At 40.0% G+C, this 144179-nt stretch overlaps 3 protein-coding genes and 1 long non-coding RNA gene across 6 annotated transcripts in view; 3 read left to right on the top strand and 1 right to left on the bottom strand.

The window, feature by feature from the left end:
- The window catches only part of LOC112619538, a 124057-nt gene extending 96958 nt beyond the window's left edge, over positions 1–27099 (bottom strand). The window contains exons 1-2 of the long non-coding RNA XR_003118247.1: positions 27017–27099; positions 26059–26156 (exon numbers count right to left, since the gene is read on the bottom strand). This is a non-coding gene — a long non-coding RNA (uncharacterized LOC112619538). The remainder of the gene's footprint in view (positions 1–26058; positions 26157–27016) is intronic.
- BCL10 (B cell CLL/lymphoma 10) lies at positions 26734–38063 on the top strand. 2 transcript variants are annotated; one of them, XM_025377479.1, is made up of 3 exons: positions 26734–27520; positions 32955–33243; positions 35897–38063. In XM_025377479.1, exons 1-3 carry the CDS (start codon positions 26990–26992, stop codon positions 36217–36219), a joined length of 1143 nt encoding a protein of 380 aa, XP_025233264.1. In that variant the 5' UTR covers positions 26734–26989; the 3' UTR covers positions 36220–38063. The 2 variants fall into 2 exon arrangements, with proteins under 2 accessions (XP_025233264.1, XP_025233253.1); XM_025377468.1 differs by having other exon boundaries at positions 35864–38058.
- A 6043-nt stretch (positions 38064–44106) lies between these two features.
- Positions 44107–53513, top strand: C1H1orf52 (chromosome 1 C1orf52 homolog). Of its 2 annotated transcripts, none has more exons than XM_025377555.1 (3): positions 44107–44415; positions 45049–45247; positions 50787–53513. In XM_025377555.1, exons 1-3 carry the CDS (start codon positions 44140–44142, stop codon positions 50858–50860), a joined length of 549 nt encoding a protein of 182 aa, XP_025233340.1. In that variant the 5' UTR covers positions 44107–44139; the 3' UTR covers positions 50861–53513. The 2 variants fall into 2 exon arrangements, with proteins under 2 accessions (XP_025233340.1, XP_025233347.1); XM_025377562.1 differs by lacking the exon at positions 50787–53513 and adding an exon at positions 46255–46283 and having other exon boundaries at positions 44123–44415.
- A 48772-nt stretch (positions 53514–102285) lies between these two features.
- SYDE2 (synapse defective Rho GTPase homolog 2) lies at positions 102286–143750 on the top strand. The gene is made up of 7 exons (XM_025400838.1): positions 102286–103076; positions 112935–113627; positions 117820–118922; positions 122539–122665; positions 131895–132076; positions 136372–136603; positions 141926–143750. The coding sequence occupies exons 1-7, from the start codon at positions 102332–102334 to the stop codon at positions 142423–142425; spliced, it is 3582 nt and encodes a 1193-aa protein (XP_025256623.1). The 5' UTR covers positions 102286–102331; the 3' UTR covers positions 142426–143750.
- The last annotated feature ends 429 nt before the right edge of the window (positions 143751–144179 follow it).

Raw genomic sequence — 144179 nt, 5'->3', positions numbered from 1 at the left:
AAACATAAAATTCTGAGGCTCAGATGCAATTTCTGGGCTGAGGTGCAAGGGGAGGTTAGCCACTCCCATGAGAAAGGGCAGAGAGACCCTCCCCTCATCCCTCCCCAGATTGCTGGGATCAAGTTCAGGCCAATGCAGAGGATTGGCCTGTACTTGATCCGGCCGAAGATCCAGTGTGGCAACCATGGGACAGCTCATTCCTGGAAAAAACAAGACCCAGCTTTCTCACCACTGTATCCTGGCTTGCTCACCATCATGTGGCCTGGCACATAGAAGGAGCTCAATAAATATTGATTTGAATATTGACTGAATGAATAATAAGAATTGTACATTTTGAGCTCTTCAAAACAAGAACAGTTCTGGCAGCAAACACCAAGAGTTAGACACTCTAAAGGAAAGACAAGGGTTGGCTCTGCTTGGCCAGTTTCTTCATGGAACATCCCTCTGAAAACCAAGGGACCACAAAGGCTCTTTAAAAAACAGACCTCTCTCTCTGTCTCTCTCTCTCTGGGAATCCCTGGGCCACTTCCCAAACTGTAGCAAACAGGGAGTTTGAGTACTTCAAAAAGTCTGTGGCTTTGGAAAAACTGATTTAGAAAGACTGACTAAATGGAACTGCCTTCTTTCACCACTCATTCATTCACTCAACAAAACTTTATTGAGGATGTACTATATGCCAGCACCCAACCAAGCTCTGGTGTTAAAGAAAAGATTATAGTTTATAACTCTCTCCCCATCCTGAACGAGCTTATGTACTGTCCCAGGCTTTTCTCACAATCACAGCCTCTGCCTACCTCCTAGTCTCCACCTCAAAGAGTGGGTGGGCCATGGGGAGGGCAGCCAGGATGCAACAGCTAGGAGCTACTTGAAGATGGAAGCAGAGACACAGTAATACCACCATCCAGGGATAGAATGAAAATGGATTTCCCCCTGCCAGAATTGTCCTCAGCTACAAACCAACGTTGCCCCTTAGGCCTCCACTCCCCTCCTTCCCATCTGCTGAAGGATGAGTGGGGCTGCCCTTACTCTGAGGTGGCACAATTCAGAGTCCAGGCTGCTGCAAACCCCTGCACATGCTGCTGACTGGAAAGTGGATACAGAGATCAGATCAGAAGGCTTTCCTGGTAGGAGCCTGGACACAGGTGCTCATACTACCCACTGCCATTTGGAGTGTAGTGGTTGTCTCTCAAACCCTTCTTGATCTTGGGCAGATTGGAACTGGGCAGTGAGTGATCTGGGGATCCAGGAAGGGGAAAGACTGGAGGGCAGGGGGAACTAGCCCTGTGCCTGGGAGTTGGGAGAGGAGTGACAGAAGGGGTAGGAATGGGAAGTAAAATACCTAGGAAACCCTGCCTATTAGGAAATTGGGTCTGAAAACTTTTTATCAGAAAACCAGTGTATATGACGATGATGATGGTGACCACGAGCAGGATGTGGGGCCATGTGTGGTATCAGGAGAAAATGATCATGATCCATCCCTCAGGATAGGCAGCAATTAGGAAAGATGAACTAAAACCCTCACTGGTTGTTTAAAAAAATATGGATTTAGTTCTTGCTGGAGGAGCTGCTTATTTGTGGTTGACTTTATATTTGCAAAAACCAGGACACATATTAAAAGAACACATCAGGCTTTTGTAAAAAAAATTTCATTTTGAATTTGTCTGAGACTTGCAGAAGAGTTTCAAAAATAGTACAAAGAGTTCTCTATATCTCTCATCACGTTCCACTAGTGATAACATCTTACATGACCATAGGATAATGATCAAGAACGAGAAGCTAACATTGATATAGTATTATTGACTACACCACAGGCCTTATTTGAATTCCACCACTTTTTCTGCTAATGTCCTTTTTTTGTTCCAGAATCCTAACCAGGACCCCACATTACATTTAGTTGTCATGTCTTCTCATCCACTCCAGTCTGGAACAGTTCCTCAGTCTTTCATGAACTTGACACTCTCAAAGAGTACTGGTCAATTCTTTTGTAGAATGTCTCTTCATTTTGTAGAATGTTTTCTTATGATTGGAATCATGTTATGCATTTTTGGCAAGAATACCACAAAATTGATATTGTGTTCCTCTCATCACATCAAAGTGTTCATAATGTTGATGTGTCATTACTGGAAATGTTTACATTCATCACTTGGTTAGGCTGGTGTCTGCTGAGTTCTCCACTGTAAACCTAACTGTCTTTCCATCTGCAGTTGGTAAGTAGTTTGGGTGCAATATTTAGATTTTTAAAAATCCATTGTTTTCTATTGATCATCCCTTTTAACCTCTGCAGGTGTCTGATTCTCCAGGTAGTATTCTGGTTAGCTTGAGTAGGTCACAGCCCCTTGACCCCAGATTGTCTCGAGGTCAATGGTTTTATCAATGCCCAATAAATATTCAATGGGTATAGGTGGAAAGTTCCACATGAGACATAACCATCAAATGCAATGTGCAAGCCTTGTCTGGATCTTGGTTCAAACAAACCAATTATAAAAAGACATTTATAGCAAATTTTAATATAGATAGGATATTGAATGATACTAAGAAATTATTGTTATTTGCGTTAGTGTGATCATGGCATTATGATTATATTAAAAACATCTTTTTCTCATAGAAATATATAGTGAAGTATTGATAGTAAAAGTGATGTGATAACAGGGGTTTAAAATAATCCAGCAAAAAAACATGTGGAGAGACACATGACGTGAGAGTGGCAAATGCCAATCGTTATTGAGGCAAATAATTGGCACATGGGGCTGGGCGCGGTGGCTCAAGCCTGTAATCCCAGCACTTTGGGAGGCCGAGATGGGCAGATCACGAGGTCAGGAGATCAAGACCATCCTGGCTAACACAGTGAAACCCCGTCTCTGCTAAAAATACAAAAAAATTAGCCGGACGTAGTACCGGGCGCCTGTAGTCCCAGCTACTCGGGAGGCTGAGGCAGGAGAATGGCATGAACCAGGAGGCAGAGCTTGCAGTGAGCCGAGATCGCACCACTGCACTCCAGCCTGGGCGACAGAGCGAGACTCCACCTCAAAAAAATAAAAATAAAAAAGAATTGGCACATGGAATTCCATCATATTTTTCTAGTTTTATATATTGTTTTAATTCCCAAAGTAAAAAGTAAAGGTTTAGATACATTAAAAAGTGATTTGTCTCAGTTAATCTGCCTCAGAAAATACCACACTCATATATTAGTGTAATTTTATTCTGCATTCTGTGAAAACTGGACACTTCCCATACTACAACAAAAGCAAAAAATGATCCTATTCTCAGGATCTGGGTGGTTGCTTGCTTTGGGTTCCCAGCCCAGATGACACTGCCCTCTTGTTGGCTTTTTCTCAGGGGCACTCTTTCATCCTTGTCTTCAGTAAGTATTCACCTTTCTCGCTGCTAACTCCTTTCTTTTTTACTTTTTTCTATTTTTATAGAGAGGTAAGGTCTTGCTCTGTCACCCAGGCTGGAGTACAGTGGCGCGATTACAGCTCCCTGCAGTCTCAATCTCCTGGGCTCAAGTGATCTTCCCACCTCAGCCTTCTGTGTAGCTGAGACTAGAGGCATGTGCCACCACACCCAGTGACTTTTTTTTCTGTATAGACAGTATCCTCCTACGTTGCCCAGGCTGGTCTCGAACTCCTGGCCTCAAGGAATCCTCTCACCTCAGTCTCCCAAATTGCTGGGATTGCAGGCGTGAGCCACTGCGACCATCCACCAACTCCTTTAATTCATCTTAATGCTTGTCCTGTTCCTTCTAGAGATTTTAGAGGCCATTTAACCCCAGAGTTGGATTGTTAGCCTCTTTGAGGCTCAACTTCTTTATTTATAAAATGAAGCTAGCATAGACCTACCACACGGAGGATAACATGCGTGCTCCTATTCTGTGCAGGTGTGGTACATTGCGGGTGCTCAAGAAATAGAACTTTCCTTCCACTGCGGTTATGCCTGCCCCAGAAAACCCTAGGAGAGACCCAGTCCTGGCACAGCAAGACACTTAGAACCCAAAACCTGGGCATGAAACCTGGATAATGTGACTTTGCTGAGTGGCAGAATTGTTGCCTCACTCGGTAGCCTAAGTTGTTTTGGAATTTGATGTAGTTAGAGATATAAAACACAATAATCTGACAATTCTATGCTCTTTCTGACCTGGCAGATATCTCTGAGACCACCGTAGATGATTGTGCAGTACATATACTTGTGATACACAGTTACACATAGTCATCTCAGACATCTGCCCCCACAGATGTAACTCGCTTCCTGCCTTCCTCTCTCTATCCCCTTCTATTCCTTCCCATCCTTCTTCCTCTTTTCATTCTTTCATGTAAATGGAAATCATAGTAACACTCTGAGGTTGTGATGTAAGTCAAAGTAGATGTGTCTAAAAGTGCTTTAACTCTAAAATGCTACATAGAAAGTTATGTTTTATTGTTTTATTTTTCAGGACAAGAACTATTATATATGTGTTAGATACCATCAGTTAAAGTGCTGGGTTGGTTTATTTGGGGGGTTTTGGTTCTGGTTGCTGTGCGCATTCCAGTCCCTAAGGCAATCGGTGGTATTTTGAGAACCTAGCTGGCATCCCTACATGATTGGGATAGAGACATGACTCTCCCGAGCGGTGACCCTCCTCCTGGAGCATGCTACCTAGATCCACACAGGTGAGAAGTGGCTCAACTACAAATTAACACCTGGCACTCAGTGTGTCTGCCCTTGTAATTTCTGGCATGGGGATTGTATCAGAAACCATATGTGTTTCCTTTGTCCTGACATACAAGACTCATCTCTCCAGATTGGCAGGTACACAGGCCTCTGGCTGAACCTCAATTTCAACAACTCTGGAAGGCCCTTTAAGGTGCTCCCCAGGACCCTGTTGGGGTCTTAGTAATAGGGTTTCACTTCCCACCCTGATTTCTGAACCTATTGAGAAGTAAGATAAAAGACCAAGTGGTTAGAGGCCAAAATATCACATTCACCATTGATACAGTTTAGGTTGGAAGGCCTAGCTTGTATCTCTTGGCAAATGGAACCTCAGTTTTAGGTGCGACCCTTTCATGGGAGTGCTGGGCCAGGGAAAGCTTCCACCCTGGCCAGAGCCTGCCTGGAGGAGCTGAGCAGAGCCTATGCTCACAGCAGACGAGTGCTCCCAGGAAGAGGACATAAGGTTTCGAGCCACATTCCCAGTTTTTCCCTCCCAAATTCACCAGTTACAGAAGGAACTCTGACTGGGACCAGTGCTAGCCAAGAACCGTTTCTCTCCCACAAAGTCTTCTCAGGGCAAAATGTTTACAGAGTGACAAGTTCCCTCAAGAGGAACATCTGGTCACCCTTGAATCTATGCTATTCTGACAGAATAACTAAAACATGCTCTTCCATGCCCTGTCTGGTGTTTACCACAAACCAAAGCTATGTGCTGGCATTCACACCTCCCACCACCGCAGTCTCTTCTTCCATTTACCTAGCATCCAGCACCCACTCACCACCTGCTCTAGTCTGAGGCCCCACAGGGTATCGTGGCTTGAGCCTAGCATTTCCAACTGTTTAAGGGATGCAACCTGCTTCTCTTTTGTTCTGACACAGACACATTCTGTTGGCAGCTTCCACATCTTTGGACCTCAGTGTCATTAAGTATCACATGGCCCCACAACAACAATAAATGGAAAACCTAATCCTCGTGTGTGTGTTTTTAAAAGTCCGTTCCATTTAAATGAGTCATACCATTAAGTCAACACACAGTTTCGCTTTAAACCCTAAGTCACTTACATAAATCCCCAGGGGTTCACTGTGACCCTGTGTAAGGCTTCTTCCTTTTCTGTAAACTTTCGTTCTTGGATTACACATTTCCAGGGATGACTGCCAACTCCTCCTTTTGCCTTCTGTCCTCTGAGAGTGTGTGTGTGTATGTGTGCGCGCGTGTGCGCAAGCGCATGTGTATTTTATGTCCGCATCCTGGTCCTGCAAATAAAAGTCACCTTTCCTGTTTTCTCAGCAACTTGAATCAATTCCACTTTCCCATTTTCCCATTAGTGTTTGGTGTGTGTGCTTTGCTGGATTGGTCAAAGAAGCTCCCCACTCTGCAGAATTTTCGAAGGCTCCTAAGGTAGAGAGCATTACATTGGAAAGAAATGGAACTTTCTGATTCTTCAGAGACTCAGCCTTCTCCTATGAGGACCCAGTTGCTGGTCAGATGTTTAGGAGAACCCGGCAGGCAGTCTATGCTTCATGGTCTTCCTAATAACACTTTATGCTTCCTTCTACTAAGTACAACCATCTATATTTTAATGACTTCTCTTTCTCCTTCCCTGCTCTGTGAATTTCTCCAAGGCAAAAACTCTGTCCTAGCCAGTTATGATGGCTCGCGCCTATGATCTGAGCTACTCAAGAGGCCATTCACTTGAGGCCAGGAGTTCAAAACCAGCCTCGGCAACATAGTGGGGCCTTCATCTCAAAAAAAGAAGAGAAAAAAAGTCCTGTGTTCTATTCTTCTTTTGATCCATTTCAGTTAGCTCCTGACTCTTAGTGCCAGCTCAGTTAATATTGAGAAAAGGTAAAGGAAAAGAAAGAAGCAAGTGAGGCCAGAAGGGAAAGAGGTCCCAGCGCCCTTGAATATGCTGGCACTCCCTCTAGAAAGCTGCTCCTACAGGTTTCCCTGTGGCCGGCTCCTTCTCTCTCTGTCATTCCTATGTCCATTCAGCATCACCCCCTCAGAATGTCCTTTCCTGACATCCTTCTTAAAGGAGCCACCACACAGTCACTCTCTATGTTACTTTCCTGTTATATCTACTTCACAGCTGTTTGTGATCTGAAATTATTTAACTGTATGTTTATTTATTACCTGACTCGCTCCACTATGATGTAAGCTCCATGAGGTACAATAACTTTAGGATCTTAAACAGTGCCTAGCACATTAAGTGCCTAACAAGAGTCAATTAAGGCTGGGCACAGTGGCTTACTTCTGTAATCCCAGCAATTTGGGATACCGAGGCCAGTGGATCACCTGAGGACAGGAGTTCGAGACGAGCCTAACCAACATGGTGAAACCCCATCTCTACTAAAAATACAAAATTAGCCAAGTGTGGTGTCAGGTGCCTGTAATCCCAGCTACTTGGGAGGCTGAGGCGGGAGAATCGCTTGAATCCAGGAGGCGGAGGTTGCAGTGAGCCAAGGTCATGCCATTGCACTGCAGCCTGGGCAACAAGAGTGAAACTCAGTCTCAAAAAAAAAAAAAAAAAAAAAAAGACCAGGCACGGTGGCTTACGCCTGCAATCCCAGCACTTTGGGAGGCCGAGGCGGGTGGATCACCTGAGGTCGGGAGTTCAAAACCAGCCTCACCAACATGGAGAAACCCTGTCTCTACTAAAAATACAAAATTAGCTGGGCATGGTGGTGCATGCCTGTAATCCCAGCTTCTCGGGAGGCTGAGGCCAGAGAATAGCTTGAACCCAGGAGGTGGAGTTTGCAATGAGCTGAGATCATACCATTGCACTCCAGCTTGGGCAACAAGAGCGAAACTCCATCTCAAAAAAAAAAAAAAAAAAAGTCACTTGAATGAATAAACAGAGAAAGAGAGAAAGGCAGGCAGGCTCTCCTCTCCTTTTGCCCACTTGAATTGACACCTTAAAATATAGACCACCACAGACAAAAAGAAGCTGTTCTTCTGTCCTTTGCTGACATGTCCACCTGGCTCTTTAACATGGACCGCAGGGCCCAGAAGGCATCTTTATTGGGAGAACAGTTCAAGATGCAAAAGAACACCGTCAGGAATGTGGTGGTGCTCAGGTGCAGAGCCCTTCTGGAAATGGTTCCAGCCACACCACCTGTGTTCACCATACAGACTGAGCTTCTGAAACTGTTCCCTTGGGAGGGAACACAGGTTTCACAGACACCCACAGGTATTTAAGCAGAGGTGAGGGCTACTGTTGATATGTCATGGCACGTGGGAACATGTGGCACTACAAGACCTCAGGGGAGAGCCAGACTTGGCCAGCCAGGGGCCAGGGGCTGCCGCGCTGCTGCTCTGCCAGCTGCACTGTCCTCATCTCTCCTCTGTGCATCCATTTCCTGCTCTCTCACTGCAGACCTGTGCACAGGAGCCAAACACGCTGCTCAAGAACCTCGGAGACCCATTTCGCAATTCCACAGGGGAAAATCTGGTGAGTCCAGCTTGGGTCCAGTGTTTACATCTTGTCCACTCAACTATGAAGGGAAGAGGGTCACACTGTATGGGTGTGGCAGCTGGTACAGGGTTCACAAAAAGGGGTATGTAGTTGGGGATCACCCCAAAAACATCTTTACCTTAGTCAACAGATGGTGTGCACAGTCTCCAATATCTGAGAAGCAGTTTATTGTCATTGCCCTTTAAATGTCCAGATGTTTTCCATTTGTCTTTCCTGTCATTAGCCAACAATCACCTGGCAGTGGAAGCATAAAATATAAGAGGCTGCCCTCTGAAATATTTTCTGGGTCACTAAGGGCATTAAACACTTGTTTCCAGTGTTAGGGAAGCTAAAACAGAGGTCGTGGGTCAATGACAGAGAAATGTTTTAATGTCTACATTGGCCTGAGGAAGCCAAATGCTGCAGAAATCCTGTGGGCAGCTTTCCATCTTCCTCTTTCATCAATGTCAGGGCCTGAGAAAACAACTCTTGGAATGTATCCACTTGAGTCCAACCATTTCAACAAAACAAGATAGAGCATATTCTGAATGCAAAGCAAACACACCTCTCTGTGGGTAATTATGAAACCAGCTCACGCAGCCTTATGCCTCCTGCGATGACTATTTCTGACTCATTCCATTGGTTTTTCTGGCTTTACAGCCCAGTTGCATGTGTTATAAGATGACACTAGGTGAGATCATACCCTTTTTTTGTTTGTTTGTTTGTTTTTAATACTTGGTAATTTTCAACCGAATTTATGTTTAAGAAACCGTTCCCTTGGAAGGCCGAGGCAGGCAGATCATGAGGTCAGGAGATCGAGACCATCCTGGCTAACACGGTGAAACCCCATCTCTACTAAAAATACAAAAAATTAGCTGGGCGTGATGGAGGCCGCCTGTAGTCCCAGCTACTCCGGAGGCTGAGGCAGGAGAATGGCGTGAACCTGGGAGGCAGAGCTTGCTGTGAGCCAAGATTGAGCCACTGCACTCCAGCCTGGGCGACAGAGCAAGACTCCGTCTCAAAAAAAAAAAAAAAAAAAAAAAAAAAAACTGTTCCTCTGTTGAGGGAATCCTGTTGATAGACTGGAAGAGAGACGGGAGGAAGAGGGGCATAAAATAATGTGGCTTCAAAGACAGATGCAGCTCTGCACAGTACAGTAAGAAATTGGTTTAACTATGGACAGAGACACATTTCCAAAGATGATGTCTCCTTTGGAGGCATATTCCTACCCGAAGAATATAAGAATATGTAACCCAGTGTGTCCACCACTGCCTTGATTTATTGAGAGGTTTGGGGCCAGTTCTGTCTGGTCCCTTCTTGCCTGGGTACTATTCCATGAAGACCCTCTAGGAGACCAAGTCTTCAATCCTGGGGCTTCTAAGTGCCCTGGACCGTTGGGAGCAGGGACTTTTCACATGGTGTGCGAGGGGCAGAGGGCTGAACAAAGCCCTAGGGCACAGGGTTGTCTTTGGGCCTTGCTAGTAATCACTGTGACTGCAGGCCATGAGCAACGTTCACCACAAGCACATGGACATCTAATCTAGGTCCTGAGGACCAGTGGGGGTCTCCAGGATTGGGGAGCTGATGGGCTACAGTCCATGTTTCAGTAGAGGACAACTATCTCTCCTCTGCCCTTGGGGTCCTTACCATCTCCCTATCCCCAGCCTGTGGAATCCTTAGTCTGGAGAGCAAAGCTCTCTTTGCAGTTTTGCAGTTATGCAGCATGCTGTTTCTGTCTTCTATCTGCACTGGTGACTTTTGAACTGAAACGCTACAAATTTGGCTAATTCTCTGCTTCAAAAGCAACATCCTTCCCCTAAAGCAATGATAACTCATATCTCGTCTGGCCTGGGAGGAAGATCATCAGAGTGCAAGTGAAGAAAATCAGAGAACACAAAGCTGGAAGAGGTGTGCGGGGGGAAGGGTGGGTAAGAACACAGAGTGAATTATTTAAAACATTAACCCACTTCATACATAGGATCAAGCATTGCGCCTGTATATAAGCCTTGTTATTGTGGAGTTGTGTGTTCTCGTTCACACGGTTTCTTGCAGGGCTACAGGACAGACATGTGGACCTCACATGGAGGAGAAAGCAGAAAAAGTAGCTGGACTGGCTTAGTTCAGCAGAGTCTGGGCTGAACTGTGGATGTCCTCCTGTAGAGTTGAGTGGGGAACCTGGATCTTGGGACATGTACCAGGGTGAGACAATTCTGAGGCATGTTCTATACCAGCTCTGTCTGATAGGAATATACTGAGAGTCACATATGTAATTTCACATTTTCTAGTAGCCACAGTTTGAAAAAGCAAAATGAAACAGATGAAATTAATTTTAATATTAATATATTTATTGAACCTTGTCTACCTAAAATACTATATCAATGTGGTAATCAATATAAAATATAATACGTTTTACATTATAACAGTATATATATATATATATATATATATACACTGTTATAAATCCAATGTGTATTTTACATTTGGAGCGCAACTCAATTCTTACTAGCTACATTTCAAATGCTCAGGAGTCACAAGTGGCTAGTGGCTACCATATTATAGGTCAGGGAAGCTCTATACTCTTTCTCACAGGTTCCCAGTGGGATTGAGCCCCAGTTGCCCACAGTGGTAATCTTCTGATTGATGTCCCCTTTCTAGATTTCCTTTCCTTCCCCGAAGGCCTCCATTCCCCTGCCAATGCTTCCTGGGATCATCCATCCATCAAATGAACTACTTGCTGTCAACTCCTTCCCTCAAAGTCAGCTTCTGGGAAATCCAACCTAAGATATGATTGTTCTAAGCCCATAAGCACTAAGGATAGCCACATCTTCTGTTAATTAACTTCTTCTCATTGTTGAACTTTCTATTACTTTTACATGGAGTAAATACTTGCTAAAGGTTACAGCAGGGTGTATTCTGTGTTATGACAACCTAGCGGAAAGGTCTGCCCATTCTGGAGCCTGAATAGCAAAGAAGAGAACAATGTCCCCTTCCCTCAGGCTAAAGTGGTGGGAGCAGTAGCAGTGCCCAAGGAGACAGCTGTGCTCAGCAGGGGGGTGACCTCTCGAGTGTCACCAACAGCAATGTGCCTGGGCAACAAGGAGACTGGGGCAGCAGAACACAAAGGACTCATCTTGCTTTCACGTAAGATGGCCCTGGGGACCCTCGGATAGGCCAGAGGACAGTTTCCAATCACCAGACCAAGGGAAGGAAGTACTGGCTACCACAATTTTATATTTAAAAGGAAATTTAAAATTTTGTAGGTATAGATGGTAAGGTGAGGACACCCAGTCACAAGTGAATTAATTCTCTTTTTTGTTTTGTTTTGTTTTGTTTTGTTTTGTTTTGTTTTTTGAGATGGAGTCTCGCTCTGTTGCCCAGGCTGGAATGCAGTGGTGCACTCTCCACTCACTGCAATCTTTGCATCCTAGGTTCAAGTGAGTCTCGTGCCTCAGCTTCCTGAGTAGCTGGGACTACAGGTGCACACCACCACACCTGGCTAATTTTTTTGTATTTTTTTTTGTTGAGACAGAGTTTCATCATGTTGACCAGGCTGGTCTCGAACTCCTGGCCTCAAGCGATCCATGCACCCGCCTCGACCTCCCAAAGTGCTGGGATTACAGGCGTGAGCCGCCCCGCCCAGCCACAAGTGAATTAATTCTCAATCTGCTGTTTCAGTCAGGATGACTTCAAAGAATCCTCTGTCCATGCCTCTGAGAACAACAAAGAAAAACAATAACCAGTTGAGATGCAGATCAGCTCTGGCACTGTTCATAAATTCTCCTAGAAGAAGTGCTTTCCAAGGAGTGGGAACCTGACTTATAATGATGCCAAACAACACCTGACAAATAACACAGCCCTGAGGGGGTGTGGAGCAAAGATGAAAGAGCAGTTTCATGTCAGTAAGCACTAAAATATTACTAGAAGAAACCTGACCCCAAAATGCTACATCTACATATATTAACAAAATATTCTGTGATTTATTTATCCAATGAAACTGGAAATTTCCTTCCTGCTCATTTGCACTTTGTCTCCATTTCTCTTATGCAAAATGGAATACCTTTTGAGAATCTAGATGATTATTGCCAGGCACATTTTCACTGGAGCGATCATCTCACCAAATAAAGGCCAATATATTTCAACCTCCAACAGCCAACATAATAAATGAACAAAACATTATACAGAAGACGAGTCTAACCTTGTGGCCTTATTTTCTTACCTTCCAAAACCATATGCCTCATCATCTTTTCCAAAAAGTGAATTTAAAATAACAATAATAACATTTCATTTTGGCTTCCACAACACACTCTGCTGAAATTACTCTCTCTAAAGTCACCAGCAATTCCCTATCCTAATACCAGGGGTGTTCTCTCAGTTATCTTCCTACTTGAATTTTCTGCAGCATGCAACATATTGAACAATCTTTTCTTTGTTCACTCCATTGCAATAAATATTTATTAGTACCTACTATAAGCCAAGCACTGTTGTAAACATCTTCAGTATATTAGAAAATAAGACAAAGACCTCTTCCCTTCTGGAGCTTACATTGTAGCATAAGAAGACATCATAAACCATAGCGTACATTAGAAGATGGAGACCAAACTGCCCTTTGGTGTAGCAAGGAAGGTCTTGGGCTTTGAAGGCAGGAAAGCATGATTCAGAGACTGGAGATGACAGAAAGCTGTGGGGTGACATGAGATTTTCTGCAAAAATATCCTCAAACAGTCTGTGACTTCCTAAGCATCACAAAATGCCAATGTGACTAGATCTCTTATAGAAAACAGAGTTGGGGTGTTGCTTCCCGGCTGGCTCTGGCAAGTTCTATGGATTCCCTCAAATCCACCTCTCCGGGCTCTCTCACTCCTGCCACTGCATTGAGTTCGGGTCCTGAGTTCTGCCTGGATGACCGCCTTAGCCTTCAAGTTGCAGTCCTTTCTGGAGCCCCAGTCTTACTATCATCCACTTCACTCCCCATAGTGCTGCCTGGTGGATTGATTGTCCCCTAAAATACAAATCAAATCCTGGCACTAGCTTTTTCCTGAAGTGGACTTCCTAAATTGGACTTCCTAAATCGGCAATATGCTTTCCAAAGAGCCCCTGATAATATAGACACTGAGAGACACACGCTCATCTGCTGAAAGAAGCATACCTAGAAAAAGCACAATGGAATCCATTTTTCTCATGAAACTAGAGCAAAATGCTACTCCTATTAAAGAGGGTTGACATGCTTTTCATTGCTTTAGGAACTATCCGTAGTTGAAATCAACAGCAAAGATTCTAAGGAACTGCAGGTCATTGACAGAGGTAAACTAATTTTAACAGCAATCCAGATAATCATGAGTGGTTGGTTTGGGGGCTTTAGAGGTGTCACCAAGCAGTTTAAAGCACAGGAAGCAAGCTCACTGCCTGGAAGTTGAGGAGCTGCAGATTAATCCCTAAATTTAGCATCTTGATATGGGTGAAAGCAAACTAGGTACACGATTGCCCAATCAGAAACACAGAATCAACTTACTTAGCAATAGCGAGTTATGTTTCTGCTCTGAAGGTAGGTCAGCAGCGTACAGGCATTGCCCAGAGGAAACTCACCCAGGGAAGCAGTCTGGGGCTGAGTTTCCTCAAGGAAGCATGGTTGAAGGAAGAAACTGCAGTATAGCTGAAATAAATCAAGGTTATCATCAAGAAGATGGTGCTGACAAGTTTCAGATGTAAAGGATGAATTAATAATGATACTAAGTCTCGGCCGGGCGCGGTGGCTCAAGCCTGTAATCCCAGCACTTTGGGAGGCCGAGACGGGCGGATCACGAGGTCAGGAGATCGAGACCATCCTGGCTAACATGGTGAAACCCAGTCTCTACTAAAAAAAAAATACAAAAAAAAACTAGCCGGGCGAGGTGGCGGGTGCCTGTAGTCCCAGCTACTCGGGAGGCTGAGGCAGGAGAATGGCGTAAACCCGGGAGGCGGAGCTTGCAGTGAGCTGAGATCCGGCCACTGCACTCCAGCCTGGGTGACAGCGCGAGACTCCGTCTCAAAAAAAAAAAAAAAAAAAAAAAAATAATGATACTAAGTCTCAAGAATAGTGAAATCGTGATCATTACTCACATCTCCTGCCTGCATGGTATATGCAGAAACTCAGCACTCTCTAACCTTTACATGAATCAATGAGATAAGATGTTGCTATTTCTTTTTCTTTAAATGTCAGTGTTTCCCAATACTCCACCTTTACCCCTCTTCTCCTATTTAAGCTTTTTCCTAGGTGGATGAGGAACCTGGGGCATGCAGCATTCAGGTAACTTGCCTGAACCCGAACAGTGAGTAACAGGACTACAAGGAGTGACTCAACCCCAAGTAAAGTAAGTCTGAAAACCAGTGAATGAGGCGTGAGTCAGAAATGATAAAGACGGAGGTCAGGATGGAGAATGGGGCAAGGAATGGGTTGGTGCAGGCAGGTTAGAACCAAGGCCAGGAGGAACTACAGAACACTGAATTTTCCTTTGGCTGTTTCCTGGTGTATCCCAGAAGTAAGAATGGCTGTTGAGAGGAACCACGAAAGTAATGAAAAAAGTATGCTGACATAAAAGGGGTTAAGAATGACCTCCAATTGAGGCCAGGTGCGGTGGCTCACGCCTATAATCCCCGGACTTTGGGAGGCCAAGAGGGGCGGATCACCTGAAGTCAGGAGTTTGAGACCAGTCTGGCTGACGTGGCAAAACCCCGTCTCTACCAAAAATACAAAAAAATTAGCTGGGCATGATGATGGGTGCCTGTAATCCCAGCTATTTCGGAGGCTGAAGCAGGAGGATCGCTTGAACCCATGAGACAGATGTTGCAGTGAGCCAAGATCACACCATTGCACTCCAGCCTGGGTGAAAAGAGCAAAACTCCAGCTCAAAAAAAAAAAAAAAAAAAAGAATGACCTCTGATTCAGTCACTCATTCAACATGTGTTTACAGAACACCTAGCATATGTCAGGCTCTGTTCTAGGAGCAGCATTGAAAAAGTAAATAAAATACTGGCCTCACTGGAGTTACACCCTAGTTGAATAATAATAGATTAAATATGAAACACTAAAAATAATAGATTGCATGTGCCCTGTTGTCATAGCCAGCCCTTTCCAAGTCAAAACCCCAGTAAAACCAGATTAGCAAATTAGAGGAAGAATAAAGGAGAAAAATAACAACTTCTGACACTTCAGGTCAAGCTCTTCCTCATCTAGCAGAGATGCCCAAGACACAAGTGGCTCTGGCAGTGTGAATACAGCGGCTTAGAGTTGGGCACACTCAAAATCACTAGGCCAAGCCAAGCACCATGGCTCATGCCTATAATCCCAGCACTTTGGAAGGCCAAGGCAGAAGGACTGCTTGAGCCCAGGAGTTCAAGACCAGCCAAGGCAACAAAGTGAGACCCCCCATCTCTAAAAAAATTAAAAAATTACCTGGGCATGGTGGTGTGCACCTGTGGTCCCAGCTACATGGGAGGCTGAGGCAGGAGAATCGCTGGAGCCAGGAGGTCGAGGCTGCAGTGAGCCTTATTCACGCCACTGCACTCCAGCCTGGGTGACGGAGTGAGACCTTGTCTCAAAGAAAAATAAAAATCACTAGGCCAATCACATCACCTTCTGGTTTGGGGGGGGTTTTTTAAGAGACAGAGTCTTGCCCTGTAGCCCAGGTGGGAGTGCAGTGGCACAATCATAATCACGGTAGCCTTTAACTCCTAGGCTCAAGGAACCTTCCCGCTTCAGCCTCCCAAGTAGCTAGGACTACAGGTGCAGACAGGGTCTCATTATGTTGCCAAGGCTGGTCTCAAACTCCTGGCCTCAAGTGATTCTCCTGCCTTGGCCTCCCAAAGCACTGGGATTACAGGCATGAGCCACTATGCCCAGCCAACTTCTCATTTTTTAATTACCTTCTATGACTCCCTCACCAAAAAAAAAAAAAATACACACACACACACACACACACACACACATATACACACATACACACACACATACCCACACACATATATAGAGAGAGTTTGGGTTATGCTTGCTTGAATACCTTACAGGAAAGAAACATTACTTCCCAATGCAGCTCACTCTAGAGAAGTTTAGGTTTGGTTTGGTTTTGTTAACCTTATACTGACTCTGACATTAAATTTTTTTATAACTTAGGTGATAGGTCAATAGGTGCAGCAAACCACCATGGCACATGTTTACCTATGTAACAAACCTACACATTTGGCACATGTATCCTGGAACTTAAAATAAAATTAATTTTTAAAAAATCATTTTATATTTTCAGTTTGGGGTTATCCACAAATTAATAAAAATGCTTTCTGGGTAAGGGGCTTTCAAACAATGCTCTGTAAAGCCCTTGGTGCTTTGAGGAAGTTGCTCAGAAGTACTGGGGCAAGGTGGGTGGGCAAAAGAGAAAACTTCTACCGACCCAGTAGACAGGGCCTTGAGTTTAGTTTCCACAGAGAATTTTATTGGAAGAAAGGGCTGCATAGTTAGAAAAACATTTGAAAACCCCTGTTCCAGATATTCATCCCACAAGTCACTATTATAAATGTTGAATTATAAGAGTTGAGAGCAGAGCATTAAGATACATTTCCCTGCATGCGGATGGCAATCACTGTGTCTTGGGTATGGCAGGAAAGCCAGTTGCGAATCAATCTCATTGTTCCACATGGACCCCCAAGGCTTATGAAAGACCCTGTAAATGTCTCCCTGAAGCTGTCAGAGTGTGCCCTTTTAAGTTTCATCATTCATCGGGATCATTGCTTTTCAGCCCTGGCTCTGCATTAGAATCAACTGGGAAGTTTTAAAACTACCACTGCTCCCCAAGAAATTAAATATCATTACCACGCAACCCAGCCATTTCACTCCTAGATATATACCCAAGAAAAATGAAAACCCAAGTTTAAATGTCTGAAGGCCACATCCCTATATACCAACTGGTGAATACTGGGGGAGGGATTAGATGTCCCAATTAGCAAATGAATTTGTATAATATTATTCATAACAGCCATATAGCCATATGAATAGCATTATTCATAACGGCCAAAATATGTGGAAATAATCCAAATGTCTCTCAAATGATGATTGCATAAATAAAATGTGACATATTTATACAATGGAATATTATTCAGCCATAAAAAGAAATGAAGTACTGATTTGTGCTATAGCATGGATGAACCCTGAAAACATTGTTAAGTGAAAGAAGCCAGACACAAAAGGCCACATATTGTATCATTCCATTTATATTAAATGTTCAGTATGGCAAATCTATAGCAATAAAAAGTAGACTAATGGTTGTCTAGGGCTAAGAAAGATGAGAGGATTAGGGGTGGCTACAGATGCCACTATCCTTTTGGAGTGATTAAATATTCTGAAATTGATCATGGTGATGGTTGTAGAACTGTGAATATACTTAAAACCACTGAACTGTATACTTTAAATTGTATATGTATAAACATATACTTAAGTTGTATGGTATGTATATTATATCTCAATAAAACTGTTACCACAAAGATAATAACTACCACTGCTTTGGCTTCCACAGAATTTTTGTTAGGTAAAGTATTTTATTAAAGAACAATTTAAATATATATAAAACAAGTGTTATGGTTTGAATAGGTAGCCTTCAAAATTCAGGTGTTGCCAATATGACAGTATTAAGAGGTGGGGTTTTTAAAAGGTGATTAGGCCATGAGGGCTCCTAACTTAGCAATAGAACTGGTACTTTTATAGAATGGCCTCATGTAAGGAATTCATTCCTCTTGCTCTTCTACCTTCCACCATATGAAAACTTAGCATTTCTCCTCTCTGAAGAATGCTGGCAATAAGGCATCATCTTGGAAGCAGAGCGCAGCCCTCATCAGACACCAAATGCTGGTGCTTTGATCTTGGACTTTCAGCCTTCAGAACTGCTTCAAGAAATTTTCTCTGACCCCACACCCTTGGGGCTAGTCTGGAATATAGGCCTTTCCTTCATATTTCCAAGACACAGCTCTGTTTGCTTCTGTGATCTTTGAGAGTGAAGGCACCTTTTCTTATTCATATTCATATTCCATTCTTGGTCTTTCTATATACAGTGTCCCCTTGGCAGTAAATACCTCCTTTAAATAGAGGAAATTCTCTAGCACATACACTAAAACCATGGCTTCTCCCTAGTGAGAGGGATGGACTCTGGAAAGCAATAGAGACGATGGTGGAAGTAACAGCTCAGTACTCCTCCCATTCACTTTGGATTTTTCCAAAGAATTGTTTTAATTGCTCTAGGTGGGACTTGGATGTCCATTCCCAAGTGATTCTATTAAATAGCCTAGACTGAGGACCACTGACTCCAGTCATGGGAATGAGAAGGGAAATGACTGATTTTGAGGGATGTCACCCGCAAAGAATATTAAAGGAGTAAGTAGCTCCTGAAAGCCTAGACGCTCCCACTCTAGGCTTTCAAGAGCTGCTCCTTTAATATTCTTTTCTGAGGCTGGGCACGGTGGCTCATGCCTGTAATCCCAGCACTTTGAGGGACCAAGGCAGATGGATCACTTGAGCCCAAGAGTTCAAGACTAGCCTGGGCAATATGGGCAGGCAATATGGTGAAACCCCATCTCTACAAAAAATACAAAAATTAGCTGGGCATGGTGGTGCATGCCTGTAGTCCCAGCACCTTGGGAGGCTGAGGCAGGAGGATCACTTGAGCCCAGGAGGTTGAAGCTGCAGTGAGCTGATGTCATGGGGTGGGTGTCACTTCACCAGCCAGAAACCTGTGTGGCCAGTGGGGCTTTTGTCTGAGCTTTTACTCGGGCCTGCTGGGCTTGTCCCACCCAATCAGCCTGGCAGGCTGTGCACAGCTTGCACTACTGGCCTGAATCTCATGCCTGCCAAGGGGCAGCCAGGCAGGCACAGAGCAGCGAGGGGTGTGTGAGTGAGCAAGTATGGGGCCCAGCCACTGAGCACAGCCAGGCACACTGGCTGCGGTGGGGCAGGCAGCTCCAAGCACCAGCACAGGTGCCAGCTCCCTGTGAGGCTGTGATGGGACCAGGTGTACTGCAGGCAGCTTCCATGGCTGGCACTGAGGAATGCAGTGGCACCCGGAAGCCTGGAGATGCCAGGAACCACAGAGTCCCAGAGAGGGTGTCACAGCCCTGGCCTGGGGAGCTTCTAGGTCTGGGCTCCCAGAAGGGCTGCAGCTCTTCTCTCCTTCTTGTTGCCCACAACATGGTGAGCAAGGGGAGTATTTCAGACCCATTTATGTTACAGCTTTTTTAGCCCAGGCATTCAGCATGTCCCAAGTTCTTGTCCTGTGTCTAGGAATAATGAGGTACACAGACAGGTGGAGGGTGAGCAAGTCAAAGAGGAGCTTTACTGAGTGACAGAACAGCTTAGAGGAAACCACAGTGGGTAGCTCCTCTCCACAGGCAGGTTGTCCCAACAGTGTTCAGCTCTCAGCAGAGGAGACCCTAGAGTGGGCAGCTCCTCTCTGCAGCTGGTAGTCCCAACTTATGCCCAGCTCTCAGCAGAGAGGAAATCCTGGAGCACGTAGCTCCTCTCCAAAGGTAGGTCATCTGGTCATCGGAGTCTGGCTGAATCTAGGGATTTTTATGGGCTTCAGAGGGGAGGAAGTACATGCTGATTGGTTCATGGGTGGCCATGGGCGGGCCTGAAAATAGCACCCTAAGTTCCCATTCTGGCCCATCAGCCCCACCACCAGGCTTTAGGCCATCCCTGGCTTGAAGGTGAGGCTTCACCAGGGACCTGCCCCTTTCTGCCCAGGAGCCTGTTTGCCTCCTGCCACTGCCCAAGCTATTTGTGCTGAGGGGTGCCTGCAGGCCCACGCTGAGCCACCCTCAGTGCTCCCTCAGTCTCCCTCCTGTGCTCATCAGTGCCCAAAGCCTGGAGGGGAGGCAAGGCGGCAGGGGACTGGCATCTCAGTGCTGCTCTGAGCATGCGTACACCCAGCTGGGTTGCAACAGGGCCTGGGCTTGGCCTCAACTTTGCTCTAAAATCAGAGTGGGCACTGGGAGTTGGGGAGAAGCCAGGCAGCAGGAGCAGGCACTTCTGAGCCTGCAGGGGCAGGGTCAGAAGTCATCCCCCAAGAGATGCCCGGGTCCACAGCCGTGGCTGGATGGCTGCAGCTGTGCCTGGGAGGGCAGGGGACCTGCCTGATTCTGGCCCACAAGAGCACAGGGATGTCCAGGTTTGGAGCTGTGCCTGGGCAGCTGAAGCTGCACTGGGGGAGCAAAAGGCTCCCACCCTGCCAGCTCGGAAGTGGGCAGGGCTTCCACAGTTCCCGGCTCCTCCCGGCTCTGTCGAGCTCGCAGCCCTGGCCATGCCCCTCCCCACCCCAGCCACTGCAGCCAGTGTCATGACAGCAGTCACTCCAGACGGGCCACCCATGCCATCACTAAGATTGCAACACTGCACTCCAGCCTGGGCAACAGAGCAAGACCCTGTCTCAAAAAAAAAGTTATTTTCTGGAATTATGCTTGCCATCAAACCCCACCCGGAGTTTGCAAATATCATCTTCCTCTTTCTGAGACTTGCATTAGTTAACATTGCCGGTCTTCAGCTACTCTCATTGTTGCACATTGCCCTTCATGAATCCTAAGCTGGAGCAGATACACCCATTTGTGAGGCTCAGGATATAATGATTCAGAGAATGCTCAAGCATCCTAGCTTCTTCTGAATCATTATGTCCTGAAGCACTTAGCTCAGTCTACAGCTAATAATTAAGAACACTGGCCTTATTATCAAGGCTGAACTGGAATCCCAGTTCTGCTACTTGGTGGGAGAATGAACTTGGGCAAATCTGGTTTCTAAGCTTCAGATTTCTCATCTCTAAAGTGAGGATAATAAAGCCTACCTGTAAGGACTGTTATAGGCATTAAATTCCCACCACAGATGTAAAGCGCTTGGCTCAGAGTGAATGTGAAATAAACTGCTAGTGATTATTTCTTCCCAGGGAGTTGTAAGACTGGGAGATCTAGCCCCTCCTCCAATATCCCCCTTCTGGTATATTGGTATACAACCTCCAAACATTCAGGATTCATAGCAGGCGCCTGCCTGCACTCTTCAAACTAGGCTTCTAGGGGGAAGGCAAAGGGAATGATCACTTATCTCTGGTTCCCTCATCAGCCCCAGCAATGTCCTAGTGTTGGGGTGCACTAGCAAATATTGTCAGAGCATTTTCTCAGGTCCACGCCCACCACCCTGCACTTTCCTGGTCTTTCCTTCCTAAGCCGAGAGCCATTCCTAGAGACAGGACCCCCAGGAGTCTTCACAAAGTCCCTGTGCTGAACATCTGAATTTCACCACATAGTATCTTGCCATTAAAACCTAAGAGTGTCTGTCTCGGAATTGGCCACTTTTTTCTTCGAACCATTTACAGAAAATGGATAATCCATAATTTACAATTCCACAACCACCTGGAATAGAATTTGTTGCTCAATACAGCATCTGATATCTGACAGGAAGTATGGAATAAATAATCAACAAGCAGTTAAAGCTCCACGTGTTAAAATCCTCCCACCCAGCTTAAATACTGGGTGAACTCCTCTTTCATGTTGTTTTATCGGTCAGAACGGTTTCCTCTTCCCTACCTCTGAATTCTTATTATCACTATCTTTATTGCATACTTACTAATTGATCCAAGATCCTACAGCTAATAATCGGCAAATGTAGAATTCAGCTGTACTGACTTGAATAGCATCTCCCCAAAATTCACATCTACTGGAACCTGGAATGTGAACTTATTTCAAAATAGAGTCTTTGGCTGGCATGGTGGCTTATGCCTATAATCCCAGCAATTTGGGAGGCTGAGGCAGGAGGATCATTTGAGCCCAGGAATTGGAAACCAGCCTGGCCAACATAACAAGACACTTGTCTCTACAAAAGTAAAAATTAAAAAAAAATAGCTGAGCATGGTGGCACATGTCTGTATTCTCAGCTACTTGGGAGGCTGAGGAGGAGGACTGCTTGAGCCCAGAAATTTGAGGCTGCCCTGAGCCATGACTGTGCCATTGTACTCCAGTCTGGGTGACAGAGAAAGACCGTCTCAAAAGAATAAAAAAATGTGTCTTTACAGATGTAATCAAGTTAAGGTAAGGTCATACTGAATTAGGGTGGGCCCTAAATCCAGTGACTGGCGTTTTCAAAAGAAGGAAACGTGGACACAGAAACACAGGAGGAGACACAGAGAGGAAGGTCATGTGAAGATGGAGGCTGGGGTGGGAGTGATGCCACCACAAGCTGAGGAATGCCAAGGATTTCCAGAAGCCACCAGAAGTGAGGAAGAGGCAAGGAAAGAATCCTCCCTCGTGGCTTCAGAGAGAGCATGGCACTGCCAATTTTGGACTTCCAGCCTCCAGAACTGTGAGGGAATAAATATCTGTTAAGCCACCTTGTTTTTGGTAATTTGGTATGATGGCCCTAGGAAACTAATACACTGTCTGTCAGGTATCAGACATCCTCATTCTTAATGATATCTCATCTGTACCACGATGTTATGCAGCCTTATGCTTGTAGCACCTAAACCGTATCCCTCATAGCACATTTCTCAGGCGCCTTCTATTTCACAGTAGGAGGCAGATGGAGTACCTAGAAGTTGAGGTGGTATGGAGGCTGTGTTAAGGGATGAGGAAGAAGTAGGATTATTGCAAGGTAGTGGATGGGCAGAGCTGTTTTCTTGAAACTATGCCCAAACTTCATTGTTAGACAGACCCTGTGATTTAGCAGAAAGAGGAAAATTAGTTTACTAATGAAAGAATGGTGATGCATTAGAAAGCAAGAAGGACGGGGAGTTGCAAAGCCTGCCACAAACGAGCTCTGTGATTAAGCACGTGGTATTCAGATGTGGCTTTTTAAGCTAGGCAATCCATCTTGGGAACATTGACACATAGTCTGAAAAGCAAAATATTACTCTTTCAGCTATAAAAAACTCCTGTAATCCTCATTCAGTCCCACCCAATCCCTGATCCTCATTCTGTAACTCCCAATTCTTACACAGAGCAGACACTTAACTTTTTAGTTGACTAAATAAATAAGGGAATGAATACTGAGAATAGAAAAGGGTTGGAGGTGTCAGAAATGAAATGATGGTCAAGGAAAGAGAAAGACTCAGATGTATAGTAAGGGCATGGAAGAATGTTCAAGAATCAAAGATGTCTGCCACTAACATTTGATAATCAAAAGCCATAACAAGCAAATGTGGCAATATATCAATATCTGTTCAATCTTGGCAGTGAGTGTAGGGTGTTTGTAATATTCTTTATAGTTTGGTGGGCTTAAAATGTTTCCTTTAAAAAAGAACAACAGTGCAGTAGCAACCTCAAAATGAGTGCATTAAACTGGCAGCATTCAATTCACTTGCTTTGATGAGTGAATCCTCTCCTTCATCAGCAGAACTGATCTGACTGTGGTAAAAACAGTTCATTCCCACACACAGATAGACCAATACAACCCTTTTGGAGAGCACCTGCAAAAATATATACGAAAAGCCATAAAATATTCATTTCCTTGGGCTTTGTACTCCTGGTTCTGGGAATTTATGCAAAGGCAATGATAATTTGAAAGGAAAACTGATGAAAATATGTAAATTCTATGACACTTTTTTAGTAACAATGAACACTTGGGAACAATTTAAGGTGTCAGTGGGGAGTGCTCACCACTGCCCCAACCCCGGTCACGCCACCCTAAGCTGTGCCTGGATGGCTGTGTGTAAGGAACATGGCTGTGGTTTGGTCAAGGACAGGCCAAGGTAAACATCCACAGGGACTCAGCGAGTTTACAGCGCAGGCGTATAACTCCACTTGTTATCACAGCTATGCAGTCATTACATGGGAAGGCCATCCCTTGGCTCTAAGCCACTATTGTCTGTAAAAGGTATAATTGCCCATTGACACTGTGCAGACGTGCTGGCACCCAGAGAGAGAGAGAGAGCCAGAGCTGTCCATCTTGGAGACTGACGGTGGGGAGCCAGGACACAGTTCGGCTTGCTTGTGCCCAGAGGGAGAAAGAGTTAAGCTGCTGACCCTGAAGGCAAGGGAGAGTCAGCCACGCAGCTGTGTAGGGGAGCCGCCAGACTAAGCAGCTGAGACAAGGTGGACAGTGTAGAGAGCTAGTGTAAGAAAGCTGTTGACGAGAGCTGCTGCTGAGTAAAATCATCTTTCACCTGCCTATAGTCCCCTGAGTGTTCTTTCTGCTCATCCACCCACTCCCCTTAGACCTCAGCATGGGCTGGAACCTGACCCCAAGCATGATATTTGGTGCAGTCATGAACCTGACATTGTGGTAGCCTCCACCCAGTCTCTGGTTCTGCCCTTGCCCCTGCCATCTACTCTCCACTTAGCAGCCAGGGTGATCCTTTCAAAATGAAATCAAACTGCTTCCTTGCTTCATTTCAAAATGCTCCCACCACCCTCACTGCTCCACCCTGGTCTGAACCACAACCTCTGGGGCCTGGATAAAGCAATAACTCCCTAAATGGTTTTTCCTCTTCCATCTTCTTTCCCCTTAGCACAAAAGTAAAAGTGCTTCCTTTCAAATCACAAATCAGATCATGTCACTCTGCTCAGAACCTTCCAGTAGCTTCCCGTCTGACTCAGCACACTCATGACTCAGCACACAAAGAGTTCATCTCCTTCCAGTTACACTGAGCATTTTTGTTGGTTGCCGGCTGTACTCATAATGCTCTCTCCTTATATCCACACAGCTTACTCCCTCACTTCCTTTAAGCATAAATGAAATCCCTTATCTTGGCATTGACAAGCCGAGAGCAGACTCTCCCAAAGTGAGCAGTGAGGTCATGACCACTCTAGTTTAAATTTTAACCAATCCATACAGTCTCATCCTGCTTCCCTGTTTTATTTTTTCCTCTTAGCATTTATCATCTTCTAATAAATTAAATAACTTAGATATAGGCAAGCATGGGGGATCACGCCTGTAATCCCAGCACTTTGGGAGGCTGAGGTGGGCAGATCACCTGAGGTCAGGAGTTTAAAACAAACTTGGCCAACGTGATGAAACCTCATCTCTACTAAAAGTACAAAAATTAGCCAGATATGGTGGCATGGGCCTGTAGTCCCAGCTACTCAAGAGGCTGAAGCAGGAGAATTGCTTGAACCCGGGAGGCAGAGGTTGCAGTAAGCCGAGATGGTGCCATTGCACTCCAGCCTGGGCAACAGAGTGAGGCTCCGTCTCAAAAAAATAAATTAATTAATTTTTTAAAATAACTTAGATATAGCTGGGTGTGGTGGCACATGCCTATAATCCCAGCTACTCGGGAGGCTGAGGCAGGAGAATCACTTGAACCTGGGAGGCAGAGGTTGCAGTGAGCCGAGATCGTGCCACTGCACTCCAGCCTGCGTGACAGAGTGAGATTCTGTCTCCAAATAAATAAATAAATAAACAAATAAACTTAGATAAAATTTTTCAAGTGCCTACCTCTTCTGCCCCAAACACACATACGCTAGAATATAAATTCCATGAGGAAAGGGATTTTTATTGGTTTTGTTCACAGCTGTTTTCCTAGCACCTAGAACAGTGTCTGGCACATGGTGGACATTCAAAAAACATTTGTTAAATGAAAGGATGAATGGTTAAGCAAATCAGATGGAAGATGATGAACAATTAAGCAATCAGAAAAAATACTGTCCTTGTATAATGTGTCAACATGGAAACAGGACATAATGTAAACATCAGAATCCCTGTGCTGTGATTCTAGTTTTTGTGGCTCTGGTTACATTGTTTTTGTGTGTGTGTGTGTGTGTGTGTGTGTGTGTGTGTTTGCTTTCCCTTTCCTTAAACATTGGCTTTCCCAAGTTTGTCCTTGGTCCTCCTGTCATTTTTATCTACTCTTGTAGCTTCAAATACCATCGAGTTTATTTATAGTTTATTTAGCATGTTATCCAAGCGACCGTCTTGGGCCCAGGGCCCTACCTATAGCTTGTCATCCACACTTCTCAGGTTGCTTTTTACACAGCACCATAGTAGTTAGAATATGGTCTGGGGATAGTCGTGTCTTCATCAGTCTCCCCCTATAAAATGGAGGACTCATAGTATAAGTTGCCTAGAACATATTAGTGAGGACTCAATAAATGTTTGAGTAGGATGAGCCGGGTGGCTCATGCCTATAGTCCCTGCACTTTGGGAAGCCAAGGCGAGTGGATGGCTTAAGCCCAGGAGTTTGAGACCAGCCTGGGCAACATGGCGAAACTCCATCTCTATAAAAAATACAAAAAAATTACCTGGGCTGGTTGGTGGTGCACGCCTGGAGTCCCTGCTACTTGGTGGCTGAGGTGGAAGGATCGCTTGAGCCGTGGAAGTGGAGGCTGCAGTGAGCCGAGATTGCACCACTACACTCCAGGCTGGGCAACAGAGTGAGATCCTGTCTCCATAAATAAATAAATAATCAGTTGAGTGCATACTGTGTGCCAACTACCTTTAAGAACTTTATATATGATCCCAGCAGCCCTAAAATGTAAGCATATCTATCTCCATTACACAGATTAACTAATGAGGAAAAATTATGTTTACAATGAACAGTGACCAAAAAGTATGCAAACATTAAACTAGGTGTTAAAGTGGTGGGATTGTAGGTGCTTTCTTTTTTTCTTTCAAAAATTTCTTTAGTAGTTAGGCTGTTTGTGTGTATGCATGTGTATGTGTGTATGAGTGCGTTCGTGCGTGACTGAAACAGTAACCTGCAAACATAGCAACAGGAAATCGTACGGCAGGGTCTGGGAAAAGGGGAGGAACCCGAAGGTACTGATAAGCCCAGACCAGACTCCCCCGAAGTGAGCAGGGAGCAAAGGCTGAGAGTACCAGCTGCCTGGGCACTCACGGACCCCACCCACGGAAACGATGCCTTATGAGGAAGCTAACCTGGGCCACTTACCGACGACCTGCGCAGGCATGGCTTGAGGAACCGCCCATTGTGGGTGGAGCCACCCGAAAGGCTCCGATCGGGGGCGGGAACAGGATCGGCCCGCGGGCTGGCGCCAATAGGCTGCCGCAGAGACAGGGCGGGCTCTGCCAAGGGACGCGCCGCGGGGCGGTCCCTGCGCCTGAGCCTGAGCCTCTAAGAGAGGGAAGGAACACTCCTCCGAGCTCCGCGTCGCGACGCGTAGGTTTGCGGCGCCGTCGACCCCAGGGGCGGGGCCGGAAGCGCTACGTTTTGACCCCCCGAGTCCCTCTGTTCCCGAAGGGGCGGCCGTCTTTCTCCCGACCCGCTCTGCCTCCTCTTCTTCTCCCCCATTACCCGGAGACCGAAGCCCCCAGCCAGGGCGGGGCGGCGCAGCTCGAGCTCCCGGACCCGGAAGAAGCGCCATCTCCCGCCTCCACCATGGAGCCCACCGCGCCGTCCCTCACCGAGGAGGACCTCACTGAAGTGAAGAAGGACGTGAGTAACGCAACTGTGCCCAAGGCGGGCGGGTGCGGGCTGCAGCCCAGCGGGCGAGGGAAGCGGAAGCCTGGAGTCCGAGGACAAGGAGGATCCTCTAGGTCCGAGGAGCGGAAAGTCCTAGCACAGGAAGACTGTGGCGAGCCCTGCATCCGAGGGACCTTGATGGCAGTGGTCCTCCAGTGACCTGTCAATCCAGGTTTTACGTCGCTAAACGCAGAGCTTGGGCTTTGTTACCCAGTGGAGTTTTGATTCTTGCCCACTCCTCACCCATCCCCTCATGCTTTTCCCCACACTGTGTTCTTGGAGCTGCTTCGTCATGGACCGGTGGCTCAGATTCATCCTTGAGTCAGGCTGCCTAGGCTGCTCTCTCAGCCTGGAGCGAAGGCTGTACCAGGTGAAGGATCCCAAGCAGTGGACCAAAAATGTGAAGCTCTTTTGCATAGGGGGCTTGAGGAAGCTCAACAGCTGAAAGCACAACCTGGAATTCCCCTAGTAAGCAGACGCCCACATATTTAAATTGGGGTTGGGGGAGTGAATACACGTAGCTGAGAATTAATGTACAGGTAAACGTCGAAAATACTCAGTAGCTAAATTATGCTCTTCTCGGATGGTGCAGAACTACATAAACCTTCATATTTATTTGTAACGAATGGCTTTGTTGAGATAGGACATTCTTTTTCCTTTGCGTTTACTTGTTTTGCCAGATGAGACCTGTATGAGTATCACTAAAATACTTTATATGAATTCAAATTAAAAACAGAAACTCAACATGAAACGTGTTCTTACTGAACACTGCAGTACTTTCACAAAGTCATTTTGGTGAACTGGACAGGATGGCAACTTTTTAAATGTTCATCCACTTCAAATCCCTTCCTCTTCCCTGTAAGCTTTATTACACTGTGCTCACAATTGTTGTGACTCACCAGCAGAAGGAAACTGGATGTGACTGGGAGTTGTGCTTAGTTTCCTCATTCAACAGAGATTTATGGAGCACTTACTATATGGAAAGCACTGGCCTTGGGTCTGGAAGGATACAGAAAAATGAAGATCAGTTTCCTACTTTACATTCTAGTAGAGATAAGAATGGAACATAAATAACTACAGTAGAATAAATGTTGTCTTATTCATGGTGAGTGCCAGTAAAACCTTGACTTCCAAGAGCTAGTCCTCCTATGTTCCAGATGCTGTGTCACACAGTTTACAATGTTCCCACTTAACCTTCACAACAACCTCTAAAGAAGATAATTGCCATTCCCATTTTACAGCTAATAAAACAGGAACTGAGAAATTACAAGTGGAAGGAAATAAGATCTGTATACAAGTACAGATGTGAAGAGGGGCTTCCAGGTCTTTGTTTTTCTCTGTCAGTTCATTAATGTTATCTGTCTTCAGGATTTCATTTTACGCCTATATCAGAAATGCGTAACCTTGAGGAAACCATGGATGGGTTTCAAAAGGTCTATAAAAAAAACTATGTGCATGCTTTTTTCTTTGAGATTTTTTTCATGATATTTTCAAAATGTCTTCTGATCTTAGTTTTAAAATTATCCACATATTTGGACTTCTCTCTCTCTCCACTCTAGGTCCTTATTTCCAAATGTCTACTGGAAATCTACTTTTATATCCTACAGATTGCTCACCTTGTCAAAAAATTGAATTTTTTATTATCCTTTTCCCAAAGTTGCTTGCTATTGCTGCTGCATTGCCTTTCCTGATGAATGGTGTGCTACCACCCTTCGCCTTGGGACCTCCCACTTCTTTAGTGTCTCCCCCTTCTCCTATCTAGTTATTTGTCTCATTGTGTTGGTTGGATTTAGTTCAGTTTAATAAATATGGATTACATGCTACTGTGAAGCTGATACTGTGGTTGGTTCTAACAGTTCAAAAATTAAAAATGAAGACACAATCCTAACTTGAAAAGAGCTCAGTTTCTTGAGGGGAATCGTTTTAAATCACAAAATAAGTGCAGTGAGTTTTACATTCATCTGAAACATTAACCACTTGGTGCTCTGGTAAGTACGGAATATACAGTGTTGGCTAAAACATACCTCGTAGCTGTCTGCTTCAAACAGAGATATTAGAGTTTAAAACAAATAAATATATTTGTTTTTATTATGGCAATTACTATGAAGGAATCAAACAGTGCTAAGACAATAGTAGGGGAAATCGACTTGAGATGGGATGGTCAGGAGAGGTTACATTTAAACTGATTCCTGAAAGATTTGACAGAACTGAGGGAAGAGCATTCTAGGCAGAATAGAATTTGTCAAGGACCTAAGACATACAAGACCTTGGTGACTTGGGGAAATCGGAGGAAGGCAGAGGGTAATCTGAAGTGAAGTTAGGAAGGTGGGCTAGAGCCATTTTCATGAAGAGCCTTTTAGTAAATAAAGTATTTGGCGTTTCCCCACCGCCCCCCCCCCCCAAGTAATGTAGAGACATGTTGAAGAATTATATTGTTTAAAGATCCCTCTGCCTGTTTCATGGACTGAGGAGAACAAGAATAAGAACAGGGAAGCCAGTGAGCAGGCTTTTGGAATCTATAGAGATGGAAGATGATGGTGATTTGGATCAGGGTGAAGGTAGTGGAGATGGATGGAGCAGGAGAATTCCAGATGCAGTTTCTGAACTAGAAGGGATAGGACCTGGTGATGGATTGAACGTGGGAGTTGAGGAAGAGGATATAATTAGATTAGTACATGGAAATGTCCTATCAGCAATTACATCTGCAAAGTTAAAGATCAGAAGAGAGATCTGAGCTAGAAATGTAAGTGTGGGATGGAATGATTTTACCTAGAAAGCTGAGAGCTATAAGAGAAAAATGGTTTAAAAACCTTTAAAGAAAAGAGTTTTAAAAAGTGACTTGTTAGCTTGAAAGTAGGATAACAAAAAAGAAAAAGAGAAAGTGATTGAAAACTTGTGTCCACAGAGATGGGAAGAAAACCAGGAGAGTGTGGTATTCATGTAACAATTTTATTGTTTCAGGGAGGGAGTAGTCAACTGTGTTTATGCAGCTGAAAAATAAGATGGAAAAGATTTGTCAATAAGGGGGTCATTGGTGACTTCAAGAATAATACTGGGGCAGGATGGAAGTATCTGGAAATGAATTTTGAGATAAGGTGAAAGAGGTGGAGTCCTGGTGTATAGAAAGGTGAAATGTATACACAAGGTGCTACAAGGACAGAGGAGGGGGTGCCTAACTCATTCTGGGGAGTTAGGTAAACCTTTCCAAAGAAGGTGACCACTGACCTAAATCTTAAAGGACGAATAGGGGCTTTAGGGTCTGATAAAAGAAAAGAAGACAAAAAATACATAAGGAAATGTAGAGAGACAGTTTTAGGTAGAGCATAAATTTTCAGGACAAAGGTAGTGATAGATTAAGTTGGAGAAGTAGGCAGGAGCCATATTATCAATGAACCTTGTTTTCCCTAATTAGTTATTGTTACTTACTGTGTACAGAGACTATGCGTGACCTTCATATATAGTATTTGCATTTAGTCCTCCTTGATTTCCTGTGAGTTAAGTTTTTAATCCTTATTTTATCAATAACATACCTGAAGCTTGGAGTGGTGAAGTAACTTGGGCCAGCTCTCACAAGGGTGAGTACTAGATTCAGAATTTGAACTGAGGTTGGTCCAACTTTAGAGCCATGCTCTTAACTTCTCTACTATTCTGCCACGTAAAGGAACTTTATCCTTTAAGACAGGGCAGAACATTGTTTTTAAAATTGTTTTTAAATTAACAAAATTTCAATATTAGAATTTGCTGGGCACAGTGGCCCACCCCTGTAATCCCAACAACTCAGGAGGATAAGGTGGGAGGATCATTTAAGGCCAAGAGTTCAAGACCAGCCTAGGTAATGTAGCAAAGATCCCTCCTCTACAAAAAAATAAAAATAAAAATTAGCTGGGCATGGTAGCTCACACCTGTAGTCCTAGCTACTCAAGAGGCTGAGATGGGGATCACTTGAGTCTAGGGATTCCAGGCTGCAGTGAGCTATGATCAAGCCACTGCTTTCCAGCCTAGGCAACAGAGTGAGATCCTTAAAACAAATTTAGTAAAATTCATATAATACTCCAGATTTCCATTTTCTCTTGAAGGATAAATGTTGAGGAGGGGGAAGGAGGTAGTAAGTGCAGCTAGGTTTCTATTGTTAATAATCCATGCCAGATATGATAAGGACCAGGTCCTGGACATAGTTATTTGCTTACTCTGTGCTCTTCTAGTATTTGACCTGCAATCTTTTTTTTCTGGGCCCTATCACATTGTTTTATAATTATTGCCTGTGATATTTATCGTTTTCCCACCTAGACCATGAGCCCTTTGCATGTAGGATTCAAATCTTGTTCATCTTTGTATACTCAGTGCTCAGCACTCGGCATATTAGGAATTAAGATATGTAAAATGTTTGTCCTGTGAACAAACAAGTAAATGTGGAACTTCAGTAGACCAAGAACCACAGGAACCCTTCACCTAGCCTACTTTCCTGACATCATATACTAGGGTACTTGGCCTTCCATTACCTTTGTCATCGTTACTAACATATGTTGATCACTTACTATGTACCAAGCACTTTTCTAAGCACTTTGCCTATCTTTATTCCTCATATAACAGTCAGCTGAGGAAACAAGCACAGAGGAGTTAATTACCTGCCCAAGATCGTATGTCTAGTCAATAGAGGAACTAAAATACAGTCACCGATATCAAATTATTAATGCCATTTATTGAGATCAACATGGGTTTTCTGCTAATTAAGCTCTCAGGCACTTCTGAAGTCTAGGTTTGCTTTTTTGTGGTGTCCTTTTTCTTTATTTCTTTCATTTTTCCAACACTCACTATTCCCCACACATCTTTCCATCTCCCTTCCACCAAGACCAATTCATTGAGTTAGAGTGTAGTCTTTCCAGCGGACCCCAAAGACAGATACATATGGGCTCTTTCAGTTTAGGGTTTTGTTTTTTGTTTTTAATAGTTTTACTCTAAGGAAATGGAGTAATTAATAACAAACATGAGAAAGTTACAGACTGTGAGACCTCTCACTAAGTTATTGGTCCTGACTAATTCTGGACTCGTTGCTAACTGATAGCTAAAATGTACAGTAGTCTTTGCCCTCATCTTTATTCCCGAAGATGGCCCTCAACAGACCTCCCTGTTTCCAAGGACCCAGGCCCTCTAGATTCAGCCGGTCCCTCCTCACAACAGCCTGGTCTTGGTTTTTAGGTTTGAAGGTGAGATCAAAGCAGTGAGGAATATCTAGGACCTACTTGTGTCTACTTGGACCTTCGTCTTAATTAGCATGCATTTTAGAAGGCCTGAGCCGCCTGACTTTAGAACATTGTCTCACACCAGTTAAGATTGCCAACTAATAGTCACCTATGTGATATTCTTAGATGTTATAAAATAACATTGAACCATATTTTATGTCTTTTAGGCCTTAGAAAATTTACGTGTATACTTGTGTGAGAAAATCATAGCTGAGAGACATTTTGATCATCTACGTGCAAAAAAAATACTCAGTAGAGAAGACACTGAAGAAATTTCTTGTCGAACATCAAGTAGAAAAAGGGCTGGAAAATTGTTAGACTACTTACAGGAAAACCCAAAAGGTCTAGACACCCTTGTTGAATCAATTCGGCGAGAAAAAACACAGAACTTCCTGATACAGAAGATTACAGATGAAGTGCTGAAACTTAGAAATATAAAACTAGAACATCTGAAAGGTAAGATATCTTACTTATCTAAGAGTTAATTTAAATGTAATAATGTTTTAAAAATGCAGAGTAGGCCAGGTGCCCACATTTTAGGAGGCCAAGACGGGAGGATTGCTTGAGGTCAGGAGTTTGAGACCAGCCTGGGCAACATAGCGAGACCTTGTCTCTACAAAAAATAAAAAAAATTTGCCAGGCATGGTGCTGCATACCTATGTTTCCAGCTACTCAGGAGGCTGAGGTGGGAGGATCACCTGAGTCTGGGACATTGAGGCTATAGTGAGCCATGATTGTGCTACTGCACTCCAGTCTGGGCAACAGAGCAAGACCCTGTCTCAAAAAAGCAAAACAAAAAAAACCAGAAATGATCATTTTGCTTTCAAAAAGTTTAAACTTCAAAATTATATTCAATTTGCATTTATTTTACCTTATATGACCTTATTACATTGAAAAAGTGGAATATCTGTCAATATACTGCATTTGTATTCATTTAATACCATTTATGGAAAACGTAACTATTATGAAATCCCTGTATACATAAGGATTTGTTTCTAAAGTCAGCAGAATATAAAAGAAAATACTGTACATCGCACATAAAGAACAGTATTTAGGCAAAGTATTTTAAAAGTCCAACTCTGCTAGTTTTTCTTGTGATCACCAGTTGATCACAAGATGAAGTAATTGGCACTTGTTTATAGGAATCACGTTGCATAAAATATTCGTGACTTGAAACTAGTCTGGCAAGATGTGAAAGCATGGAAACATTAAGAGAATAGCAAATTCACCTGTCCCATTTGACTCTCACTCCAGAATATACACTCATTGATTGGAATATTGTGTGGAATTGCCTACACAATTTAAATCCCCAACCCCCTCCTTTCTCTGTTCCTCGCTGTCTCTCTCTCTCTCTCCAGAACACATAAATGTGCATGTGACGTTCTACAGCTGTTCTAGGCATTAGGGATACAGAAAAGAATAATTTAGGGTTCTGCCCTTAAGGAACTCATAGTCTGTAAGTGTCCCCTTGCTGGGACACATTACAAGTTTTCCCTTTTGGGCCATATCTGAGAAAGTAGTTTCTATAGCGTGGAATAGACATGCTGACTGTAAGGTTGAAAAACTAGTGGAAGAAGTGACATGTAAGTGTCCTTTATAGACTATGCAGGTTTTACCTAAAAATTGTCAACTCAGGGTTTCTGTGCCTGTAGGTTGAATATTTGCTAAGCCTAACAGAAGGGTAAATTGTATTTGTGTTTATTCTTTCAATCCTGTGGATAATGGTTAACTATACCCCTTGGATGTGATAAAATTCTTTGATGGTATCTAAGTTGTTTTCTGCTGTAGCAATACCTGAGACTGGGTAACTCATAAAGAAAAGAAATGTATTCATTTCTTACAGTTCTGGAGGCTGGTTAAGTCCAAGTCCATGGCGCCAGCATCTGGCAAGGGTCATCCATGGTGGAAGGGCAGAAGATGGAAGAGTGAGGGAGGGCAAGAGTGTGAAAGGGAAGAAAAAGGAGTCGAACTCCCAAAATAAGTAACCCATTCCCATGATAATGGCATTAGTCCAGGGCAGAGCCCTCATGACCCTGTTGCCTCCCAGAGGCCTCAGCTCCTAACACTGTTGCAGTGGCAACCAAGTTTCCAACATGTGAAATTTTGGCAGATACATTCATACCATTGCTGTTGGGAACAACCACTGTCATTTGAGTAAACTATGAGGTTGAGAAACAGGACATTATCTATTGAATTGTAGTTCTCAATTTCCCACAAAGTAGTCCTGGAATGTTGGGCATGACTTAACTGTCCTGTGCCTTTTTTTTTTTCTATTTTTTTTTTTTAAAGACCGTCTTGCTCTTGTTGCCCAGGCTGGAGTGCAATGGCACGATCTAGGCTCCCTGCAACCTCCACCTCCCAGGTTCAAGCGATTCTCCTGTTTCAGCCTCCAGAGTAGCTGGGATTACAGGCACCTGCCACCACGCCTGGCTAATTTTTGTATTTTTAGTAGAGACGGGGTTTCGCCGTGTTGGCCAGGCTGATCTCGAACTCCTGACCTCATGTTCCACCCACCTCGGCCTCCCAAAGTGCTGGGATTACAGCTGTGAGCCACCATGCTCCGCCCTTTTTTCTCATTTTTAATAATAAGAGACTATCCTAGGTGACCTCTGAAATTCCTTTTAGTTCTAATATCCTATTATTCAAGAACTAGCCATTGCCATTTATCAACAGATAGAATTTTAGCATCTGCCCTGTTTACATTTTGTTTTTATTGGCTAATATTTTTTGTACCAGAATACTAAAGAATATTTATTGTGAAAGCTATTTCTTATTTTATAAAAAATTTTAGATGGTTAAGTTTATATGTACACTGTACCTTAAATAAGAATTATAACATGTCGTTTAACTTCCATGAGACTGTTTTCTTATCTAGAAAATGCAAATAATAGTATACTTCATGGTTGTTGAGAAAAGCAAATTAGATTTGAAATAAATTATGACAGAAATTATAAATTGCTATTTAAATTTTGATTGTGGGGTAACTAGTTTGTAATCTTTAACAAGTCACAAGATGGACAGTGACTCCATTTTTTTTAGTTACTTTTTCATTTACATATGAATAATTTTATTGTAGGACTAAAATGTAGCAGCTGTGAACCTTTTCCAGATGGAGCCACGAACAACCTCTCCAGATCAAATTCAAGTGAGAGTAATTTCTCTGAAAAACTGAGGGCATCCACTGTCATGTACCATCCAGAAGGAGAATCCAGCACGACGCCCTTTTTTTCCACTAATTCTTCTCTGAATTTGCCTGTTCTAGAAGTAGGCAGAACTGAAAATACCATCTTCTCTTCAACTACACTTCCCAGACCTGGGGACCCAGGGGCTCCTCCTTTGCCGCCAGACCTGCAGTTAGAAGAAGAAGGAACTTGTGGAAACTCTAGTGAGATGTTTCTTCCCTTAAGATCACGTACTGTTTCACGACAATGACACTTTATTGCCTTTTAATTTTTAATGATGACAAAAAATGTTTTAAAAAATATGAATCTTTTTATAAAATGGCTGTAATGATTTGTTTACATTTGATACATGTCTTTTAAAATGCGATGTAAGCATACTTTGTAAATAGGATTTTTAGAATTAAAAAAGCATGCTTTTAAGGTAGCTAATTGTAAATCATGTTGATCATGTACTTTTTAGTAATTTTTTTTTTTCCTTTTTAAGGTCTTTCACTATTTTTTAAAATATTTTCTATTTTAAGACTGATTTTAATAGGGAATATATCTCTATTTGAGAATAGACTCTTACTGGGAAGAACGTTTTTTCCTCAGTGCATTTGTGCTTGAAATTTTCAGTCTAATAGTCTTTGCCAGTCATTCAGCAGCAAATTTTCAGCATTAAGCTGTTCCTGTTCAGTAATAAAACCAATCACTGATGGGAAAACTGCCAATATAGAAAAATAAAAATAAAAAGTCTCTTTTCTACTCCATTGTCTCATAGGCACTTAAACAGCCTTTTTTTGAGACCAGAGGAACACTTGATGGAGTATAAGCCACCTCAGATCTCAGTTTGCCAACATTCATTTCTAATTAACATTACTAATTATACTACTTTGTTAGGATTTTCACATTCTTGGTTTAATCATTTTCATTCTTAAAGACAAATGTCTTGGCCTAAACCTCAGTTATTAGATGTAATTTGATGAGGTATTTTTTTCTCTCTTTTTTTTTTTTTTTTTTTTTTTGAGACAGAGTCTTGCCCTATCGCCCAGGCTGGAGTGCAGTGGCTCAACCTGGGCTCACTTCAACTTCTGCCTCCCATGCTCACGTGATCCTCCCTCCTCAGCCTCTCAAGTAATATAGCTGGGACTACAAGTGCGTGCCACCATGCCTCACTAATTTTTGTGTTTTTTTATAGAGACGGGGTTTTGCCATGTTGTCCAGGCTGGTCTTGAACTCCTGGGCTCAAGAAATCTACCCAGCTTGGCCTCCCAAAGTCCTGGGATTACAGACTTGAGCCACCTCGCCTAGCCTGATGAGATTTTTAAAAAAATATTTTCTCTGTACTTTTCATTCTCTTTTAATGAGGACCAATGTACAGTTGAAATAACTAGAATAAATTATTTTTGGTGTGTGTGACAATTCTGTTTTTAATGCTATAAGTGGGCCATTAGCCAGATTTCTCTTTTTGTTATATAACAAAATTTGACTAATTTTACACATTTATAAATCTTATGTTCTCACTGTTTTTATTTAAATTACAATTTATCTGTTTCCTGACATCTGTCTCCTATATATTTCCATTATTAATTGCAAAAATGTAGAAATTGAAATTTTCCTATTAACAATAAAATTTTTTTAAAGTAGTGCTATTTTGGAGTTACAAATTTTCAATAGGAAGTATCTAAAAGTTTTTTTAATATGTGCCAATATTTATAGAAAACATTACTTAAGATTGTGAGATCCAGTTCTATTTCTGGATGGACTGATGAATTTATCCATCATGAAGAAGATTGGCATATTAGCTTTAAAATTTTTTAAAGATTGGTTTTTTTTTTAGTGTAAGCATTTTCTAAGGATTATAGAGAAATGTTTCACCTCCAAGGCATAGCAAAAATAGTGGTGTTAGAAAGAAAATAGGTTACATTTAAGGAAGGTGATTTAAAAAGCAGAAGCAGACTTTAAAATTCAATTCCTGGACACCTTTTTAAAAATTGAATCAAAGATTATAATTTAGATATACAGTAACACCTATATATAGATTAGTTTTAACACTAAGTTTTCTTTCAGACTGTTTTCTAACTACATAGACAATAAGATTAAGGTTGGCATAAAGCTAGGTTTATGGGTTTTTGACTTCTACAAAATCTTTTTTTTTCCTTTTAGCCCTGAAAACTAGCCATTGCCAAAAGTGTGTAATTTAGGATAACTGACGGGATGCAATTTGTTAACTAAGTTCATTAATGCAGCAGTGAAAAAGTTACTTTTCAGGGATACCATATTTATCATAATACAAAAATGTTAATTTTTATGTATATGTATATATTATTAATACTTTATTTTTGGAGCAGTTGTAGGTTTATAAAAAAGCAGAAAATACAGAGTGTTTCCAAATACCCCTTTCTCCGTCAGTTTCCCATATTATCTGGCACATTTGTTATAATTGATAAGTCAGTCTTTTTGTTTGTTTGTTTGTTTGTTTTGGAGACGGAGTCTCACTCTGTCACCCAGGCTGGAGTGCAGTGGCATGATCTCGGCTCACTGCAAGCTCTATCTCCCAGGTTCATGCCATTCTCCTGCCTCAGCCTCCCAAGTAGCTAGGACTACAGGTGCCCGCCACCACGCCCGGCTAATTTTTTGTATTTTTAGTGGAGACAGGGTTTCACTGTGTTAGCCAGGATGGTCTCGATCTCCTGATGTCATGATCCACCCACCTCGGCCTCCCAAAGTGCTGGGATTACAGGCATGAGCCACCAATCTTTTTTTTTTTTTTTTTTTTGAGATGGAGTCTGGCTGTCACCCAGGCTGGAGTGCAGTGGTGCAATGTCGGCTCACTGCAACCTCCACTTCCCAGGTTCAAGGGATTCTCCTGCCTTAGCCTCCAAAGTAGCTGGGATTATAGGCGTGTGCTCCCACGCCTGGCTAATTTTTGTATTTTTAGTGGAGACAGGGTTTCACCATGTTGGCCAGGCTGGTCTTGAACTCCTGACCTCAGGTGATCCACCCGCCTCAGCCTCCCAAACTGCTAGGATTACAGGTGTGTGCCACCACGCCCAGCCTGATGAGTGAATCTTGATACTATTGTTAACCCAAAGTCCATTGTTCGTATTAGGGTTCACTCTTTGTGTTATACAGTCCTGTGGGTTTTGACAAATGTGTAATATCATGTATCTGCCATTATGCAGAATAATTTCACTGCCTTCAAAAGCTCATGTGCTCTGCATAGTCATACCTTCCTCCCTCTCGTCTCACTCCCAACCCTGGCAACCACTGATCTTTTTATTGTCTCTGTAGTTTCATCTTTCCCAGAACGTTATACAGTTGGAATCATAGTATGTAGCTTTTTTCAGACTGGCTTCTTTGTCTTATCAATGTGCATCAGAATTCTTCCAGGTCTTTTCATGATGAGTTCACTTTGTTTGTTTACTTTTAAGAACTTGCCAAGTTCACTGGTGAGAGGGGGAGAAAGAGTAGAGCAAGGACTGTGACTGCCTGTGACTGAACAATCAATTGAGATAATTCACTACTTTCAGGGGAGGGAGAGTTCACTTTTGAAGAGGTGATTTGTCTTTAGTCAGCATATCACTCATTGTGTGCAATGTCAAACACTGGTAAAATACGGGCAGGCCAGGATAATGGCAGTTTTTTGTTTATTTGTTTTCATAGATAGTTTTTTATTTTAAATCCAATTTATCACATTTTTTTCTCATGGCTAGTGATTTTCGTTTCTTGTTTAAGAAATTTTTGCCATCTCAACATCCTGATAATATTCTATGCTTTCTTTTGGAAGTTGTTTTAGTTCCTCATTTAGCGCTATAATCCATTTCAAAGTAATTTTTGTGTATGGTATGAGGTAGAAGTCAAGTCTTAACAGCTACCATCTTTTTACCTAAGCAATGTAAAAAGGAGGTGGAAGTTTCACACTCTAGTATTATATTGTATCACTGGATAAATATATCCACTGTTGACTTTGGAGAAAAAGCAAACCAAGAAGCAAACTCATCTACAGTTTTTAAATGTAATCTTATGAGGGCTTTCTGAAAGGAGAACTGAATTTAAGGACAGATAATATGCAAAAAACTTGAGTGCTGCGGCTAAAATCTTCATACTGAATTTACCATACTATTTAATTACCAGAAATAGTTCTTTATTGCAATGGCTCCCAAATTTTGTTGTCCATTTTAGAATCAACTGAGGAGCACTTAAAGATCCCAATCTCCAGCCATACCCAATAAATCACAATGTTTGGTTGTGGAAGCCAGGCATCAGATTTCCGGGTGATTTTCAGCGGGCAACAAAGTTTGGAATCCACAGCCTTACTAGATGCCAAATAATGAGTTTAGTGTTTCCACATGTGTGATCTTGTTTCTTTTTTTTTAATCCTAATAACAACCTGCAAGGAAGGTATTATTGTCATTTTTTTTTTTTTTTTTTTTTTTTTTTTACAGATGAGATACTCAAGATAAAGTCAATGATTTAAAATCACACAGCTCTTTAGGATTAAAATCCAGGGCTGTTTGACTCTTAAGCCTGTGTTCTTACACAACACATGTGGGAGAGTCCAAAAATAAAGAAAATGAAGATAATTCTAGTTACCATGGAGACAAAATAAGGCATGAGTTAAAAAGTAACTTGGAAGATACTTGATAATAATATTGTAGAAGGCTTCTCAGAGCAGGTGAGGCTTTGAGCAGAGACCTAACTCATAAAAAGGAGCCAGCCATGGGAAGTTCTAAAGGGAAGAGTTCCAGGCAGAAGTAACATTGAGGTCAGAAGCCCTGAGGTAGGAATGAATTAGTGAGAGAACCTGGAAACATTAACATCTTATTAGCAATGAGCTCACCTAGCACCCAGACCTTGGCTTCTAAATACCATTCTCCATTAAAAGGAATCAAAGTTCCTTGGAAATGGCTAATTTCAATGCAAAGTATAAGATGAGCCTGAAACATCTTGTTTCAGGAAGCAGACCAAGTGATCAAAGAATCTTGGGGAGGACATGTCCAAAGAATGCAGAAGCCTGCTTGAAGGGGCTCCCACTGGCCAAATCAGAGACAATTTCAACATCAAAATAAATAATAATGGATTATAACTCATTTGATAAGAAACCATTAGTCAATGCTAATATAAATAAATGAACAGACTGGGCATGGTGGCTCATGCATGTAATCCCAACGCTTTGGGAGGCTGAGGTGGGCAGATCACTTGAGCCCAGGAGTTCGAGACGAGCTTGGCCAACATGGGGAAACCCTGTCTCTACTAAAAATACAAAAATTAGCCAGGCGTGGTGGCAGGTGCCTTAATCGCAGCTACTCAAGAGGCTGAGGCACAAGAATCATTTGAACCTGGGAGGTGGAGGTTGCAGTGAGCTGAGATTGTGATACTGCACTCCAGCTGAGTGATGGAGTGACACTCTGTCTCAAGCAAAATGAATAAATAGACAAATAATTTGGAGGAGAATGTGATGTTGACAAAGTCTCTAAATACCTCACTACAAAAATACTTACAAAGGAGGAAAAAGGTAACTACAGTGGAGAAGCCTGGCAGATACAACCTTAAACAAATCAAAGGTAAAGTCATCAGTGCCAGGACAAACTGAAATCATGTGCCTTCTGGTAGAAGGCAGTGAGAAGACCATAATACCACTTTCATAATATTCTTGCCAAAGATTCATAACCTGACTCAAATCATTAGGAAACATGAGACAAGAGGAATTGTTGGCAGCTATCTTTGTAGATAATCTGCTACAAAAATGCTAAGTTTAAGGAGCTTATGAGACATTGAAGTAGGAAACTGCATATAGGAGTTTGGTGTTCAGGAAGACTTTTGGACCAGTTATGTAAATGTGGGAGTTATTAGCATAAATAGTATTTAAAACCTTGGAACTTAGTGAGTTTGTCTTGAAATGGAGGGTAGACAAAAAAGAGGAAGGCTCAGAAGTGAGCCTGAGATGCTTCTGCATCTAGAGGTGATACAGAGAAGACAACAGAGAAAACTGAAAAGGGACCTGTGAAATAGGAAGAGAACTAAAGTGTATGATCTAGTGAAAGGCAAGAGAAAAGCATTTCAAGAAGGCAACTATCTTGTTGAAAGGTCAAGTAAGAAGTGGTCTTTGGACCAAGTCTCACAGAGACCACCGATGGTTTGATAACAAGGACTCATGTTGCTCAAACTGAGTACCTCAGTCTCCGAGGCATTCAACAGTGAGTCCATTTTAAAAGTCACTCAGAGTGTCAGTTTTACTCAGTAATAAGTAATTCTAAATATTTTTGTCTATTAAAAGAAAGCTTTATTAAACACAACCATGCAAAATTTCCATACATTTTCAAGATCTTGTATTAAAAAAAAATACATATGCCCATGGGACTTTGGGCCACAAGTATCAGCTCAGCTTCTGGAGGAACTGGAGACCCAGGTCACTCTTGGGCAATTAACTGTGTCTATATGGCCAAGCCCCAATAAAAACTCTGGACAACAAAGCTCCGGTGAGTTTCTCTGGATGGCAGTATTCCATGCATACCATCACGTGTCTCTGCCAGGAGAAGTGCATACTGTTCACAATTCCACTAGGAGAGGACAACTGGAAGCTTTGAATGTGGAACTCTGCACTATATGCCTCTTCCCTTGGCTGTTTGGTCCCCCCCCCCCCAACCCCGTGTTCTTTTGCTGTAATAAACTGTAACCATGAGTATAATGGCTTGCAGTGAGTTCTGTGAGTCCTTCTAGTAAATTATCAAACCTGAGGGTAGTCTGAAGTTTGCAAAACCTGAAATTGGTGTCAGGAGTGAGGATGGTTTTGGGGACTCCCAAACTTTGCACTTTGAGACCATCATTTTCCTCTGCCAACATAGGAACCTGGATGAGAAAACTTGAGAAACACTTATCTAGACCCACACCATCATAAATTATTATAATCAAAAAATATTTATTAACCACCTGCTCTGTGACAAGCACTGCGCTGGGTACTAGGAATCTAAAAATGAGCAAAGCACGGTCCAGCTTCTCCCCTCAAGGAGCTCATAGACATTGTACCACAGAAAAGAGGGAGTGAACAAGATAGTTATATAACTCTGCCCTGGAGCCTACTTCCAGGGAGGAATGGCAAGTTATGTGTGCGTGTGAGTATGTAAACGAGCAGGCATCCTTAAGTGAAATCTAAATTTTTACACTGATAACTTCATTTGGGTATCATTCCTATTTAGTTCACCAGAAGGAGTCAAAGAGTTCTAGTTTCCCTGAATACTAGGCATATGGTTACACGATTTACCAAAAAAAGGAACAAAAATGCAGAGAAAAATTATATGAAAAGACAGGTTACGGTTCCAGTAAGTGGTTGGTTGAGGCCCCAGAAAAATACCATATGGAAAATTTAAGATCCACGTGGTGGTCGGGTCTAGAATTTGGGTGGAAAGATTGGGGTTGAACACTCAGATTTGGGAATCATAGCATAGTTAATGCCGTGGAAAGGGATGGGCTGACTTGCAACTTTGTAACGCCCTTTAAAATGTTAGAAGCATCACCGAAAGATAGTACAATATGTTGGGAAACACCAACATTTAAGGGCCATATGGAGCAAAGCAGGCGGAGAAGAGGCTGACAATGAGAAGCCAGAGAGTTTGGATGACCCAAGTGGTGGGCTATGATCCAAGAGTTTTATCAAAGCTGTTCAGAGCGCACTTGAATGAGGTCAAGCAGGAAAGGATTTAGTTCTTGGCTTGGGGAAGTCCACCACCCCTAGAGGTCTTCCATGACAACCTAAGGAATCACACTGAGAGTAATTTTTATTTGGAAGACGAGATGCAGTGGATCAGGAAAAAATCCTACCCTCTCTGGGCAAGGGCTAAAGTGGAGTGACAGCGAAAAGACAAAATTCTTAGCTTTTCTATGCCTTTAGTAAATGCTATCGAATGCGGGAAGTTTGGCTGGGATCCCTGGCTCATGAGCATACTTCGTCTCTTCTCAGAGCTCTTCAGAAATGAGCAAAAGCAGCCCCCGCCCCTGCTTGGCAACGTGCCGGGCCCGCCTCCAGCCTCAGCCCCTTCGCTAGGAAGCAGGAGCGAGGCGCAGCCGCCAGGGGGCGCAGACAGCAGGCTTATTTGTAAGACTTGGGGCGGGGCCACGCGCTGGGCGGGCCCTGGCTTGACTTCCGGTTTCCGGCTTCCGGCGGAGTGCTGGGTCGTCGCTCGCAGCCGTCATGGCAGCGGAGGAGAAGGACCCTCTGAGCTATTTCGCGGCATACGGGAGCAGCAGCTCAGACTCCTCGGACGAGGAGGATAACATCGAGCCGGAGGAGACGAGTCGCAGAACCCCGGATCTGGCGAAGTCGGCGGGCGGCTGTAGGAACAAGGCGGAGAAGCGGCTCCCGGGACCCGACGAGCTGTTTAGGAGCGTGACTCGCCCGGCCTTTCTCTACAATCCGCTCAACAAGCAGATAGACTGGGAGAGGCACGTCGTCAAGGCACCTGAGGAGGTGAGGTCCCCGACCCCGTTTCCCGGTCTCGGCCCCGGCCTGCGCCCCCTTACTCCTGAGCCCTCTGCTGGGGACCTGCTGTCCGTTCCCCCACACGCAGTCACCCCCGCGGGATGCCGCACCACCCCCTTCCACCTCAAGCCCTGGGAAACCTGGCCCCCTCCCCCAGCCTGGTGGGTGTCAGACCGGACCCGCAGCCCCGCCCCCTTGTGAGGAGACCCAAACCTCCGCGCTCGGTGCCCCGACCCCGCGCGGCGAGGACTAACGGTGGTGACTCCCCCGCCCCCCCCGCTGCAGCTTCTCCCTGAGACCCCTTCCCTTTGACGCCGAAGTGCCTGCGGTGCTGCCTCCAAGACAGTGTCTGCTGCAGCCTCCTGAAGGGGTCAGCCTTGGCGTAGTATCTCTGAGACTGGATTCTTCTTTGGTAACTAAAAGTTATTAGCTTTATTCATATAGGGAACCCTTTGGCTTTTCACTTAACGGTATTGTGATTTTGATGGAAAAATGTGTCTTTCAACCTTAAAGAAAAAAAAAAGCCTGAACGATAAGCGAACGGCAGGGAGTTGCATGTGTCCAGGTCCATCATAGGAACCTCGGTTCGTCACAGTGCTTCTTAATGTGCTTGCTTAACAGCCTCCAAAGGAATTCAAAATATGGAAGTCAAATTATGTACCACCTCCTGAGACCTACACCACTGAGAAGAAGCCTCCTCCTCCAGAGCTTGACATGGCAATAAAATGGTCTAACATATATGAGGACAATGGTGATGATGCCCCACAGAATGCTAAGAAAGCTAGGCTTCTACCGGAAGGGGAGGAGACGTTGGAATCAGGTAAGGAAAGTCAGAATCCCGTGGTAATCTATTTTGATCCCCGTGATGGGCTTTAAAAAATGAGATATTTAATGAATGAAAATTAAATCTAGCAAATTGGCAAACTAATTTGATGGTCTTTGGATACTTCTTGCTCTGCTTTTGAGAAAGATCATATATATTTGGCTTTAACATGAAGTCTCTGATAGCTAATAGTTGCTGTGTTATTAATGAAAGATCATAATGTTCAGGCTTTAAAGTGAAATATCTGGTATCTCATCCAGTAGTCTGTGTTTTATGAGGCCTTATTATTAGAACACAAATCAATTCATGGATTCTTGTGACTGGCTGCAAAGTGCCGAAGGCTTGATTTTCTTTTTTTTTTTTTTTTTTTTTGCGTCAGCGTTTCGCTCTTGTTGCCCAGGCTGGAGTGCAGTGTCGCGATCTCGGCTCACTGCACTCTCCACCTCCCAAGTTCAAGTGATTCTTCTGCCTCAGCCTCCAAGCAGCTAGGATTACAGGCGCCTGGCTTTTTTTTTTTTTTTTTGGGCGGGGATTAGAGATGGGGTTTTACCATGTTGGTCAGGCTGGTCTTGAATTCCTGACTTCATGTGATCCATCTGCCTCGGCCTCCTAAAGTGTTGGGATTACAGGCGTGAGCCACCGCGCCCGGCCGAAAGCTTCATTTTCTATTAAAGCAGTTGTGCTTCAGAGCTAAAATTATTATGACAAAATGAATTTAACTGAGCATTACTACATAGTAATAGGAAGATAATGACTTAGTTGTTTTACTTTAGTTCGTAACAGCATAATTTCATCTCTTACTTGGACTATCACAGTAATCTTTGCCTACACACTCTTATCCAATCTGTTCCATCCTTCACACTGCAGCTAGTGTTGAGTTTCTAAAAGTCATATCTGATTATATAACTTGCCTGCTTAAAACCCTTCAATGGGATAGAGTCAAGGCCTTCTATTGATAGGCACTTTCTCCCTGTCCACAGTCATTTTTAATGGCCCCTTTCTAGCGCTTGAAGATCTTGAAATCCAGAACTGAATTTTATGGTTCCCTGCCTTTCAGTATATGTTGCACCTTATTCTGGAGTGTTGTTTCTTATCTCTGGCTAGTAAACTCATTCATCTTTCAAAATCCAACTCAAAAGAAGAAATCTCAGGTATCACCTCTAATAATTATTTGCTCCTCTGTACCTTTGTTTATGCTAATGCTGTTGATTGCCCTCATCACTTGTATGTGGTTTTTTAAAAGTCTGTCTGCTTTATGATGAGTTCCTCAAACAGCAGGATTTGAAGTGTTTATGTTTGTATCAAGTACATTGTAAGGATTCAGTAGATAATTGTTGAATCGAACTAATGTTTTGGACCATTATTTTTAAGAAAGAGTATGCCATTTTTGTTAAACAGATTTCTGATCTTCTAACAATACAGGGGCTACTTAGCCCCTTTTTACAGTCATGCAGCGAGTGATCTTTTAAGAGAAAGGAGAACTGACTAGCGGGAGTTCTTACTTTAATTTTGATTCTACCTAACTTTTCCATTACTTTTGCTGACTTTCAATATGTATTAGAAGTCAACAATGAAGGAGCCTCTTCAGTAAGTGGCATCTTTTTGCAGACCTAAAATGATGTGAACATTTATAATATATAATACCTCACATTGTACAATCTTTTTCTTTTCTTTTTTTTTTTTTTTTTTTGAGAGGAGTCTCGCTTGGTCGCCCAGGCTGGAGTGCAGTGGCACTCCATCTTGGCTCACTGCAAGCTCCGTCTTCTGGGTTCACACCGTTCTCCCGCCTCAGCCTCCCAAGTTGCTAGGACTACAGGCGCCCACCACCACGCCTGGCTAATTTTTTTGTATTTTTAGTGGAGACGGGGTTTCACCATGTTAGCCAGGGTGGTCTCCATCTCCTGACCTCATGATCTGCCCACCTTGGCCTATCAAAGTGCTGGGATTACAGATGTGAGCCACCGTGCCCAGCCAATCTTTTTCATAATTAGTAAAAATATATTTGCTTAAGTAATCTGTAATTATTACAACACCTTGTGAAATAAGAGAAATGTGGAAATGATAGCTTACATCACTTGTCCAAGGTCACAAAACTAGAAAATGCCAAGTTCTAAAATACACACTTTCTCACAGTTTTCTTATTTATTACTCCCAGCAACCTGATACAGAAGTGCTACATGACTCATTATTACTATTTTACAGATGATAGAACAATCTCAAATTAGAGAATTTTCCCAAATTCATTCACACAGCTAAAAAAGAGGCAGAGTAGTAGGCATTCAAATCCAGACCTTTAAATATAAATTATGCCTTATTAAACTGGTATTTGGTCTCCTGATGAATAGCTATTTCTCAACAGTGTTTGAGATACAGATATTCTTCTGTAGGGAGAATGGCAGTAAAGATACTAGGGTTGATACTCAAACTAGATTTCCATAGGCTGGTGCTCTCACATTTTTGTCATTATGTGGAAAAAACCAGGATTATACACCAGGGCAAGCAAGCAAGAATTATCTTTCTTCCAGCTTAGCTTTTGAGTTAAGTTAGAAGGAGTTCCAAATATATGATAAGTAACACTGCTATTTACATAGATAATTTCTGTCTTTTTGATCACATGATGGTCCTTTGTCAGAAAACAAATACAGGCAACATCAAATGACAAAAAGACCCACTTTTAGAAGTGATTTTTGCCATTTCAGATTCCTATATCATAAACCCACTGTAAAATCAATTTATGTCATAATTTTTTAGCCCGTTTTTTTTCATTCATAAAATATGTATCAGAAACTCTACACTCTAATCCAAATTTTAGATTATCAAGTTACTTTTTTATTTTGCTTCCCCATTCTGCCCTTTGGCCTTTTATTGCTGGTTAACATCTGTCTTCCAGTTACGTTAGAGGAAGAGCTGGGAAAGGTTCAGAACTCATCACTGAGTCTTGCTGCTTATCAGCACTTCTGGTTTTAGTGGTTGTAAAACGTAAGTAAGCAAAGCTTAGTTATTAGTTGTAGCTTTATTGACATGTATAATTAATTGTAAAAGCATAATTAATACAGTGATTTTTAGTTTACGTTTTTAGAATTTAGAAAGTTTGTTTATTGATAAGTTAAACTTACTTAACTTGAGTGATTTGAGTTCCATAATTAAAAAAACTGTTTCCTCACCAGTACATCTATACTATATGAGACGGAGTAAAAAAGCTCAGTAAAGTTGATAAATGAACATTGCTCAGATTTTTTTCCCCTACTGTAGTTTATAAAGCAGTGCCTTGTCATGACACTAGGTGGCATAGCACTTCTGCTCAAATCACTGATAGCCAGTTATTTTTCAACTTCAGTAGTCTGTGGTTTTGTTATTCAGTTAATTTATTTGTAATAAGTGGCAAATTAAAAGCAAAAATATCTCAGTATCTTCTAAATGTATGTTAATGCGTAGTGAATATTGTAAACTTAATATTTTCCATTTCTATATTATCACTACTGAAAATCTCAAAGGACGAGCTTAGTGATAATTCACTCCAGTTAAAAAGCAAAAGGTGCTGGGTGCGGTGGCTCACGCCTGTAATCCAGCACTTTGGGAGGCCAGGGTGGGTGGATCACGAGGTCAGGAGATCGAGACCATCCTGGCTAACATGGTGAAACCCCGTCTCTACTACAAATACAAAAAATTAACTGGGCGTGATGGCAGGTACCTGTAGTCCCAGCTACTTGAGAGGCTGAGGCAGGAGAATGGCGTGAACCTGGGAGGCGGAGCTTGCAGTGAGCTGAGATTGCGCCACTGCCCTCCAGCCTGGGCAACAGAGCGAGACTGCGTCTCAAAAAAAAAAAGTAAAAGGTTTGGCTTGTTTTAGTGGTATACTATGTTATTTGGTTTGTAGAGCCAGAGCTTTTGTGTGAACATGATAAACTACTGATTAAAACTTTGATTTGTAAATTCCTGGGGTGCGTTGTTGATCTGAATTGTATTTTATTATTTTATTACACTGCCTACATAAATCCATAGTGCTCTGTGAAGCATATGAATAACATCACCATGCTGTGCTTGAAGAAGAGTGAAGATGAATAGTACTGATTGTTATCTGCGTCAATAAATGAGATATTCTGATTATGGTACAGTTAGCAGAAGGGAATTAAAGGCTTAAGATTTTAAGTATATTTCTTTCAAGGAATGTATGATTTGATGTCAGTAGTTCCCCACATTTTTTAATATGAAGGCCCCTTTCAATATCAAAATATTTTATAAATCTCCATTTGAGGACCTGTTGAACTTTTTGAGTATCTGTTGATCAAGAAAATAAAGTCAAAAGCAACAATTAATTAGTAATGTGCTCAAAATAAATTTGTATTTTATAAATCATAACATCTTTTCCATGTTACTCTGTCTATTTGGAGTTCTTAATACCACACATTTGTTTAGGGAGATGGAATTAGCAACTAGTCTGTGCTACCCTGTATTTTTTTTTTAACCATGTAGTTGGATATTTTAAAACATTGGATTAAAAAAAAATTTTTATTCTATTTTAATTTTTTAAATACTAGTTTTAAATGTTCGTTTTAAAATACTAATAAGATTTTGGAAAGGTGTAAAGGACATTGTTTTAATGTAAGGCTCTTCTCTAACCTCCCTCCCCTCTCCAAATTCTCCATAATATGAAGTAGGAAGATACATATTTTTCTGTTGCTGTTAGAATGTTCTGGCCGTCCTAGGAATGGGGGGGGGGGGGGGGAGCGGAAATTAGAACTTAGTACGTGATAAAATTCCAAATAGAGATTTGGAGAAACCTGTTTGTGAGTGCTTTTTAACCTCAAAATAAGGATTTGGGGTGGGTGGAGAAGGTGATGGGGAAAAAAGTTGTTTTTGGAGGAGAGAAAGCAGATTGAAAGGAGGAGGACAGCTGATAGCCACTTAAATAATGTCATGGTTAGATTGATACCTATTTTTTGTAAAAAGAAAACAATATGTTCCATTCTTACAAAGCATTGATTGTATTTGAATATACACAATGTAAATACTATTATGTAGTGGTGTCCAAGGGAGAGAATACAGTCATGAGTTCTTAGTTTCTGTTTTTCGTTTGGCCAATAAAGCCCCTTCATCATCCTTCTTTTCTGCTTATCACTAGAGACAGAAACTAAAAACCATGGCTTCAGGCTGCTAAAAGCCTAAAACAAAACAGCACAACAACAACAACAGCAAATAAGGCAGGTTGGACAAGCTTGCTGAGTATTTGGGAGCCTTTTTCAAAAGTCTGATTTGGGGGAAGTCAAGTCACTTATTTTAAGCTACCTTAATATAGTGCTAAAGAGTCACTTTCTGAATTTTGTATGGCTGCAATTGAAAAAAAAAATTGCTCACTTTCATTTGCATTTAAAAATCAGAACTCTAAAAGTTAATTCTTGTTTTTTATTGGGAAACTCTGAGAGAAACATTAGTTGATGAGGGTAATAATTTTGGTATAAAGCCAGTGAAATTTTAATGCTTAACATGTTGGGTTTTTTTAAATTACTGATCGAAACTCTTCCTTTTCTATTTAAAGATGATGAAAAAGATGAGCATACTTCTAAAAAGCGCAAAGTAGAGCCAGGAGAACCAGCAAAGAAGAAAAAGTAGAAACAAATGACCAGAATTTCTGGACTGCTAAACTTGTTGAAATGTTTCTTTGGACAGATTAAGTTGATATTGTGGGTTATTATGCCACATCTCCATGAAAGTGCATACGTTAATGAACTAATAAGTATTGCCTCAAGAACTTTCCACTGTAGAATTCTTTTTTAATTTAAAACATGTATGTATTTAAAACTCAAATGGTGACTTGTGATTGTGAAATTGATAACACTTGGTTGCATTCTTGCTCTCACAGAATTGGTGACATGCTTTTGAGAGTTTTGTCACATGTTGACATGCCAATGTTCTATAAACCTTTTATAAAGGAATATCTTTTTAAAGTAAATATATTGTAATGTACTGTGAACTTGTAGGGTGCTTTTCAACAGTCTTTGTACAGTGTAAATAGATCATGGAAATAAAATTACTTATTCAATATTACTATTACTGCATAACATTAACATTTGAATGTTTGTCTGTGACAAGTACCCTATTTGTTATGTGACATTTTAACTTGTAATAAGTATTACCATTTAAAGAGTGCCTCCTGTGTTCCAGGTGCTTTGTGCATATGTTTTCTCTGATCCTTAAACGTAGCAAGGTATTATTAGTATTCTCATTTTTTAATAAAGAGTGCTTGAGTAGCTTGTCTAATGTTACACAGCTAGTGAGTGATTCATTTGGAATTTAACTTGGGACACTTGACCTCCAAAATCCTCACATTAAACCACCTGTCCATCAGTCAAAATGTAGTCATCTTTCAAGAATGACATCAGTTATCATCTCTTCCAGGTACCTTTCTGTTGTACCTGGAGATCTGTTAGTGGAGGTCTTTTCCTCTCCTGATTGTATGACTGTACTTGTCATCTGTGCTTTATGGTTATTCATTAATTTCTTTATTAAATTGTAAGTTTACAGGACATTCAGTTAAATTTGAATTTCAGATAAATAATGTTTTAGTGTGTTTAGTATTCAGGACGTATACAAAAAATGGGTTTATCTGAAATTCAAATTTCACTGAACATCTTTTATTTGGTAACCCTACTTCTGCATGTTTTCTCTACCCAGCTTCTTCTGTTTTAATGCTTTGCGTATAGTAATAATAAAATGAACAAGAAGTAGTTGGGAAGGTGTAATCTTTTGAGTTCCAAAATGCAGTTATCTGTAGCATTTTGAACAATAAAAAGGTTACACACTGCATCAATCTTTCCATGTATCTCAAGCCCTTAAGAGATAAGAATTACAGAACACTGCACATTCAGTGTATAAGAACAAGACAGCCAAGCACGGTGGCTTATGCTTGTAATCCCAGCACTTTGGGAGGGCAAGGTGGGAGGATAGCTTGAGGCCAAGAGTTTGAGACCAGCCTGGACAACATGACAAGACCCCATCTCTACAAAAAAATGAAAATTTAGAAAAAGAAAAATACACAGTCTGAGTATTTTTTTAAACTGTTTTTCCCCATTGTGGAAGACAAAATTTGAACAATTTTGCAAGATTTGTTTACTTAGGCATGTGTATCAAGTAGATTAAAATTTATAAAAGTCATTAAGAGTGGTTGCACCAGCCATGGTGCTTTGTGGAATGAAGAAGGTCCGTAACAGTATGATGGCTTCCAGTACATGTTGAGTTTAGAAAAACAAATTGATAGCTGCCCATCCTCCAGGTTTGCAAATACATGAATCGCAAAATTGAAGTAATTGCTAAAGCAAGAGTATGTTTTTTTAAGATTGTAGTCTTCGTAATGAATTTGGAAATTTGTGGTATCATATACTAGGGAGTGGCATCAAGTGATAGAGCAAGACCCTAGTATGACATGACACCAAACCAAGTTATATTTGTGAAGTTGTAATTCCCAGGCTCTGGAGAAATCTAAAATTTGGATGCATGTGTTGGAGAAATATCTCAGAAGTTAACTGAAAACATTGCAAGGTTCTTAAGTTAGCATGAAAGCAAACTTCTCTCTTTCCTGGAAGATGTGCAGAGTACGTTTTATGACGGGGAAGACAGGACTTAAGAGGGAAGAGGCTAAATATTTTGGAGCAAGTCTGACGCAGCCATTTGTATCTCCTGGTTGGAAAATGGACTTTCATATCACTCTACATTCATCATCACATTAGAGAATAGATTATTTTCCCCTTTAGAGATGTCCTAGGAGCGTGTTTGCACAAGAGTCCCTGTGGGTACTGAGGTAAAGTTTGGTTGAGCTAGTGGAAACCTAGTGGGGAAAAGTCTTAAAATCCATATACATAAGAAAAATCATCCAAGTATCTTTCATTTTAGAGAATCGAGTCAGTTGCTGTTTCTGATTGTTTCCTCCTGTTTAAGGAAGTTAAGCCTGGGCAACATGTGATCCTGATCTGGTTTGGCTGTGTCCCCACCCAAATCTCATCTTGAATTTTAATTCCCACAATTCCCATGTGTCATGGGTGGTGACTGAATTATGGGAGTGGGTCTTTCCTGTGCTGTTCTCATAATAGTGAATGAGTCTTATGAGATCTGATGGTTTTAAAAACCATCAGTGCCGGGAGTGACCCTGCACAAGCTCTCTGCCTGCTGCCCTTCACGTAAGATGTGTCTTGCACCTCCTTGCCTTCTGCCATGATTGTGAGACTTCCCCAGCCACGTGGAACCGTAAGTCCAATTAAACCTGTTTCTTTTGCAAAGTGCCCAGTCTCTGGTATGTCTTTATCAGCAGCATGAAAATGGACTAATACAGTTAATTGGTACCAGTAGAGTGGGGTGCTGCTGAAAAGATACCCAAAAATGTGGAAGTGACTTTAGAATTGAGTAACAGGCAGAGGTTGGAACGTTTGGAGGGCTCAGAAGAAGACAGGAAAATGTGGGACAGTTTGGAACTCCCTAGAGAATTGTTGAATGGCTTTGACCAAAATGCTGATAATGATATGGACAATGAAATCCAGGCTGAGGTGGTCTCAGATGGAGATGAGGAACTTGTTGAGAACTAGAGCAAAGGTGACTCTTGTTATGTTTTAGCAAAGAGACTAGTGGCATTTTGCCCCTGCCCTAGAGATTTGTGGAACTTTGAACTTGAGAGAGATAATTTAGGGTATTTGGTGGAAGAAATTTTTAAGCAGCAAAGCATTGAAGAAATGATTTGCATGCAGTTAAAGGCATTCAGTTTTATAAGGGAAGCAGAGCATGAAAGTTCAGAAAATTTGCAGCCTGACAATGTGTTAGAAAAGAAAATCCCATTTTCTGAGAAGAAATTTAACCTGGCTGCAGAAATTTGCTTAAGTAATGAAAAGTCAAATGTTAATCCCCAAGACAATGGGGAAAATGTCTCCAGGACAGGATAGAGGTCTTCACAGCAGCCCCTCCCATCACAGGCCCAGAGGCCTAGGAGGAAAAAGTGGTTTTGTGGGCTGGACCCAGGATTCCTGTGCTGTGTGCAGCCTAGGGACTTGGTGCCCTGTGTCCCAGCCACTCCAGCCATGGCTGAAAGGGGCCAACGTAGCACTCAGGCCATGGCTTCAGAGCGTGCAAGCCCCAAGCCTTGGCAGCTTCCACATAGTGTTGAGCCTGCAGGTACACAGAAGTCAAGAATTGGGCTTTGGGAACCTTGCCTAGATTTCAGAAGATGTACAGAAACAACTGGATTCCCAGGCAGAAGTTTGTTGCAGGGATGGGGCCCTCATGGAGAACCTCTGATAGAGCAGTGCAGAAGGGAAATGTGGGGTTGAAACCCCCACATAGAGTCCCTGCTGTGGCACCACCTAGTGGAGCTGTTAAGAAAAGGGCCACCATCCTCCAGTCCCCAGAATGGTAGATCTACTGACAGCTTGCATCATGCGCCTGGAAAAGTCACTGACAACGCCAGCCTATTAAGGCAGCAGAGAGGGAGGCTGTACCCCGCAAGGCCACAGGGGCAGAGCTGCCCAAGACCATGGGAACCCACCTCTTGCATTAGCGTGACCCAAATGAGAGACATGGAGTCAAAGGAGATCATTTTGGAGCTTTAAGATTTGACTGCCTTGCTGGATTACAGACCTGCATGGGGCCTGTAGCCCCTTTGTTTTGGTCAAATCTCCCATTTGGAATGGCTGTATTTACCCAATACCCGTACCCCCATTGTATCTAGGAAGTAAATAACTTGCTTTTGATTCTACAGGCTCATAGACGGAAGGGACTTGCCTTGTCTCAGATAAGACATGGGACTGGACTTTTGGGTTAATGCTGAAGTGAGTTAAGACTTTGGGGGACTGTTGGGAAGACATGACTGGTTTTGAAATGTGAGGACATGAGATTTGGGAGGGGCCAGGGGTGGAATGATATGGTTTGGCTGTGTCCCCACCCAAATTTCATCTTGAATTGTAACTCCCACAATTCCCATGTGTCATGGGAGGAACCCATTGGGAGGTGACTGAATTACGAGGGCAGATCTTTCCTGTGCTGTTCTCATTATAGTGAATGAGTCTCACGAGACCTGATGGTTTTAAAAATGGGGGTTGCCCTGCACAAGCTCTTTTTGTCTGCTGCCATCCACATAAGATGTGACTTGCTCCTTCTTGCCTTATGCCATGATTGTGAGGTTTCCCCAGCCACATGGAACTATATGGCCAATTCAACCTCTTTCTTTTGTTAATTGCCCAGTTTTGGGTATGTCTTTATCAGCAGCATGAAAATGGACTAATACAGAACTCATCTCTACAAAAAAATTAAAAAATTAGCCAGGCATGGTGGTGCACTAGCTACTGGGAAAGGCTGAAGCAGGAGGATCGCTTGAGCCCAGGAGTTAAAGGGTGCAGTGAGCTATGATGCACCACTGTACCCTGGCATGGGTGACAGCAAGATCCAGTCTCTAAAAAAAAGACATAAACTATATCAGGCATGAATGGCTTTTTGTACAGGGTAATTTGAGAAAAGAACTAAGCATATGTGGGCCATGTTTTAAAATTTGAAGTGCAAATAGCTTCATAGAGTTTTATGGGAAACATTCTAACTGGAATCAGAAAAATATTACTGAGTCAACTGCTTTGGCCAAAAAAAATTACTGAGAAAATTGGCAATGCATTTTCACCATTAAAACAGTAAGATTCTGGACTCAGTTGTAAACTTGCAACTTTCTAATCTTAAAATTTAATGCTGTGTAGTGCTTTTGAATTCACAAAGTTTAGTCACATAATATTTTAGTTTCCAAAAATCCAATTAGGTAGGTTTCATCATTTTCAAATTGTGAAATGGAAAATAGGCCCAGTGAGCTGACACAGTTTACCCATGGATGTACAGTGTGTTAGCTTCAGAGAAGAGAGGGATGGAGAAACTGGTAGTGCTTAGTTGGATATAATGGCTGAGCATGAGGCTTTCTTTCATTGCAAATTATATTTTTAAATTTAAAATATGAACAGATTAATACAGGTTTGAACATAATCTACATATAAAATATGTCACACAAGTTAGGTACAAAGCTCTACCAGAGACATTTGAAACCTCTAAGTATTTTTACAGGTCTATATAATCTGAATAAACTCTGCAACTCAGTTTGATTAAGTCAAAAACTGACTAATCTGAATTCATAACTGGACTTGAAAACATATGATGGGTGGTATTTTGGATTTTTAGAATTTTTACCACACTGAACTGCTTCCCTATGTCACCCCTCCATTTCATAATAGTACAGAAGTTTCACATATTCCTACAAAATCGTGTTAAAATTCCCAGCAAATGTTTTGGAATTTTCATTACATTCTAAAGTTTTCTCTCTTCATCTTCCTCCACATAGATAATTTTCCAAATTTTTTGAAGCATTGCATTTCAATGAAAAGAAAGTGGGGAGACACCAAGAGGCACTTATGTGTTCTGTCCACAGACGAGGGACTTTTTGCCTGTTTTTTTCATTGACTAGAACAATGCCTGGCACATAGTAGGCACTCAATATGACTGCTAAATGTGGCAGGTAAGCTGAATTCCTCATGTCATTTGTCTTGGTATAATGCTATCCCCCCATCCAGAGGCTTATGTTTTCAGTTATATGGGCCAATATGTCTTATTAACAATGTAAACAAGTTTGAATTGGGTTTTCTGTCATTTTCCACTAAAACCATCAATTAGTGCAAAACTGATTTTATTCCTTTGGTTTCTTCCAGGGCTCCATGCTATTCTGGTTCTATTTTCTCTGCTTCCTTCTCTTCCAACTGCCCCTGTTTGCCAGTGTAGTCTACATTGTTATTCTTCTCATTCTCTACCCTTGTTCTTGAAGATTTTAGTCAAGTCCATGGCTACCACAATCAGTAACACTTTGATGATCCCTTACACTGTATGGCTTGCCAAAGTGCTCTTATAAAGCCTAGATTTGTGTATCCAATTGTACATCTCCACTTGGGTCTTAAAGGTCCCTACCATACTGTATGTCCAAACACATTGTGTCAAAGGTCACACCATGTACCATATTTTGTTTCTGATTGATGGCATCACCATAAACCCAGAAACCTGCCCTACCTCACTTCCCATCACATAGGTTTAGTCAGTAAATCCTGTGGTTTCTACTCCCTCATTTCCATGTGCCTCTATTTTTTCTCTCTCTTTTTTAAAATCTTTGCTTTTGAATGGCGGCAGCATATGTCACATGCCTCTTAATCTAGCTCTAACGAATCATTTACAATTCCCCAGATATGCTATTTAGTTTTGTAGCTCTGTGCCTTCACTCACATCATTTGCTTGACCTGGCCCTTTTTTGTCTTCCATGTGAACTCCATGTTTTCTCCAAGAACCAGTTTGAATATTCCGTCTTTAATGCACTTTGTTTTATCTCCATATCCACCTCTACATTGCTTTCCCTCATACTCGGCACTAAATGAATAGCCAACATTTATTGAATGCTTGCTATGTGCCTGGCATTTTTCTAGGTGCTTTACACGTATTGACTCATTTAGTTTGATGAGGTAGGTGCTATTACTAACCCTACTTCTCAGGGGAGAGAACTGGTACAGAGAGGTTAAGTAATTTGTTCAAGGCACCGGAGCTGGGAAACCCATGCATTCTGACTCCAGGGCCAGTATACTAAGCTGGAGGAGGGAGGAATGCCTGCATGAACTAATAGATTGGCTTAGTTCTTTGTGTGTGTTTGTTTCAAAGAATGTCTTACCCTTAGAACGCACTCAGAATACAAATATTTGGAAAATTAATGAATCCAAAACCATTTCACTAATCAGAGGAGCAGCATTGGTTGAATACACCAGAAACATCTTTTACGTGGATTAAAGTCAATATGCAAATGTTTTAGGATGATCAATACATATTTTAAGGACTTAGTAACTTATTACATATTTGGAGTATCTGTAATTGAAAGCCTTAAAAGATAGTAATAGGTCTGAGAATATTACTTCTTTCCCCCCAAAAAATATTTTTTACCCTTTCAGTTTCTTTTAAAAATTTTTGCTGCTTATAAAGAACAGTTTTTCAACGTCTACATCTTTTAAAGCAAAATGAGTTTTAAGCTACAAATTTTGCCTCAAATTCCATTGACTATCCTCTAACATTTCATTTTATGGCTCGAGTTTAGGATCATAGCACCTGGCATGGAAAGGCCTCCAGAGGTCCTCCAGTACAGCCAGCCCCAAACAGGAATGTCTTCAGTGTGATCTTTGTCTCGCTTTTCTAGAGCCACAGACAAGCCCACAAAATGACAGGTTTATAGCCTGGATTTGAAGAGTCATTTCCTGTGTGTCTGTAATATTTTGGTATGCAGGGTCTGGAACTCCTCTTTCTTTCCCTTGTTTACCATTTTCTGAAAGGGAGAAACAGAGGATTTGGTGCATGGCATTGAAGTAAAAGTGTAGCCCTTTTCCTGGTATAATTACCTGTCTCTGTTCCTAAATGGGACCCAGATCCTAGCAACCTTCCCTCGCATAACATGCTAGGAAGTTTGCATTCACATTTTAAATTTAGAATTCCTCAGGGAAACTGCAGTGAATTAACAGAGCAATCACTTCCAACTGAGGAGGTGACTTATCTGCCAGAAAATCTCCAAACAAGCCAACTCAGAAATCACTCCTCCAAGGCCTTCCCCCGACACCCCCAGCCTAGGGGCATTTTAAGACCCTGCTGCTAGCTTTCAGTTTGGAGATATAACCAGTACACATACATACACCCTGAAGTGTTCGGTAACCATCAATAGGATATTTCCCTCATTTTTAAGCCTGTTTTGCCTTGAGGCCTTCCCTTCCAATCCTATCCTTAACTACAAAAAGTGGCCTAAAAGCCTTAGCAGTAAAATTTCTTCCATAACATCTGGAATCCATATGTCAAATCTGTAAGGCATAAGCTCTTTTTTCTTTTCTTTTTATTTTGGCTTAATTATTTGAGCTCCAAATCCCCCACTCCAGCCTCTTTTCATACCAAACTAATTAGGGCAATTATCTGAGCCATCCGTGGCTACAGATCAGTTAAACCCTGTTATTGAGGTTAACAAATGAGAGGGTTAATTTTTCTTGACTGCTCTATAGTTGGAGAAGAAAGATAATAAGCCCTTATATTTGTCGGGTGCTTTTGAGTTTTCAAACTCTCTATTCTCTACACCAAGCTGCCACGCAGGAAAAGGGCTTACTTTGGGGTTCCAGACTGTCTGGAACCCTGAGGTAAATGATTTAATTCTGAATGAAGCACTGGAATTTCCTGCTCTACATGAAAGCGGCCCCTCCAGCTTTGCTGCTGCTCAATACGTAAAAAAAATTTGATGCTGTTCTAAAGAAACAGGATTGCCATTTCTTTAATGCCTCTGGCATCAACTTGGAAATGTTTACTTAAAATCTTAGACAGTAAAGTGGCTTTTTCTAGATAATAGGACAATGTCTTCTGTGTTTCTAACTTACTTAGAAGTTGCTGAATTCATCCAATTGCTCTGGCTAATTATGAACTACTTAGGTTTTTCTGTTCTTTTTCTACTTTTGTTTCCATTGCAACAGTAAGAAGACTATCCTGTCAGTCTTGCTGGGCAGCAAACCAGTCCCTAATTTAATCTTTTGCCCTGGAGGTTTATTTTAGATCATGCAGCCCAGCATTGAATGTTTTTTTTAAGCCCAGGAGAGTAGGTGAAGGAGGATTAGGGTTTCTTAGCATTACCATGATTTCAACTAGTTTTTCCAAGTGGGATTTGTGAAAATTTGGTAAACAGTGATGGAGAACAGCTTTTCAATTGCCTCACAGAAATGCCAACGGTAAGCCATATGTCATAGAAGCACAGAAAAAAAAAAAAAAACTCTACATGCTTTTATTACTACAAATATACTTAGCCTTTTCAAGGACAGGATCAATGTTTACAACAAAAACACAGTAACAATTCATTCTACTTAAGTCACATTGTTTTAATTCTCATAACATCAGTGTTATATAGTTACATATAAATTATTTGTAAAAGTAATACTCATTAAATTTTTTTCTGATGATGAAGATAAGATACATTCTTACTATAGAAGTTCTGAAAGAAAAATTTAAAAATAGAAATCATTATTAGTAGAGAAATCCACTGTTAACATGTTAATAGTATTTTCTTATAGTGTTTTTTTCTATGCACATGTATACATATTCTAAACAAGATAGATAAGAATCAAAGGCCGGGCGCGGTGGCTCACGCCTGTAATCCCAGCACTTTGGGAGGCCGAAGCAGGTGGATCACGAGGTCAGGAGATCGAGACCATCCTGGCCAACGTGGCAAAACTCCGTCTCTACTAAAAATACAAAAAATTAGCCGGGCGTGGTGGTGCCCGCTTGTAGTCCTACCTACTCGGGAGGCTGAGGCAGGGGAATCGCTTGAACCCAGGGGCGAAGATTGCAGTGAGCCGAGATTGCACCACTGCACTCCAGCCTGGTGACAGAGTGAGACTCCGTCTCAAAAAAAAAAAAAAAAAGGAAAAAAAAAAAAGAATTCTTGGCCGGGTGTGGCGTCTCATGCCTGTAATCCCAGCACTTTAGGAGGCCGAGGTGGGCGGATCACCTCAGGTCAGGAGTTCGAGACCAGCCTGGCCAACATGGTGAAACCCCATCTCTACAAAAGTATAGAAATCAGCCGGGCATGATGGCAGGTGACTGTAATCCCAGCTATGCGAGAGGCTGAGGCGGAAGAATCACTTGAACCTGGGAGATGGCGGTCGCAGTGAGCTGAGTTCATGCCATTTCACTGCAGCCTGGTCGGGGGTGAGTGAAACTCCACCTCAAAAAAAAAAAAGAATTCTTTAAAAACCCAATTTTTGGCCTGGCACGATGGCTCACACCTGTAATCCTAGTGCTTGGGAGGTTGAGGCAAGAAGATCCCTTGAGGCCAGGAGTTCAAGACCAGCCTGGGCAACGTAGTGAAAGCCCATTTCTACAAAAAAAAAAAAAAGAAAAAAAGAAAAAATTAGCCAGGTGTTGGCCAACGTGGTGAAACCCCGTCTCTACTGAAAATACAAAAAATTAGCTGGGTGTGGTGGCACGTGCCTGTAATCCCAGCTACTCGGGAGGCTGAGGCAGGACAGTAGCTTGAATCAGGGAGTCAGAGGTTGCAGTGAGCCGAGATCATGCCACTACACTCCAGCCTGGCGACAGAGCAAGAGACTATCACACACACACACACACACACACACAAAACAATTAGTCAGGTGTTATAGTGCTTGCCTGTAATCCCAGCTACTTAGGAGGCCGATGTGAGAGAATCACTTGTGCCTAGGACTTCGAGGGTACAGTGAGCTATGACTGTACCATTGCACTCCAGCTGGGTGACTGTGTTAGGCCTTGTTTTGTTGCTATAAAGAAATACCTGAGATTGGGTAATTTATAAAGAAGAGTTTAATTGGTTCACGGTTCTTTAAGCTCTACGGGCTGGCATCTGCCTGGCTTTTGGGGAGGCCTCGGGAAGCCCATAATCATGGCAGAAGACAAAGTGGGAGCGGGCATGCCACATGGCAAGAGCAGGAGCAAGAGAGAGGAGGGAGGTAAAGTGCCACACACTTTTAAACAACCAGATCTCACAATAACTCCTTCATTATCATGAAGACAGCACCAAGGAGATGGTGCTAAACGATTCATGAAATATTATCCTTCATGATCCAATCACCTCCCATCAGGCCCCACCTCCAACACAGGGGATTATATTTCAATATGAGATTTGGGGGGACAAATATCCAAACTATATCAGTGACAGAATGAGACTTTGTCTTTCATAATTTTTATGCCTGTTTGACTTTATTTAATCAACAATTTATCCACTGGACATTAAAATGGTTTTCAAATTTTTCACCACTATAAATAATGTTGAGACAAACATCTTTGTAAATAAGCATTTGGATGTAGTATTTGATTATAAAACTACTTTTTGTGAGTAAGATTTCAAGATGAAGTCGTGTGCATTTAAAGTTTATCTAGTTGGCTTGACCTCCTGCTTCTAACTTCTTGAGATCATATTTAAACAAGAACTTTCAAAACATTTCTACATATCCTTGAAGTCCGAATTGTTCAGTCCCTTGCCAGAAGCCAGCTCTTTATAACAGCAATTTGGCATTTCTAATATGTCCTCTTTTTAGCTGCTGTCAAAAACCACATTTCTTTTTAAACTGCTCCAAGAAACTACTCATCAGTGCTCAAATTGAGAACCTACTTATTTTGCCTTCTGCAAAAGGAATTTGTGGCCACAATGCACTAAAGACAAATTTGGAGGTGAAAAGAGGACTGGGACAAAAAAATAAAGCAGACTGGGCCTTTTCTCCCTCATTTATATATTATCGACAAGATTATTGCAATTAGCAGAGATACACCTTAGGTGGAGCTAAAGGCTGCTGAAGCATTACACATGGTGGCCCGGCAGGCAGCCCTCTCTGATGCCCCAAAGTAGCTGGCTGGCCTCACTGTGGCAGTCACCCAGAGCCAACTATAAGGGAACACCTGCTCACCCAAAAAAAGAAAAGAAGGAAAATTCCTCCTTATCTTTGCTTGTAGAATTGAGGAAATTCCACAATTGGAGTTCCCAATAAAGCATTAACCAGAGGGTTAAAAAGCAGACTCTCAAGAGATGAGCTACTGGGGAGAAGTAACATTATTCTAAGTTTCATCCTGCTACTTAATCACACTTACATTGTTAGCTCACTGCTGGGCATATTTTACCCTCCTAAGGAGATCAGGGGCTGCTGGAGAGTGCACTGGAGCCTTATATTTCTTCTGGGACTACCTCAGGGACCCAGCACAAAGCAGTAAAGTTAGAAATTGTTCAATAAGTAACAATTTGTTCAACTGAGCAAATGAACAAACACCATCTTAGAGCAAATGAGTTTTCAGGTCTTTTCCTGCCAGCTTGTTTGTGATAGGGGCACTAAGCAAACCAGCCAAGGAGAAAAGAGGCCTAAGACACAGCAGTTTGCCCATGTCTTGATTTCCTTGGGCTGGCCCTGAGCGACGCTAATCAAGGCTGGATTCTGACTCCTGTACCTCAGGTAATCCAACTAATAAAAACCTTCCATTAACCAAGATCCTCCCCTTTTCTCTATTATTAGAAAAAAAAAACAAGTTATGAGAAAACAATAGGGATTTTATCTTAAATAAAATGACTTCGCAGGCTTGGCCTTTAACTGGGTATAGATTCAACCCAACCTCCCAAACCTTCTCAATCAATGTTTCCCAAAATGTGTTCCAGGGAAAAAATGGAAGAGTCTCTGAGAAAAGGGTCCATTAAAGTCCAAAATTCTCCCCTCCTAGCGATCCATTAAAAAAAAAGAAACGTTTTAAAAGCTTTGAGGAGTCATTAAATAAAGAAGCCTCTTTAACTTCTTGGCAAAGTGTCCCAGTGTCTCAAACTTGGTAAAATTTGCAGAACAAACTCTGAGACATGCTACTGTCCACCAATGATAATACTCTTTCCTGTGGAATGGCAATGCTCACTTGGGCTTACACTGGTGGGGATGAGAAACTGATCATTGATTATTCAAAGGGTTAGTGTCTTCTGTAGAGTGTATTTTCTTTCTTTCTTTCTCTCTTTTTTTAGAGACGATGTGTTACTCTGTCGCTCTGTCACCCAGTCTGGAGTTCAGTGGCATGGTCATGGCTCACTACAGCCTTGAATTTCTGGGCTCCAGTGATCCTACTACCTCAGTCTCCAGAGTAGCTGGGACTACAGGTGCACCACTACACCTGCCTAATTTTTTTTTTTTTTTTGTACTGACAGAGTCTTGCTATGTTGCCCAGGCTGGTCTTGCACTCCTGGCCTCAAGAGATCCTCCTGTCTTGAGTACTCTGGGAAGCCAAGGCAGGAGGATCCCCTGAGGGATCTCTTACAGGCATGAGCCACTGCACCTGGCTATTTTCTAAATTATTTTTCACAACAGTTGAATCAAATATATATTTTTATGAGAAGTACAAATTAAAACTACTTATAAATGGTATTTCTTATCAACTGGGGATTAGAAAAATTCCACTTAGCAACACATTCTGTTGGTAAGGCTACGGGAACACAGCATGCCCTTACAATGTGGGTAGGAAGACAAAATAGTCCAACCCATATAGAAAGCAATTTGACAATATCTATAGAAATTACAAATATATTGACTCTTTGATCCACCAATCTCACTTCTGGGAATGTATCCTGGAGCTATGCCTGTCCATGTAGGATATAGGTACCAGGTTGTTAACTGAAACACTGTTTATAATAGCAAAATACTGGAAGAAATTCAAGTGTCATAGGGGACTGGTTAAATAACTACGGTACAATGGAACATTACACAGTGGGGAAAATGAGGAAAATAAAAAAGTCTCCATATGACTGTGGAAAGATATCCAGTATATACAATAAAACGAACTGAGGAAGTTGGAGAAGATATATTTACTTATACTACTCTTTGTGGAAGAAAGGGGAAGATAAGAATATACTTGCATTTGTATTAGGAAATACTGTCACCATGAAAGAAACCAATAAAAATATTCACATATAGAGGGCAGGAGGAGTTTGGGGTAGACACTGACAATACCAAACTTTAAGCCCTGTGCTTCCAGAAAATAATGAAGGTTAAGAAATTCCCAACCCACTAGGCGCAGTGGTTTACACCTGTAATCCCAGCACTTTGGGAGGCAGAGGCAGGCGGATCACCTGAGATCAGAAGTTCAAGACCAGCCTGGCCAACATGGTGAAACCCCGTCTCTACTAAAAATACAAAAATTAGCCAGGTGTAGTGATGGGCACCTGTAGTTTCAGCTACTCGGGAGGCTGAGACAGGAGAATTGCTTGAACCCGGGAGATGGAGGTTGCAGTGAGCCGAGATCGCACCACTGCACTCCAGCTTGGGTGACAGAGAGAAACTCCATCTAAAATAATAATTAAAAAAAGGAAATCCCCCATTCTTTGTGTGCCAGGAACCAGCGAAGAGCACCTGCTGTCTGAGGTAAGATCCAACTCTGTCCTTCTCGGGACTCTCATGAGCCCCATGTATGGTGATGCCCTTACTTATCTGCCCCTTGCCTTCTCTTAGAAACATTCTCACTATTACAGTAGCCAGAATAAAATCATCTCCTTAATTGACCAGTGCATTTTCACAACAGGATTGGGAACAGGGGTGTGTTCCCCGATACACATCTCTGTGTTTATCTTTTAATATCATTTTAATTTCTATGTAAAATTAAACTATGTGACTGCATCGCCTACTTTTAAAAAATTACTTAAAAATACAAAACAAGCAAAATAATTTTCTGATTAATGGCTTTATTGAAAGTTCCAGGCCGGGCGCAGTGGCTCAAGCCTGTAATCCCAGCACTTTGGGAGGCCGAGACGGGCGGATCACGAGGTCAGGAGTTCGAGACCATCCTGGCTAACACGGTGAAACCCCGTCTCTACTAAAAAATACAAAAAGCTAGCCGGGCGAGGTGGCTGGTGCCTGTAGTCCCAGCTACTCGGGAGGCTGAGGCAGGAGAATGGCGTAAACCCGGGAGGCGGAGCTTGCAGTGAGCTGAGATCTGGCCACTGCACTCCAGCTCGGGCGACAGAGCAAGACTCCGTCTCAAAAAAAAAAAAAAAAGAAAAAAAAAAAAAAAGTTCCATTAACCAGAAAACCTCAGTCCCAGCATCCCCGTTAACCTTGTCAGGATAAAAGCACATCCCACTTTTCAGTGCTCCTTTTCTATGGAGGGATGAAGTGCTGGCTCACTGACATGCACCAGCCTTTCCCTTTCTTGTAAGTACACTTGTAATAACAGGAGGCAGACAGAAAGAAAAAAGAGGGAAAAGACATGAAGCAGTTTTGTTCTCTGATGTACGTTTTTTTAACTGCTGGCTGATAAAATTCTCTCCTTTCAGCCCATAATATCACCTCCTACCACAAAAACAAAAGAATGTCATGTTCTCTTTTCACCATTTATTCCTGCCCTTTGGGGTTTCTTTCTCCTTCCCCCTTCTGTTTTCATTACGGTTTTGGAAGCCTGAGCCTAGATGTACCTCGTGCACGCTCTCTTCCTGCTTCTTGCTGGGTGGAGCTTGACATGGTGGCCTCGCTTTGATGACAAAGCCCTATGAGAGGGCACAGCAATTTCCTAAAAGGAATCTCAGTCCTTGAGTGGTCATGAGGAGCAAATCTACCCTGAAGACCTAGACCATTCACACTGAAACTGAGATATAGAGGAAAAAGAAACTTCTTTTCCAGGTGGTATGGCTTAACTTCATCCTAACATAGTTTCTTTTGAAGAAAATAGAAAGAGTTGTACTAGATGATCTCTAAGAAGCTTTCTAGTACCAACTTATGTGAATCAAAGCATGATATTGTCACTGTAAAGGGTTAGAGAGGCTTCAAATAATAGCTTTGTTTATAGAGCATGTCACTGGTCACAGCTGTGATACATGTGCTACTCTGTGCCATAGTGGGTAAGACCTGGATCTTGGGTTCAGCCCTCTTGAATTCAATTCCTGCCCCCGTTCCTTACTACCTGTGACCTTGGGCCAATTGCTTAAGCTATCTGAACCTCATTTTCTTATCCATAACATTCCGATAATACTAGGAATAATTTCTCAACATGAGATAATCCAGGAAAAGTCTTTGACTAAGTTCTTAATAAATTATAGTGACTTTTTTGTCACTGTCATTGTTATTGTTGATACGACCTTTGTCAAAAATATAATCCCCAACTGTAATACTCTTTATATGGACAACTTTTGTCCAATTCTGATTATATGCTTTATATCATCATTTTAGAGAATGACTGGATAAAAAATATCACAACAGATTGAAATCACCTTGAAGAATGAGGTGAATAGATGTGACAGATACGTCACTTCTTGCATATATCTGGTTCTCCTCTCTTTCATGGGAATACAGGAAGACCATATTTCCCAGACCCTTTGCAATAAGCCAAGGCCTCATGGCTAGTTCTTATCAAGGGACAGTAAGTCAAAGAAATGTAGACAACATCTGGTGCAAAGCATTTCAGATTGGACGTGAATCTCCCTGATTTTTCTCCTCTTGAAGCCACTGGGAACCCCCATTCACCTGGGTCCTTGAATGACTAACTGGAGCAGGTGTACCTCTCAACCCCCAATAATTCAAACTGGATATGTAGAATGAGAAATAAACCTTTGTTGTATTGACATTCAATATACAATCACATTATCTGTCCTTTTCTAATACAATGAGTAATGACCAAGTTACCATAATATGCAGAATATGTAAGCCTTTGAATTGACTTGAAGGACAAAGTACTCACTATCTGTCTGTTATGATGGGCCCTTGCTGGAAATTTTCATGACAAAAATCATAACAATAATAGCTAATGCTTATATAGGACTTACTATGTGTCAAGTATGTTCTAAGAGCTTTATATGTATAAATTCACTTAATCCTTTTTTAAAAATAAATTTCATTGGGGGACCATTAGGTTGAGATGACTCCAGCACCCTGGGTTGCTACATAAGCAAACCAAAGCCCATGCAAACAGTACAGAAAACCTAAGCTTCGAGGCAGGTGGATTACTTGAGGTCAGGAGTTCAAGATTAGCCTGGCCAACATGGTGAAAACCCATCTCTACTAAAAATACAAAAATTAGCTGGGCATGGTGGCTCATGCCTGTAATCCCAGCTGCTCCCAAGGCCGAGGCAGGAGAATCGCTTGAACCCGGGAGGCAGAGGTTGGAGCGAGCTGAGATCGTGCCACTGCATACCAGCCTCCGTGACAGAGTGAGACTCCATCTCTAAAACAAAAAGCAAAAAAACAAAAAAAAACCTAAGCTTGACTAATCAGAAACCTCTAACTAGCCTCTAACCAGAGGCATTCTATTTTAGCCGAATGCATATATACACATACATATATACATATATGCCTATTTTTACATATGTATACACACACACATATATATATATATATATATATTTGTTTTTGTTGTTATTGTTGTTGTTGTTGTAGAGACAGGTCTCCTTATGTTGCCCAGGCTGCTCTTGGGCACCTGGGCTTAAACAATCCTCCCACCTCAGCCTCCCAAAGTGCTGGGATTACAAGTGTGAGCCACTGTGCCCAGCCCCAAATACATTTTGTTTTGCTTCCATGAACACCTTATAAAAGTTTCCTTTCTCACCACACCCTACCCAGTGGAGTGCTAAACTGCTTGTGGTTTGGTGCTGCCCCATCATTGACTGCTCAAACAAGTGCTTTATATTTTTAATGTATCTAAGTTTATCTTTTTAACACCTCATGACAACTCTATAAGTGAGGTGTATCAAACCGTTTTGCAAATGAGGAAACTGAGGGCCAGAGAAATTAAGAAACTCACCCAAAGTAAGAAGCGAAGTCAGGATTCAAACCTAGGTAGTTGGACTGTAGAGTCAGAGTTAGAGTACTCTTTAACCACTATGCAATAAATATGAATTTAAAAATTGGCTGGGTGTGGTGGCTCATGCCTATAATCCCAGCACTTTGGAAGGCTGAGACAGGTGGATCACTTGAGGGCAGGAGTCAAGACCAGCCTGACCAACATGGCAAAACCCTGTCTCTACTAAAAATACAAAAATTAGCTGGGCATGGTGGCGCACACTTCTAATCCCAGCTACTTGGGAGGCCAAGGCAGGAGAACTGCTTGAATCCAGGAAGTGGAGGCTGCAGTAAGCCAAGATCACACCACTGCACTCCAGCCTGGGGCGACAGAGTGAGACTCCATCTCAAAAAAAAAAAAAAGTCATCTTGTCAGGCACAGTGGCACATGCCTGTAGTCCCAGCTACTCAGGAGGCTGAGGCAAGAGGGTTGTTTGAGCCCAGGAGCTCAAGGCTGCAGTGTGCTATGATCCTGCCTGTGAATAGCCACTGCACTGCAGCCTGGGCAACATAAGGAGACTCTGTCTCTTAAAAAAAAGAAAAAAAATAATAATAATCTCAGTACACTCTGTAAAGAACTGTAATTTCTAAAGGAAACTTCAGGCTGAACACAAATGCAAAAATCCTTAACAAAATACTAGCAAACCAAATCCAGCAGCCCATCAAAAAGTTAATACAGGCCAGAAGTGGTGGCTCAAGCCAGTAATTCCAGACTTTGGGAGGATTGCTTGAATCCAGGAGTTCAAGACCAGTCTGGGCAATATAATAAGACCTCATCTCTACAAAAGATTTAAAAATTAGCCAAGCATGGTGGCATGTGCCTGTAGTCCCAGCTACTTGGATGCTTAGGTGAGAGAATCGCTTGAGCCTGGGAAGTGGAGGTTGTAGTGAGTTGAAATTGCACCCCTGCACTGCAGAGCAAGATCCTGTCTCAGAAAAAAAAGAAATGTTAATACGTGACAATCAAATAGGCTTTATTTCTGGAATGCAAGGCTGGTTCAACATATGTGAATCAATAAACATATGTGAATCAATAAATGTGATTCATCACATAAAATTAAAAACAAAAACCATACAGTCATCTCAATAGATGCAGAAAAAGCTTTCAATAAAATTCTACATCTCTCATGATAAAAACCATCAGCAAACTAGGCCTCAGAGGAACATACCTCAAAATAATAAGAGCCATTGTTGACAAGCCCACAGCCAGCATTGTACAAAATGGGCAAAAGCTGGAACCCTTCCCTGTGAGAACTGGAACAAGACAAAAATGCCCATTCTCACCATTCCTATTCAACATAGTACTGGAAGTCCTAGCAAGAGCAGTCAAGCAAGAGAAAGAAATAAAAGGCATCCACGTAGGAAAAGAAGTCAAACTATCTCTCTTTGCTGATGATATGATTCCTTACCTAGAAAACCTTAAGCACTCCACCAAAAGGCTACTAGAACTGATAAATGATTTTAGTAAGGTTTTAGGATACAAAATCAATATGGAAAAATCAGTAGCATTTCTATACACCAATAATGTCCAGGCTGAGAGTCAAATAAAAAACACACTCCCATTTACAATAGCCACAAAGAAAATGAAATATCTGGGAACACAGCTAACCTAGGAGGTAAAACATGTTATCTACAAGAAGAACTACAAAACGCTTCTGAAAGAAATCAGAGATGACACAAATAAATGGAAAAACATTCCATGCTCATGTACTGGAAGAATCAGTATCATTAAAATGACCATACTGCCCAAAGCAATTTACAGATTCAATGCTACTCTTATCAAACTACCAACGTCATTCTTCACTGAATTAGAAAAACCTACTCTAAAATTCACTTTGAAAAAACAGAGCCTGAATAGCCAAAGGAATCCTAAGCAAAAAGAACAAAGCCAGAGGCATCACACTACCTGACTTCAAACTATACTACAAGGATATAGTAACTAAACAGCATTGTACTGGTACAAAAACAGACACGTAGACCAATGGAACAGAATAGAGAGCCCAGAAATAAAGCTGCACACCTACAACCATCTGATCTTTGACAATGTCTACAAAAACAAGCAATGGGGAAAGGACACTCTATTTAATAAATAGCACTGGGCTAACTGGCTAGCCATATGCAGAATGAAACTGGACCCTTATCTTTCGCCATATACAAAAATTAATTCAAGATGGATTAAAGATTTAAATGTAAGACTTTAAACTATAAAATCCCTAAAAGAAAACCTAGGAAATACCCTTCTTGACATCGGCCTGGGCAAAGAATTTTTGGCAAAGTCTCCAGAAGCAATTGAGACAAAATCAGAAATTGACAGTGGGAACTAATGAAACTAAAGAGCTTATGCACAGCAAAATAAACTAACAATTAAGTAAACAGACAATCTACAGAATGAGAGAAAATATTTGCAAACTATGCATGTGATAAAGGTCCAACATCCAGAATCTATAAGGAACTTAAATCAACAAGCAAAAAACAGCCCTATTAACAAATAGGCAAAGGATATGAACAGACACTTCTCAATAGAAGATATACATGCGGTCAACAAGCATATGAATAAATATCCATCATCATTAATCAACAGAGAAATGCAAATCAAAGCCACAGTGAATTTCACACCACTCAGAATGGCTATTATTAAAAAGTCAAAAAAAACAGGTCAGGCGCAGTGGCTCATGCCTGTAATCCCAGCACTTTGGGAGGCCAAGGTGGGCAGATCATTTAAGGTCAGGAGTTTGAGAACAGCCTGACCAACATGGTGAAACCCCATCTTTACTAAAAATACAAAAAAAATTAGCTGTGCATGTTGGCACATGCTTGTAGTCCCAGCTACTCAGGAGGCTGAGGCAGGAGAATAGTTTGAACCCTGGAGATGGAGGTTGCAGTGAGCGGAGATCGTGCCACTGCACTCCAACCTGGGCAACAGAGTGAGACTCCGTCTCAAAACAAACAAACAAAAACAAAAAACAATGGATACTGGCAAGGCTGCAGAGAAAAGGGAATGCTTAACACTGTTGGTAGGGATGTAAATTAGTTCAGCCAGTGTGAAAAGCAGTTTGGAGATTTCTCAAAGAACTTTAAACAGAGATCCATTTGACCCAGCAATCCCATTACCGGGTATATACCCAAAGGAAAATAGATCATTTTACCAAAAAGACACATACACTCATATGTTCATTGTTGCACATTCAAAATATCAAAGACATGGAATCAATGTAGGTGCCCATCAATGAGGGACTGGATAAAGAAAATGTGGTACATATACACCACGGAATACTATGCAGTCATAAGAAAGAATGAAATCATGTCCTTTGCAGCAGCATGGATGGAGCTGGTGGCCATAATCCTAAGTGAATTAACACAGAAACAGAAAACCAAATACTGCATGTTCTCTCTTATAAGTAGGAGCTAAACATCGAGCATCCATGGACATAAACATGGGAACAAAAGATAGGGGTCTGAGTTGAAAAACTACCTGTTGGGTAGTATGCTCACTACCTGAGTGCAATATACCCATGTAACACATTTCCACATGTACTCCCTGTATCTAACATAAAAACTGAAACAAAAATAAAAACAAATAAACCACTATAATTTCTTTTCGCTATAGTGAAAATAACCAGGAGCTATGATCATGCCACTGCACTCAGCTTGGGTGACAGGGCAAGAGCCTGTCTTAAGAAAATAAAAACAAAACTAAAAAGTAAAAATAATCACTAAGAAATGGAAATGGCAAAACATTTTATTTGCAGTAGTGAAATAATTATAAATTATTTCTAAATAAATTTAACGTGAACAGTATGAGACCCATATGAAGAAAATGATAAGATTTTTTTGAGAGATACAAAAAAAGATCTCAACGTGTTCCAGGATGGGATAATTTAATATCACAAAAAAGTTAATTATTGTATATTAGGGCATATTCATACTAGCAGTGGTTTAAACAACCTAGAAGCTTATTTTTCCCTATGTAAAAGTCTGGGTAGGCCCTTCAAGAGCTGGTAAGGTGCTCTGAATGCCAGAGCCTCAGGCTTCTTTTCCCTTGATGCTTTGCCATGTCTTCACCCAGCCAGCAGGAGGAGAGACCATGCCCTTTCCCTTTAAGGATACATCTAAGGTGGGTTCCAGGGGAATAGACTCTGAGCCAGAGATTGACAGCAGGAAGTTTACTGCGAAGTGATCCTGGGATCAATATATGGGGGAAGAGTTATTGGGCAAAGAGTTACAACAAAATTTGCAGCAAAGGCCTCAGCCAATTCCTTGAGGAGTTCTAGAAGTGTGGTAGCTCTTTAGCACTGATTTCCCTTAAAGCAAGGGGACTGGACTGACCAGTCATTGGAGGTGGGTTGATGGGCAGCCCTGGGAAGAGGAAGCAATGTTAGGCAAGGTGGCTCCCTGCAGCTGATGGCAGTTCTTGAAGCAGGATGCAGCTGAGAGCCAACAGCTGAGGGAATGAGTTCAGCAGCTATGAAGTGGTGTCTGCGCAGTGCCCTAAAGCAGCACTCCCCAACCTTTTTGACATCAGGGACTGGTTTCGTGGAAGAAACCAGTCACTGGTGCCAAAAGCACCTCGGTTTTTCCATGAACCAAGGCAGGGGGTATGGTTTTGGAATAATTCAACTACATTACATTTATTGTGCACTTTATTTCTATTATTATTACATTGTAATATATAATGAAATAATTATACAAACCACCATAATGTAGAATCAGAGGGAGCCCTGAGCTTGTTTTCTTGCAACTAGACGGCTGCATCGGGGGGTGATGGGAGACAGTGACAGATCATCAGGCACTAGATTCTCATGAGGAGCCACACCTAGATCCCTCACATGCACAGTTCACAATAGGGTTCATGCTCCTATGAGAATCTAATGCCACTGCTGATCTGACAGGAGGTGGAGCTCAGGTGGCAATGTGAGTGATGGGGAGGGGCTGTAAAAACAAATGAAGCTTTGTTTGCTCACTGCTCACCTCCTGCTGTGTGGCCCTGCTCTAAAGTATTACTATAAAGCACTTCCTGAAAGTTACATATATTAATTCTGCTAACATCTCATTGGCTAGGACTTAGTCACATGCATACTGGTACCTGAAAAGAAGGCTAGGAAATGGAGCCTTTATTCTAGTGGATTATATGCCTTGCCTAAACTTTGTTTTTGACTCCACTCTGTCATCCAGACTGGAGTTCAGTGGTGCAATTATAGCTCATTGCAGCCTTGAACTCCTCCTGGGCTCAAGCAATCTTTCTGCCTCAGCCTCTCAAAAAGCTTGTGCTAGAGGCATGCACCACCATGCCCAGCTATTTTTGAAACCTTTGTTTCAAAGGTTTCAAAAGATGGGAACTCACTGTGTTACCCAGTCTGGCCTCAAACTCCTGGTCTCAAGTGATCTTCTGCCTCAGTCTCCCAAAGTGTTGAGATTACAGGCGTGAGCCACTGCAACTGGCCAAAACATTTATTGGGAAGGAAGGAGAGGAGAATAGTAAAGAGAAATTGTAGTTTCTGTAACATCTTCCAAAACTGATATAATGTTATCACAGTTTATTTACACAAGAATAGTTTATTTTGGGAGCTGGATAAACAGAACTTATAATTCACGTGTACAAATAAATGTTCAAGAACAGCCAGATAAGTTGTGAAAAAAAATAATATGTGGGACATGCTTGCTCAGATGTTAAAATACTTCAAAAATGACTGAAATTAGAAAAATATGATCCTGGCATAGGAATAGACAAGTATGTCATTGAAACAGAATAGAGAACCCAGAAATAGATTCAAGGCAGGACTGCTATCCTCTTAGTTTGCACGATATCCCTGTTGCAGTGGTTTACAGACAGCGTCTGTTCTGACTGGTCTGTGCCCATACTGTTTTAATTGTTTATATTTTGGAGGTACCCCTGGTCCCAGGACATATGGTAACTTAGTAAATGCAAAATGTCATACTTCGATTCAGTGGTTAAGAATTATTTGCTTCACATATTTAGCTGATAAATGCCTCTCTCTATAGGTTAGACTAAAAAGTGAGACTCTTACCTCATACTATATAAACAAATTTCAGATGGACTTGAGTTATAAATGTTAAAAATGTAACAATGGGGCCGGGTGTGGTGGCTCACACCTGTAATCCCAGCACTTTGGGAGGCTGAAGTGGGAGGACTGCTTGAATTTGAGACAGGAATTTGAGACCAGCCTGGCAACATAGTGAGATCCTGTTTCTACAAAAATATAATTTAAAAATTAGCTGGGTGTGGTGGTGCATAACTATAGTCCCAGCTACTCAGGAGGCTGAGATGAGAAGATTACTTGAGCCCAGGAGCTCGAGTCTACAGTGAGCTACGATCCCATCACTGCATTCCTGGGTGGCAGAACAAGACTCTGTCTCTTTAAAAAAAAAAAAAGTAACAATGAAAATTTAGCCCCACAAAATTTCAGTTAGATAGCAGGAATAAGTTCAATAAATCTATTGTACAACATGGTGACTATAGTAAATAACTGCATTTTATTCTTGAGAATCACTAAGAGAGTAGATTTTAAGTATTCTGATCACAAAAAATAAAAAATATGTGAGATAATGTATATGTTAATTAGCTCAATTGAGCCATTCCACAATGTATACATATTTCAAAACATCATGTCATATGTGATAAATATATGCCATTTTTATTTGTCAGTATAAGAAAATATAAAAAAGAAAATTTGCCCTAGATGTTGGAGGGGTTTTTTTTTAAGATGGAGTTTCACTCTTGTCACCCAGCTGGTGTGCAATGGTGCGATCTCGGCTCACTGCAACCTCCACCTCCCAGGTTCAAGTGATTCTCCTGCCTCAGCCTCCTGAGTAGCTGAGATTACAGGCATCCACCACCACACTCGGCTTTTATATTTTTAGTAGAGACAGTGTTTCACCATGTTGGCCAGGCTGGTCTCGAACTGCTGACCTCAAGTGATCCACCTGCCTCAGCCTCCCAAAGTGCTGGGATTACAGGCGTGAACCACCATGCCCGGCCAATGTTGGAGGGCAGGAAACCTAGAAGCTGTAAAAGTAAAACGAGAGAACTACTCAAATATAAAAAATATTATAGTGTGGAAAAAAATACCACAGACGAATTAAAAAGACAAATAACAAATTAGGAAAAATATTTGCAGTGCATGTGAAAAATAAAGGGTTAAGAGTTTTACTGTACAAAAGGCTAAGAAGGTCACATAACTAAAAAACGGTCGAAGGACGTAAACGGGCAATTCACGTGAGAGCAAGTCCAAGATGGCCTCTAAACATAGAAAAAGATGCCAAAACGATTAATCTCATGAGGAGTCAGGGAACTGCAAATTAAAGAAACAAGTGAGTTATCCCTCTACAGACATCACATTGGCAAAAATGAAAAAGGGATAACAGCTACTGCTTTCAGGAATATGTGGAAAAGGCTATTCTCACACATTGCTAATGGAAATGTGAATTGTTATAGTATTTTGGAAAGCAAAATTAAAATTGAAAAGATATATACTCTTTTGCTCAACAATCTATTCATAGGAAGAATTTTCCTGCTTACGTAAAAGCATCAGTAAGAAAAGCTATACATAGAAAGATGTTTACTGCATCCTGGTGTGCCATTGGGGAAAAAAAAAAGTTAAAAAGTGTTAGGTTGAAAAACGATTAAATAGGTTATTGTTCATGCATACAATAGAAAAATTATGCAACTATTAAAAAGAATGATTTAGAACTACCCAAGGTTTTTGGAGGAGAATCCATGACAGTTTAGATGAGAGAGGCGAAATGCCTAGAATCCCTATTACGCACAGACACACACGGTATATATGTATGATTTCGTAAGCATGGGGTAGGAAAAGAACATACTTATACCATATTTTGATATTGATTCCCAAAGATGAAGAAAGCAACCAACCAAGCAATATTTTAAAAATTAAGCGCCATAATAAGAATAGCGTGCATGTTACTCTCTTTATATAAATGTGTATACGGAGATGTATGATGTATGAAAGGATGGTTGCCAAAATGTTAACAGTGGTTATCACAGGTGATGAGGTTTCAGGACATTTTTACTTTCTTTCTGTCTATAACTTGTTTTTGAATGTTTTAAAAACTCATTACTTATGTAGTCAGAAAAGCACAAAGCTGTTTACATTACTGGGGAAATAAATAAGTGAATTAAAATCCCCAATAAACTTCTTGTTAAATTAGATATTAATTTAGGAAGAAACTTGAAATGTCATGAAAATACTTAGGCAATAATGAATTGTCTCTTCATTTATTTAAACTTGATTTAAAACAATAAAAATATTTAAGCACTTTTAAGTGTTTCTTTCCAGTTTGCTACCTTAAGTAATAAAATTTAGCAAACCTCAGTTACATCTGACTAAGATTTTGTTATTGCGAGAGAAACTTCTCACTGTGATTCAAAAGAACAAAATTTGTTAAAAGGTTTATATTCTTTTGATATTTTTTATGAACTCCTTTAATTTTTTTCGTCAATGGCCCACAACCTCATATTCTGAGACATGCTATTTCATGGTTTATTCCCTCACTCTGTTTCTTTAAATCTGATAGAACTTTGTGGTTATCAACTTACTATAACAAACTTATTATTAGAACACTTTGGTTCTCTACAGCCTCAACACCGAATTTATAGTGTTTTTTGTTATTTCCTTGTGAGTCCATTCATATGTATGTGCAACTTCTTTTAAACAAGTGAAAAGCTGTTTACAAAAGAAGAGCTAAGTCATAACTGTGGAAGGAACTCTACCTCTTACACTATGAAGTAGTATTAAAGGGAAAAGACAGCAGTGAAAGCTCTAACAGCATAAACTGTGACTGGTTAGACACAGAGAGATAGGGCACTGTTTCAAACAGCTTCGTCAGACACATAAACACATTTTTCTCTTTTCTGACTCCCCTGGGCTTCTACATTCTAGCCCTCTTGTCACTGTCTACCCACGCAGTCTTTTTCTTCTTTCTCTGACTGAAACATCTTCATGGTCTTTTTGAGTATTGTGTTCCAGTAACTTTTCTTTTATTTCACAATGAGAGGCTTACTGGTATCTAGTTTTAATAAATGTATTCTCTCTTCAGTAACCAGGTTTTTGAAAAGCAAAAAGGATAGACCCAGCAGAATTTCAAGAACATTCCATATTCCCTGAGTGAGTCACCTTAGTATGTAGCCCCGGCTCCAGAGTGCTAAACAGCTTCATTCCTCCTCTGGCTAAAAGCCTCACTTTGTTATGGGTTGTAGGTAGGGCACTCATTTGCCCCTTGACCTAGACCAGTTCTGCTTTTCTTTTTTTTTTTTTGAGACGGAGTCTCGCTCTGTCGCCCAGGCTGGAGTGCAGTGGCGCGATCTCGGCTCACCGCAAGCTCCGCCTCCCGGGTTCACGCCATTCTCCTGCCTCAGCCTCCGCGAGTAGCTGGGACTACAGGCGCCCGCCACCTGGCCCGGCTAATTTTTTGTATTTTTAGTAGAGACGGGGTTTCACCGTGTTAGCCAGGATGGTCTCGATCTCCCGACCTCGTGATCCACCCGCCTCGGCCTCCCAAAGTGCTGGGATTACAGGCGTGAGCCACCGCGCCAGTTCTGCTTTTCTAGAGGCAATAAAATTCATGCTAATGTAAAAAATGTGTTCTTGCAATACCTAACCAATAGGGAAATTATGAAACAGCCATGTTTTAATAGCTCTTTCCAACCCACTGCTGAAAGAGCTGTGGAAATCCAATGTTAGTCTTGTTTTTGTGGCTAGTATGACTTACTTTGCTTCAGTGATGCAATAGGTGAGCAAACAATGGTTGCTTATGATCAAGGTAAGATTCGAGATTTACATATGTCACCTATTGTGTCATATGTAAAGAACTGTCATCTATCTTTCCTTAACAAAAACCTTACTCAACTGGCTCTCTGTAATGACTGGATATCAGCACAAATCAGATAATGTGTTTTGATGTTTTAGAAAATTCCAGTTGCTCTTGAGGCTTCATTATTGACAAGGGGTATCAGGCTTTCCAAGAGGGTCTTATCTGCAAGCAGCAGCAGTTACTGCATGAGCTGCCAAACAGGTTCAGTGGGATTACACAGCTGCCTTGGAGCTGGAGGCCAGGCTGGGTGAACTCCCTGCTTTCTCTTTTCAAGGCCTGCAGGCTTTGACCTGTAAATAGGTGCCTAAACAGGGTCTAATCTGTCACACAAATATGCCTTAGCAAAAGTGGTAATGTCCCTTATTACCTGGTTTAGCAACAATTCCAAGACATATATTTAGAGAAGTACTTGTATAAATTGCTACACTTGAAGCTATGCCTGGTGTTTCTATAAAACTCTCTTAAGAGATGATATAATGGTTCACATTTTATTTATAGCAGCCAATGGAAACAAGGCCTTTCCTATAACCCCAGCTCTCAAGAGCAGTTCTAAAATAACAAACCAACATGTGCACTTTGAAGATATGCCCTTTAGGCTGAGCTCAAGTGTTCTGTTCTTGGGGGATTGTGTTTTACCCTTTTGAGATGACTTTTCCCCTCTGCCTGCCATGATTTATGATCTTAATTTTCCATTAAAAAACAGATTTCAATTTTTAGTTTTTTCTTGATAGTTCAGAGAACTGTTTTCAATCTGTAAAAGTTAAAAAAAAAAACCTCCTTAAAATTGTTGTAATCTTTGACATTCACAGTTGAAAAGTAAATTCCTAGCTAAGATTTGCTGTTTTATTCCTAAAAATCAGGACAGATTGGGTAAAAAATGCAAACAGCTATTTAAATGTAAGTTATTTTGAAGGCTGTTTGGCAGGATGCTTGGAGAAAAATGTAATTAGAAGAGAGATTAGGACTTCCACTCACCAAATAATGTAAATATTTAAAATATCTCAGGCAGTTAGCACTTAATAATAACAAAAATCCTTATCAGAATAGCATTCTTCTTTTGAAGCGGGGAAGAATAACAACTGGTCATTCTGTTCTACTGTAGCAAGTCAAAGCTTGTTATTGGGAATGATGTAGCCTATTAAAACATTATCTTTCTTAATGTGCATTTCATTAATTAACTTTTCAATGTTAGTATTCTATAAAGCAAATCAGAAGTTATATATACAATTATTTAAATCATATTCATAACTACTGGTTATTTAAAGCATATTTAGCATTTAATATATATGGCAAGGTACTCTTTTCTTAAGTGATATACTTTAATAGAACTGGCTCCGTGGTGGCAGACAACAGTTAAGTAGCCGATGTTAAACAATGACTTATTTTACCCTTCCTTTTTTTGTTAGGATAGTCATTTTGAAGATATCATTTTGTAGCATATATTCAAGTCTGAAGAACTTTTCAACTTTATTTGCTCCCATAATTAGCTCTGTGATATGAAGGTGGCAAGAATTGCCAGGTTTTCTGATTTAAAATATTGCCACAATTTTAATGAACAACTTTGAGGCAATTTATTTTCTAACAACCTGAACTAATGTGAGGCAGAAATAATACAGGGCGGCTGCAGGAGAATAGACAATTCCAGGCAGCAGTTTCACACGACTAGCAAAAGGAAATTGTTGAAATACCCGCAGAAGCTAGGGGCTTACAAGATCCCCAAAACTAGGATGTAGATCCAACTGGCTAAGACCCGACTGGACCCAATATGGTGTTAGATTTGACCTAAGTTTCACCTAGGACCTTATTATATACTCATAAACATGCTAAATCACCCACCAGTGCCATGACAGTTCCAGGGACACCCATATTTAATGGTTGAAACAACAGTTCTGAGAAGTCTCTATCTTTTTCTAGGAATCTTCATGAATATTCTACCCCTTAGTTAAAGAAAACCCTAAAGGTATCACCTGAAACCCCCATGCACATGACTCTCTCTTATGTATGCCTGCACTCCCCTTTCTTGAGTGTGAATTTTTTGCTTGCAGTAAATCTTCGTACTTTCACTACTTTCTGACTCATCATTGAATTCCTTCTTACCATGTTGTCAAGAACCGGCACACTAGCCAGGGTTGAGGTCCCATCAGCGTTCAGGACCTCACCTATCCCGCCAATATCAAATTGACACCCTGTTTATTTAACCTAAAACAAATAATTACAGGGTATACAAATGATACTATATTATTGACACCAAGGATTTTGTGGAGTATCTCAGTTTCAGAAATACTTTTTTTGCACAACCTCAGTCTGATTTACACGTCTGCTTTAAGGCCGCTGCCTTTTGCCTCACTCCTTTTCCATTCATTCATTCATTTATCCATTCATCCATCCATCAACTACTGACTATATGCCAGGCCCTGCATATACGAAGAACAATATTTGAGCTGACACTTGAAGGATAAGTTGGGTTGTACCCGTGCTTCTTCCCTGCCCTCATGGAGTTTACATCCTAGTGGGAGAGACAGACAGTAAATAAGTAAAATATATCAACAAAGAAGATAATTACAGTTCATGATATAGGTTATGACCAGAAACTCTTTGTTACAAGGACATTTAAGCTGAGACCAGAAGGCTGAACAAGAGCCACGAATTCTCTGCAAAAAGGAACTATTGTGCAAAGTCCCTGAGCAGGAAATCTTTGGCAGGTTTGGGAAACAAAAAGGTGATCTGCATAGTGGGAGGGTGAGGGGGAGAGTGGTATGAAGTGAATGCTATGATTTGAATATTTGTGTCCACTGCCAACCCGCCATATGTTGAAATCCTAACTCCCAAAGTGGTAGTATTAAGAGATGAGACCTTTGAATAGGATTAGTGCCCTTATAAAGGAGGCCCAAGAGAGGTCTCTTGCCCCATTTACTATGTGAGGACACAGTGAGAAGGTGCTATCTATGAACCAGAAAGTGGGCCTTCACCAGACACCAAATCTACTACCACCTTGATGTTGGACTGTCCAGCCTCCAGAACTGTAATAAATACATTTCTGTTGTTTATATGCCACTAGTTTATGGTATTTTGTTGTAGCAGCTGGAACAGACTAAGACAGTGAAGATATAAAGGCAGGTAGAAGTCACATCATGCAGGCCCTTGTAGGCTGAGGAAGGGGGTTTGGAATGTATTCTATAAGCAATAAGGCCCTGAAGGGCTTAAGCAGCTGAGAGTTGGGGATGTGAAGGGGAGCAGTGTTCAGGATCAAGTGTGTCACATGCAAAAATGTGGAGATATGAAAAAGTGTGGCTGGGAATGGTGGCTCACACCTGTAATCCCAGCACTTTGGAAGACCAAGGCAGGAGGATCGCTTGACCCCAGAAGTTTGAGACCAGCCTGGGCAATATAGTGAGACCTCATTGTTACAAAAAATAGGGAAAAAAAATTAGCCACACATGGTGGCACACACCTGTAGTCTCAGCTACTCATGAGGCTGAGGCAGGAGTATTGCTTCAGTCCAAGGTTAAGGCTGAAGTGAGTCAAGATCACACCACTGCACTCCAGCCTGGGTGACAGAGCAAGATCCTATCTCTAAAAAGAGAAGGAAATAAAAACTATGGTAAAATTCTTAAAATTTAGGAAAGAGTTCCTCGTTTACAATTTTGAATGGAAATAGATATGATAAATAACTTGAGCAATTTTCTGCACTAAAATTTTGTCAGTAGTCAAAAGTTAAATGACAGCCCCTAAAGTCCAAAGCTTTAGAACATTTCACTATGCCAATGAAATTAAGCATGTTTTCTAAATGGATTTATCATGCTCTGAGGACACATTAAATGAACTAAATGAGCAACTTTGATCCATTGCTTGTCTTTCAAAGGACACAGAACAGTATCATTTCCTCCTTCCTTTTCTCTGGCCATAGGTAATCAGAAATCATTGGTGATTCTTATTTTTATTGGTTCAGAAATCACTGCCTTTCTAAAGGGTGCAGGGAAATAATTTATGGTGAAAGTGTCTATTTCTGGCCGGGCACGGTGGCTCAAGCCTGTAATCCCAGCACTTTGGGAGGCCGAGATGGGCGGATCACGAGGTCAGGAGATCGAGACCATCCTGGCTAACACGGTGAAACCCCGTCTCTACTAAAAAATACAAAAAACTAGCCAGGCGAGGTGGCGGGCGCCTGTAGTCCTCGCTACTCGGGAGGCTGAGGCAGGAGAATGACCTAAACCCGGGAAGTGGAGCTTGCAGTGAGCTGAGATCCGGCCACACTGCACTCCAGCCTGGGCCACAGAGCGAGACGAGACTCCGTCTCAAAAAAAAAAAAAAAGAAAGTGTCTATTTCCATGAATAAGAATTACATTAACAGGATGGAATTTTATATTAATAGGATGTTTGTGTTTGGGCAGAACTCCATTATGAATTTCTAAAAAAAACCTTTCATTAAATTATGAATTCAATTTCAGCCTTTGCATTTCTTGCTTATGTTGATGGCTATCTTTTCCATGTCTTCCCAAAGGGAGATTTCTGGCAGGCTCTTCCATTGGTAAGCTTTCCAGTTATAACTAATCTTTCTGATCCCTCTTTGCCTTTCCATCTTGGCCTGTAATTGACCTCATTCACGCATTTCTTTAGCATACCAAATACTCTGTGTTTCTCCAGCAGTAGTTCTGGAATGTTTACACGGAGAATTAGTTTATAGTTTGGCTTACTCGTTTGTTAACATAATGCTATGGAATGAAATCCTTGCTTTCCTTCAGCCTTGACAGGCCTTGGCAGTAACTGCTACTTCACTGTGATTTCCTTTTGGAGAAAAAGCACTCATTCCTCTTTCACACACGACCTCACCACAGTCATTTCCCTGAATGGAATGTTAAACCTCTTCTCCCTGTTCCAAGTCTTACCTAGGAGTTGATCCCATGTTCTTATTGAAGCAGATCCCTTGCTATTCCCAAGTACACAGTGTACTTTCCCACCTCTCTGCCTTTGTTCATGCTGTTCCACAAGGGTGGATGCCTTCCCACTCATCTCTACCAGCCAACATTTGGGTCCTGCCTCCTTCACCGAATCTTTTTGGAAACCTTTAATCAAAAGTCTTTGTTTGACTTCTCAATGAGCATTTTGCCTAAGACTATGAAATGACCTGATCAGATTTTCCAAAGACAACAGCTAGAACTCAAGATTCAGTAAACAAAGGGATAAGCCTGTGGCTAGAGTGGGGCATAAAAGAACTAGGTATTTGGGGAATGAGTAAGATACAGAAGGAAACTTTTAGTTTTCAAATCAGATTTTTTTTTTCATGTGAATTCTAAAAGTCAGTTACCACTTCTGTGATCCTGGATGACTTACTTTCCCTCCCTGAGCCTGTGAAGTTGAGATAGCAAGTCCTATTTCTCAGAGTTATGAGGATAAATGAGATGATATATGATTTAGTGCTTGGCACGGGTTTGGATCTCCAGAAACGTTAGTTTTGCATCACTAGATTCTATACGGGAAGAGATCAGGGAGGGATCAGGGAGCTCTGCCCCAGTCAGCAGCTATCCAAAGAAATGGAATGCCAGTTAGTATCAAGTATATAGAGTAGGTTTGAGAAAGACTGAAGTCAGCCCATAGGAACTAGTTAGAAATTCAAAGCACAGGAATTAGAAAAGTTGAATATATGTATCCTTGGCCTTGGTCTTGTGGCTTTCATTGGTCAATGGAATGCAGCAGAAATGACATGCCAGTTCCAAGCCTAAGCCTTTAGAGGCATGTCAGAGGTAGCCACTGCTCCTTCAGCCAGGCAGCAGAGTGAGGCATGTGTAGCCAAGCTGACCTGTAGTCTGATAGCAGAGCTGCCCCAACTGATCTGCAGACCCATTAGCAAAAAGTACATATTCATTGTTGTATGCCCCTTATATTTTGTGGTTGCTTTTATTATACAGTTATTATTGCACCAATAGCTGACTAATTTACCTTTCTTCTTATCTGTTACTTCAATGGCATGAGGAGCCCAAAATTACCAGGTGATAGTTTCAAATTACAATTCAATGAGATATTTTTGTGTTCCTTGATGGATGCATTCTTTTCATGGGGATTAAGGCCTCTAAGCCAACAGAGCACAAAGTTTCAGGGACAGGAAGCACAAATTCTGTGAGAGAGTTGAGACATGATAATGAGAAGAAACCTCTATCCCCTAATGCTACACTTTGATTCTGGGACTCCTATATTGTTGCTACTGTGATCCCATATCGGTTGCTGATACAAAGCACATACTGCATTTTGTAAAATAGAACATTATCCTTTCACAGGAGGTTGTCTCCCAGTTGGCACCATAACTGAGCCTTCAGGAGGTCATTCAACCATTTCTTACTTTTTTTTCCTTTTGAGACAAGGTCTCGCGCTGTTACCCAGGCTGGAGTGCAGTGGCACGATCTTGGCTCACTGCAGCCTCCGCCTCCCAGGCGTAAGCAATCCTTTCCTCCTCAGCCTCCCGAGTAGCTGGGCCCACAGGCGTACACCACTGCACCCAGCTACTTTCCACCGTTTCTATCAGGTTATCTGCTTCTGGGTGATGGGATAAGTGTTAAGACCATGAAATCTGAGCACATATCCTATGCTATCTGTCTTTTATTGAATTCCTTGAACAGAATCAAAGTTATGACAGAGAATAAGGCATTCTGTAAAGTCCACAGATGATGGTACTGGCAGATGTGCTGTAGGAAGGAAAAGCAAATTTATATTATGAATATGTTTCTAGTCCAGGGAGAACAAATTCCCTCCATGTTGGAAGGGATCCAGAACCATCAACCTGCTACCAAGGTGCTAGGCTCCTCCATATGAAGGCAGCTGTTCTATAGTCTCAGTCTATGGACTATGGACTATAGTCTATGGACTAGGCTGATGGCAGATTAGACTCTCAGCAGTTGTTAACCACGTCAGTCTTGTTAAGAAGAAAAACATGCACTTCATTCTACCAAATACTTTCATTGAAGAAATGAAGGAGGAGCAATGGTAAATATTTAGGTAAACATAGTAAACTAGTATTTACCTTTTAAGTTCCTCAAAATATATTTGATGGCTGAAAGGAAAACTTCTGAGGCTGGGCGCGGTGGCTCATGCCTGTAATCCCAGCACTTTGGGAGGCCGAGGTGGGCGGATCACCTGAAGTCAGGAGTTTGAGACCTGCCTGGACAACATGGTGAAACGCTATCTCTACTAAAAATACAAAAATTAGCCAGGCGTGATGGTGGGTGCCTGTAATCCCAGGTATTTGGGAGGCTGAGGCAGGAGAATCACTTGAACCCAGGAGGCGGAGGTTGCAGTGAGCTGAGATTGTGCCATTGCACTCCAGCCTGGGTGGCAAGAGAGAAACTCCACCTCAAAAAAAAAAAAAAAAAAGGCAAAATTTTAACATTCTCTGACAGGGTTTCAACATACATAGATATAAGATAAGACTATTATAAAGCCAGGAGGGTAAGAGGACCGGTATGTTGGGAGGTTTCTATATTCTACTTGAAGTGGTAAAATACTGATTTTAAGTGGACTGTGGAAAGTTAAGTATGTATATTATTCCCCAAACTAATTTAAAAAAAAACTATACAAAGAGATAGAGTCCAAATTGCCATAAATCAAAATGGAGTATGAAAAATTATTCAAAAATCCCAAAGAATAGAGAAAATGGGAAACAATAACGGAGAGAGAACACACAGAAAACAAATAATAAAAGGGTAGACCTAAATCCAAACATATCAATAATTTTCTTTTTCTTTTTTTTTTTTTTGAGACAGAATCTTCCTCTGCTGCCCAGGCTGGAGTGAAGTGGTGTGATCACAGCTCACTGCAGTCTCTGCCTCCTGGGCTCAACTGATCCTCCCACCTCAGCCTCCTGAGTAACGGGGGCAACAGGCATAAGCCACAATGCCCAGCTAAGTTTTGTATTTTTTGTAGAGACAGAGTTTCACCATGTTGCCCACACTGGTCTCAAACTCCTGGGCTCAAGTGATCCACCTGCCTCTGCCTCCCAAAGTGTTGGGATTACAGGCGAGAGCCACCACCCCTGGATGAAACATATCAATAATTTTACTACATTTGAAAGGATTGTACACTCCAATCAAATTTATTTCTTGTGTCATTTCTCTTTTAGCTGAAGAACTTTATTTAAAGTTCTTTTAGAGCTGGTCTACTGGCAATGAATTATCTTAGTTTTCCTTCCTCTGAGAATATTTTTATTTCACTTTATTCCCGAAAGAGAGCTAGGACGGTATATAATTCTGAGTTTCCAGCTCTTTTCTTTCAACATTTCCTTCCAATCTCCAAGACTCAAATCTGCAGTCATTGAAATCACTGTCCCTCTTATAGGAATGCATCATTTTTTTCTAGCTGCTTTTAAGATTATTTTTCTTCGTCTTTAGTTTTTAGTAAGTTGATTATAATTTCTGGGCATGGATTTCTTTGGCTTTATCTTGTTCAGAGTTCACTGAATTTTTAAAAATCTCTATGTTTATGTCTTCTGCTAAACTTGTGAAGTTTTCAGTCATTATGTCTTCAAATATTTTTTCAGCACCATACTCTTTTTCCTTTTGGAACTCTAATTACATACGTTAGCCTTTGTTTTTTGTTTTGTTGTTGTTGTTGTTGCTGTTTGAGACAGGGTCTCACTCTGTCACTCAGGCTGGAGTGCAGTGGTACGATCACAGCTCACTGCAGCCTCAACCTCCAAGGCTCAAGTGATCCTCCTGCCTCCTGAGCAGCTGGGACTACAGGCACACACCACCATATCCAGCAAATATTTGTATTTTTTCTAGAGATGAGGTTTTCCATGTTGCTCAGGCTGGGAAAGTTAGACTTTTTTTTAGTAACTCACAGGTCCCTAAGGCTGCATTCATTTTTTAAAAGGTATTTTTTTCTCTGTTGTTCAGATTAAAAGCTTTCTCTCTCTGTTTTTTCTTTCTTTCTCTTTCTTTCTTTCTCTTCTTTCTTTCTTTCCTTTTTCTTTCTTTCTTTCTCTCTCTTTCTTTCCTTTCTTTCTTTCTTTTCCTTTCTCTTTCTCTCTCCTTCCTTCCTTCCTTTTCTTTCTTTCTCTCTCTTTCTTTCTTTCTTTCTTTCTTTCTTTCTTTCTTTCTTTCTTTCTTTCTTTTTTCTTTTCTTTTTCTTTCTTTTTCTCTCTTTTTGTTTTTTTTGGACAGAGGTCTCATTATGTTGCCCAGGATGGTCACAAGCTCCTGAGCTTAAATGAGCCTCCCACTTCAGCCTTCCAAAGTGCTGGAATTACAGATGTGAGTCACTGTGCCCGGCCCAGATTGGAAAATTTATATTGACATATCTTTAAGTTCATTGATTCTTTCCTCTGTCATTTCCATCTTTTTTTTTTTTTTGAGCCTATTGAGTAAAGGTTTTTTGTTTTGTTTTTGTTTTGTTTTGTTTTGGCCATTGTACTTTTCAATTCTAATATTTTCATTTGGTTCTTCTTTATATCTTCTTTTTTTCTGAGGCTTTCTATTTTTCCATTTGTTTTAAGAGTGTTCACAAGTGTTCGGTAAAGCATTTATATAACAACTGTTTTAAAGTCTGTCAGATAATTCCAATATCTGTGTTATGTTTGTATTGGTGTCTATTATCATTTCCCAGGCAAGTTAAGATTTTCCTGGTTCCTTGTACTCCAAGTAATTTTTAAATTATTATTATTTGTAGAGATGAGGTCTTGCTATGGTGCCCAGGCTGGTCTTGAACTCCTAACCTCAAGTGACCTTCCACTTAAGTCTTCCAAAGTGCTGGGATTACGGGTATGAGCCATCATGCCTGACTACCTCCAAGTAATTTTGGATTGTCTCTCGGACATATTGAATACCATATTCTGAATCTCTGGTTCTTATTTACATTCTATAGTGAATGTTGATTTTTTTTGGTTTGTTTTTTCAGCAGACAATTAACCTGGTTAGGTTAAGGCTGCAAGTTTCAACCCACTTTCTGTGAGCTGTGGTTCTAATGTCAGCTCAGCTTTTTAAGCCTCTGTTGTGCTATTCAGATCTGTCCCACATATAGGTTATCTGGTGGCCATTTTGGGCCCTGGATGGTGGCACGTTTGTTAGTTTGGTTTTCAAAGTCTTTGGTGTGCTCATTAGAATCAGATTCATGTTTGCAGAGCTCGCTGATGAGTTCAGGAATTCATAATCCATCTCCCCAGTTTCTATAGTTCTTTCCAGTCCCCTGGTGCTCCCTATTTTTGTTTTTTGGCTACCAAGCTGAGGCTTTAGTTACCCATCTCTGCTGCACCCTCCTATAACTGTGCTTGCATACAGGGCCAAGTAGCAGAAGGATGAAGAGAGAGAAAAAAAAGGCAATGGGGGCCTGCCCCACTCTCTTGGGGCCACAGTTCCACCATTCAGAGACAAAGGTTCCCTTCTCTTAGAGTGTTGGTTCCTGCAGGCTCCTATTGTGGTCCCCACCATCACCCCTACAAGACTGCTTGAGAATTGGAACCCAAGACAGCAGAGAGAAGAAAAAACCCCGAGGACTTCTGTACTTTCTCTGAGCATTAGGAGTTCCTATCCAGCTCTGTAACAGAAACCTAGAGGGTTTCTCCTGGAGCTCTCCCTTTTTGGGCCCCAGTGCCCACTTCCAGGTTTAAGGTTGCATTGCATTCAGGTCAAGAGATACTGGAAGAAAAAGAAAAAAAGAAGTAAACTCATCATCATTTTGGTCATCCATTGACTTCTAATCTTCCACAATCCACCTGCTACTATTCACTTTCAGAGTCTTCAAATAGGTGTGGTGCTGCATGCATTATGTCCACATTTTATAATTAGAAATGTAACACTCAAAACCCAGAACCGGAACACCCAAAACCTTGGTTTGCTTTTTGGCTTTGCAGTTATTTTATATTGTATTTGTTATGACTGCATTCTGGGGAGAAGTATCCAGACTTGTGGGTGTATGTTCGCTTTTTATTAAGAAATTTTATCTGAAAAAGAATTCTCTTGTTTCTCCTTGTCTATAATATGTGAACCAAATATAACTGTGATTCATGTATTAAATACGCATTTATTTAATTTACTTCTAGGGTAAACAGAGACATAAAACTTCTCATGCCTCGGGGCAGTCTTGACTCAGGCACTGAACTCTGTTACAAGCTTTGTTCCCTTTTTATTTGAACAATCTTCAGGCACTTAATTATGAGGTTGCTGACTGGCGTGCATGGTGAAAAAAAAGTCTTCAGGTTAGTGAGCCTATTCTACATTTAAAGAAAAACATTTACCACCAATGTAATTTCACAGAGATCCTGGTAGAAATGACATTCCTACTGGGTCATTTGATGTTTTCATCGTAAAATAAGTTTTTAACTTTTTTCTTCCTCACATGTTACATCCAATATACTAGCAAGTACCAATGCTGTTTACAATAAAATATCACACTCTAAGATAATTGTTGTGTATTACCAGAATATTATTTTAGTACTACTTATCAAGTTGAAATATTGAAAAACATGGTTTCCAGCAACTACTCTTCACATGAAGTTGAAAACAATTCCATTTTAATAATTGTGGCTGTGGGAGTGGTTACATGACATTTTTCTTCTTGTTTATCTTTGCTTTTCTATGTTTTTAAGTTATCTTTTTTTTAAAAAGAAAGCATCACTTTCATCAGAAAAAACATGCTTTACAAATGAGGAGACTTGTACTAGAAGCTTGGACAACTAGGGTTGCATCCTCCTCAAACCTGAATAAACATAACTAAAATGGCTTGTCCCTTCTGGGTCTCAGCTATCTCATCTGAATGTGGTTACGATCATCTCTATTCTGCTTATTTATTTCCAAAGGTTTTAGGTAAGAATCAGACTAAGAGGTAAAGTAAAAACAGTTTACTACTCATAAAATTCTGTGCAAATACGAGGTTCCTGCTGATACTGAGATTATGATGATGCAAAATAAGGCAAGAGGGAAGTTTTATCATTACCACAGATCTTAACCCTTTTCGTAATTAGGCTAATGGTAGATTATTTAAAATTATGATATTATGCATTCCTTTCTTCTGGAAACAATTTTTGTGTGTTGTTCCCTGAAGATCAGAGGTCGAAACCTGGCAACCAGCACATGTGTTTGGTTGACCCACCCAGAGTTAGCCTATGTAGTATATTTTAAAATGTGAAACTCACTTCCTTAGCCAAAGTGGGGAAGAAAGGAACACAGGAAAAGGGTGAGGGAATGATTCTTTGTAGTTCTCCATTCTTTCAGCTGAGAAAGTACTTACTCTTTTTTACTAAGTCCTCTGGTTATGTCTAGATTTGAACACTCATTGACAGGACCTACCTGGCCCCAGAAGGCACTGAGTTTGGAACCCTGTTGTAGATGTGTAAAATCAAGTTGTCTTTGCATGAATTCTACATTAGATTTTTCTTTTCAGAGCAATTACTGAGCTTCTATAGGGTACAGACCTCTCCAGTGACCATCACAGTGTTGCTGATGACTCTACAGGCTCCTCTTGTCTCTTAATTAAGAAGCCACTGTATTTATTTGTTTAATATGTAGACTTGAGGACTCTATTAAAAAACTAGAATATAGCAAGTGAAAGCATTTCTGACAGTGATTATGCAATGAAACATAGCTTTCAAGCTGCTCTTCTCTTGGAAAATTGTCATGTTTCTTTCTTTTTTTTTTCTTGAGACAGAGTCTTGCTCCGTTGCCCAGGCTGGAGTGCAGTGGTGCCAGTGCATCCAAGAACACCTGGGGTCAACTAGTGATTCCCCCAGCCACAGCCTCCCAAGTAGCTGGGACTGCAGGTGCACACCAAAATGCTAATGTGTTTGTTTGTTTGTTTTATGTTGTGTAGGGACAGAGTCTCGCTACGTTTCCTAGGCTGGTCTTGAACTCCTGGGCTCAAGCTGTCCTGCCTTGGCCTCCCAAAGTGGTGGGATTACAGGCATGAGCCACTGCACCTGGCCTATGCTTCATCTCAAATGAGTCAGAGATGGTGATTTTTTCTACTCTGATGACAAAATAGATAGTTCTATTCATCATCTTGAATTCAGTGTTAGTGTGTGAAATAACTTTGTTAACTCTTGGATGACTTGTTTAGTAAAAATGCTAAGAAGGTGACAGGAACGTGACTTGAGACTGATGTCCAGATTTTAAAAGATAGGAAGAGGCATGCAGTGGCTGGGCCCAATGGATTCAATGAATAACACATGATGTCAGCCTTCAAGGAAAGTATACTAATGCAGAAAAGAATTTGACAATTACTGTCTTGTCTTGTGATGAGTAATTGGAGGGAGAACTCTTCAGAGCAAAGAAACTATCCTAAATTCCTGATGTGATTTATCAGTATTTATCTCAAATATACAAAAAAGCGAAATCTATCACTGCTTTGATAACCTTTTAAAAACATGTTACCTTAAAAACTTGCTTGCTTTGAAAGAATATACTTTCTTTTTTTTTGAGACAGAGTCTCGCTCTGTTGCCCAGGCTGGAGTGCAATGACACAATTTTGGTTCACTGAAACCTCTGCCTCCTGGGTTCAAGTGATTCTCCTGCCTCAGCCTCCCAAGTAGCTGGGATTACAGGCGCCTGCCACCATGCCCAGCTATTTTTTTTTATTATTTTTAATAGAGACGGGGTTTCACCAGGTTATCCAGGACTGTCTTGAACTCCTGACCTAAGAATTCACTTGAAATATGTTTCTTGGAACGTATCGTTTCTACACTGAATGGACTTATCTGGCCTTGTATACACTATGTCTCACTTTCTTGTGTGTGCCATAATTGCGTGCATGCACTACACTTTAAAACAGCAACTGAGGGCCGGGCATGGTGGCTCACACCTGTAATCCCAGCACTTTGGGAGGCCGAGGCGGGCGGATCATGAGGTCAGGAGGTTGAGACCATTCTGGCTAACATGGTGAAACCCCGTCTCTACTAAAAATACAAAAAATTAGCCAGGCGTGGTGGCAGGTGCCTGTAGTCCCAGCTACTCGGGAGGCTGAGGCAGGAGAATGGCGTGAACCAGCTTGCAGTGAGCCGAGATCACGCCACTGCACACCAGCCTGGGCAACAGAGTGAAACTCCATCTCAAAACACAAACAAAAACAAAAACACCAAAAAACAGCAACTGGGATAAAATTGAGGTGTTTCTACAGTAAAATTATAGAGTCATTAATAATTGTATGTGCTCTTATGAAAATGAGGCTGGTAGGAAAATAACTGATTTTTTATGGTAAAAATAATCCAGCTTCCTCTGGACCACCAAAAACAGTTAATAAATATGTGTGTACCTACAGTTCCCTCTTTACATATAATTGAATTGTTGGAAGATAATTTTAATCAGGAAAGAAGTTAACGGGTAGTTTTGGTTTGTGTTTTTCCCCTTAATTGGTTTTCTGCTATTTCTAAAATGTTACATAATATATAGCTCCTTACCCTCTACCTTAGGGAAAATTGTCCAGTAAAGAATACAAAAGGCTAAAGATATGTTTACTTACCTATATTTTTCAGTGTAATTATGGTTTTTCCAGGTAATTTTTTGCTTATAAGGGTAATGTTCTTTGGTTTTGTTTACATGAAAGAACCATGAGTTTCCAGCAGGAAATGAAAGTAGGCTGTTATTTCTAAATGCTGAAAAAGTTTTTGTTTTCTTGGTGGAAGTGAGAGATTGAGGGGGCCAGAAGTCTTGTTTAATTTTGTAAGTCTGTATATGAATTCTTTGGTAGTTGATAGAGAAAAGTGAACTTTAAGAAGTCACTTGTATTCATTTGTTGAGTAGATAATTGGTCCTCCATATCTGTGGGTTCTGCATCCATGAATTCAACCAACCTCAGATTGAAAATATTTTCAAAAAAATTTCCACAAAGTTCCAAAAACCAAAACTCGAATTTGCCATCCACTGAGTACTATGTTGAATCCACTTGAATGAAGTGATACGTAGGCATTGTATTAGGTATTATAAGTAATCTGGAGATGATTTACAGTAGACAGAAGGATGTGCCTAGGTTACATGAAAATGCTATGCCATTTTATATAAGGGATTTGAGCATCTGTGAATTTTGGTATCTGAGTGGGATTCTAGAACCAATCCACCCAGGATACTGAACGAAAACTCTATAGAATCAAAGGTTTTATGAAAAACCAGCATTTGGAAATGTGACAGTATTTCTGACAACAATTACCCAGTGAAGTATCTTTCAAGCTACTTGTATCTCCAATATTCTCTTAAAAGTCCCAATAAAACATTTTCTTTTTTGTTAAGATTTTCCAGGAATATTAGTTGGGAGGAGAGCTAACGACAAAAAGGCAGGGAGTTTCGCCAGCCTGGCCAATGTGGTGAAACCCTGTCTCTACTAGAAAAATACAAAAATCGGCTGGGTGTGGTGGCAGGCACCTGTAGTCCTAGCTACTCAAGAGGTTGAAGCAGGAGAATTGCTTGAACCCTGGAGGCAGAAGTTGCAGTGAGCCGACATCGTGCCACTGCACTCCAGCCTGGGTAAGAGAGCGAGACTCCATCTCAAAATACTACTGCTGCTACTACTACTACTAATAATAATAATGCAAGAAAATAGTCCTCTTTTTAAAAATTGAGATAAAATTTGCATACTATAAAATTCACCATGTTAAAGTCTAGCATATTGACAAGTTTGTGCAATAATTATCACAATCTAATTCCAGAGCATTTTCATCACGCTAGGAAGAAACCCCATGTCCTTTAGAAATCATTCATTATTTCCTTCTTCCCCCAGCCTTGAGCAGCTACTAATCTACTTTCTGCCTCTACGGATGTGCCTATCTGGACAGTTCATATAAATGGAATCATACTATGTGATCTTTTGTGTCTGGCCTCTTTCACTTAGTGTAATGTTTTTGTTTTTTATTTTTTTGAGACAGGGTCTTGCTCTGTCATCCAGGCTGGAGGGCAGTGGCACAATCTAGCCTCACTGAAGCCTCAACCACCGAGACTCAGGTGATCCTCCCACCTCAGCCTCCCGAGTAGCTGGGACTACAGGCACACGCCATATCTCTAGCTAATTCTTTGTATTTTTTATAGAGACAGAATCCCACTATGTTGCCAAGGTTGGTCTCGAACTTCACTTGCCTTGGCCTCGAAAAATGCTGGGATTACAGGCGTGAGCCACCAGGCTTGGCTGGAACATAATGTTTTCAAGGTTCATCTACCTTGACTGTTACCTCTTTTAATTCTCTTAACAACACCATGTGAAACAATGGCAAACCAATTTTACCATGAAGGAAATGGAAACATATATTTACTTGTTCTTGGGCACAACAATCACACTTTCATTCAACAAACATGTATGGGGCACCTATGCCTGACAGAAATATTCTGCAAAATGAGGTTCTGGCATTTAGAAGGTGGCAATACCACAAATAAATGGACATCCAATATAATGTTAAATAGTAATAAGTATAATAAAGAAAAATAAAGCAAAATGAGGTGGATAGGAAATGCAGAGGGTATTATTTTAGATGGTGGAGGAGTCAGGGAAGGTCTCTCTGAGGAGATAACATTTGAAATGAGACCTGAATGGAAGGAGGTAGTAGGTCATGAAGAAATCATTTCAGGCAGAGGAAACAGCAGATGCAAAGGTCTTGAGGCAGGAGTGCATTTAGTGAGCAATGAGGAAGCCAGTGTGAATGGATGGCAGTGAGAGGAGAGGGGTGAGGAGAGAGGTAGAAGCAGCCAGAGATTTGGCCTCGGTTAGGGGCAGGGGCAGCCCTATTGTAACAGGGCAGCAGGCACATGGCAGAGTATCAGAGTACAGATAAAACATGCTGGTAGAGCTGGTGGTGGAAGGATAAGGAAACTCTCTCCTGAGTGTCTATCTCAGTGTAACAAGAAGAAGAGTGATAACTGAGAGTGAGGAGAGGGTGGTGGTGTCAGAAACTTGAGAAGAGAGTGAATGGACCAGGGATATTTGGTGAAGTTATCTAGCAACACCTGGGGACTCTTTGTGATGTGATTTTCTTCAGCCACATTTAAGCCTTCCAAGTGCCAATGCAGAGTATGAAGGAAAATCAGTTTCAACCAGGGCTGAGGTTGTGCCAAGTGAGTAGGACAATGGGAGAGACAACAGGCTAGGTGCAGTGGCTCACACCTGTAATTCCAGCACTTTGGGAGGCAGAAGAGGGAGGATCACTTGAGGACAGAAGTTCGAGACCAACCTGGGATATATAGTGAGACCCCATCTCTACAAAAAAGACAAAACGAAGACTTCTATCAAGAGGGACAACAGAGCATGGTGATATATGCAAGGGAGTGATTCCACAAGGACCATGCAATCTCAACAGAGAAAGCAGGGAGGAAAGGACAGAAGGGGAATGATAAAGACTGTAGGTTAGTGGGATGGAGTTAATGGAGTCTGACTGCCAGAGGGAGGGAGCTGGAAAATAGGAAGTGATATTTTGAGAGTTTGTAGTTATTGGTTATGACAAAGTCTAAAGTAAGACTCTAGGACCGTGTGGCTGAGGTGGGTGGAGGTTCAGATTATTAGAGAAGAGAAACTTAAGAAAATAAGAGACCAGGGTACTGGATGGACCCTTTTGTGAATAATGAAATCACCAAGAGGATGACAAGAAAAATGGTGAAGAAAAGGAAATAATGAGGGAGACACTAGAACGAATGGAGGGAAGTTCGTGGATAACTACAAAAAGCAGATGACTATAAACAGCAAAAAGCAGTAGTATCGTTTAATGTCATGTATTTCAAAAGAGCTTCAGACTTTTAGAAAGGGGGAATAATGGTCTGGAATTAGCAAAGATGAGCAAGAGTTCATTTCCCTGATCAGTGGTTTTGGTGTATATGACTGATAAAGTTAGGATTTAAACTAGTTCTGTCTGATTTCCAGTCATTTCCATTATACCACCTCAGGTCTGGATTGGAATTATAGTTCTTGGACCTAGATTTCAACATTCTCTTACCATCTCTGCATTTGGCTGCCCTCAAAGTTGTGTTGCTTTAAACAGTTGCCAGGATCTATTATAAAAGTCTGATTCATGTTAAGATTTTAAAAATATATTCTGGAAAATTTCAAACATGTACAGAGACAATCCCCCACGTAGCCATCACCCAATTTCAATACTTACCAGCCCAAAACTCACCCTCATTCTTCCACATCCTCAGTCTCCTTCCTCTGCAATTACTTTGAAAAAAATCCCTGGCTTTGTATCTTGTCATCCATATTTCAATATTTACCTCTAAAAGATAAAGTGCTATTTGTCAAAAAATCGCATCTAAAATTACAATAATTCTTCAATATCATCAAATATCGAGTTCAAATCTTCCTGTTTTTTTTAAACAGATGTTTGTTCAGATCAGACTCCAAATAAAGTCCATTCACTACAATTGGTTAATATGTTGAAGAAATTGCGGCCTTTGTCCTGTAGCTTCCCACAGTCTGGGTTTTGTTGATTGCATCCCCATGGTGTTATTTAACATGCTTCTTTGTTTTCTATAATTCCTGGAAATTGGTAATCAAATCTTGAGACTGGTCAGACACAGATTTTATTTTTCTAAGAACTCTAACATGAATAAAATCATAGGTGGTGGTGTATACTTGATCAGAGGCTACAGGTCAGGTTGTCTGTCTCTGTGATGTTAGAAGCCACTGGTGATTTTTGCCTAGATCCATTATTTCAAAATGGCAACCTTGTATCAATTTTTCTTCATTTATTAGATTGACAACTTTGAAACAGAGCAAGTTCCCTTCATGAACTAATTTGTTACCCTGAAGTCCAATGATGTGATTTAGGAAAGGGCAGCCTACACTTTCCCTTTTCTCACTGCCTATTTACTTTGGAAACAGGCTTATCTGAGTGCATATTTTGTCTTTAATGTATTTAAAGCTTGTCCTATGTTTAAAACCAAAGTACATTTCAGAATGCACTTTTGCACTGTGGTGTAATATGAATAGATTTATCATTAAATGGAAATAAAGGATTTAGTTCTAACACCCTTGAGTTGGACTGTACTGAGAAGCATTAAAATGTTTAACAAGCAGCTTCCCAATGTTCAGATGCATTTCACAAAAGCTCATAAACTGTTAAACTCTTTTCTGAAAGGTGACCAACTAAATAATTTATAAAAACAAAGGTTCAAGCCAGTGCAAGGATTATTACATCAACTGTCTAGTCTCTTTTTCTATTCAAAGAAATAACACAGGAGTGTAGTGTCTATGGAATCAGACAGATGGGATTTGAATTCTTCTTTACTTGCTATGGTGAGCTTGGGCAAGTTACTCTATAATCCCAAATATATTAATATAATAAGAGATTCTGAAATATCAGTGACTATTCTAAAGCATACATTTCTAAAACATCAGAAATACATGTGCATTTAGCAAAAGCAAGTCTCTTTTTTACAAATTTTTCTTTGCATTTTGAGGCAGAGTGTTGTTCTGTCACCCAGGCTGCAGTGCAGTGGCACCATCTTGGCTCACTGCAACCTCTACCTCCTGGGCTCAAGTGAATCTCGTGACTCGCCCTCCTAAGTAGCTGGGGTTACAGGTGTGAGCCATCACGCCCAGCTTATTTTTGTAATTTTAGTAGAGATACGGTTTCTATGCTGGCCAGGCTGGTCTCGAACTCCCAGCTTCAAGTGATCCACCCACCTTAGCCTCCCAAAGAGCTGGGATTACAGGCATGAGTCACCAGACCCAGCCTATCTTTTTTATTACTTTGGTTGGGGTGGGGATGGGTTAAGCAATATTGCAAACTGCCAGATATTATTAATTATGAAACAGTAAAAATTGCTGTACTGAGAACATGTCATCCTTGATTCTCAGTGCAGTGTTAGTGTGGTCAGCTTTAGACTGAAGTACATTTTACTTCATACTAATGGAGTTGCATGGCAGACCAGGGAGGTCTACTCCAGGGCATCCCTTTAAGGCAGTTTAGGGAGAGAGTACTAGACAAATGGTAGAGCTAAATTTGCCTTTGGTTCTGCTAAGAGTATAATGGAAGACTGAACATCAGTGAGACAGATATGCACTCTAAATTGACTAGAAAACAACCATAACACAACTAAACACTTCCCTTCCATTACTGTTAAATCTAGCCCTCTGCCTCAACTTGCCCTGCTTTTTTCCCCCTTCTCCCAGATTGAGTCAGTGCTACTCCATCCTTAGTTTAGATCCCTGCCTTACTGGAGCCCTGTTATCTCATAGTTGTTGTATCTTTTGTGACAGTGCCAACACATAGTTGTTAATTCATGGGGCATCAAAATGATTTCCAAGTCACTAAGAAACAAACATAAATACTGAAAAATGATTCCCATCCCCTAATTTTCATGGGAATCTATGAACTAGAAAGATATGAAAATTGAGATAAGTAGGGGAACAGTATACAAATTGTTAAAAAAGATTTTACAAAGTATAGTTTATGTTCATATCTTGTCATTACCTTAATTATATTAGGCATAATATAAGTTTTGTGGGCACTGTCTCTTTAGAATTACATTTTTACCAACTTTTTATTGATGTGTAATGCACATACAGAAAAGTGGAATTTACATTATTAAGGTCTTTAAATAGTGTCACATGGCCATGACTGCCTTATTAATTTCTGTTGTGATGCAAAATATGATTAAAATTGTGAATTCATGTGTTAGAACATTCTCAACTTTAAAGTAGCATTAAGTTCAGTTGTGGTATGCTGCATCAAACTTAGTTCTGAGTAACGCCTAGAACAATGCACAGTATTTTATATTGGCCAATAACCAATGTTTTATAACTCCTGAACAAGTGGATAAACTGAATTCAGTATGAAATTCAATCTAGATCTTCAAGGTTATATTTTTCTACTCATATATATCTATCTGCATGTAGATATATATGCAGCGAATAGTGTTCTTAACAACTATGTTAACTACAAAGAATAAAAAGATTTTGCAACAGAGTTGGAATGGAAACAATTTCTGAGATAGAGATCAAATTGTGTTTAGAGAACCATTATTGGCAACTTTGCTATCGGTCATTTCCTGTGGGAATATTTCACTGGGACATAGTTTTATGCTCTATTCATTAAATAGCCTGGGGCCCATGGAATGAAAATATTGTAGAACTATAAATATCAATATATGCAAATTATAGTGTAACATTTCATCACATTTCATTGCATTTTCTTAGATACGAATTAAGATTATTTAACAAACTGTGTCTCTTACTCATCGCAGAAAGAATTTTAAAACAACACTAATATAGCATGGTCTAGTGGAGAGTGAGGCAATAGACTGGAACTAAAGCCACTTGTTCTAAATTAAAATTGATACTAATTCAAAAATGTTTATTCATCATATACAATATATAAGATGCTAAATTTATACTCCTGTCAAGAATATAAAAGTCAATTATAAACAGTTTCTGCCCTTAGGGAGTTTATGAATTTTCTTGTGAAGGAGAAAGAGCATGTATACAAATTGTATAAAACAAAAAACAGTAACTATACTATGAGTGGGTGGGAGTAAAGTACTATTGAACTTTAGAAGAACTTGAGTTCCTGTCTGGAGATCCGAGATGACTTCATAAAGAATGTGGTTGAGCCAAGTTTTATTATTTTATTTTTATTTTTTTGAGACAGAGTCTCCCTCAGTCATCCAGGCTGGAATGAAGGGGCGTGATCTCGGTTCACTACAGCTTCAACCTCACAGGTTCAAGCGATCCTCCCACCGCGGCCTCTAGAGTAGCTAGGACCAGAGGTGCACACCACCACATCTGGCCCTTTTTTTTGTTTGTTTTGTTTTTGTTTTCGTTTCTCATAGAGACCAGGTTGTGCCATGTTGTCCAGACTGGTCTTGAACTCCTGGGCTCAAGCAATCTGCCCATCTCGGCCTCTCAAAGTGCTAAGATTACAGGCATGAGCCACCCCATCTGGCCTAGAGCAGAGTTTTATAGAGTGGGTAAGATTTCTGCAAATCTTCTCTCTTATCTGCAAATCTCAGATGCAGATACAATTATTCCAGGAAGCGGAGACTAGGTACTAATAAAAGTAGTATAGTCAAAGCACATTCAGAGATTGGAGCCATTGGACAACAAAACTGACATAGGAAAATATACTGCAGCTGGAAATAAGGTAAATTAAGGCAAAATTACTTCATTTTATTCAGTAATGCAAGCATTTATTTCTTCAACAAATTTTTCTTAAGTATTTGAGTATCTACTAAGTGCAGGTACTGTGCTAGGTGTTAGTACATTTGTAACTCAGAAAAAGGCCCTACTATGTAAACACTAAAAAAAGTTAAATCAGGGATGATAGCACGACTGATTCTTGTCAATCACTGAATCAATTAATCTCTGGCAATGAGGGGTACTTTAGTTTGCAACTGCTACCCAGAACCTGGAATTTAATGTTTTTGGGAGATGGCTGGTATTTCCAGATTACACTGTGTCTCAATTTCAATTCAATTGCTTCTCAACTCACTATTTAAATTAAAATGAAGTGTTAGCTTTTTCATATCAGAAAGCTGCAAACCTGATAGTCTTGTAGGTAGGGTGATGGGGGACATTATGTTCGTGGCTTCATTTTACAAGTTTTGGCTGATGTAAGAATTAATTTTGTTAGTATGCATTAATTGAAAGAAATAAGGAAAAACAGATTTAAAAGCGACATCGGTGGGTGGGTTTTGCTTTGTTTTTAATAAAAGGACTCTTATAGAAAAGGAATCGCTGCAAATTTCTTTTAAATAGCTAGCTCTCTGGGCAATTAAAATGATTGATACATTTCTAGAACACACACACCGAGATACACCTGCACTCATACTTTGTCCGTCAAAACAATCTTTGTTTTCTCTCAAGCTAGGACTTGCTATGCCTAAGACACACCTCGTGCAGGGGTGGCGGTGAAGGTGCTGGGGTGACAGCCAGGAGGGCACTTTCCCTTTCTCCGGCTCCCTAACCAAAACTTTGCAGGCACCAGCCCAGACTCATGTTCCCGCTCGTTCTTCTTTCCTCTGCCTCAACTCTCTCCGCACCCTTCGCGCTCTGTGCGCCCACCCCTGCTTCCGTCGGTCAGCTTCAGCCGACCTACTACCCACCTCCCGGCCTGCGACCTCAGCCTCCACCTGCACCACTCGCCCACCCCGGGAACCCACCTCTGCGGCCCCCGGCCCGCGCGTCCCGTCGCGGCCCGGGGCTCCGGGGCATGCGCGTTGCGGCTCCACAGCCCTCCCCCACGCCTTCCCGCGGCAGAGTTATGCCAAGTATGTGAGGAGCCGGCGAGGGCCAGCGCCGGTCATGGGGAGCCGCCGCCGCCTCCGCCTCCGCGAGCGCGGTTTTCTCCGCAGCGGGTCTCCGACCTCTCCCCACGGCTGGGGTGAGCCTCGCGGCTAAGGCAGAGGAGATGGCGGACCCTCTGAGGAGGACGCTGTCCAGGCTCCGGGGAAGGCGGGGTCCCCGCGGCGCCGGGGGTCTAGGGCTCCGGGCAGCAGCGGCAGCTGCGGTGGCGGCCTCTTCGGCAGCCGCAGGAGACGCCTGGGGTGCCGCAGACACCCCCCAACGTGAGCACGCCGGGGGAGCCGGGCCGAGCCTACAGCAGCCCCCGCCGTCACCTGCGGCGTGGGGTCCCGGCGCGCGGGTCCCCGGAGGGCACCCGGAGCAGTCGGGGGCCCTCGGGCCTCGGCCGCGCTGCGGGCAGGAGGCCGCCCCCTGGAGCCATGCCTCTCTGCACGCCCCCGAGGGCTCCGAGGGCAGCGGAGAGGAGGAGGAAGTGGACGAGGACGAAGACGACTACGACGCCGACTACTACGAAAACCTGCCCGGCGGCTCGCAGCCTGCGCCCGAGCCTGAGGGGGCGGAGGCGGAACGGCGTCCCCCGCCTCCCCCAGCGGCGAGCTCCTCCCTGGGGGCGGAGGGCGGCCGCCTGGAGACAGGCAGGCTGCGGACCCAGTTGCGAGAGGCCTATTATCTGCTGATCCAGGCCATGCACGACCTGCCCCCTGACTCGGGAGCGCGGCGGGGCGGCGGGGGCTTGGCGGATCACGGCTTCCCCGAGGGAGCCCGGGCTCCGGGCCAGCCGCCTTCCCGCGGCGCTGCGGACCGCCGAGCCTGTCCCCGAGACGAGGAGCGGAGAGGCGGCGGACGGCCTCGGCAGCAGGTGTCCCCGCCCCGGTCGCCTCAGAGGGAGTCGGGGGGAGGCCAGCTGCGGACTCCTCGGATGCGGCTGTCCTGCAGCAGAAGCCTCGAGAGCCTCCGGGTGGGTGCCAAGCCGCTTCCCTTCCAGCGGTGGCCGAGCGACAGCTGGATCAGGTGCGGCGGGCACGGGGACTGGGACGAGCCCCCGCCACGTGGAGGCAGGATGGACGGCTGGAGTGGGGACCGCGCCCGGGCGGCTGCACCCACCGGCCTCCAGCCTCCAGGCTCCAAGGACCACGGCTGCTCCTCGGGAAGCCCTTTCAGGGATACAGCGGGGTCCTCTGTGATACGCAGCGGCAAAGGAGACCGCCGGGAAGGCCCCTCCTTCCTCAAGCCGCCTGCAGTGACAGTCAAGAAGCTGCAGAAGTGGATGTACAAAGGGCGTCTGCTGTCCCTGGGAATGAAGGGTCGTGCCCGTGGGACGGCCCCCAAAGTCACAGGAACGCAGGCAGCCTCCCCAAATGTGGGCGCTTTGAAAGTGCGTGAAAACAGTGTCCTGTCGGTGCCCCCTGACCAAAGAATTACGCTGACAGGTAGGATACTTTGCGATCAAATAGCTAGCACCGCGAGCTTTACTGTTTATCGACTGGGCTTCTGTCTTAAAAGCCAAGAAAAAGGTATGTTTTTGCAGACAGGTACGTTACCGGGCCAAAGTAAGTGTCATGTAAGTGGCAGCTTAAAGTAATTTCGAGGTTACTTAATATAATGCATTTACTCGTTTTGCTTTTTGTTTTGTTTTTTAATCAGACAGTGGCATGAAGAATTGTGGTTGTGTTTCTTCTCGAAAAACCAGTGTGCCTATTCCCTAAGTATTACGTGAATGAGTAAAGGTTAAGTTTAACACACTTTTAGTAGGTTTACAGATGGGAGGTACTGTCTTGATTTTTTATTCTTTGTAGCTCTAGGCAAATCCATAGACTTTTGTGGAGTTTGTGAATTTGAATTTGATTCAAGGTAGATTTTATAGGCTTCGTAAACTGTCATTTTACTCATTACAACTTTTTTTTTTGTCTGTCCCAGGCACGCACACACATGCATACATACACACAACCAAAACCCCAAACAAATCAAACAAAAAAAACCTACCATAAGTAGAATTTTTTAGTCAGGTAGTATTTCACATACACCATCTCTCCACCTGCCTACCTTCACCAAAGAAACCCCAACAAAGTAAGTAATCTTTTTATTGTGAAAAATCAAGGACACTAACATTTTCATCAAAAGAAAAATGTCCCTCAGGTACTTTTTTTTGTTTTAAAAGCAGTCATTTGCAAACTTAAAATCTATTTATATGAGAAGTAAATTAGTTTTTTAAAAAGTATATTGATCCTTATAATAGGATTATGCTCCCTATTTTGTATGTGCATGATTTTTAACTATCACTGAAGGTTTAGGTTATCAATGCTAGAAACCTGTGAATTATGTTGTAAATATCAAAATATCTTTCCTGAAAGGAGTATAATATCTTCAAAGTGAGCCAAAACAACATGGTCTTTTGAATACTCTTATATATAAAAATTTTTAGTGAGCATAAAGACTTATAAGTCAGGAATAATTTTGAAAACCTTAAATCCTGAAATGTAAAAGGTATTCACAGTACTTGGCTGTTTCTCTGTTAGTAATTACAAATCATACAGGACTGGATTTATACACATTAACTTTGTTTAACCAATAAACACACAACAGTGGGGAGAAACAAAGTTCACAAAACTTCTTATCAAACAATGAAGACAAATCAAATGATTCATTCAAAGTGTGTGCCAACTTGCAAAGTTTTTTCCTGTCTATACAGCACTAATACATACCTGTCAAATTTTATTCTCAAGGTTAAATATTCCATTTCACTTGAACAAAAGGATAGTAGAATATAAATTCTTTAAGAGAGGTGTACTTTATACTAAGTTCATATTCAACATGCATTTCCAGGAGTAAAGTAATTTGTAATCATTTATTATATTTTATTGCCACAATATTTTTACCTCCTCGTCTTTGGCTTAGTTTTAACTCTTGGTACCATAGTTGAATTTCATCCATAACCAAAAAGAGTCAAATATTTTTCACCCTTTTGTTGCAGTACTAAAACATTTACCATGTGATGGCTTTTAATGCCCTCAGTAGTAAACATTCAAGGATTTTTAAAGTAATAAATATAGTTCCTTTAAGAATGAATTTGATTTTTGCATTAAGCAACTAAATGAAACTGCTTAGAAATTAAAATGAAACAGAATTATATGATAGTATTTTAGATATTTTATGAGAAATCTAAGCCAAAGCTACCATAATCTCTGGTTTAAACAACTCTCAGATGTTCCTTCCTTTTAAATCACTAATTCATCTTTCAGGAGAGATGAAAATAATTTGTGCAGTGTTTACATATCTAGTATAGATTTGGAGAGCTTTTTAAAAAATTATTTTTCATAAAGTGTAGTTGGTCTTATTAAGACCATTCTGGATACATTAGGTGGTTCTCATATAATTTTTATAGCCCCAAAATGGAGATATGCTGTCATTTAATAACAACAACAAGAAAAAGAACCGAGAGATTACGCAGTTTGCCCAAGATCACTCAATTGGTACCTGTATATGGATTCAGACTACTATGTGGATTCAAACTCAAGGTGTCATGAGTTTGAAAAAAGCCCCTATTTATGTAAGATCAGAGACTCGAGAGTTCTTTAAAGGTCTGATCCAATTAATTCTATTAAATTGCTTGGATTGAGGATATGGGTGAATTTCAACAAGGCATAAGGGGTAAGTAACTTCCTCAAAGTTGCAAAGAAGATGGGAGACTCTTAGGCTAGGTTTAAGGATATTTTAAAAAGTAATTGCTGTATCCATTTTAAACTTTTACCTTTAAATATTTACTTATTTCAAATTGATGTTACTTGACTTCTACTTTTAAATCACGTTTTCTGCAAAACTTACTTGGAGCGGTCTAGATGAACCAGTACATTCTTGTTTATGTAAAGATGTTAAATATCCGAAATGGTTTATAGCACATTTTTCTGTACAATATTATTCATAGGATATTTTCTGTCAAAATAAAATTATATTTAGAATTTGTAATAACGAATAATTATTCAGTGAAATGGAGATACTTAACCTATATAGGTATTGTGAAAATTTTTGAGACTATATGACAAATGGAAACACAAATGATTTTCTATTTTGATTTCTGGCTCCTACTAAGAACTTTTGATAGTATTATAATGCCAAATGATTTGATGCAGTTAAGTATGTAGTGTTCACAGATTGGCCGATTTGTTCTTAATTGAGATGATGATTTAAGAAATCTAAAGTCATTACACATAGTAAAAATTGTCAAGTTTCTGCAAGCCTTAAAATTACAAAGGAATCTTAATGTGTTTGCCAACTATACATCATTATAAATCTTTATACATAAGTTTTAATTAGCATATCGTTTTCAGAAACAAATTCAAAAGCACCTTTTATTGCTTTAAAAAATAATTAGCCTACTTTGACTCCACTTTTCCTGCTACATGGTCTGTGAAAGAAAAAACTTGACTGTATAACTTAGTATTTTGTCTAAAATTTTTAGACAATTATTTTAAGGTAGTATTAATTAGTTTGGTATGATCTTTAACCATCTTAAAGTGAAGTTGACACTATGACTTGATTCCCACCTACTTTTCTCAAGTATTTGTAAACTCTGGTTTTTTTATCTTTATGAATTACATAATCTTTATGAGTTTTTCCAACAACTTTTTTCTGTATTGGCCCACTTCAAGATGGGTAGCAATAGGTATATAGTTTTTTTTCAGTCTTCTAGTTTTAAATCTCTGCCTGAGAGATTCTGCTGTTGTGGTGCTAGAAAGCAAGTGCAGTTGCTTTTTTTTTTTTTTTTTTCTTTCCTTTTTTCTGGAAGAGTGCCATGGAACATTGGAGTTGCTGGTGGCTGGAAAACTTTGAGAATTACAAATTCAGCAGAAAATAGTGGTGTGTTGATTTGAAAGTCCTACATTTCTAGACCAGTGGCTCCCAAGAAATGTTGTGTTTATTTTTTAAGAAGGCTGTTTGCTAGACCTTTGCCACTCAAAAATGTGGTTCACTGTTTTAGAGCAGTGCTTTTCAAACTTAGTGTCCATATGAATTCCCTGGAAATTTTGTTGAAATGCAGATTCTATAGGTGTAGGGTGGCTGAGATTCTGCTTCCAGTGTAGATGCTGCTTTCTGATGGACCATACTTTTGAATAGTAAGCTTCTAGAGCTCTCACATCCCTGAAGTTTTTTTAAAAAAAATTCTACCTTATTCTGATACTTGGTACTTAAACTACCTCTATTAGAGCAAAGCAGTTGGGCTCTTTTTGCTTCAGTTTTATGTATATGAATTAATGTACTTACTACTTATATATTACAAATTTGAGCAGTTCCCTCCATATTGATCTCATCTTGCACTAAAATATATTAGTGAGATTTTGGAATCTGCAAGAGAGGAGGCCATATAGTACAATGGTTAACAGAATAGAGATTCTGGGTTTCTGGTCAGACTCTACCACTTACCAGACTTGTGACCTTGGATAAGTTACTCAACCTTGTGTAGCCTCAGTCCTCAGGTTGCTGTGAGGATGAAAAAAGATAATCCATTTGGTACTGTACCTGGTACTTACTTATTATCAAGGGGAAGGCAACCAGGCTTTGTGAGAATGCTGCTTTGCCTCAGATCATTAGGATTCTAGATGGAGAGTGAAAAGATCGAAGTTGAGGAGTACTGCCTTAGGAGCACTGGGAATTGAGCTAGAGGACACCTTTTTTGGGGTATTTATTTATTCTGCTCATCTTCTGTGCTTCTTTCTCTTGCTGCTCCCTGTTACTTTTGTGGAACTGAAAACAGTCTCAGAGTTTTCTTCTCTACTTTCCCCTCTCAAAAGCTAACACACAGCTTTTTTTTTTTTTTTTTTTTTTTTTTAGGGTTTTTATTGCTAGTCACAAGGGAAGAAAAATAAAAGAAAAAAGGTGTTTCTTTCCTTTTCATTCTATCCCTCTCCCCCTTTAGCTTTGTCTAGGAAAGATAAAGATACACACACACACAAACACACACAGAAACTTAAGACTTAAGTTTATTCTAGTAATTTCATTTAGATTGCCAAGTTTGTAAGCAGGGGATACTTGTACTCATTTAGAAACAGGATTTTAATAAATATTAAAATGTTTAATGCTTTTAAAACATAGATTAAAACATCTAATACAGTGTTCATAAGATACTTTTATTTGGGATTTTTAAAAAGAGGTAAGGAAAAGCAGGAGTTTATTTCTGCAGAATTTTAAAAATGATGAAAGATGTCTCTCTAGGTACTAGAGAGATCTAGTACCTAGAGAGACATCTTTCATCATTTTTAAAATTTTTTTTTTTTTTTTTTTTTTTTTTAGATGGAGTGTAGCTCTGTCACCCAGGCTGGCGTGCAGTGGTGTGATCCTGGCTCACTGCAAGCTCCCCCTCTCGGGTTCACGCCATTCTCCTGCCTCAGCCTCCCGAGTGGCTGGGACTACAGGCGCCCATCACCATGCCCGGCTAGTTTTTTGTATTTTTAGTAGAGACAGGGTTTCACGGTGTTAGCCAGGATGGTCTCGATATCCTGACCTCGTGATCCGCCCGCCTAGGCCTCCCAAGGTACTGGGATTACAGGCATGAGCCACCATGCCTGGCCAGTACTACACATTTTCAGTGAGGGTTGAAATATACAACTTATTGGAAAATTTGCTGATGCATTTGAGCTGGGCGCACTAGTTAAATGTTCAGTAATAGTAAGTAATCTAGATTTATTATGAAATAATAGTTGAGAAAACAGATTTGACTTGGGTAGTTCACCACTGTGTGGAATATTTTTCTGAGTGAAAAACTTTTAATTGCCACTTCTGTTTTCTCTTACAGATTCAAAGTAAAATAACTTTAATTAGAATCTGAAAATTATAACATGCATAGTTGCAAGAGACTAAGGACTTTTTTGCCTTGTAACTTTGCATACTTATTTTTATATTTTTACTTGGACTTTCTTTCTTTTTTTTTTTTTTGAGACGGAGTCTCGCTCTGTCGCCCGGGCTGGAGTGCAGTGGCCGGATCTCAGCTCACTGCAAGCTCCATCTCCTGGGTTCACGCCATTCTCCTGCCTCAGCCTCCCGAGTAGCTGGGACTACAGGCGCCCGCCACCTCGCCTGGCTAGTTTTTTTTTTTGTATTTTTTAGTAGAGACGGGGTTTCACCATTTTAACCAGGATGGTCTCAATCTCCTGACCTCATGATCCGCCCATCTCGGCCTCCCAAAGTGCTGGGATTACAGGCTTGAGCCACGTGCCTGGCTGGACCTTCTTTCAATGTATATGTGTGTGTGTGTGTGTGTGTGTATAATGTATATGTTATATTTTTATATATAAAATATATTTTATTATATATTGTATATATTTTATATATAATATATAGGCAACAGTGAGACCCTGTCTCTTCAAAAAAATTTATAATTTGTAAATAATATATATTTTACATATATATGAAGCTAAAACTCCTAAATTTATGCTAATATGGTTAAACATTAATTGTTGCATTAAATGGGAGGGAAGATTGCAAATAGCTTTCCATATCTATGAATTTACATTCATATGGATCCATTTAATTTAAGTGAGATAAAAATGTTTTAAATAGTTTATAAATAATTGCTCAAGTAAAGTTTATTATCTTGAATAATGTGTTGATTAATTCAGTTTAATAAATTTATTTGGCCTTTGTAATATTATATATTTATAATACATAACATAAATTGTAATAACGTGCCATTTATAAGTTTAAAGTTCAGCATCATTTATTTTAAAATATTTGGCAATAGCAGAGTGAATGGATTCAAGCTTTTGTGGTTTGTAATTTCATTGAAAATAGTGGCTAGACATGGTGGCTCACACCATAATTCCAGCACTTTGGAGGCGGGGAAGCAGTAGGATCACGTGAGCCTGGGAGTTCCAGACCAGCCTAGGCAACATAGTGAGACCCTGTCTCTACCAAAAGAAAAAAAATTAGTCAGTTGTGGTGGTGCAAGCCTGTAGTCCTAGCTTCTGGGGTGGCTGAGGTGGGAGGATCACTTGAGCCTGGGAGGTTGAGGTTGCCGCAAGCCATAATAGTGCCACTGTGCTCCAGCGTGGGTGACAGAGTGAGACCCCATCTAGTAAAAAAAATAATTCCTTTTAATATTATACTTTCATTAAATGATTATATCAATGGAAGTATCAACTTGCTTAAATATGGGATACTGGTAGCTTTATTTTTCTCATTGCAGTTCCTTGCAATGTAGTAGAAGCACGTTTAAAGACTCATTTATAGTGTACGTCGGAAAACTACACTAAGATTTAAAATAATGAATGTGTCTAGCTATATAAAAATTTGGAATTTCTAAGAGATGTCTGAGAAAAAGATAAAATAAGATGTGGCTCATAGCCATTATGAGTAATGTAATTTTATACTGTTTGCTTCAAATTTAAATTGGGTCAAACTATAATATCCTGTGATGGTCTGAAATACTGTTAAGTAATACTGGATTTGAACTTAAATGTGAAATAGATTTAGATTTCAGTGCACCTGGCAAAATCATGTGATCACTGAAAACCCAGAAAGCCCAGTGATTGCTGAGTATGTTTTGATTTTTCAGTTGTTAATTTTAAGTGTAATGGAGATAGAACCAAAGAAAGACTCTTGAATTTCCCTTATAGTAGGCTAGGTATATCACCACAAACTTTGGAGTCAGAATGAGTTTGAGTGCTGCCTTTTCCATTTACCAACAAGGTGCTCTTGAACAAGTTATTTGACGTTTTTGAATAGAACTTTATAGTTTTTCAAGTATTTTGAACATTATTTCACTTAGTCCTTACCAGCAACCACTTTAATTTATAAGATAAATTGAGATGAATACCCCCATGTTCAGAGAGGGTTGCCTGCTTCTGTACTGTTTGTGGGTAGCATGGTATGGGTAGCATGGTGTGGTTTGTGGGTAGCATAGTGAATGGAGCATGGGTTTTAAGGTTAGATAGGCTTAAATTTGAATCCTGGGCTAGCGACTTGACCATATTTCTCATATTCTTTGAGGCTGATGATGGTAATCATACCTGTTTCATAGGATTGTTCTAGAGGTTAAATGAGGTTGGGGGCCTCCTTACTGCTTTATCTCTCATGCCTGCCGCATAATAGTCACTCATTTGTGGAGTAAATCAATGCCTGGCATAGTAGGTATTCATGGGAGCTTCTTTCCCTTCTGATTTCTAGTCTAATTCCTGCATCTGGAATTGAATGTGACTTGCAATTTGTGTTTAAGATTTGTTTATTTATTTATTTATTTATTTATTTATTACAAATCTGCTTGTTTGGGTACATGTTTAGGATTTTTTTGAAAGAAAAATTAATTTTTTTTTTTTTTTTAAGAGACAGGGTCTCACTCTGTTGCCCAGGCTAGGGCATAATCATAGCTCACAGTGGCACAATCATAGCTCACTGCAGCCTCACATTCCTGGGCTCAGGCAGTCTTCCCAACTTAGCCTGCAAAGTAGCTAGGATGACAGGTGTGTGCCACCACACCTGGCTAATTTTTAAATTTGTTGTAGAGATAGGGTCTTTCCATGTTGCCCAGGCTGGACATTCAGATTTTGCCATGTTGCCCAGGCTGGACATTTAGATTTCTTTAGAAGGGAGGTTATTGAAAACCTTGATTACACATAAATCTGATTTTTTGGTTGTTATTAAGCTCCTTGTAGCTTAGTGTGTTTTATCACTCTATTTTTAGACCATTATTATTTTTATTTTTTAATTTTTTTAAGAGATGGAGTCTCACTGTGTTGCCCAGGCTAGAGTGCAGTGGCGCGATCTCAACTCTCTGCAAGCTTGGCCTCCCGGGTTCACGCCATTCTCCTGCCTCAGCCTCCCAAGTAGCTGGGACTACAGGTGCCCGTCACCACGCCTGGCTAATTTTTATATTTTTAAAGTAGAAATGGGGTTTCACCGTGTTAGCCAGGATGGTCTCGATCTCCTGACTTTGTGATCTGCCTACCTCGGCCTCCCAAAGTACTGGGATTGTAGGTGTGAGCCACCGCGCCTGGCCTAGACCATTATATTTTACTTGCTGTGCCAATAAGATGAGTTGACCGTATAATTCCATAATTTAGAAACCTGAGATGATCTTAGATTTTTACAAATGTGGTTTTAATTATGTATGGTGAATTATTATTCTGATGATAGTTATATACTTAGCTTATGGATTGTCATTGAAGCCTGCTTTACAACTCTGGAAACACAAAATATTTTCCTCTTTATATGAAATTAATGTTATGTATACATTTATAGAGTCTTACTTAAGATATGCATATATCTAAGCATTTGAGGTCTCCCATTGGACTATGAATTTCTTTTTTTTTTTTGAGACAGAGTCTCACTCTGTTGCCCAGGCTGGAGTGCAGTGGTGGGATCTCAGCTCACCATAACCTCCGCCTCCTGGGTTCAAGCTATTCTCCTGCCTCAGCCTCCTGAGTAGCTGGGACTACAGGCGCGTGCTAATTTTCGTATTTTTAATAGAAACGGGGTTTCACTACGTTGGTCAGGCTGGTCTCAAACTCCTGACCTCGTGATCCACCCACCTGGGCCTCCCAAAGTGCTGGGATTACAGGCATGAGCCATCGCGCAGGGCTTGGACTGTGAATTTCTTAAGGGAAGGGATTGTTTTGTTCATTCTTATTTCCCTGCTGCTTAAGTTTGTGCCTGGCCAAAAGAAATAATAGCTGTGTAGTGCATATTGTGAGACAGCATACCTGCTTCTAATCTGGGGCCTTCTGAAGGGATTTTTGTTTTTAGTTCTGCCCTAGATATTTAGAACTTAAACCCTACATAAAGTGCTATTGTGTTATATGGATAGGAAGCCAATGTTATGTTGACATTTTAATGTCAGTAACGCATACTTTCTTGTTAGGTTTGAAAGTTAATCTTTGTGTGAAAAGGTAGGAGGAATATTATATTTTTAAGGACTTCTGGTAGTTGTAATAATGAATGGAAACGTATTCAAATATTGATTAGAGGTATGCTATGTATAAAGCATTCTATATAAGCTTTTTATAAGGTATGTTTTACTTAGGGTAAGGCTTTGTTAGCACTGTAGTTTTTAAAAAGGCAGTCTTCGAGTTTGTATATCCTTTTTCTTAGAATTCTTTGACACTTATACTAGCAGTTTGATTTCTAAATAATATAAATCATATTTATATATAAAATTCAATTTTTTTCTAGTTCAATTTTAGTCTCTGTGATTGTTGTTACTTTTTGTTTAAAAAAATTTTTTTAAATAACTGGGCTGAAGTGACGTGTCTTTCTGATATACCCAACATTGTATTCTACCTTCTATTCTATCTTTGCAACAGATTTATTTGAAAATGCCTATGGGTCTTCAATGAAGAGAAGAGAACTTGAAGATCTGAAGGATAATATTGAATTCAGAGGTCATAAGCCACTTAACAGCATCACTGTTTCAAAGAAACGCAATTGGCTATATCAGAGTACTCTGAGATCTCTTAATCTGGAAGAAGAAAATAAGAAATGCCAAGATAGAAGTCATTTATCCATCTCACCTGTGCCTCTACCTAAACATCAGCTATCACAGTCTTTCCTCAAATCATCTAAAGAGTACTGTACATATGTGGTATGTAACGCTACAAACTCTTCATTATCGAAAAACTGTGCTTTAGATTTTAATGAGGAAAATGATGCAGATGATGAAGGAGAAATATGGTACAACCCCATTCCTGAGGATGATGACCTTGGTATGTCAAGTGCCTTGAGGTTTGGTGAGGTTGACTCTGCTGTTCTGAAGCTCCCTGCTGTCAATTTAAGCATGTTGTCTGGCAGTGACCTGATGAAAGCAGAGCAGCATACTGAAGACTCGCTGTGCTCTTCCGAACATACAGGTGACAGTCAGAGCACATGGTCAAATGGAATGAATCCTATGGATCCTGCCCGTTCCACAGAATTTGTGCAGCAGTACAAGCAAAGGCTAGGACACAAGACACAAGAAGGTATAATGGTAGAGGACAGTCCTATGTTGAAATCTTTTGCAGGTAAAAATGATCATATATCTGTCTTTTCTTTCTTCTTCCATTTTTCAATTATTTGATAGTAGCTAAAACTAAATATAAAAGATGTTTGTTATACTTTTTCTTGTGAATATATTTTCATGAAAATAAAACTCAAAAAGGTTTATAAACATTTTAACGTACATGCTGGTTTAATTATTACTATCACAGACTTGATCTTTGTTTTATTTTATTTTTTAAGAAAAGGTCTCACTCTGCCACCCAGGCTAGAGTGCAGTGGCACAATCATGGCACACCGCAGCCTTGACGTCCAGGCTCAGGTGATCCTCCCACCATAGCCTCCTGAGTAGCTAGGACTATAGGTGCCTGCCACCATGCCCAGACAATTTTTGTATTATTTTGTAGAGACAGGGTTTTGCTTTGTTGACCAGGCTGGTCTAGAACTCCTGACCTCAAGCCATCCACCCACCTTGGCCTCCCAAAGTGCTGGGATTATAAGCGTGAACCATTGTGCCTGGCCACAGACTTGACTTTATAGTCCAGTGTGCTTTAATATGCCAATCCTTTGAGATAGTAATTGCTTGTCTATTAGTTGGAAGCAAGAAATCATAGGGAGTTGAAGAAAAAGTAAGTCTTATTTTGCTTCATTCATTCATTCATTCATTCATTCATTCATTTACACCTGGCCTGGCTGCAGCTGAAAAGTTTTATTTTTAGTGTATCAGTGGTCATTAGTTTGTGTTTGTTATGCCTAAGTTTCCTCATGAGCAAAAGAAAGAGAGAAGAGAGAAAGAAATGAGAAGTAGAAGTAAGGCCCTTGCAAATAGGTGCTACAGTAGTTATGGAACTGAAAAATGAAGTAATTGAAGTTTTATGTAGATTAAGTTGACCCATGTGAAAATACGTGCTACAGTAGTTATGGAACTGAAAAAATGAAATAATTGAAGTTTTATGTATATTAGGTTAACCCATTTGAAATTGCAGATATTCAAAAGTTTTTGATCTGCAAAAATTGCCTTTAATTTTCTGATATGCTTCTTTTAGTCCCTGACACAGTACGCAGGAAACAGAATGTAAGGCACATTTGCTTGCAAATATCAAGTGTAGAATAGAAAGCAGTTCTGTTTTATATCAAGTCATTTTAATTTACAGAATTTCAAATGATGCAGAATATTTAAAGATGTGGGGTATAGGAGATGCTGTCAGTGCTTTGTCTTATATCCCTTGGGTTTTATTACTTACTTTTTAAATGGGAGAAGCTTATTTCCAGCCACCAACATCTTCATCTCTGCTTAAGGACTTTCTCTGAAGTCTTAGAGAATCTCTCTGCAGGGCAGCCTGGGCGTGCCTCTCAACCAGTGCCTGACAAGAGCTGGTATAGAACCACCTCAGCTCCCTCAACCCTTGGGCAGAATAATTCTGAGTTCATATTCTATGTTGTTTTCCAGAGTTTTCTCATGAGGTCAAGCTCCAGTTGCCCATAGTGATAGCAGGCTTAATAATTCAGCTTGAATTTTCCGCTGAATTTTCTCAACTCCCTCGCTGTTGTTTCTGTATTTTGCAAATAAACTACTTACATTTGAAACCTTTTCTCAGGGACATAGAAAGGTAGAGTAAATGTATATTAAGAGAAAAAGCAAGTTCCAAAACAATGTGTACTATATGATGGCAATTTTGAAAGAAAAGCTGAAAGCTATCCTGGAAATGTTAAGTGTTTTTTTGTTTATTTGTTTTTATTTTTTTCTGAGTGTTGAGATTGAAGGTAATTAAATTTTTTCTTTGTGCATTTCTAATTATAGGATAATTCTCCAGAGCGAATGTGTGCTTCTTTTGTAGTCCGGACGGGGAGAGAAATAAATACTATATAAAATAGTAATTTGCCATGCAGATTGTGATCAGGGTGGAGTGATAGGGAAGGCTATAGTATCACAGTGATGGATATGGAATAGTTCAGAGAAGGCAAGAGAGTGTAAGGATAAAAGCAAAGATAGAAAGTTGGTGTTCATGAAGTGACACACACCTTGATTTAAGTGACTATCCTTAAACTTTTTTTTTTTAATGTTTGTGGCAAATTGTGAACCTGGAAAGACTAACATTTTTTTTAAAAAATATAACTTAAAAGTATGGTATATCTGCTTTTTTTACTATCTCCTTTTTTACTGTCATTCTTCTCATAGATATATAATTAAAATATATTTATAATTATAAAATAAATATATATTATAAATATTAAATATTTCGTTTAATATTGTAAAATATATGATTATAATATATAATTAAAATATTTTTTGGTCAAAAATCCTAAATTGACCAAAGGAAATATATAGACAGTTTATTTATAAGTCGTCTTTTTTTGTTGTTTTATTTTGGTGGAAAAACCATTACCTAAAGTGATCTGTTTCTTAGCAATATTGGCAGAAAGCTCTTGAGAAATTGGCAAAGAAAATGGTTGAATTTCAAAATAATTTTTGATCAGAGAATTGGAAAGCTAATTCATCCTAATACAATTATGACTTGTTTTTTCCTGATTAACTTCCGGATATATATGTATTTTTTTTTTTTTTTTTTTTTTTTAAAGACAGGGTTTTGCTGTGTTTTGCAGGGTGGAGCACAATGGCACAATCACGGCTCGCTAGCCTCCCAGCCTGGGAAACACTGGACCTTCCCGGCTCAACCAGTCTTCCCACCTTGGCTTCCCTAGTAGCTGGGACTATAGCTCACCACCACACCTGCTAATTTTTTTGTATCTTTGGAGACATGGGGTTTTGCCATGTTGTCCAGGCTGGTCTTGAACTCCCATCTGCCTCAGCCTCCCAAAGTAATGGGGTAACAGTGAGCCACCATGACATATATGTATCTTTTATGTAGTTGCAATCATAGTGGACTTTATTTTTTATTTTTGCTATTTTTACTTGGTATCTTCATCTTGCATTGTTACATGTAGAGTAGTATTGTTTCTCAAGCATTGTAGTACAGTATTTAGCTGGGTTGATAGATTGTTTCCGGTGCTGTTGCAGTGATCTTCATAATATTTTTTACTTCATTCAGAACAATTACCAGGATCATTACTTGGTGTTTATGGCTGGTAATTATTATTGTTAATTTCTATATTGCATTTTCTACAAAGTTTGCCAGTTTACAAGGCAACTAACAATTGGTTATTCATTTATTCACTAAATATTGAGTTCCTGCTATGTACCAGTTACTGTTCTAGGTGCTGAAGGAGTATGCCAGTTTCACTCGACTCTAGCCTAGTTCATAAATTTATATTTAAAGATTTTTACTTTGTACCTTCTTTTTAAAGATAGTATGTGATTTGATTAGTATAGTTGTAGTTTCATTTTAAGCGACTGTGGAATTTGGTAATATTTTGGCTCTTGGGGTTTATAAAAACAAAGCATTTGGTTTTAATAAATTCAGTCTTATCTGCAGTAGAAGTTGCTATCATGTACAGTATTTCATTTTAATAATTAGTTAAGGACTTCAGTAGAAATTACTTACAATATGTTAAAAAGAGTCAAATTTTTTAATGTGATAATGTATTTAATCTAAAGCAATTTAATATATTGGATAGCTTTTCTAGGCTGTGATAAAATAGACAGATTGATGTTTATAGACTAAAGCAGGACCCTGATTAACTCTAGAATGTTTCAGACTATTAAGCCAGTAGAATTGTACTATAATTTTAGTACAAGGGGATGCTTTATCCAGTTTATCAAACACTCCATTTTCTATTATCTTCTTACTAGAAAAGCCCTGTAGGCATACTTAAAATAGGTTTTTCTCTATAAAGAAACTACTTATTTGTCATTGGGACACATAGGGGTGGAGGGAGAATATTAGTACTTTTTAAAGAAAGATCATTTGTTGATTTTTAAAATGAATAAATACTTTTTCTCATTTTAATTGTGAAATATTGTGTTACATACATTAGTTTTTGATGTGAGGTTATTAGAGCTTTCTCTATAAGAAATAGACAAAGTATGAAAAATTAACTTAAATTTTAAATAATTGGGATAATGCAGTATTCTGCTTGAGTATCACGATGGAAGTTGAGCTGAACTTCTAATGAAATCTCCCCATTAAGATGAATAAGAGAAGAATTTCTGCCTATGTGGGAGCTTGTTTAGTTGATGGTTTATAAAATAAGAATAAAAGTAGAAATCAAAACATACTGCTTTATAATATATTTTTCTTTCTTTCTTTTTTTTTCAAGGTTCAGGGATCCTGGCTGCTACAAATAATACTGAATTGGGAATTATAGAACCATCTTCTCCAAATCCTAGCCCTGTGAAAAAAGGCAGTTCAATTAATTGGTCTTTGCCAGATAAAATAAAATCTCCACGAACTGTGAGGAAACTTTCCATGAAAATGAAAAAGTTGCCAGAATTTAGCCGAAAGCTAAGTGTTAAGGGAACATTGAATTATATAAACAGTCCAGATAACACTCCTTCTTTGTCTAAATATAACTGCCGAGAAATTCATCATACTGATGTTCTGCCCTCTGGGAACACAACCACAGCTGCTAAGAGAAATGTTATAAGCCGATACCATCTTGATACCAGTGTATCCTCCCAGCACAACTACCAGAAGAAAAACTCTATGAGTTCTAAGTATTCCTGCAAAGGTGGTTACCTTAGTGATGGAGACTCACCTGAACTTATAACTAAAGCTAGCAAACATGGATCTGAAAACAAATTTGGAAGAGGAAAAGAAATAATTTCAAATAGTTGTAGCAAGAATGAAATAGACATTGATGCTTTTAGGCATTATAGCTTTTCTGATCAACCTAAGTGTTCACAGTACATATCTGGGCTCATGAGTGTACATTTCTATGGTGCTGAGGATTTAAAACCACCTCGGATAGATTCAAAAGATGTCTTTTGTGCAATTCAGGTAGATTCAGTAAACAAAGCAAGAACAGCTTTGCTCACATGTCGAACAACATTTTTAGACATGGATCACACTTTCAACATAGAAATTGAAAATGCACAACATTTGAAACTAGTAGTATTCAGTTGGGAACCCACTCCAAGAAAAAATCGAGTTTGTTGTCATGGAACTGTTGTTCTTCCTGCCTTATTTAGAGTGACAAAGACTCATCAATTGGCTGTCAAACTTGAACCTAGAGGTCTTATTTATGTGAAAGTGACTCTTATGGAACAGTGGGAGAATTCTCTTCAGGGACTAGACATAAACCAAGAACCAATAATATTTGGAGTTGATATTCAAAAAGTTGTAGAGAAAGAAAATATAGGACTGATGGTGCCCCTTCTGATACAGAAATGTATTATGGAAATTGAAAAGAGAGGCTGTCAGGTATTATCTTACTATGGTTCTCTACTACTTCCTTTATTGATTGATTAATTGTAAGTCTTGGGGGAAGGAATTCAAAGTAATGTAAAAAAATCAAATTTAGATATTTTACAATTCCTATTCTTTATTCCATTACTGTTTAGGGTATAATTTTTAAGTTGACTCATGTTGTCCATTATTGAGAGCATACTAGATGAGTCCACAAATTTATATTGCAACACAGAGCCTCATGGGTCTTATAATTAGAAATCAGGATTGCTTCAAAATGGCATTAAAAGGAAAAGTCAGAGCTGATAAACATAAGCAAAGGATATTAATATCAGGTATAAGTAATTGTTTATACTAATTTTTGTGATACATATTAAGACTAAAAATCATTACATTATTTCTGCTTTAGTACTATCCAAATTTATAATATTGGTTAAAAAGGTAAAAGACAATGAGTAAATATTATAAAATCTGAAATATTTAATAAAATTAAGCTTAACATGGAAACTCAAGAAACAGCATAAGTTAATGGAATTTTGCATTAAGATGCAGAACACCTGGATTCTGGTTTCTTCTCCATTATTACTTAGCTGTGTCATGTTGGGCAAGTCACTTAATCTCTGTGGGTCTTACTTGCTTGTATCTATAAAAATAGATGGAGTGGTAGGGCATGGTGGCTAACGCCTGTAATCCCAGCACTTTGGGAGGCTGAGGTGGATGGATCACCTGAGGTCAGGAGTTCAAGACCAGCCTGGCCAACAAGGTGAAAACTGTCTCTACTAAAAATACAGAAATTAGTTTGGTATGGTGGCACATGCCTGTAATCCCAGCTACTTGGGAGGCTGATGCAGGAGAATCGTTTGAACCACTTTAAGTGCCAAGAAAACATTTTTAGCAGTACTTTTCATTTTTATTTAGAACTGTACTTTTTTTTTTTGAGATGGAGCCTTGCACTGGAGTGCAGTGGTGCAATCTCAGCTTACTGCGACCTCCACCTCCCGGGTTCAAGCAGTTCTGCCTAAGCCTCTCAGTTAGCTGGGATTACAGGTGCATGCCATCATGCCTGGCTAATTTTTGTATTTTTTTTTAGTAGAGACGGGGTTTCACCATGTTAGCCAGGCTGGTCTGAAACTCCTGACCTTGTGATCTGCCTGCCTCGGCTTCCCAAAGTGCTGGGATTACAGGTGGGAGCCATGGCTCCCGGCCTAGAACTGTACTTTTTAAAGACGTTTTTGTTTTGTCTCACCTGCTTCTTTCTCCTCCACTTGCCCTCCCCTGTCCCCTGCCCCCAGTAGAGAGAGGCTTATTGTGCATGTATAAAGACTGGCATACTGCTTAAATTTTGTTTACCCTTTTAGTCAGGAATTATTCTTCTTTTGTTGGGTTTTTATTGTAAACATGAAAATAGGCTTTGATAGTCATATGCAAAGAGTTTGTGGCATGGGTCTTTGCATCTTCCAAATGCTTTGAATGCTACTCCCACCCATCTCCTGCTTAAAATGGGAAAAATTGCTATGGAGATCATACTCATGGTCTGCCTTTCATAGAGGCATGGAGCATGTACTTCAAGGATTTGATTCAGGATCTCAGCATCTGAAAGTAGGGATATATCCTAAATCTTTTCCTTGAAGTACCTGTATTAGATCTTCCTTTCTTTGTTCATCTTTTAAAAAATTATATTTGTGATTTCAACTTTTGGGGGTAAAATGTCCCATTAATTTATTGTGTACTAGTTAAGTAGTACTTCCTTTAAGTTGTTGTAGGCTCATCTTCTTCTCAAGTTTAAGGGATACATCGTTTTTATGGTACTTTATGACACATGTGCTCACACCAGCAGGGCTATGATCAAGTTCGTTTTTTCTATTGTGGTAGCATTTCCTTTGATCCTGTTTAGTATTTTAGTTTCATTTTCTGGACTGTCTACATTTCTACTGTGTCTTTCTTGAGATGATGTGACCAGTGTAACTCATGCTATTCTCAATGTGGATGCATCATGAATGTGGGTAAGAGAAGGAAATTTGAATTTTTTTCCTAGTGTATTTCTTGGTTTCCCATATTATCTTGATCTTTTCGAATGTAGCAGCACCTTGCATTATCATGTCTTGGAAATAGTTTTAGGTTCTTTACTATCTTTCAATTAATACATATAGCTTATCATCTCAAATATTTTAGATAATATTTCCCTGTATCTGTTTTGACACTTTCTCATATTGAGACCCACCTTATAATGTATTCTATCAGTTTTTTAATGAGTCAGAAGAGATTAGTGTCATAAGTAAACCTGGAAATTTCATTTGTATACTTCTTCCTCTAGATCATTTATTGCATTTTACAGTGATTCCTAGTTCAAATCCTGGAAGATTACTTTTACTTTCTCTCTTTAAATAGTTTCTTTCTCCATAATACTTCCTTCAATTCAAAGTGACTGAACTTTCTAAATAATCTTAGATGTGGAAGTATGGCTGACAACCACTTATTCTCCTTAAGTGTTTTTGAAGGTTTATTCTTTCAAAGACCTTTGATAGCTTAATTGGGCGTGTTTTGTCTTCACAGAGATCATGTTTATTTCTTCTCGGTGAATTTATAGTGAATAACTTAAGACTCAATATTTAGAACCTGTATAACAGTGTTTAAAGACAAATCTTTTCAATGTAGGTTGGTGGGATGGGTAGTGTCTGTCCATCTTATATAAATTTTGAAGTAGAGGTTTTATTTTACCTTTAATATATTATTTTAAATTTCCTCCATCACTTTATAATCAATTAATTTGACAACAACAAAAAACCCTAGGTTTGCTTCTGTGTCTTCCTGAGAATCTTTTTTCTTAAAAAGCTTTATATACTAGAACCTTATTTCAACTATATTGTTATCTTAAGGATAAAAGAAACTGAGTTTTAAAGAGATTAAATAACTTGCCCAAATTCATGAAGCAAGGAGTGGGGCATTATGACTCTAAAATCCTTATTCACTGTCTGCGCTGTACTACTTCAGTCTGGAACAAAAGTTGTGAAAGGGCGCACATTCCTGGGGCATGGAGATCTTGATTGAGCATATAAAACTGAAAAGAGGCCGGGCGCGGTGGCTCAAGCCTGTAATCCCAGCACTTTGGGAGGCCGAGGCGGGTGGATCACGAGGTCAGGAGATCGAGACCATCCTGGCTAACATGGTGAAACCCCGTCTCTACTAAAAATACAAAAAACTAGCCGGGCGTGGTGGCGGGCGCCTGTAGTCCCAGCTACTCGGAGGCTGAGGCGGGAGAATGGCGTGAACCCGGGAGGTGGAGCTTGCAGTGAGCCGAGATCGCGCCACTGCACTCCAGCCTGGGCGACAGAGCGAGACTCCGTCTCAAAAAAAAAAAAAAAAACTGAAAAGAAGGGATTGCGTTTTGCTTAAGATAGGTAGCCAGCATTACCGAACTGACAGTGTATTGTTTGAATTTAAATGAAAGAATAGGATATTTTTATTAAACTAATCAACATAGTATATAATGAGATTTCAAAAGCTATATTTGAGGTATTTTAAATTAAATTACATCGGAACATATTTGATTGCAAAGTTCATGTGATCTATAATGTAATTATATTTTCCCGTTATCAAATTTACCATAATGTGGCCATAATTTTATTCCTAGGTAGTAGGCCTGTATCGATTATGTGGTTCGGCAGCAGTCAAGAAAGAACTGCGAGAGGCTTTTGAGAGAGATAGCAAAGCTGTTGGTCTGTGTGAAAACCTGTACCCAGATATAAATGTAATAACAGGTAATACATAGATTTTATTTTATGTACTCTTTCTGGAAAGATTACATCTGCAAGAAAGATAACTGAAATACGTTTGTAGCTGAAATTTAATTTGTTTTTCTGAAGTCTTTTCTTCCTTCACAAACATTACTTACTGTGTTATTTTCTATGGGAAGGTATTAAGCTATGGTCCCTTGCCCGCCAACAGCTGACATGATGAAGGGAAGTAAGACCTACTTTCAATTAGCTATAGTAGCTAGCAGAAAGAAAAAGGTACCTTCATAGAGGGATAAATAAAATGCCTTGGGAGTTGAGTTTGACTGGTACTTAGGTGATATAGAGAGTATTGACTCTCTGGTTAGAGAATTTAAATTTATTTACTAGCCAGAGGGAATCCATTAGAATTTTTTGAGTAGGGGAGTGATATCATTAGAAATTGTTTTCAGGAATATTAATCTGGCAACTCTATGTGATGAATTGAAATTAGAAGAGACCAGAGGAAGGAAAACCAATTAGAAAGCCTTGGCAATAGTCCAAGCAAAGAGGTAGTAAGAGCTAAAGGGGCTTGTAGCAGTAGAAATAGGAAGAAGTAGAATTGAAAGGAGGTGGAGAAAGAGGGAGCCCAGACAGACGTGACTTTGAGACCTGGTTGATTGGGTACCATTAGCAGAAATAAGATAGCTTCAGGGAGAGCTACTGCTTTTTGTGGGGAAGTGTTGAGAAAGATTATGAATTGGGCTTTGGATATATAGAATTTGAAGTGCTAGTGGGAGATCTAAATGGGTAGATCAAGCAAAGTTGAAACTGCTCATCTGCAGCTAAGAAGAGGATGCAGTAGAATTTGAGGGATCTCTTACTTACCCAAGTGGTGATTATAATTCAGTGTATGGCAAAGGAAATATACTTCTATTACCCCTGAAAAATGAGAGTGGAAAGAGAGTCATTGCATATATGTGTAGTTAAAGCGTTGCAATTGTCCATAAAGTTTGAAAAGACAAGAACTTTGGAGGTCTCCCAACTTTGGAGGCAGGCAAAGAAAGAAGAAACACCTAAAGAGATTGAGAGGAAAGGAGTCAGAAAGTTTGGGAAATAAGAGACAACAGAAATTAAGCAAAAGTGTGATACAGTCATTCTATGGAGAGGTTATATGACAAAAGAAAAGGGCCTTTGAATTTGGCCATTAAGAAATGGCTCATAACCTTACTGGTAACCTTCAGGAGCTACTGGTTTATAATAATTCCCTGTTTGTTTTTGTTGTTTTACTTTTTTAATTATTGAAGTTTTCAAGTATGCGAAACTATAGAGAATACTATGAAAAATCCTGTTTATCACCTGGTTTCCATAATATCAACACATGAACAGACTTGTCTCATTCATCCTCCCATTTACTTTTTCTCAGCCCTTGATTATTTTGAGAAAATCTCAGACATATCCTTTAATTTATAGATGCTTCAGTGTGTATCTCCAGATCTTCTGTGTATTTTGGTAGTTCTTTCTCCTCTCTACTGACAACCACCATTTTTTTCTTGCTGTAATGGGTTTACTTTTCTCTTATAACTTGCTTTCTTATTTTTACTCACAACTAACTGTTTGGGTGAAAATTTGAGGAAAGTTCATCTTGTACATATTTAAGAGAATTTTGTTGGTGAAAATCCTTACTTTTAGGATTGAGACTTTCTGAATAATTGAGGTTCCTACCCTTTGAGTGCTGAATGACTGTATTTTCTTCAAGTATTTAATATGTAACTCTTAGATAATCAAAACTTTGATTCCAAGCATTTTAATGCTAAGATAAAACAAACTGTCACTTTTTTCTTATATATTTTAGCAAATCAGAAATAATGGTTCCTTTTAATTTTTATATAGGAAGAGGCATATTTCTACAAAAAATTGAGATGCCTGAAAAAAAATGAAATGTTCTTTCCTTGTTAATGTGTAATTAACAAAATCAGCCAAAGATTCATTTTATGAATCCATGAAAGAGAAAGTTTTATAAATACAAATTTCCAGCAAGTACAGTCTATAAATAGATTTTGTCTTGGTGAAACTTTGTCTTATAAATAAAAATTATGTTAAACATGTATAATTTTAAAAGATGAAATGAAGGAAGAGTTCCTAGTTTTGGAAATTGGCAGCATATGCAGAAGATATGAACAATAGGTCAATGAATATTGGATTTACAGCATTCTTTGCTAAAATTGAGTTTCTGTAATTTATAAATTGGATATTTCTTGGCTCTATTCTTTGTACTATTCCATTTGTGTAAAGCTGTTTTTCAGAAGAATTTAGAGCTATTTTTTTCTTGATAAAAAGGCAATGAAATGATTTAAGATTTGTCTGCAAAATAATTGCATGACACAGGGTTTTCGTGGCTAAAAATAAAGGGTATTGTTGATTTGAGGAGTTGGCCAGTGACAGCGTTGCTTCATGTGTTTGTTCCTCATGAACTCACATTTCTGAGTAAACTTTGAAAAATAGTTAGTAGTTCGGTAGGTCTAAAAAATGAGAAATTAATGAAGTGAGTGACAGATTTTGTTCACAGTTTAATGTGTTTTTAGTAGTTGGTTTATCTGGAGCATGGAATGAAATACTCCAGAGAAACCAGTTTTTTAAAAATCAAGTACAAAATTTTAGGTATAAAGTCCATTCATAATTCTTTTTTGTTTGCTTTTTGAGAGAGTCTCACGCTGTAGCCCAAGCTGGAGTGCAGTGGTGCAACCTCCGCCTCTGGGGCTCAAGCAATTCTTGTGCCTCAGCCTCCCGAATAGCTGGGACTACAGGCACACGCCACTACACCCCGTTTTTTGTATTTTAGTAGAAACAGGGTTTCACCCTGTTGCCCAGGGTGGTCTTGAACTCCTGAACTCAGGAGATCCTCCCATCTCAGCCTCCCAAAGTGCTGGGATTACAGGCATAAGCCACTGCTCCCGGCCTATTCCTAATTCTTTAGAGGACTTATTAACAAGGGACAGAAGACTTTTTAAGAGTCAAATATTTATCATTTAGTGATTATTAAAAATAAGTCTTCTGAGGAAGATTACATGTGTCTAGCTACTGTGAAATAGACTTCTTGTCAGTGCTACACAATCAGTATCTAGGTTCAGTGCCTGAAAGTTCATTTGACCATGCCTTTTTCTGATTTTAATCCTACCATAGTCATTTTTATCCTATTTGCCGTTTAGGGAAAACTTTATCAGAATATAACTAAATGATCTTGAAAACATTAATATTTTTCTTTTTTGTACATACTATACATTTTCCTACCATACGTGTTATATGTTGTCTGACCTTTGGAACATTAACTTACAAATTGTTTCCATTTTCCTTTACCTAGATTGCATATAGATGTCAAAACTGTGCAAGCACCAAGGAATACTAAATGTTGAGGAATGGTCATAGACTTAGCAACCCACATATACTGAGATTGTTTATGAGAGCCATTTGGTCTGAGTAACATGTATAGGGTATGACTAAAGTAGGTGATAAGGCCAGAAAGAGTAAGTGAGGTAAGGTGCGGGGTAGGTTAGTGGATTTAAAAAAGTAATTTGTAGCTCTACCTTCAGGAAATGTCAGTGATTCAACATTCAAATCTACCTAATCAACTGTATCTTTACTATCTGTATAAGTTTTATATGTGAGAGAATGATTCTCATGTTTGTATACGTGCATATTCGGTCTTCTGGTTCATAGGTCCTAAATGCTTTTGTATTTATTTAGGCCTATTCTGAAGCCCAGAATATGGTTTTTGGTGGTAAATGTTCCATTTGAGCTCTTGAAAAGAATGTGTATTCTGGTGTTTTTGGACGGACTGTGCTGTAACTATCAATAAAGTCAAGTTAATTAATAATGCCCCAGTCTTCTACATCTTTGTTTTCTTTCTACTCGCTGAGGGGAGTATTGAAATCTTCAACTATAATTGTGGTTTTTCTCTATTTTTTCTTCAAACTCTTTTTGTTTCCACCCCACCTACCCAATGCCACTACTTTGCCTTTGAAGATTACAATTAAGCATGTATTAGGCCACTTTACGTTATGTTACAGCTCACTGATAGTGTATTTTTTTTTCCAGCTTTTCCCCCACTTTGTTTCATTTTACATTGTTTCTATTGCTCTATCTTCAAGTTATATTAGCCTTGTCTTCTGATATTAATTTCATTCATTGCATTTTTAGTTCCAGACAACCTAGTTTTCACTACTATAAGTTTGATATGGTTTTGTTTTTTCAGTATTTTCCATGTCTCTACTTAATATGTTCAGTCTTTATTCCAGCTTCTTGAACATATGAAATACAGTTATAATAAGTGTTTTCGTGTCCTTTTCTACTGATTCTATTGTGTATGTCTTTTCTGAATTGGTTTAAATTGATTTGACTCCTCACAGGTTATATTTGCCTCCTCCTTTATATGCCTCGTAATTTTTTACTGGACATCAAATGTAAATTTTACCTTCTTGGGTGCTGGATATTTCTGCATTTCTGTATTTATAGCTGTGGTTTGGTATGCAAGTACGTCACTTGCAGAGTTTTTAGTCTTTTAAGCTTTATTAGGCAGAATGTCAACTGCTTTTAAATAAGGCTCTTCTTTGTCTATCTCTTTGATTCTCTACTGAAGCAAAACTCTTCTATATACTGTGTACTTATATTAGTTTTCTATGGCTGCCATAACAAAGTACCAACTTGGTGGCTGAAACAACAGAAATGTCTTTTCTCACAGTTCTAGAGGCTGGAAGTTCAGAATCAAAGCATTAGCAGGGCCCTGCTCCCCTTGATACCTGCAGGGGAATTCTTCCTTGCATCTTCCTAGTTCTGGTGGTTTGCTGGCAACCTTTGACAGCCCTTTCTTTGCCTGTAGATGCATGACTCCAATACTCCATCTTCACATGGCATTTTCCCTATGTTTCTTCATATCATCTGCTCTCTCTGTGTGTCTTTTTCTGTGTCCCTCATTTTATAAGGACATGTCATATTGGAGTAAGGCCCACCCTAATGACCTCGTTTAACTTGATTACCTCTGCAAAGACTCTTTCCAAATAAGGTCATATTCTGAGGCACTAGGAGTTCAGACTCCAACATGTTTTTTTTTGGTCAGGGGTGGGGGCCACAATTCAACATAGTGCTGTACCCAAATCCCATGAATTACGAAGTTTTCCGCTCTGGCTGCTTGGAACAAGAGTGATTGCCTGCACCATGAAAACTCCTAGAATTGTTCTTTCTAATCTGTTTGGCTGGTTCTTTCTCCAGCCTTGGGGAATTGCCCCACCTGCGTGTGCTGATTAGTACTCAGATGAACATGTGGGATTTCCAGAGTCATCTCTAGGCAGCCCTCTACTCTCAAGTGCTCTGTCCTGCAAGGTCTAGCAGCTTTAGCCTCCTTGAATTTCTTTTTTTTTTTTTTTTTTTTGAGACGGAGTCTCGCTCTGTCGCCCAGGCTGGAGTGCAGTGGCCGGATCTCAGCTCACTGCAAGCTCCGCCTCCCGGGTTCACGCCATTCTCCAGCCTCAGCCTCCCGAGTAGCTGGGACTACAGGCGCCCGCCACCTCGCCCGGCTAGTTTTTTGTATTTCTTAATAGAGACGGGGTTTCACCGTAACCAGGATGGTCTCGATCTCCTGACCTCGTGATCCGCCCGTCTCGGCCTCCCAAAGTGCTGGGATTACAGGCTTGAGCCACCACGCCCGGCCAACCCTCCTTGAATTTCTAACTCCCCTTCAACTGTCGAGCTTTACCTGGGTTTTCATTTCCTTACTGTGACCTGGAAAGTCTCTCTAGGTAGTAAGCTGTGGTTGTTGTGGGCACACTTCATTTGGTTCCCATCTCTCAGGGATCTTTGTTCTTTGCTTGATGTCCAATGTCTTGGACATAGTTTTGTCATATATTTTGTCTGGCATTTTCAGTTGTTGCAAGCAGGAAGGTAAATCTAGTCCCTATTGCTCCATCTTGCGTAGAAACACTGGTCTGCCTTTCTACTCTGTATGTGGGTTACTGATTGCAACGAGAAAAAAAAAAAAATCAATATTGTTTGGTACCAGTATTAATCCATGTACTTCAAAGTCATTAGAAGGCTTTGAATGGTGCCTAATAATAATTGTATGTTTTCTTATCAGCTCTCTGTCTCATTCTCTGGAGTGTCTATTTAATATCTTCTCACTCCCCTCAAACCTCATTTCACCCATATCACTCTTAGCAGACGACCCTGCCTCCTAACTTCACAGAAAAACAGAAGCCATCAGATGGGAACTTGCTCTACTTCTTGTGACCTAGCCTATCAATGTGCCTTCTTTGGCATACATTCTTTCCACTTCTTTTCTGTAATAATAGAGCAATGACCTTCCTTACATCTTGGACAAATTCTAATTCCTTTATGTGTTCTCAGAAGTTTCTTCTTTCTTCTTAGGGACTTTGCTCAATCGATTATATTTCCTCTCTCCTGAACCTTGAAAACCTTTTTACTATCTCCTTTACATTAGCATTGAAATGTTTAAGTGTCTCCTGTCTTTAAAGAAAAATCTCCACTTTGATCTTGTTTCTCCCCTGCCCTCCCCTCTCCTCTATGGTTATCATCTTTTCTCAAAGCCAGATTTCTTGAACAGGTTGTGTGTATTTCTTTGTCTATTTCTTTAATGCCATTTACTTCCTAACCAGCTGCAACCTGACTTCACTGTCCTTTATTTTCCTGAAACTGTGCTTGCCAAGGTTGCTGACTTCCTTTTCTGGTGAACATTTTTGGGTTCTTAAATTGTCTCTGGATCATTATTTTCTATGCCTGGTTACAAAACCCCATTGCCTAAACATGAGAGGAATTTGTTAAAAATACAGGGACGGGAGCTCTGACCTCTGTGGATTATGATTTAGTAGGGCTGGCATGGGGCTCCAGAATCTGATTTTTTTAAAAAGCCTCAGTGTGCAGCCAATTTTGAAAAACACTGTTCTCTGCAATATTTAACACTATTCTTATCTAACCTAACTGTTCTTTGGGTATCATTAGATATCATAGACTCTTTCTTGAAACATTTTTCCTCGACTTCCTTGGCATCACTTTTGCCACTCTCCTCTCGCCCCATCCCCACCTCCTCTCACCATACATACATCTTTTGCCATTCTTCCTTAGTCACCATTGGAAGATCCTCTTTCCTGATGACCCCTGGAAAGTTAATGTTCTTCAGGTTATTTTCTAAACCTTCTCTTAATCACTCTGTATGCCTCCCTGATAATCATTCCCAAAATCCAATTATCTTTAAGTTGATCATTCTTAAATCTGTGTCTAAAGTCATCTCTTTCATCTCTGATTTTTATATCCAGCAGCCTTGAATGTCCCATAGACAGCTTAAGTTCCATATGTTCAAAATGAAACTCTTCTCTTTACCCCCTAAAACATGACTTTCCTCCTGTGTTCTCTATTTGAAGTAATGTCGCTAGTATCCACCTAGATGCTCAAGTTCCAAGCCTAGGAAAGAAACACTCTTATTCCTCCTTTTTCTTCAGAATTGCAAATGCATTTTTTTGCTTAGCAGTCCTGTTTTAATAATGTATCCTACAGACATACCTGCATATATACAGAGCGACTATGTGCAAGGTTATTAATTGTAGCATGTTTTGGAAAAACAAAGGATAAGAAACAATTCTAGTGTCCATCTGTAAGAGACTGAATAGATAAGACTATGGGACATCCTTACATTGAACTACTGTAATGTGGCTATAAAAATGATTAAGGGAGCTCTCTATGGCCTGAAAAAATCTCAAGGATATGATGTTAAATGAAAAAGCAAGAAACAAAATAGCATATACAAAACAAAATAGCAAAATTCTTATTTCTGATTTCTTTGGGTTTTGGAATATTTGCATTATACTTACCAGTTTAGCATCCCTAATACAAAAATCAAAAATCCAGAATGCTCTAATGAGCATTCCTTTGAGCATCATGCTGGCATTTTAAAAGTTTTGGATTTGAGGGCATTTTGGATTTTTAAACTAAGGATACTCAACCCTCAATGAGGGAGACAAATCATATGTATATTTGCATAAACATTAGAAGGATGCATAAGAAACTAATGAATCATGTTACTATTAAATATTTAAAACTTAGGGCCAGTCACAGTGGCTCATGCCAAGTACTCTGGGAGAATAAGGTGGGAAGATCACTTGAGGCCAGCAATTCAAGACTAACCTGGGAAGTATAGTGAGACCCTGATCTACAAAAAATAAGAAAATTAGCCAGGTGTGGTGGCAACTACCTGTAGTCCTAGCTACTTAAGAGGCTGAGGTGGGAGGATTGCTTGAGCCTAGGAGTTTGAGGTTACCAGTGTACTCCAGCCTGGGTGATTGAGTGAGACCCTGTAACAATTAAAAAAAGAAATCAGATGCAAAGCTTCCTATAGAATCATGTTTAAGTTCAAACTAAGCTAGGCTGAGAGCATGTTCTGAATCAATGTTGTATATATTTAGGTTTTTGGTGTTAGGAAGATCTCCTGTTTTCCCTTGTGATCACATGCCAGCCTTTAGTTAGTATCTTACGTACCTTGCTTATATATAACAACCACTATTCTTTCCAGTTTCCTCTACTGTAAGTAATATCTCTTAGTTCGAAACTACATGTGGAATGTTTGCAATTGACTTTCCTCATTTCCATTATACTGACAAGTCTGATGTTTTCTGTTCTTAGCTTTTGGTTTTATTTGTTTGGTTTTAGGAATGATTTTTTCTTCCATATGATAGTGTAGCATTAGAGATTATCCGGCTATCCAGTATATCTGTTTAAGACACTCCTCCACTGTTAAAGAGGAAATGTATTTATTTTCAAGGGTTTTGGACAATTGGTACTCTTTTATTATCAATTTAAAGTCTAGAAACTCAAAATTTGCATAATTGGAATAATTTATAATTAACATAAATATGCCTTGCTTTCTTAATTTCTGTTTCACATGCATTTAGAGAAGCTTTTTATAGGGGGCAGAATCAATAAGGGTATATGTATCAAGAATAGCTTACTTTATGATTAACAAACCTAACATGTATGGTAACTGAAAATTATGTGTGTACATTTTTAGCATTCTTTCAAAACAAGTCAATTACCAAGGCAACTTAAAATAATATAAAATGCTAGTATTTTATTATAATTCTTTTTATGTTATTGCTTTTATTGTTTTCAAAATATTGAAAGTTGGTTATAATACTTAAATTTTAAAAATTGACCATAGTTCTTTATTTCACTCTACAGTCCAATCACCAACTGTCTGCGGTTTGTTTGTTTTCTAAAGGTGTTCTTAAGGATTATTTAAGAGAACTCCCTTCTCCTCTGATAACAAAGCAACTTTATGAGGCTGTATTAGGTGCAATGGCAAAAAGTCCTTTGAAAATGTCATCAAATGGTTGTGAGAATGACCCAAGTGACTCTAAGTACACTGTTGACCTGCTGGATTGTCTGCCTGAGATTGAGAAGGTAAGCATTATAGGTATACATTTTTCCTGAAAGCCAGTTAATGAACTATATACCCAGCTCCAGAGCTACAGATAATTTTAGATATTTAACATTTGTGGCACTCATGTATTTAAAAGCTCTGCCATTACTGCCTTTAAACAGCCTAAGTCCGTAAAAGCTTCTTAAACAGAATAAATCTAGAAAACAATTTTATCTTTTCTGTATGTGATTTTAGCCTAAGCATGAATAAATACTCACTAAAGTTTTTTTAATTGTATTGTTAAAATATTATTACAATATTTGTTCATTATAGTAATATTGAAAAGATACAGAAAAGAAGAATGTAAAATTGCAATCATCAATATCCAGAGGCAGCTATAATTAACATTTTGGTGTGTCTCCTTTTAGTATTTTTTTAGATATGATAACTGTTTTGGTGTATATGGCTTAACTTTAAGACAAACAACACCCCCCGCCCCCCGTTTTTTTCCTCCTTATCCTTTCCATTTGCCTCCCTCTCCAAAATCTTCAGACCAGCATCCTCAGGTATGCCTGTAGGAGAGAGAGAGAAGGATAGGTAGGTCTTCAGAACCAGCCTTAGCCTAATTTTATCTGTTGTTCCTTAGAATATAAGAGAAAATAGGAGAAAGATATGACTGGGCTTATCTAGATGAGGCCAAATTTGCCTACTTTTTTTTTTTTTTTTTTTTTTTTTTAATCATGTTGGGGCAGAAAGAGCAAGAATTAGTAGGTAGAAACTGTAAGTCCAGTAACTTTATTTGCAAGTTTACTGTGGTCCCCTGAATGTCCTATGCTCTGTCCAGTTGAATTAACAATTACTCCTCCTTTGGATTAGGGGAAGGGAACAGCTAAAGAGTGCAGAAGCAGAAGGGTGGGGTGAAGTTTAAGGGGGTGGGTGGAAAAAGTAGAGATACTGGTTTCCTAACACTAGGTAAAAAAAAAAAATTTTTTTTGAAGATGGAGTCTCACTCTGTCACCTAGGCTGGAGTGCAGTGGTGTGATCTTGGCTCACTGCAACCTCCACCTTTACAGGTTCAAGCGATTCTCCTACCTCAGCCTCCTGAGTAGCTGGGACTACAGGTGGGCACCACCATGCCCGACTTATTTTTGTATTTTTAGTAGAGACGGGGTTTCACCATATTGGCCAGGCTGGTCTCAAACTCCTGACCTCAGGTGATCTGCCCACCTTGGTCTCTCAAAATGCTGGGATTACAGGCATGAGCCACCATGCCCAGTACTAGGTAAAATTATAAGTGCCACTTCTAAGTGAAGAAATGAGTGTTAGAGAATTTAAATCACTTGCTGAAAGTTACATAGCTTTTGTGAATATTATAGTCTATCACATGAATTCAAGTCTTTCTGACCCTGAGGCCCATGCTATTACCATCCTTTCTAAAAAGACTGAGTAAGCCTGGGCTGTATGGTGAAACCCTGTCTCTACAAAAATTAGCGGGGCACAGTGGCACGTGCCTATGGTCCCAGCTACTTGGGAGGCTGAGGTGGAAGGATGGCTTGAGTTCAGGGAGGGCTACAGTGAGCCAAGATCATGCCACTGCACTCCAGCCAGGGCGATAGAGCCAGACCTTATCTCAATCAATCAATCAGTCAGTCAGTCAATAACTGTATGATATACCATTGAGTGGATGTGACAACATACTTTATCAGTATTCTCTTTTATATATTTAGATTTTGAGTGATTTGTAAATATTTGTACACAGATTTATTTTTAGTTTAGAATTATTTAGAATAGAATCTCAGAAGTGGAATTGCTTATTTAAGTAATATGAACATTTTAAGGCCCTTATATGTTTTCATACTGATTTTCTTTCTTCGTCTTTTTTTTTTTCTGTTTTTTTTTTGTTTTTGAGACAGGGTCTCACTTTGTCTCTCAGGCTGGAGTGCGGTGGTGCAAACGCAGCTCACTGCAGCCTCAACCTTCCCTGCTCATGTGATCCTCCTGCCTCAGCCCCCCAAGTAGCTGGGACTACGGGCGTGTGCCGTCACCCTCAACTAATTTTTTTTGTATGTTTTGTAGAGACTGGGTTTCATCGTGTTGCCCAGGCTAGTCTCGAACTCTTGAGCTCAAGCAATCCACCTGCCTTGACCTCCCAAAGTACTGGGATTATAGGCATGAGCCACCACGCCAGCCAGACTAGTTTTCAAAAGGAACATGACAATTACATTTTTTGGTCCATCTTATTTAGTAGACAAAAAAAATTTGCATTCCTTTGCTTGCTACTGAGATTGAACATATATTTAACCAGGTGTAGTGTGTTGTTTGTGTCTGTGTGTGTGTATGATCACAATTATTGCTGGAAATACCCTTAAGAGGCCAATGTATATGGAGTTGTGTTAGGAAATAATTATGAATTAAAAAAAGAAATATTCGTATATTTAACTTGTTTTGATTTAAAATGCCATATTCTTCTCTAGCTTTCATTCTCTCTTCATTCCTTCCCTTCACAGCCAAACATTGAAAGGCTGTTTATTCCGGCTGTTATCGCTTCATCACCACTCGTTTCACTACTCAGAACATTGTAATATGGCTTCCTACCTCATCTCTCTGGACTTGTTCTTGCCACAGCTACTAAATGACCTTCTGACCAGCAAATCCATTTGTCACTTTTGGCTCCAGAAATAGTGTTATTTTGATTTTTCTTTAAATAAGATTTTTTACCAGCTTAGACAACAAAGTAAGACCCTGTCTCCAAAAAAAAAAAAAAAAAAAATGTTTTTTTTTTTGAGACAGAGTCTCGCTCTGTCGTCCAGGCTGCAGTGCAGTGGCATAATCTTGGCTCACTGAAACCTCTGCCTCCTGGAACAAGTGATCCTCCTGCCTCAGCTTCGTGAGTAGCTGGGATTACAGGCGTGTGCCACCACACCCACCTATTTTTTTTGTATTTTCAGTACAGTCGGGGTTTCATCATGTTGACCAGCTGGTCTCGAACTTCTGACCTCAGATGATTCACCCGCCTCGGCCTCCCAAAGTGCTGGGATTACAGGTGTGAGCCACATGCCTGACCTACAAAAATTTTTAAAAAATTAATGGGTATGGTGTCGCATGCCTGTAGCCTGAGCTACTTGGGAGGCTGAGGTGGGAAGATTGCTTGAGCAGGGAAGGTTGGTGCTGCAGTGAGCTGTGATCATGCCACTGTACTCCAGCCTGGGCCACAGAGCGAGACCCTGTCTCAAAAAAAAAAAAAAAAACAACTAAAGTTTTAAATTGGCATCAATGTCTTCAATACAATTTTGAAGAAAAAATTACTTATTTTGTTAAATGATTGATCATATGCCACTACCTCAAAAAAATCATTTCTTTCCATAATTGTTGAAACCTAAATAACCATTCTACTTTTTGAGCCAATTACCCTTACTAGTTTCTTTAAGGATTAAAAAATATTTTCAGCAATTTTTTTTCTTTCATTTCTAACTGTACTATTCTTAAGGTTTATTTACCGAAAAAAAATATATATATATTAGTTAAGAAGCGTATTGGCCTTTTAAAAATGTCTTTCATAATCCAAATCATTATAGAACCTGGCCATGTTCTGGAATGGTTAGCTTCCTAGATTTAAGCATGATAGTGATTACAAGTTACAACTACAGGACTTACCTGTACTTAAAAATGAACATTCTTACCCTAATCCCCTTTGCATCAGAGCCTTTGCTGTTGCCATGTTAGAAGAGACAGAGTTAATGGATGCATTTTCCCAGGGATTCCAGCTGAAATCTGGAGTGCATTCATAAGTATTTTATAAAGAATGTATATTTTAACCGTTTAGTGGATTGTGTTGTTGGAACATAATTTTTTTTTTTTTTTTGACAGAGTCTCGTTCAGCCACCCAGGCTGGAGTGCAGGGGTATAGTCTTGGCTCACTGCAACCACCATCTCCCGGGTTCAAGTGATTCTCCCATCTCAGCCTCCCGAGTAGCTGGGATCATAGGCAACCACCGTCATGCCCGGCTAATTTTTGTATTTTCATAGAGATGGGGTTTCACCATGTTGGCCAGGCTGGTCTTGAACTCCTGACCTCAGGTGATCCTCCTGCCTCGGGCCACCAGAGTGCTGGGATTACAGGCATGAGCCACTGCACCCGGCTGGAACATAATTTAGGCCCCATATAATGTTTCTATTAGAAACTATGTTGTAGGTTCCAAACATCCAATTTATAAGCAAATCTTTGAAAAAAATCTTCTTAAAAGTGACAAGATGTTCATCTGTATTTTCTGCTATAAATTGTGTCCTTGAATTTGCCCCTTTAGGACTATATTAATTGAAATTTAATTTAATTTAGGCAACCCTAAAGATGTTATTGGATCATTTGAAATTGGTGGCTTCCTATCATGAAGTGAATAAGATGACATGCCAGAATTTGGCTGTGTGCTTTGGACCAGTGTTATTAAGTCAGAAGCAAGAGCCTTCATCACATAACAACAGAGTCTTTACTGATTCAGAAGAACTTGCAAGTGCTTTGGATTTTAAAAAACACATTGAAGTTCTTCACTACTTACTCCAACTCTGGCCAGGTAAATGATTCTATGGAAATACTTTTCACTTTCAATGATAGGGCATTTGAATTAACTAATCATTAAATATGCTCATATATGATTGAAGAAACTCTTCTAGATTTTGCTTTTTCAAAATGTGATTTGATACCTGCCCTTTAGATTTTTTTTTCATTTAAATATTTTCTGCCTTTGCTGATGACATCGTAGGCATGTAGATTAATGTGCACATTTTAGATTTGGTAGATCTAGATTTAAATCCTGGTTGTACCACTTATTAGCAATCTGACCTTGGGCTGGTTTCGTAACATCTCAGAGCCTTGTATCATCTTTTGTCATATGGATTTAATAATATGTTTATAGATTTTATATTAGGATTTTTAAAAATTGTATATGTAAAGTGCTCAGCATAGCTCTTGACACATAATAGACTCAATAAACACTAATTTATTTACTTTTCTCATTTTTAGTTCAACTGGTATAAAGCAGAATTCATTTTTCTCCTTAAATCAGTTCTTCTTTACGTCTTTAACTGCATTCATGGTCATTAGTCAAATTATCTCAGCTTGAATTGGGAATTATCTTTGACCTTTCCATCTTATCCAATCCTTATTCCAATCAATAACTAAAGACTGACAGTTGTTTTCCTAATTATCTCTGATATAGTTTCAGAGCTAAAAGAAATATGTATTTAATTAGACATTCTGTAAAGGACCCTGCATTTAAATTCTAAAATTTTCTTAGCTTTTAGTAACCCCTGCTACTTTCGGCCCACACTGCATGGGACCAAGTGTGAAGTACTTTGGTGCTTCGTGTAGAGCACACTAGTAACCATGCCTGGCCCTGGGGTCAGGCTTGGGTTCAGATCTGGATGGTGACACTTGCTGGCAGGGTGGGCTATGGCAAAAACTTTAACCTCTTCAACTCCCATTTTGCTTCTCTCTAAATAATGCCTGTCTCAGGGTTGTTGTAAAGATTGAGATAAAGCGTCTAAGGCAATGAGCAAAATGTTTAGCACAAAGTGAGCACTCAGTCAATGTCTTCGGTTACTCTTTTGTTGTATTTATATAGACAGAAAGATTAAAGTACAAGGGAATGCTTGAGTTCATCAGTTAAAGTGAATTAAAAATTAAGTTAATAAAAATTTTCCAGCATTTTGGGAGGCTGAGGCAGGTGGATCACAAGGTCAGGAGTTTGAGACCAGCCTGGCCAACATAGTGAAACCCTGCCTCCGCTAAAAATACAAAAAAATTAGCGGGGCATGGTGGCGGGCACCTGTAGTCTCAGCTACTTGGGAGGCTGAGGCAAGAGAATCGCTTGAACCCAGGAGGCAGAGGTTGCGGTGAGCCGAGATCGCAACACTGCACTCTAGCCTGGATGACAGACAGAGTGAGACTCCGTCTCAAAAAAAAAAAAAAAAAAAAAAAATGTTAAAATTTGGAAAGTTAAAGCTTTTACTTTCTTTTAAATGCAGGCTTAAAAATTATTCTAATTTATGTTTTAACTGAATTAGAATGTTATTTTAACTATTTTAAAACCCTGAATCAAGATTATCTGGGTAATTGAACTGATTTCAGCATTTGATGCCCAATGTAAGGGATCTTTCAGAGTGTCAACTGTGTCTCCTTTTTCTAGAACAGCTTTAATTCTAATAAACACCAAGAATTTGGGAGAAAGCCATCTTGTCATTACCACAAATGAAAACTTGCTTTCCTGGAGATACCATTAAGTTTACTGTCAGTGTCTGAGTTCATTATTATTAATTATTAATTATTCTGTGCTAGAAGTTAAGGTCATTATATTATTTTATAATAGTAGCCACCTTAGTTTTGGGTTTGGGAGAAAAAACTTAATGTATATCTTGTGTTATAGAAAAAGCAGGTTCGGATTTCAAATTCACTGTATTCTAAAGACAACCTTAAACAGCTGTTCCTAGTGTACAGCACCTTATTCCAAAGATTTGTGTTGTTGGTTTTAAAAATAACTGCTCCGTTTTCTATAACCTGTTATTTTTCTTTAGTTGTAGTTCCTCAGACAAAGAGCAGGGCAGAAAGATGAGAAGAAACAAAAGTTTTACCCTGTCAATCACCTGCTGTTGAATTCAAGAAAAGGCAGAAATCAAGTAGATGAGGTGCACTTACTGGGCCTGAGAAAGTTGATGGTGACATAGAGAATGTGGCAAAGACTAGTAGGCGATAGCATATTAACTCAGCGAATGTCTATCCTATCTCCATGCATTCAACAGAAGGTTTTAGCTTTCCTTGCTATGCATATCTTATTTTTCCATTTGGAAATTCTCCAACTCCAGAGTTAAAAAGAGTTACCCCCTTCCTATTTATTTTCTAAACTTTTTGTTTTGTTTCATGTTATTTTTTGTTTATTAATTTTGGGCAAGAAGATAATTTGCTTTGAGATTTATATTTGAAAAGTCCTATCTTCAAAGTAGTTAGTTAGAACTCTAGCATATCAGCATTAGAAGGTAAAAATCATCCTGCCAATAGTCTTTTAGATTGTCTTCTACTGAACCCTCAGGTTCTCTGGAAGCAGCTTAGAAGCCAGATCAGCAAGGGGTGGGGGAACAAAATGGAAACACACTTCCCCGTTGACCAGAACAGCCTTTTTTTAATCTGTTTTATTATTGAGTTTTCACTAAAATATTTATTTTAGATATTCATTTTCTGTTTTAAGAATACTGAAAATTACTGCTGGTCCCCCTATCACTTTAAAGATGGAGAAATCAATTTAGAGTATAATTCCTAGATCCTTGCTATACCACATTTTCTTTCCTTTGTGGTTTTTTTTTTTTTTTTTTTGTGGGGAGGGGTGGAGTCTCACTCTGTCGCCCAGGTTGGAGTGCACTGGCGCAATCTTGACTCACTGCAACCTCTGCCTCTTAGGTTCAAGCAGTTCTCCTACCTTAGCCTCCTGAGTGGCTGGGATTACAGGCATGTACCACTGCGCCCGGCTAATTTTTGTATTTTTAGTAGAGATGAGGTTTCACCATATTGGCCAGGCTGATCTCAAACTCCTGACTTCAAGTGATCTGCCTGCCTCGGCCTCCCAAAGTGCTGGGATTACAGGCATGAGCCACAACACCTGGCCGCTATACTACATTTTCTATGACAAATATATTTGGGGCAAGTTTTTTGGAAAAGGTATCAATTTTTCTCTTATTTCTTTTTATTTCATCTTTCTTACTAGATTGTAAGTTTGGTGAGGTCGAGGATTATTTTTAACTTTATATTCCCAGGTCCTAGCAGAGTATTTGGCACTAACTAGACAGTCAGTATATTTTTGTTAAATAAGGTAATTATAGATAAAAGTATAATAAAGTAGTAATTAGAAACAAATCTACTGGTGGAAAACAAGATAAGGAAAAATTAGGTTTCTTAGCACTTATTATATTTTGAATTCTTTTTCAGCAACCATATAGACTGCATTTTTAATTTTATTCTCTTGAAGGTGGGTAGTCAACAGTGATGGGAAAACCAGAACTTTTGAGGTTAAAATTAGCCATTTTCACCATATATTTAGTTGTAAACCACTCCGACATCAGTAGTCTAAAAAGTCAGTGATGTTGGTTTTTCAGAAATTGAAATTTTTAGTCTAAAAGATATAAAATATCAGTTTAATTGGTTTCTTAATGTTTTCCAAGATAATATACAGAAATAATGTTTCAATATGGTCTTAGGTAAGTAACTGTAAGCAACTGGCAACAAAATGAATCTGGATTTTGTAGGCAAATGTCTGAAAATGCAGGCACAATAGGACAAGTTTAAGACATAAAGCAAAAATACATGGTTAGATCAGACCAGATAACCTCAAGGCTAGCAGAATATTGTAATTGGTTGGTGAAAACAACAGGCATGACAGTTAAGCACTAAAAAGAACAGGAATCGCACAAAGAATGAGGGGGAAAAAGTAAGGAGATAGTGGTGATAAGTAGCTAGAGGAGGAAAAATATGAAGAATTACACAGTGGAAAATTCAGATATCCATTCTGCACTTATATCAGTTGATGGTATGGACCATTCTATATTAATACTAACATTAAAGATCAATTTAAAGTAAATAACCTTTGTTTTCTAGAAAATTTTAGATCAAGAAATTTTAGCTATCTATAGTGATACATAATAACCATCTTAAAAATGCAATAGAAATGTTAAAAACATACCTATGTACAGTTATCAAATATTTCAATAAAATCTAAATTTAAAAAAGTATGGGATCTCTGAAAAATGTTATGAATATCACTTTAAGTGTGGAAAACTAGAACCCTATATATGCTTTTATAGTTTTTTAGTTGTTTTATTTTATACAACAGCAAACAAGCATTCATTATATGTTGGAGAGTATAAAGTTGGTGTGTTATCACTGATTTATGTTGCTTTGTCTTAGTGAAGGGAAATAGAGATGAAGGGGCACTTATTAATGGAGAATAAACAAGCAGAAAGAGAAAGATATTATGGGTAGTCTTTAATAGCTATGTGTCAGCATTTTAAATTGTCTATTTTATATACAGAATAACCTTAGATAAATATTTTGTTCAACACACAAGAGTAAACCTTAGTTTGTAATGAAGTAATGTGTGTCTCTATGGTAATCGTCTATATGGCTAGCACAATGCATACTCTCAGAAGAAACTAGTCTTAATATGGAAAATGTTATTTGGGATTGTTAAATACCTAATCAGAATGAGAAAATAAAATATCTGTACTATTTCCAGGCAATAAATGAAGATAGTAGATAATGCTGTATAATCAAACTCAGGTAACAAGTGGTCAAATCTAGTATTTGCACATTTTATCAAAGTGAAATTTGGTCTGCTTAGTAAACTATGACTCTGCTGCTAATAGAATTGCAGAAAAGCCCACAAGGGTCAGAACTTACTAGGCTGATCACTTTAGATGCCTTTGCCTCATTTAGATGTTTGCAGATAAAGGAACTTCTTGTTATATTTTGTTTGTACACCAACATGCCTTGCCTGCTTTTTGCTGTAGCTTTTAATTTAGGAGAAGCTAGCAGCTTAGCTATTGTTTGAATTATAGCTAGATAATAATAAACTTGCACAGAAAATTAATTGACATTGGAAATGTGATTTGTTTGGGGACGTTATGATGTAGCATGAATTAGCACCATGGAACGTTATACTGCTTCTATCCTTAATCTAGATTATGTCTGGTAATACAAAAATAATTATGGAATGCTTTCTTTTGATAGAGTGCATGTTTGTGTTTCAATGCATGTTTGTAGTTGTTGATTAAATGGCTTATCTTTAACTCTGTTTTTTTTTTAAGTTCAGTTGGATTACTGTCACTAAAGCAAAATTGTTGTTTGTTTCTAGTGCAGCGTTTAACTGTCAAAAAATCAACAGACAGTTTATTCCCAGAGCAGAAGTCTTCTCTGAATTATTTGAGGCAGAAGAAAGAACGACCTCATATGTTAAATTTGAGTGGTACTGATTCATCAGGAGTACTTAGGCCAAGGCAAAACCGATTAGACAGTCCACTTAGCAATCGTTATGCGGGAGACTGGAGCAGCTGTGGGGAAAACTACTTTTTAAATACAAAAGAAAATTTAAGTGATGTGGATTATGATGATGTCCCTTCAGAAGATAGAGAAATTGGAGAAAATTATAGCAAAATGGATGGGCCAGAAGTAATGATTGAACAGCCAATTCCCATGTCCAAAGAGTGTACATTTCAGACATATTTGACAATGCAGACAATTGAGTCTACAGTGGATCGAAAAAACAATCTCAAAGATCTACAAGAAAGTATTGATACTTTGATTGGAAATCTGGAACGTGAACTCAACAAAAACAAGCTTAATATGAGTTTTTGAGATTGAGGGTTTTTCTGTTTGTTTTTTTTTTGTAATGTCTTAAAGTTTCAAATCTGTTTTTCTTTGCTTTCTTTTCTTATACCACCCACAGTGATGTTTTCATTTTATTACTCTTGAAATCTTTAATTTCTAATAAGTTTATCTGATTCAATTAAAAACACTATTCATTAATATAATTTTTACTTATCTCCCTAGAAAACTTTTCTGGGGATCAATAAAACTTGGACATCTTGGGCTGTTTTACTAAATCTTGCCAAGTCTATGGAGATAACTTTCAAATGCACTTAAGAAGGTTCACATAAGTTATTATCCCCTCAAGGTTTTTCTGCTTTATGAGAACCACTTTTCTGTAGCTGAGACAGATGAGATGGAGTCTCACTCTGTTACCCAGGATGGAGTGCACTCGTGCGATCTCAGCTCACTGCAACCTCCACCTCCCCAGTTCAAGTGATTCTCCTGCCACAGCCTCCCGAGTAGCTGTGATGACAGGCGCCCACCACCATGCCCAGCTAATTATTGTATTTTTAGTAAAGACGGGGGTTTCACCATGTTGGCCAGGCTAGTCTCAAACTCCTGACCTCAGGTGATCTGCCCACCTTGGCCTCCCAAAGTGCTGGGATTACAGGCGTGAACCACCACGCCTGGCCTTTAGATGTTCTTTTAGAGGAACATCACAGCTGCTCAGTCTGATTTGCAGTACGGGTCCTGGTACACTGCAACATCCTTTGGTCACATTTGTAATGCAAATGCTGCTATAAGAAAATCTTTTTATAAATAAAAGTGAAATTATACAAGTATTAATGTATTCTGTATTAACAGTCAGTAATTTAAGCTTATAAAAATTAAATATTTTTATAATCCTGAAACTATGTATATATTTATAAATGCTTATATGTATAGATATCAGGATGGGGGAGGGGTTGCTGTAGAATCGCATGTATTTTTAAAGTATATATGTCATGAGACCAAAATTATTATCTTATTTCAGGGAGAGAACATTTGAATTAAAGGAGGAATTACATAAAAACACCTGAACAAAAATATTCTAGAAGCATCTGAATAGAAATAATAGACTTTCTTTTCTTTATTCACAGAAAGTCATGATGTCCCCTGTGAAAAGTCATCTTTTAAATTTGAAATCCTCTAACTCCTTAAGGGATTAAGTGCCCAGATTTCTGCACTGGTGACTTAGATTTAATAAATCTGCTCCTGTTCTATGCATTTTTATATTCCGCTTTGTTTTAATTATTTATTTGTAGTAGTACATTTATAACATTGACTTTATAATTACCCCATTTGTTTCTAAATAAATTGTCTTGCTAGCGTATTACATGTTTTTGATTTTTAAAAATTAACTTATTTTGGCTAAGTATATATACAGTGTTATAGCAATCACAGTAATGTTTGAAAATGTAAATTTAGAAGGCTTTTGTATTAAATCAAAATGTATTTTTTTAAACTTTTATATCTACAAAATATGTAATTTTAAAATTATAATTAGACTTTAAGTTACCAACTTTTAAGACATGCCAGTCATTGAAAAACTGACTTCCTGATGTTTTTCTGAATATTAAAGTACTTAAACTGTTTCTATGCAATAAATATTGATAAACAATCTTATTTAATTTGAAAGCCCATTGTTAAAAAATAAATATTTTTATATGAAATTTTCATTTTTTAAAACTTTGTGTTAACAATTCAGAAGAGAATACCAAGAGAACATATATGCTGAGTAAACAGTCAAAGGAAAGTAC

Source organism: Theropithecus gelada, chromosome 1 (genome assembly GCF_003255815.1).
Source record: "Theropithecus gelada isolate Dixy chromosome 1, Tgel_1.0, whole genome shotgun sequence".
Taxonomy (NCBI): Eukaryota; Metazoa; Chordata; class Mammalia; order Primates; family Cercopithecidae; genus Theropithecus; species Theropithecus gelada.
Note: the sequence above shows the minus strand (reverse complement) of the source record. Positions and strands in the feature narration are given on the sequence as shown.

Coding starts and splice junctions, on each gene's coding strand:
- BCL10 (XM_025377468.1), top strand. CDS start 26,990: ATGAGGAAGCTAACCTGGGCCACTTACCGACGACCTGCGCAGGCATGG. Junction 27,521..32,954: donor TCACTGAAGTGAAGAAGGAC/GTGAGTAACGCA, acceptor TATGTCTTTTAG/GCCTTAGAAAATTTACGTGT. Junction 33,244..35,863: donor AAAACTAGAACATCTGAAAG/GTAAGATATCTT, acceptor ATTTTATTGTAG/GACTAAAATGTAGCAGCTGT.
- C1H1orf52 (XM_025377555.1), top strand. CDS start 44,140: ATGGCAGCGGAGGAGAAGGACCCTCTGAGCTATTTCGCGGCATACGGG. Junction 44,416..45,048: donor TCGTCAAGGCACCTGAGGAG/GTGAGGTCCCCG, acceptor CTTGCTTAACAG/CCTCCAAAGGAATTCAAAAT. Junction 45,248..50,786: donor GGAGGAGACGTTGGAATCAG/GTAAGGAAAGTC, acceptor TTCTATTTAAAG/ATGATGAAAAAGATGAGCAT.
- SYDE2 (XM_025400838.1), top strand. CDS start 102,332: ATGCACGACCTGCCCCCTGACTCGGGAGCGCGGCGGGGCGGCGGGGGC. Junction 103,077..112,934: donor CCAAAGAATTACGCTGACAG/GTAGGATACTTT, acceptor TCTTTGCAACAG/ATTTATTTGAAAATGCCTAT. Junction 118,923..122,538: donor TTGAAAAGAGAGGCTGTCAG/GTATTATCTTAC, acceptor TTTTATTCCTAG/GTAGTAGGCCTGTATCGATT.